General features: G+C 35.9%; 2 protein-coding genes across 5 annotated transcripts; both read left to right on the top strand.

The window, feature by feature from the left end:
* Positions 1-24035: 24035 nt before the first annotated feature.
* Positions 24036-110393, top strand: LOC149543445 (uncharacterized). Of its 4 annotated transcripts, XM_089798237.1 has the most exons (8): positions 24036-24799; positions 24895-24972; positions 95812-96130; positions 108326-108419; positions 108601-108722; positions 108821-108973; positions 109630-109731; positions 109834-110393. In XM_089798237.1, exons 3-8 carry the CDS (start codon positions 95819-95821, stop codon positions 109903-109905), a joined length of 855 nt encoding a protein of 284 aa, XP_089654363.1. In that variant the 5' UTR covers positions 24036-24799; positions 24895-24972; positions 95812-95818; the 3' UTR covers positions 109906-110393. The 4 variants fall into 4 exon arrangements, with proteins under 4 accessions (XP_089654363.1, XP_089654365.1, XP_089654366.1 ...); XM_089798239.1 differs by lacking the exon at positions 108821-108973 and having other exon boundaries at positions 24113-24799; XM_089798238.1 differs by lacking the exon at positions 24895-24972 and having other exon boundaries at positions 24604-24799.
* Positions 110394-121121: 10728 nt separating this feature from the next.
* Positions 121122-122531, top strand: LOC149543444 (uncharacterized). The gene is made up of 2 exons (XM_089795800.1): positions 121122-121739; positions 122097-122531. The coding sequence occupies exons 1-2, from the start codon at positions 121122-121124 to the stop codon at positions 122529-122531; spliced, it is 1053 nt and encodes a 350-aa protein (XP_089651926.1).
* Positions 122532-144179: the final 21648 nt, after the last annotated feature.

Genomic DNA, 144179 nt, shown 5'->3' with positions numbered 1-144179 from the left:
ATTGCAGAAGGGGTTGATTCAAGAGAGTTTGATTCCATGTGTTGTACCAATAGTATTAGCACCAAAGAAGAATGTAGAATAGAGAATGTGCATAGATTCTGTGCTATCAACAAGATCACAATCAAGTATAGTTTTCCATTACCAAGGATGGATGATATTATGGATTGTTTGTGTGGGACTAAGTATTTCACAAAGATAGATCAGAAGAGTGGATACCATTAGATTCATATCAGAGAAGGTGATGAGTGGAAGACTGCTTTCAAGACAAAAGAAGGTCTATATGAGTGGTTAGTCATGTCTTTTGGGCTAACCAATGCACCAAACACTTTGATAAGGCTCATGAATGAGGTACTAAAAGATTTTTTGGGTAAGTTTGTCATTGTTTACCTAGATGATATATTGATCTTTAGTAAGACAGTGGAGGAGCATTTGATTCATGTTCGCAAGGTGTTTGATAAGTTAAGGGAAGAAAAGTTGTTGATAAACCTAAAGAAGTGCTTTTTTCTAAAGAAGTTGCTATACCTAGGATTTGTAGTCTCAGTAGAAGGTCTGAAAATGGACTTAGAGAAAGTGAAGGCTGTCCTTGAATGGCCTACTCCAAGGAGTGTGACAGAGGTAAGATCTTTTCATGGATTGGCTAGTTTTTACAAAAAATTTATAAAAGGTTTTAGTAGTATTTGTGGACCCTTGGTTGAAACAATGAGAGGGGATAGGAAATAATTTAAGTGGACTATAAGAGTTTTAATATGTTGAAATAGAAAATTATTGAGCAGCCTGTTTTAGCACTTCCTAATTTTAAGGAGGTGTTTCAAGTAGACTATGATGCTAGTGGTACTACAATAGGAGCTATTTTGAGCCAAGAAGGTAGACCTGTTGCTTATTTTAGTTAGAAGTTGAATGATGCAAAAAGAAAATATTATGTTTATGATCAAGAATTTTATGCTATGGTTCAAGCATTAAAGAAGTGAAGACACTATCTTCTTCCTAAGGAGTTTGTTTTGTACATTGATCATCAAGCTTTGTAATATTTAAATAGTTAAGGAAAATTGAACCAAAGGCATTTGATGTGGGTTCAGTTTTTACAAAGTTATACATTTTTTTTGAAACACAAGAGTGGGAAGTCTAACAGAGTTGTATATGCTCTTAGTAGAAGACAACTTTTGCTGATAGAAATGCAGATAGAGGTGGTTGGGTTGAAGGAACTCAATACTTTGTATCCAGATGATCTTGATTTTGGTGAAGCGTGGAAGGCTTGTACAAAACCTGTTACACATGACAAGACAAAGTGGTTGGATTTCATGATCCAAAATAGTATGATGTTCAAAGGAAGCCAATTGTACATTCCAAGAAGTTCAATGAGAGAGAATCTCATCAAGGAGAAGCAAAGTGGAGGATTGGTTGGACATTTTGGCAGAGATAAAACCATAACTTTAATTGCTGAGAATTATTATTGGCCATAGTTGTAGCAAGATGTGAAGAAGTTTTTACAAAGTTGCATAGTGTGTCAGATGGCGAAAGGAGTGAAGCAGAATATAGGATTGCATCTGTCATTGCCTGTACCAGAGAAGTCATAGGAGGATGTTAGCATGGATTTTGTTCTTGGATTACTAAGGAATTAGTGTGGGCATGATCCTATTTTGTGGTGGTTGACAGGTTTTCAACGATGGCACATTGTATTCCTTGCAAGAAGACTAGTGATGTTGTTCATGTAGCAGAATTATTTTTTACAGAATTGGTGAGACTACATGGTCTACTAAAGAGTATAGTTTTAGATCAAGATACCAAATTTGTTGGATATTTTTGGCGTATATTTTGGAAGAAGTTGAAGAAAGATTTGAAGTTTAGTTCATCACATCATCCATAGACTGATGGACAGATAGAAGTTGTGAATCGTAGTTTGGAAAACTTGTTGAGATGTTTGGTTGGAGACAAGCCAAAAGGTTGGGATATGATTTTACCACAAACAAAATTTGCATATAATAATTCTGTCAATAGGAGTACTGGTAAATCACCATTCCAGATTGTATCTGAGAGTAGTCGCATAAATGCTTCTGAATTGAGGTAGTTGGATAAAGGAGAGATAGGTAGTGTTGAAGCAAAAGAATTTGCTAAACATCTGAAGAACATCCATGAGGAGGTGAGGAAACACATCATAAAGATGAATACATAGTATAAAACTAAGGAAGATGTGAAAAGGAGGTATAAGGAATTTTAGATTGGAGATGAAGTCACGATTCATTTGAGAAAGGAGCATTTTCCAGTGGGTACATGCAATAAGCTGAAGATGAAGAAGTTTGGACCATGCAAGATAGTGAAAAGACATGATTCTGGAAATGCATATTAAGTGGAGTTGCCTGCTAGATTGAATATTTCACCAGTATTTAATATTTAAGATTTGACAGAGTATTATGAAGTGACCAAAGTTGGGATCATTCACATGACTTGAAGACTCTTCTATCGCACATGTCTCCTCTCCGAGTACTCCAACAGGATACATACGAACCAATAGTGTTGGGACCATCCATATGAGTCAGGGACTAATGGCCTACATAAGATGTCCCCTCTTTGAGTACTCCAACATTATATATTTCTTATGCTTGATTAATTTGAATTTCCAAATCCCCATATCCCATTAATTTTATTTATATTTCTACTTGATTACAAAAACTCACATGTAGAGCTAGCTTACATAGGGCCTTGATCTCTAACACATAAGATCCTCTGGAAACCACTTTTAGGCCCCAACACCTATGGTGAGCCACTCACCTAGGGTATCTACCCTACTCACAAATATAAAACCAAATTCATATAACAATTTAGGGAATAAAATGTTGATATTTGATTGAAAAGATCATTTGATTAGAAAGATTGTTGAAGAAGACTATATGTTTCAATCATTGTTTTGTTACTAATGTCAAACCTACTACATGTTGGTAAGACAATTGCTTATATGTTTCAAGTACTATCACTTAGTTGATTGATGAGGAGGATTTGATCAACAAGATGTAACACAAGTACCTAGAGGAAAGGTTGAGCTATGATTATATATTGAAGTACAAGAATTAGTTAAGATAGTGATAACATAATGTATTGATGATCTACTTGAGGTTACAAAATGACTAGCTACACTTAGAAAGTTTAGAAGAATAAAGTTAAACAAATTTCATTTGCCAAGCTTGACCAAGTGGACAATAGGTGCCGAGCAAAGTTCGTACAAGCTGAGCAAAAAGTCAGTTGGAGTCGAGTGAAAGAAAATTCTAGTGGATGCCGAGCAAGTTAGTAGATGCCAAGTAATTTTTATTTGATGCCAAGTATAGTAAAATCCAGTTGATGCCAAGTGATTTTACAGTTGATGCCAAGTAACGCAGTATGTGTCGAGCATCAGAAGATTGATAATGCCAAGCTGTTGCATTATGAAAAAGATCAAAGATTCATCCAATAAAAGCTCACAAGTTTTTTTTATTGGAACTTGTGAATCAGGAGGAAGATAAGATTGATGAGTTGGTGGCACAAAATCTTATTTAAATTTTTTTGGAGATGAATTCAAATGGATTCTAAGAGAAGTTTTTAGAAAAGACAAAATATGGGGTAGATACATTGTATCCTACCTAATCCATCAAAAATCCTAATTTTGATGATGGATAACAAGCGGGAAAATGCTCTAATTTCCTATATATAGGAATGTTTGGTCATGAAGCAGAGAGAGAGAGAGAGAGAGAGAGAGAGAGAGAGAGAGAGAGAGAGAGAGAGAGAGAGAGAGAGAGAGAATTTGATGCAAAAATTTGATAAGGAGAAGGAAAGGGGTTTTGCTTCATCAAGTGACCCAAGTGAAGAAGTTTGCAATGATGTACTGAGCTAAAAGGATTAAAGAGGATGAATGATTGAAGGGTGAAGAAGTTGTTAGAGCACAAAGATTGGAAGCCAAGAAAAGTTGAGGACAAAATAGAAATTTGTAATATGCAAGTAAGGTTGTAAGTTGTATTAGATCAAAGCTCTACTGTTACTTTCTAACAATTGTATCAACCTAGGGTAAATCCTTTGGAGTAAGGTTGAATTAACCGTCATTGGAAAATACTTTAATAGGGTGGCATTCCAAGTGAATGGCCTACAGTCCTCTAACAAGGCTCACTTTTAGCAGGGTGACTGAAATCCCTTAACCGAGTCACATTTAACAGTGTGTATTTTAACCTTTACAAGGTTGGCCTTTAATAGGGTATCACTTCAGAAGAGTGAAAAAGGAGTAGCATGTTACTTGTGGTTTTTCCCAAATTGGGTTTCCACGTTAAATCATTGTGTCAAATGTGGTAATGGATGTGATGTGTTTCATGCTTTATATTTCTGCAAGTTGATTTCACAGTAACATATCGGTTTTAGTTAACACACAATGAATGCATACATGGTTAAGAATGTTTTATGGGTTCATTGAATTGTGAAAAGTTTTATTTTTACATCTAAACCTTGAATAACTAATTCACCCTCCCTCTTAGTTATTCTAAAAGAATTTCAACACAACATTCCTAGGTTCCCATACCCCTAGTTTAAAAAAGACCATAACTTATAATATAAGCATCACAATACATAAAAAATCATAAGACACAAATACTATAAGAATATGCCTTTACAATCATCAATTTTATACATCACATAACAATTTGACATGCCTCTGGTGTCTTAAACAATAATTGGGAGCATGAAAATCCAAGCATGAGGTCTATTGGTTAAAAATCCCCTAAATCAAGCACATTTAATTCTAAAACTTATAATAAAAATATGTAGTATTAAAAGAAATAATAGATAGGAACAAATGAAAGCTATCATAATACAATATTCCTTTCCTCTAGTTACCAACAACCTTCTAAAAGAAGACAATATATCTTCAAAAACTAGTGGCTAAATGCCATAGGAAAACCCTTATCTATTTCCATAAAAAGGAATTCAAAACCTTTAAATAATTATAAGAATCAAATATACAAATGTAATAAATTGTGAGAACATATAAATATACATAGTTTTATCAAATAATTAATACAATTTATAAGTTCAATCCATACCTCAAGTCCTATGAAGATTCAATGGAAGCCAGAGCAAGGAGATAAAAAGAGTAAAATAAATCCACTTGAGATGCACCATTTAAACCCACTCCAATTTCACAAAACTCCATGGTTGAAGAAGAATAAATTCCACAAAAATAAGTCCCTCTTCCAGCTCTTTAAACTCCCCCATATAACTCTCTCTCTAAAAGGAAATAAACATAGAAAACCCTAAAGAATTATATTCATAAACTCTCCCTTACATATCATTAATTTTTCTCCATTAAAATATTCATAAATAGTAAAACCAATCTCGCTTCTACCTTTCAGCCACATTGCCCCTTCACATTTACATTTTACACCACATATATGTGTTCTTGAATAGCTTTCATACCCCTTTGGGGGAAAAGGTACCACCCTTTTAAATAAAAATAATTCTAAAACCTAAAATTGTCTTAGTGTATGTAATTAACTATGATTTTACAAGTTGTTTAGGAACATTAGGGGTAAATTAAGGCTATTTTAGGGGTATATAATGAATAAATGGTCCAAAAATGATGTAATTACCCTATTTGGTGATTTGTAACCCATTTTTTTAATGTTCGCCATTGTATTTATGTTTTGATATCATATTCTTCCACATGGGTTACACAAAATACTTTTTTAAAAATCTTGAATGCATGTTATAGCTCCTCTTCTAAATACTTATGCTTTTAATTTAATCCCTTTTGATTTCTTGATTTATATATTCTAATAAATTTCTCTTTATATCTACATGTATAAATAAAGCACTCACAAATAGTTCATAAACTAGATGTAATCGTTGAGATTCAAATTATATGGATGTGGCACCAAGGTGACTATTATAGATCAGAGAAGAATGTGAACTATTTTGAGGGTTTCTAATCATTTCTATTTTCTTTCTCTGATGCATTGAATTGTAATTGGTGACTATTTCATTTCTGAGCAATTCAAATGCTCTATTAATGTAACTAATGAATTTTTAATTGGCCAAGAACCCTAAGAGGAGGCCTATATATGTAATTTTCTAAGTTAATAGAAGGATCGACAATTCTGTCTAACTTTTCCCCCTGCATTTCTAGATGTTGAATGAGAATCAAAGAGTTGGATGAAATGAAGGATTTGTATGATGTTTGCAATTAGCTAATGTAATGTTCTGATTCCATATAGGACTAGCATGCATAGGTTTTTTTCATGGTCTCCTTTAGCCGAGCTAACCTTGCATTTTAGAATAGTTTCTATGAGATTATAGGACAAATGTATTTGAAGCTGATGATATCTTACTAGATTCCATTTTAGTGGAGAGTTATCATTTAAGGTGGATTCTATTTCATCTTTCATATGCATCTCTGCTCTATCTCTAGATTGCATTTTAGTAGGACTAATCTGCACTTAGAATTAGGATTAGATGTTAAGAAAAACTTCAAGGTAGCTTGTGATATCCATTCCATTGGGTGTTATAGGTTGCCCAAATCTATTTTTTCCTAGGATGTTTGTAGTTATGAGCATCCTAGTTTGTCCTTTTCTACTCTTATGTTAAGAGCATACCCCCCATCTCAATTATTTATTAAAGATACAATTCATTGCATATCTTGCATATAAGGGAGTTGTACCTTATAATTTAGAGGGTAGTGATATAACACATACAATGACCCATTTTTTGGTGGCATCCTTTTGTTTCCTCACATTCTGGGCATCTAGAGTCAAGGTAAAGTCAAGTTAGCAAGAGGGACAAACTGTTAACCAACAAGCACCAAAAAGAAAAACAAACTAAGACAAAAGCCTTAATACAACAATCAAGAAAAAAATAGAAAAAATCCAACAAAAAGAAAACACCAAGACAACTATAGGGTCTCCAAGAAATCAACAGCCTAATCTGCAAAGATATTCATATTCATCGCAAAGGCCTTCAACTCATCAATTTATTTGTCTTCCACAACCTCTATTTTCTTTGAATTAGCTTTGGTACATTTATTGGGGCCTTGATCCTTTATTCTATCATTAGACCCATGAACTCTCCCCTGATCCAATTTGTCTAGTAGAGTTTTGATGTTGTCCGCAATAGTCTTCAATATGGAGTAACTCTAGTTAGCAAGTTTTTTAACAACATTTTCCATGTTGTCAACTCTATTACCCATGGAATCCATCTTTTCCTACATATCCTTCATCATTTGTTCATTATCTATATTCTTCACTTCCAGAGGTGGGACTCTCTTCATTAAATTTCTCAGTTCTTTTGTATTACCAATAACCTCAAAGAGTACCAAGAGTCCTCTCCCCTCTAGAAGTCTTGCTTAGCTGCTCAAAATCCCACCTGATATCTTGCATCTATTCCTTCATACTGGTTATATCTCTTTTCATCACAATCGAGTTCCAATGATCCCCTTCATATACCTATGTTCATCATAGTCCTTACTTTGATTAATATTTTCCTCCTCCATATCCATAGTGTTTTTTTCAGTATCTGCCTCCTTCATGTCAATGTCATCAATCTTCCCTTGATAATTCTCTTTCTTACCTCTTAGCACCATCTTATGAATAAGAGGCTCATCATCAAAGGGACTGTTCAAGGCTCCGTTAGTATTCTTTCCCTTGATTCAGGTAATAGTTCCAATTTTGTTTTTGGTTTTCTTCCCTATAACCTTCTCAAGATCCTCCTCAAAATCCATCTCCATCTTGTAATCGACCTCATTACCCTTACTTTTCTTAGTAGACAAGCTCCTAGGTGAGAGGGTTTTCCTCTTCTTGTCAACTATCTCCTCATCTTCATCCTCTATTTCTTCTTCATAACCCTCATCCTGATCACTCCCCTCAATATAAATTCTAGGGTTTTTTTACTGATACACGACTTGTCCACTTTTTTTTTCCTTTAAGAAGATTCATGATCAACACCATCAAAGCCTCATGACAAGCATGATCCCCCTCAAGGTCGTTCTGAATAGCAATAATGGTATTATCCAATGACTGCTTTAGGTAGAAAGGGAAACTAATTCTAACCCTATGCCTGAAATGATTTACCAACATAAAATGATGCCCAAAAATCTTGGTAAAATGACCATCAAGGGTTAGGTATTCAATTACAAAAAACATCACAAACCTCTAAGGTCTAGAAATGGAGTGAGGATTAAAATAAGAATTGCCAATTTTCATCAACCTCTTTTTCTCCTTGGTTGTCTCCACAAACTCATCAACAACATGATCAAATAACTTTCTACCCTTGTAGAAATTAATCTCGTCCAACTCGAGACTGGTGGCTTCAACTATAATTTCCTTCATGGCTTCCATTCGTAGGTTTCCCACCAAGATGCTTCCGTTATTCTATGTCTTGATAAACTGGTAGGTAATGGTTGGATTACTGCCCTTTAACTTCTCCATGACGCCTGTATATTTCCCCTGTTGTAAATTTTCCCAAATTTCAATCTTCTACTTCCATTCCTTGCAACTTGTGGGCTCAACCCTATTTCTCTTACCACCCATTTTCAAACTGCAACAAATCCTCACAGTCCTAGTAATCTCACACGAAATGGAAATCTTTGTATCAAAATACCAACAAAGTATTCTCTTATGCCAAAAAACCCATAATCCATGTGGTAATGAATGAGTTGTCTCATCAAGTATACTTATAAACCACAACTCCCCATTCCTGCACAACTCATAATTATTCCTTAATACCATTTTAATCATTATTAAAACTCTTTTGCAAAATTCTAACCTTGTCATACTCTATCACCGATAGCTTGTCAATAGGGATATTGTCACCATGATTCCATATAATCTTTGTATGGCTTTTGCATGCCACATTCATAGCCCAATCAGTCACTACGTTGGTTTCTCTATGATTATGATTGATGACACAATCTGCAAAGGAATTAATCAAATTGCTAGCCTTGAAAATAATATTATGAATGGTCCAAGAGGGGTTATTAATTTTATTAAGACAATTAATAAAATTAAGGGAAATTCCTTCTAGCCAATTTTTTTCCAAATTCATACTTGTAGCAAATAAAAGACCATAGAGAGCCGCACTAGCTTCCACAACATGATTGGTTTAATCCCCAATAAGAATAGCCATAACCCCCAAACTATCTCCATTTTCATTCCTAATAATAATATCACAACCAACAATCCCTAGTTGCTCTTTGAGGCCCCATCAAAGTCTTAAACCATCCCTGAGGTGGACAGCCCCATCTAACTAAATTTCTAAGGTTGGCATCATACTGAGAGGGTCTGATCCCAACCAAGTTCCAATTTTGAATCACTTTAGCTTCCGAGTCATATTGAGGCTCTTGGCCTTTCCCAATTATCCTAATATTCTCAATCGTCATGTGTTCAATCTTATGAAAAAATTGTTTGAAAGAAGTCTCCTTGCCCTTGAAAGCCCTATCATTTCTTTCCCTCCAAACACCCCAACATAAATGCGGAAGGGTGAAATCCCATAAATTAATAATCAAATAATTACAAGAAGGAGAATTCCAAGCTAAGAATATGTCTTGAATACTAAGGGGAAAAACCCAATACACATCCATAAGTCTACAAATTCTCTCCCATAACCTTCTTGTGTAAGAGCAATGAATGGTCAAATGGTTAACTGACTCTTCCTCTTCCTTACAAAGAAAACACCTACTAAAAAGACACATACATTTCTTCATTAAATTGTTAGTAGTAAGGATTTTATCCTACAATAAGACCCAAATTTTTTTTTAAAATTGAGTGTCAAGCCTTTGAACCAAGCTTTAGCCCACCAAGGCACATGATAGTCCTCAAAAGTATTACCATACAGAGATGAAACAATTTTTTTTTCATTTGGATTATATATCCAAATTAAAGTATCCTCATCATGAACTAAAAAGACAACATTCAACATTTTGTTAAGGTCATTAAGAACCTCATCCACTCTAGATAGGTTCACCCATTTATCTTCTTCTCAATAATCAACAACAAAAGTCCCAAAAATAGTCTTGCATTGATCGATATACCCATTCCATTTCTGATCAAAACACAATGCATCAATAATCAAAATATCTTCCCAAAAATGAATAGTCTTGCCATTTCCAGTCTTCCATCTTACCCCTTTATTACTAATTTGCTTATTTTTATGAGCCTGCTTCCAAATCACGAAACCCCCTTGGGTATCCTCACTGCCAAGGAAAAGATTAAAGACATGATTCTCCCTGTTATATTTATCATTCCATATATCTTTCCATTCTCCATTCTCCATCTTCATTATATAATCTCCAAACAAGCTTAGTAAGTAAAAAATCATTCATGCTATTAATCTTTCTTAGACCTGACCCTCCTTTTTTGATGGGCATACAAACCTTATCCCAAGCAATCAAGGCCAATCTTTTCTTCTTTTCCATACCAATCCATAAATTATTTTTCTAAAATTTTCAATGGCTAGAGCATACTTCCTAGGTTTCTTACAAACACTTAAAGCATAGAATATCATGCTATATGAGGCTAGTTGTTGCATGCTAAAGAGAACACACAATTATTCAATTCTCATTGTATATCATTACTAACATTTGAAGACACAAATTAATAGGTTGCATTTAGGATTCATGATCAAAAGCTTTGTGTGCTTCTAAATTAATTTATGTGTATTTTGTTTTTTTTTTTACTTTTTTTTATTCAACCTAATTACACATAGAGGCATTTTATACAATGGCAACATGAATGCCTAGCATGAGAATATGCGAAAAAAGATTCTTCATCAATAAAAATGAACTAGGAGCAGTTACAAACTTTAAAATCATAAAATATAAAAAGCATTCTTGAAATAATAGTTGGCTCAAATAATAGAATCTAAATGAATCTAAACTAAAACCAAAATAATAGGTGGTCAAATATTAGAAAGCCAAATTGCATGCCCGGATCAATAGGGCCCAAAATAATAGGCCTTCAAAAAATGCTTAAAATAAGAAATTAAAACTAATAAAAAAAATTAGTTCAATTTAGACCACCTATTAAATAATTTAATAATAAAGATATTAATATTAAATTAAAAATGTAATAAAGAATAAATATTTTTTTATAAAAAATTAAAAATAAAATAAAAAAGTAAAAAAAATTAAAAATAAAATAAAATAAAATAAATTAAAAACAATATTCAAATTATTTAAATCACTCACCACAACTGCATGGGTTATACCCTGCCAGCGAGCACGCAGCGGGTGACAACAGGACTGTCGCTGTTGACAATGACAGTCCTGCCATGGTGGGTGTACGTGCAGTGGTGGTGGGTGTACGTGGCACTGCCATGTTTGTTAATTTTCAAACATTCCCTCCTCTCACGCATTATTGTGTTTTCAAAGATTGCCTCTTTGCTTATAATAACACTTCAAATTTTATTGGCTATTCAATTTTTAATAAATGAATATGCCATGCAAATATTTTGTGGGGTGGGAGACAAAAATCTTTTGTGCGGAGAGGAAAAGTTAGTTTGAATGATTATGCAAGAATGTTTCCATTTCATTCTTCTGTTGCTAATAAGAGTGCATTTACAGAGAGTAGAATAAAGAGATTAGAATTTTTTTTTGGAGAGTTGAGTAGAATAGAAAAGAGAGACTGCGAGTAGAATATAATTGTTTTGTGAAAGATTACAAGTTGGTGAAGAAGAGGAGAAATTTAGAGAAGGGAATTGCAAATTTTGAAATCAAGATTCAAGAGTCACATCAAATATAAAAGTAAGTTTCTTCTCATATTTTTAATTTTTTTTTTGAATTTCGATCGTATTTTATTTAGATTGGTATTTTGATATATAAAAGTAGATATATTTATATTATTTGTTAGATTTACATTACTAATTTCATTTACATTACTATTTTCATTTATAACAATCTTTTAGTACATGTAGATTACTATTTAGATTTTGAATAATATTTTGATTTGGATTAAGTTTTTGATTGACAATAGTATTTTGATTTAGATTACTATTTACATAGTATTTCTATTTAAATTAGTATTACAATTTACATGTAGTATTTTGATTTAGATTACTATTTACATAGTATTTCTATTTAACTTTTAGACAATAATGTTTGAAAAGTAGAAGGCAATGCCACTATTTTTCTAATATTATATTGCTAAGTCTTTTATTGTAATATTTTTTATGCATAAATAAATTTAATTTTTGAAATGTGGAAGGCACTGCCACCATTTTCAAATATTAGAATGTAATTGTAATGCCTCCATTTTCAAACATTAGAATGTATTTTTTTCGTAAAATATTAGAATGTAATTTTTATGCATAAATAAATTTAATGTTTGAAATATGGAAGGCAATGCCACCATTTTCAAACATTAGAATGTAATTTTTTCTAATGCATATTTCAATACTAACTTTTTCTTTATACTCTTCTTTTGAATTAAATACATGTAATTGAAACGCTTTTATGTACTATGTTTATGTTAAAGGTGCACATCATGAATTTTAACTATGGAATGAAAGTGGAAGTTTGTTGTGATGATGATGGCTTCCAAGGAGCATGGTTCCCTAGCGTCGTAATAGGTCAAGTGGAAAATGCTCAAATGCCAACATTTGTTATTCCATATGATCATTTTATTATAGATGAGTTGGCTCGAGAACCTCTTATAGAGGAGATTTTTCTTGATCATATTAGACCTACACCACCAATTGTTTCACTACTGGAATACATTCCATTAGATTTGGTTGTAGATGTCTTTAAGAACAATTTTTGGTGGTCTAACGTGGTTTTTGACAAGTTTCAATCCCCACTAAGTCAACAACGGTTTTTTGAAATCCACTTTCCACATACCCAAACTCATGAAGCCTATTCTCGAGCTCACTTAAGTCGATCCCATGATTGGGTTAACAGAAGGTGGATATTAAGGCATTGGTATTGAATATGCTCTTGGTTCTTTTTATGTGGAGACCCACATATGTTTTGGCAATTACTTTACTCTATTAGAAAGCGAACATTCACTATCTTCTAAAATGGACTTCATATTATTTTTGGTATTGGTATTTTGTATTGTAAAATGGTACATCATGTACTTATCTATTTTGCAATAAAATGATGTAATAAATATGATTATTGATTTCCATGATGTAATAATCTTTTGTGACAATTTATATTGATGTTGTATATTTCATAATAAAAGTCTACACTTCCATAAATATTTTAATTTAATTAAAAAAAAAAAAAACATTCTTCATGCTCTTTTGTTCTTCTTTATTAATATATTTTTGAACAATCTAATAAAATTTCTCCAATGTTTCTCTCCATTTATGGATGCTCTATGCATACATTTTGATGCTTATATAATCTTATCGATCTACTTGCACAATAACTTTCTCCAATTTCTTTTTCTACATTCTAATACTAAGGTTCATTTGTTATGTATTTCTCATTTATATACAAACATATGTTAGTTATTTCCAAGGTTATTTATCTTCATTCAAGCATACATTATATAAATTTTTTAATTCACATTTAATAATATTTATTGGTGAAATATTTGTCATCTATATATAAATAAATGTTACTTCATTAATGCTTTTTTTCTACTAGCTATCGTGAGATCTAGGTTGAATTTTGAGATGAAGGAGGAAAGGAGAGAATACCAAAGACAATATCAAAGAGAGTTTCATAGAGAATACCATAGAAATCAACAAGAACAACAAAAAGAACCTAAAAGAGAACAATAAAGAGTAATAGAAAATCAAGGGCACATGCAAAGAGATGCTAGAAGAAGTGCAAAAATAATGGTTGAACAACTGGAAATTAAAAATCGAGATCTAGAACATGCAGAGAGAAACAATCGTCGATGTAATTTTGAGAGGGTCTTTCCTCAAAATGCACAAAGATTCCAAGTTCAATATCCTCAAGCCCAACCAAGTCACATATATGACCATCCTCCAAATACAATCAATCAACTAAATATTGAGAATGTATGCTCGTCATCCATAGAACATGTACCAAAAACACCGCAACATGGAAGTGACATAAATGTTGATTTAGAATTGGAAAATGATAGAGAAAACATGCCCAACCCAAATGGTATGCTTCAATCCAAATTTAGAAGATTCCAAACGCCGTTTAGATATTAGATAGATGGTCTGAAAACACCAAATATGTGTTATGTTTGTCAGGAGTCATATGCAAGAATGAAAGTATATCACACCAGTGAGGGTCCATATGCAATAGGTGTCATCAAGAGATAGTAATTCATAGGTTTTCATCTTCAAATAATATGGATCTAGGATTCCAACCACAAAAGCTTGCAAGTTTAACTCAGGTTGAAGAGATGTTGATTGTACGTGTAAACCCTATACTACAAGTTACACATGCAACTGATTGTCATATAAGTATAAAGGACATACCATTAGTTTTCCCCAACATGTTGAATAGCTATCAAAAGGCTTGCCACACATAGTTGATCATTTACAAATCATTATTGTTCAAAGAAGGGATCAACACAGTACATGATATAACTTTATTGTGAATAGGGATCCTGTTTATAGAGCATTGAAATACAAAGTTAAAAATGATAAATTTTATGCAAATTTCAGGATAGATGAAAGTTCTCTTAATGACTTGCCTAGAAATATGGATGAGAATATTTTTCATAGATTAAATACGGTGCACATAGAGTTTGATTCTGATGCAAATGAACTTGTATTCCTAGGTCCTCTCATGGAGACAGATGAAGGTAATATAATTGAGCACACAAACTCTATGGCTTCAAGGCCACCTATTGCTCAAAGGGAAATGGAATTAATTCATGCTTGGGTTAATAATCTTGATGCAATTTTGTCTACTTTAATTAAGTGGCCATCTATAGGCGCATCACCTATCAATGAGTATGTCACAGCTGGGTTGCTGGATATGACTTTCCCAACATTGTTTCTAGATGGAAGTTGTGATTGGTTAGAGCCTAGAATGAAACAAGTAAACTTGCATGAATTTTTAAAACATCTAATCAAATATAGGGATCAATGCTTTGGAAAACATACACGGTTTAGGTATTTTGTGTAGAACATGGTAATGAGACATCATGCACAAAGTTCAACATCTATTTTTGCAAAAAGGAGCTTTCAAGAAATGTCAATTACTATTAATGAATTATGTGAACATATGGAGAATATGCCACACAATAATCTTGCAGATAGGCTAATGCGGTTCAGAACAAGTCTAAGAGAACAAAACCATAGCAGGAAAAATGTAAAGCAGAATTAACTGAATTGCTTGATCAACTTGGCACACCTACAATTTTATTCACATTAAGTGCAACAGATATGCAGTGGCCTAATTTACATGCACTAATGTCTGATACACCACCTACTGATCCATGAGAGTCTCAAAGGTGGAGAAGGCAGAATATCATTGACTATCCACATATAGTCACTTATTACATGCACTTAATAATACAATGTTTAGAAAGAAATACTTGAAAAAGGTATGAAAGTAAAGGACTTTTGGTGTAGATATGAGTGACAACATTGTGGTTCACCTCATGTTCATAGCTTCTTATGGCTCGAAGGGGCACCAAATATGGACACTATTAATTGGTTGAATGAGGATGAACAAAAAAGTATAGAGAGATATTTTGACTCCATTATGCATGGAATCCTAGACTTGATTCACATCAAATAAATATAAATGTAAGTTTCATATTATAAATGAGTTAAATATTAATATGTGTTGTCCACCTCTATCCAATAGAGTAATATATGAATTATCATTTTTAGGTCTTCCAGAATTTTGGTTAGCATCCATGCCTCAAGAATACAACACAACTCGTTGAGATGGATATAGATCAAGATTATGAATAGATACTCAATTGTGTTGAAAGACACACAGTCTGTAAGGAGGAAGCATGCCTTCGTAAAAAAAGATGACCAATGGTTTGCAAGCTAATCAAATTTAAATAAATTATGTCTTAATTATCTATTTGACCTTTTTCAACAAGTTGGGTTAACAAGATATGTATTCACCAATGTTTTAGGTATAATGCTCCTTGGCAATTAAATTTGGAGGGGTCAAAGTTATACATTGATGTAGATTCAGGTGAGAAAAAAATTGAACCAACAAGAAATGATGATAGAGTTAATACACACAATTGGTACATACTGCAATTGTGGAGGGCCAATGTTGATTGATGACCTATCCTTTCAAGACATGCAATTATCAAATATATTGCAAAGTATGTAGCAAAAGCAGAGAGAAGCTCTGAAACATATCAACAAATGTTGATGTGTCTTTTAAATCTTTCAAATCCTGATGATTTAGCATTATGGGTATATAGAAAGCTTTCAACAGATACAATTATTGAACGAGATATTGGAGCTCAAGAAACATGTCATATGTTATTAGAACTTTTTTTGGTGGAGTGTAGCAGAAAGTTTTTTAATCTAAATGTCTCACGTGAAGTTTTCAAACCTGTGGCAATCAATGATGATGGAAATGAGGAAGAACTCAAAAAATATTTTGTTGATGGTTATAAAACAAGACCACTTTGTATGGAAGGTATTAGTTTGATTGATGCATCAAGGTCCTGTATATATAATCCTAAATGAAGAGGAGATAATACATGGGGCCTAAGAAAGAAAACAACTATTGCTAGAGTTTTTCCTAGATGCTTTCTATTCCTCCTCGAGATTTTGATAAGTGGGTGGACTTTTGTTTGTCTAACTTGATACTATACAAACCTTTTCATAATGTCAAGAGAGACATTGGTCATGATGATGATACTATAGTAGCAAATTGGGACTCACTCAACTATAATCCTTGGCATGTCCAAAGGCAAGAACATGCACAAAATGATGAACCTTCAAGTGATTCTGAGATAAAAGATAATGGAGCCATTTAGGAAAATACTATAGAATATGAGTGGGAAATAATATCTGGATTACACCCTGGTTAACATATGGTAGTTTCTGAAATTGACATATCAAGAAGAAGAGATATTGATAGAAATACAAGTTGGTGTAGTGAATATCAAATTGAAGAGGAGACAATCTGAGCAATAAATTTCATACCCGAAATGAAAAAGCAATCAAGTAGTAAATCCTTTATTTATGACAATTCAAGGAACAACATGAATGGGAAAGTCTTATCTAATTGGTGCCATCAATCAATCTCCTCAAACGACATCGATGACAAATCCTTCTCCGCTTTTATTGCTTGCACCAACTAGAGTTGCAACTTTCAATATAGGAGCATCTACCATTCATTCAAAGTTGTGGATACCAATTAAAGATTTTTCCCAACTAGAAGGGACAAGACTTACAAGCTTTCAACAAGAGATGGAAAATCTCAAATATATTTTGATTGATGAAATGAGCTTCATTGGCCAGAACATGTTGGAAAATATAGATTGTTGACTTAGACAAGCCTTCCCGCATAAGGCAAACATAAGCTTTGGAGGTATCCCTTTCCTTACATCACATGTTGTTATTAATGTCTCCTAATTCTTATTAACATTGGTCATATAGAATGCATATCTTGTGATTTTACTTTATGTACGTAACTTAAAATTTTGCAACTATCTTTTAGGTGTATCTATTATTTTAGTTGGTGATTTGGGCCAATTACCTCCTATTAATGATAGACCAACATATAATAGCAATAGGAGGGAAAAGTTATTATGGAAAGAATTCAAGATAATAGTTACACTAGATAAAGTATTTAGGAAAGATGGAGAAAATATCCAACAACAAAGATTTTGTTAGCTTTTCACAAATATGAGAGATGTGAATCCACAAATAGATGACTAGAACTTTCTCATGACAAGAAAACCTATACGATTAGATGTTGTAAGAAATGATGAGTTTGATAAGACAATGCATTTATCCTCTATAATTGACAATGTTTGTAACCTTAACATGAGGATGTTGTATTCTTTAAGACATCCAATTGCATGCAGCCTTGCAACGAAGTCAAGGAATGGTAATAGAAATTAAGATTTATCAAGTGATACCGAGTTATTGATCAGTAACAATACAAGAGTAATGTTGACTACAAATCTATGGATAGAAGCTAATCTTGTGAATGGATCATTGGGATAATATCAAAAATATTGTCTACAAACCAGAAACTGCTCCACCTGAGCCACTAGCATATGTTATAGTTGAATTTGATAATTAATCTGGAGTACCATTTGATGATCATAATCCAAACATAATACCAATAACACCATTGCAGAGGGGTAGGACCTTCCAACTACCATTAAGGTTGGCATGGACGTTGACAATTTCAAAAATCTCAAGGGCTAAATCTTTCAAAAGCCACAATTGACATAGGTCCAAGAGAAAGAGCAAGATTGACATTTGTGGTTGTATCTCATGTTAAGTCATTGGAAGGTTTGAGGATAATGCCACCCTTCACATACGACCTCTATGAGAAAATGAAAAGTGGGAAACAACTTTCAAAGAGAAAAGTAGAAGAATGTAGACTAAGAACTCTTGAAAATCATTGATGTTTTCAAACATATTATTTAATAATAAAGATATATTTGTTCTCCTACATTATGTGATCATCATCGTGAACTATTAAGTTGTTATTCTTATTTTGTACATTGATAGTTTATATTCCACTATTAATGACAACTATAATTGGATATGCTCAATGCAACATGATAAGCTTGTTATTTGCACATTTTAATGGTCGCAAGTACCATTAGGTTGAAATTTCATTATACTAATTCTCTAATTTGTAAATTTAACTATGATCATCAATTGGGTCCTCAAATTAAGATAGCTATAACATTAATTCAAATTAGAAACACCACTTCGATTGAAATAAATCATAATGATTGTGCTTCATGACTTTCAACCAATACATTGCTACTCAATATTTGAAAACTATGTTTGTCTATTCTTTACTATCCATGAATGGTCATAATATTACCATGTTTCCATACCCAAGATTTCATTACAAATTTTAATACAATATGGTTTTTATATTCTTCTTCTCCACACTTGATCATAGCAAGTGACCTATTTTTTTTTTCAAAACTATTATTGATTTAAAATTTATATCCCTTTGATTAAATATATATTTGTTCTTCTTTTTTATTGGTGCTAATGCTTTCTAATTTTTTTTCCATGAATTGTTTCAGGCATGGAGCCTCTGATAGATAGTCAAGCATTACTGACATGAACCAAACTGCTTTTGTATGATCAAATCATTTTGTTGAGACTGAGTTTCAAAAGTGTGCACGAATAATTAAACAATACTGTACAACTATGGTAAAAGCACTTGAGAATTCATCTTTATCAATTGATCATGTACAAGAGGTAGAGATAATTGAGATGGAAGATGTTGCCAAATACATACGCAACACATATACAAAAGTAGATGTGTTTCCACCCATGATGAAAGAGGTCTATGATGAGCATATTACAAACAAAGGTCGTAATACAATTTTAATCTCTGAAGAATATGTGATGTACTTACATCATTATGGAGAAGTGTACACATGGTCTATATAATGATTTCACATCTTTCAATTTTTACTTATTACTTCATCTAAATATTTGTACTAGGAGATGTAGTTCTCCTTTCATCTATGTATCGAAATAATAAATAAATGATTTAACTTTTTAGTTCAAATTCTTCTCAACTATACTTGCAAACATTTCAAATGTTTTACCTTGACCTTTGTGTTTGTAGTATTAAAGCTTTTACATGACATATATCGTTAATATATTCATCATTAAATCATGTATACAATTGATGTGCTATTTCTAACTATTAACCTACTCTAAAGCATAATATTCATTTTAAGTGTAATCATTACCTCAATAACATTTAGTAGCCCTTCATTGTACACTATTCATGCTAAGCATAATTAAAATTAAGTAATGATCTATTTATAAATGTAACTAATAAAATCATAAAACTACTTAGGGAACATTGTAATCCTTATATTGCTCTATTATTTTAAGAGGCATGTGTAACGAGAACAAGATGTCCTCCTAAATGTAACTCTAAATGTAACACTAACCATAACTCAAACTCTAACCCTAACTCATATTCTAACCCTGACCCTAACCTTAACCCTAACCCTAACACTTTCTCTACCCCTATCTCTAACCCTAACCCTAACCCTAATTCTAGTCCTAACCTTAACCCTAACTTTAATCCTAACACTAACCCTAACCCTAACCCTACCCCTACCCTAACTCTAACCCTAAATCTAACTCTATCTCTAAGTCCAACTCTACCATAGTTAGAATTTAACCCTAACCCTAACCCTAACTTTAATCTCAACTAAAACCCTAATACTAACCCTAACCCTAACTTTAATCTCGGCTAAAACCCTAACCCTAACCCTAACTCTAACCTTAACCCTGGCTCAAACCCTAACCATAACCTTAACCTTGATGTAACTCTATATATAACCCTAACTCTAAATATAAGCCTAACCCTAACCCTAACCCTAAATCTAAGTTTCTAACCCTTTCTCCACCCCTTTGTCTAAATTCAACCCTAACCATAACCATAACCTACCCCTACCCTACCCCTAACTCTAACCATAGATCTACCTCGACCATAATTGAACTTTAATATTAACCCTAACCCTAACCTTAAACTTGAATCAAAACTCTAACTTTAACCCTAACCCTAACATTAACCCTAACTCAAACCCTAATCATAAAATTAAATCTATTTGTAAGGCTAACCCTAACCCTAATTCAAATTGACTCAAACTCAAACTCAAACTCAAACTCAAACTCAAACTCTAACCCTAACTCAAACTCAAATCCTAAACCTAACCCTAATTCTAATGCTCTATCTACCCCTAACTCAAACTCTAACCCTAACTCATACTCTAACCTTAAACCTTACACTAACCTTGACCCTAACCCTAACCCTAACCTTTTCTCTACCCTTATCTATAACCCTAACCATAACCTTAACTCTAATCCTTACCTTAATACTAACTCTAATCCTAACACTAACCTTAACCCTACCCTTACCCCTATCGCTAACCACAAATCTAACTCTACCATAATCAGACTCTAACCCTAACCCTAACCCTAACCCTAACTCTAACCTTAACTCCAACTTAAACCCTTATACTAACCTTAACCCTGATGCTAACTCTATATATAACCCTAACTGTAATTATAAACCTAAGCCTAACCCTTTTTCTAACTCTAACCCTAACCCTAACTATAACTATAACCCTACCCCTACCTCTAACTGTAGCCCTAAATCTAGCTCTACCATAATTAGAACTTAACCCGAACCATAATGGTAACCCTAACACTAACTCTAACCTTAACCTTGACTCAAAACTCTAACCCTAACCCTAGCTCAAACCTTGACTCAAACTCAAATCCTAAACCTAACCCTAATCCTAACTATAATTCTAATGCTTTGTCTACCCCTAACTCAAACTATAACCCTAACCCTAACTCAAAGTCTACCCCTAACTCATATTCTAACCTAACCCTATCCCTAACCCTTTCTCTACCCCTATTTCTAACCCTAACCCTAACCCTAAATCTAACTCTAACTATAAATCTAACTCTACCATAATTAGACTCTAACCCTAACCCTAACCCTTACTTTAATCTTGACTAAAACCCTCACCCTAACTCTAACCTTAACCTTGACTCAAACCTTTATGTAACTCTATATATAACCCTAACTCTAAATATAAACCTAACCTTAACCATAACCCTAAATCTAACCCTTTCTCTAACTCTAACCCTAACCGTAATCGTAATGCTACCCCCACTCTTAACTCTAACCGTAAATCTAACTCTACCATAATTGGACTTTAATTTTAACCCTAACCCTAATCCTAATTTTAACCCTAACTATAACCCTAACTTTAACTCTAACTCTAACCCTTATTATAACTCTAATTCTAACTCTAACTCTAACTCAAACCCTAACTCTAATTTTAACCCTATCCCTAACTATATTTGTAACTCTAATTCTAACCCAAACCCTAATTCTTACCCTTATCCTTACCCTAACCCTAACCCTAACCCTAACTTTAATTCTAACCCTAACCATATTTTTAACCCAAATTCTAACTCTAACCCTAACTCTAACTCTAATTGTAAACCTAACCCTAACCGTAATCCTAACTCTGACCCAGGTTACTATAACTCTAATCTCGACCCTTACTCTAACCCTAACAATAGCCCTAACCCTAAAAATAGCCCTCCTAACCCTAATCTTGACCCTAACTCTAGCTCTAATTGTAACTCTAACCCTAACAATAGTTCTAACCCTAATTCTAACAATAGCCCTAACCCTAACCCTAACTCTAATTAAAATCCTAACCCTCTCCCTAACCCTAACCCTAATTTTAATCTTAATGCTAACCCTAACTCTAATTCTAACCCTAACTCTAACCACAACAATAACTTTACTCTTGAATATAAAATTTTATGTAATAATATCCTTAAAATAAAAATGAATTAAAGTGATGCAAGTAAACACCATATATAGAATTAAAAATTAAAATGTTGAAGAATTTTTTTATATTAAGTTTATACAACTACAATTTTATAGTAAGTTTATACAACTATAATTAAAAATAAATCAATAAATTGATACTAACCTTATCAAAAATGAAAAAATGAAAAAAATACTTTTCCTGTTGCGCTGCAACTGCCACTAGCTTATATATACCTATATATATTACGCCAAGAGTAATCGTTCTCGAGGCGCTTATTTTCATAAATCCCAACACAATTAAAATAACCTTGGGATTAAATGAAAATAGGCACCTCGAGAATGATTACTCTTGATGTTATATATATATATATATATATAAAACCTAGTCTTACCTCTAAAAGCATTACTCCATGGGGAGAAACTTTGATACTTTGTCTCTTGTTACATACGTACTTCAATGTCTGCAAATCACTTTTCAAAATATTTTCTAAAATATTTTGAATAAATTGGTTGTGTGCATATCTATAGCTAAAAATTGCCATGAGGCCAATCACGGACCTTGTTTCTTCCACACTTTATATGCGTGTAAGAGTAATTCCACTTTAAAAATCTAACAAAACCCCCTTTCTATTTCACTCTGATAGATGTTTGTAAAAGCTCCCATTTGCAAGGATTAGACTTATGCTAAATGATTTTACATCTGCACTATCATTTCCACAAAGTTTTTAAAATTCTTTTGTTACAATGGCACATATAAACTATTAATAGCAATGATTCTCTTTTACAAATCCAAAATAAATTTGTAGGTGTAAGGAGGTAGCTTGCTAGAGGAAAAACTCTATCTACTTATTACATCACCATGGTCATTTGGTGTTTATCTTTCCACAATATTAATGATTAGAAAAAAACAACTTTACAAAAATTTACCAAAAAAATAGTTTATTAAACAAATTGGATAAATCCACCCATATTGGTTGAACTATTCCAAGGTAACTTTGGACACATAGAATTCCTAACTTCGGGCACATAGAATTCCTAATTTTTTCATGGAAAATTGCCGATTTCTTCGGTGAACCTCTACAAGTGAGTGAAGAGCTTTAAGCTAACCTTTAGTCTTTTCCGCATTTACACAACTCTTTATAGAACTTGTAGTGTGTGGTAATCATTCCTTTTCCCTAATTGCAATGTTGTCACGGTAATTGATAAAAATAAGCCCTGAGATCAATTTATAAACCTACAGTCTCAAAACGCTCAAATGTATGCAAGCATATATAAGAAAAACAAAAATTTAAGCTAAGGGCCCGTTTGGTGAGTGGAATAGGAATACGTAGTCTGGAATACATATTCCAAAAATTTTGAATTCCTTGTTTGGATGCACCAAAACGGGATTGGAATACGAAGCAAAATAGGAATACTTATTCCAGTGTTGGCCCAAAAATGGGGTTTTGCAATTCCACCCAAATAGGTGTTATTGGAATACGTATTCCTATTCCATTTTTATTTATTTTAGAAAACATAAATTTTCGGATCCGCGAATTCCCATCAAATATTCGCTGAACCAAATGAAGAACAAGGATACGTTCTATTCTAGAATACGTATTCCAAAATACTTATTCCTATTCCGCTCACCAAACGGACCCTATAAATGTTCTTTGTTTTGTTTCCATTCCTAACACATGAAATCGTAGATCATGGAGACGTCTGAGTGAAGCAAGCAAAGATAGGTTAGTGGACTCCGATGATCAAGACAGCTACGCTCTGCAGTGCTCAAAGTATCCGCGTCGGCTTCTTTCCAATAGGTACAAGTCAGGCGCAGAATAATTCTACATGTTCAGTGATCTATTAATTTATTACGCCAACTTGTTCTTTGCGAAAAAGGGCTAGTTGAAAAGGAAAGGTTTACAGATACCGAAGGTTCGCTGTGCCGATATCTACTCCACATGATCAGAAACATGAACTTTCCGATGCAAAACAATTTGCCGGCGTTCGAATATTCGTCAAAATTGCACTACAAACGAATATTCCGAACCAAAGTTCCGGCCCGCTAAGCTTATAGGCTAATTATGGTTGGAATTTCAATTTGTTGTACCTAAATGTCAAACGAAGAAGTGGACATTGACCCTGAATTATTTTAAAACCGTAGAAGTCCCTTCCAGGGAGTTGGCGATGTACTTTTCCTTTTCGTAAAAACGTCAAATAAAATACAGAACAATCGACTTGTATTCAATTTAGTGTTATTAACAGCTACCTGGCGATCACAGACAAGTGCCTTTTGTCGACCCCCTTACTACTTTCACAGCTCATACTTTTCTACACCTACTGCCAATCTTTACAGAACTATTTCATGGCTACATGAAGGTATTGTAGACTATTTACCTATCCTCTTTGCATTTATTATGTGTTACCTTACTCATTTATGCTGGGTGTCAACATATAATCTGTAAAATGCGCAGATAAACACAATTATTAGGTATACGATTTGGAGGAAGAGCATCGTTGCCCAATAGCCTCCATTGTCGTTATTGTAAGAGGTGATCAAAATTAGCTCTGTTTGTTTTTCTTTATTTTCAGTTGTCAGTATTTTTAGGTTTTAGTACTGAAGTCTTAGAAATGGGTGGGCATAAAGGGAAAGGTTATCGTTTAGACGCTGAAACAGAGTTGCTGTTTAATTATAATTAGTCAACAAAATGCAGCCTGGTTAAATTGATTGGATAAAGATAGGCCTCTCAAGTTCACATTTTCAAACTTCTTCTCTACGAATGTCTTGCTAAATAGTCGTCTGTCAGATTACTTATGCGAATGATACGGTTCAACATTCTGTTTTCAAGATGGAACTTTGGCTAGAGTGGGGGACCTTTACATGTCCTGTACAAGATATGCCGTATACGTACGTTTATAATTACTTAAACCCACTTACGTATGCTCAAGCCTACTCCATGTCCTCTATTGCCCTAACAATTTGTGAATTGAACGATGGTGAATTGTTTCACTAGCCCATGTTTTGTTCTCATTATCTTCTGCTTCCGTCAAGCCAATTAGTGCATAGACCGAAAAATAAGAAAAACGTAAAATTGGAAAAAAGAGGAGCTATATGCTTTCTCCCAATCAGAGTTGAGATTGAATACCACTTATATCCATTCAAGTCTATTGCTTCAGTGCATTTATAATAATGTGCTAATGAGAAATAAAGCAAGTTATAGTTCTAGACACACGTACATACCTACATATATATAAATTATAATTAATAATTTATTTCTATAAATCAAATATACATCCAAGGATTTCTTATATTGTGTGTGGAATGAATCACGTTACAGGTTTAGGGACACGTGCTTATAAAGAGTTATTTATTAAGGGAAGGATTACATGAATGGGAAATGTACATGATGTGCTTATATATTTGGGTCAAAAATGGTGTTGTACTGTTGCAGATGTACAGGACGTTGCAGTCAACATCAAATGTACCACCTTCTTTCTGTTCTGCGCACGTGGAGTTTATACAATCCAAATTTTAAATGAGAGGAGTTGGAACACCTAGGAATGAAATATTTTGGGTAACAAAATTCTCTGTTGATGTCAACATGATCCTCATGTGAAGATTCATGCTACACAATTGATAATTTGGATGGAAAAGATTTTTATATTGTGAATATAAATGTTGTATTCGTGCAAGGATTTGATTCAAAGCATAAAACTCAAGCCAATAGATGAGAAGTCATTGGTGTCCCGGTCAGTTTTCAGACGATGGTAAACAGATTCTGCACTTAGGAAATCTAGTCCTAACTGCAAAGAGCTTAGCATGGAAAAGTAAACTCAAAACAGCATATCTGAGTACTCTAATCCACACACATATTGCTGACAATATTAACAGAAAATAAGCACAGATCTGAAATCTCAATACTGCATGCCTGTGTAGGGCTAGAAAAAGAGTGAGAATGCATAAATGCAAGAGCCACAAATCTCATACAAGAATATGCAGACTATTCTATCCTTAACATAAAAGCCATTTGAAATTAAAAGAGATTAAAACAAGAAACCCCCATTCAAATGTAGCTCCTATGCTCTCCTTTCTTCTCCATGACGGTGGTCATGTTGATGTAGCTCTTTGCCTTGACAAAATGGACCTTCAATATGATAGCAAGAAGATAATGATATGATAATGACAAAATGACAGGATAGCGAGAATACTAGGAGAATGTTTTTAGCAAAACAAGTGCAAAGAGGCTCAATTTATAGGATTTGAGAGCCAAAATGCAAAATTGGAAGAAAAATTGTGCAAATTGAAATTTGTCATTGTTAAATTGCACAAATTAGAAAATTGCCATGATTAAAAGATTAAAATTAGAAAATGTGTCATTAAATGGCACATTATGACAAATTGTAAGAGATGTGCATAGAACCATGTAAGCACATTTGTTAGAAGAAGTGGAAAATGAAAGGGGAGGTGTAAGAAAAGGAATGGAAAGTGTAAGAGTTGGAAAAAGGAAGGTGCAAGAGCGGAAGCTAGAAAATACGAAGTGGAAGCACAATTAGTGGAAAAATGTAAGAGTTAGAATTTTTGAATTTTAAAAACTCATAATTCCCTCTAAAATGGTAAATAGAAATTAGGGAATTAGAAAATAAGAAATGGGAAATTAGAAAAATGAAATTAGAAATTAGGAATTAGGAAATATGAAATGGGAAATAGAAATCAGAAATTAGAGAAATAAGAAAATGAGGAATTAGGAAATAGGACATTCTCATACTTCAAGAAAAATGGAACAATTAATTAATAAATATTAATTAATTGTGAGAGTTAGTAAAGAAGAACAATTAGTAAGAGGGGATAAAATTAAATGATCAAGACATAGGAGTAGACTATGGGTTATATACTTCTATAGGGAAAATTGACAAATTGATTGGCCAAAATGATGAAATAAATGCAAGATATCCCTATTGAAGGATAAATGCAGATCATATAGGATGATATTGGATTGGACCAACCCAGTGATCACATTGATGAAATAAATGATGTTAGATGAATGATAGAAATTGATGACTTGTCAAGGACACATGACAAGGATTGACGACATATGACATTAAACGAACACTATAAATGCCATAGGTTGATTGAAATCGATTGATAAGATTCATCATAATAACATCAATGAACAAAGTCAGTGCTACTAAATTGATTGAATAAGGACATGATCAGACTCTGAAGGACTCAACAATGTCGATGATCACATTGATGATAAACGATGACAAGGCACTAAGGGACATGACAATGCCGAGGATCAAATTGATAAAACGATGACATGCCAAGGACTTATGACATGAATCGATGAATATTTATAAGGCATCGAAGGATGTTACAATGCTTGAAGGATTGATGATGACGATTGATTAGAGTTGATTTCAAGTGATTTTGATGACATTGGAATGCGTTTGAATCAGTTTTAAAAGGTTAAGATTACATATGAATCGATCCAGAGATGATCTGTATTTGATTGAAAAGGTTTACAATTTACAAATGATGAAAAACATGCCGAAAGATATTCAGAGAACATTGTGAAACAAGTCTGAATGATGATCAAGTTGGCCAAAAGATCAAAATTAGTGAATTGAGAAAATGGGACAAATTAGGATGTAAAGGTGATGAAAGAGTAGGCGCTAACCATTTTTGAGCGTCTATAGCCTGTTCTATTGAAACTGAAAAAATACACTGCCCTATAGTGAAATTTCATTAAAAGACTCTATTCATTGTGATTGAAATTAGAACACACACCCTTTAAATAGAAGTGCACCATGAATCCAACTAAGAGAAACTAGATGGTGAGTCTATTAAAGCTCCAAGTTCAACTTATTAACTTAGTGGAGTGTCATGCAGATTGACTGAGCAATCAACTACTTTGACTAAGCAATCAACCTAGTCGAATGTCCAGCTATTCCTAGTCAATTTAGTTGAGTCTGAATTTTGTCAAGAAAAATCAAGTTTGGAATAGTTAACTGGGTGTTAATCACAAATAAAAACTCTTACATAGATGGGCCCTGTTCTCATGTCTAACTTCATCCTCCATGCTGATCTGTCTTTTGTGCACAGGTCTGGATCTGCTGGTGTCATAACTATGAAAACACTAGTGGAACAGCAAGGTAAAAAATGCTTAAGAACTAGAGCTATGGTAGGAACTGGAGCAAGAAGACACACTGTCTCCATTGAAGCTGTGAAAAGACCATCTTTGCAGTTATGAGGAAATTGAGTTAAATGAAGACTTTCTATTGACAGATGGAGGGTATAAACAATACAATTCATCATCAATTTGTCATATTCTAACTGAACCAATGAAGAAGGTGGATCTTGAATACGTAGACTTCCTCACAAGTGGAATCTGTTGTATGGTGTTTGTAGTACTTAAAAGCAATAACTAAACCAGGGTCATGTGGTTAATGATCTGAATGCATGACACCTTGTGGTTGGGGTGCCTAGGATCATGTAAAGACTGTAGTGGTGGAGAATCGACAATTATATTGACAACTATAGGAATTGAATGCAAATAAATCAGTTGTATATTTGGATCCAAGTTGATAGTTGGAAATTCTTGTGGACATGTGATATGGGCGTGCATGTGATTGATTTTGCAGAAGCATAACGTTCAATACTTGAACCATAAATTGCATTAGCTTGGTTTAGTCCTAAGTTTGTCTAGCCAAAATCTGTTGAAGAGCATGTGTTTGTCCAAAAACAATCTGTTCAAGACTGTAGTACTCAGCAATTCTTACAAGGATTTTTTTGAGGATTCACTTCTAGACTTTTGCAGCTATAGCCTGTTTTCAATCAGATATGGGATTGAGAAAGAGAAGGAACCACAGTTTTGTAGCCAAAGATTTGGAAATAAAACCTGTAGGCAAGTATATATGAAAGTTTCCTTCACAATGGCAAGGCAGTTGTCTCAAAGTCATAGATTCCTCAATACTTCTTGGAATGTATCATGAAAATAATTTTTGGAAAGCTTTCAGAGAGTGGTTTTGATGTGCAAAAATCATTATTGTAGGACACTTATAGTAGGAGAAATCTGCACTACAAGATAATGAATTTTTAATTGAAAAAATCTGTAAAATGATTTGAAGATCAACATAGATTTGAAAAGCTATTGCTTTGTAAAATATTCAGTTTCTATTCAATAAGAAACATCAACTTTGAAAGACTCCAAAGAGACTAAATCTAGCAGGATAAGAGGTAAAAACTGTAAAAGCACAGTACATCTGGTCACTAGTATGTTGTTTGAGATAAACTTAATGGAGTTAGGTGCAGTAAGGGCTAAAGATAAAAACCATAGTTGGAAAACTCGCCAAATGCAAAAACTCGCCAAGCCCCCCAAAAGTTTAATTGGGAAAAACTCGGCGATTTAAAAAAAAAACTCAGGAACCTAAAAAACTGCTGCAATTTAATTAAAAATACATTTATTTTGCAAAATTTAATGAGAAGATGCATCTAATAAGTTAATTAAAGACAATACAAAAGAAAGAAACAAAGTTTAGATATATATAAATGCATAATGTGTACAAAATTGCATTCTCATGCAGAATGCTCATGGTAGGAAGCAAAATAGTAAATTACTAAATAGTTTCAATCTGTCAAACTAGAAGTAAATACTAAAAGTCTAAATACATCAATACAATGTGACAATGCCAATCACATCTTCCTCTTTCCACCTGCACTAGCAGGAAAGCGAGGGGGTCTAGTCCTAGAAGAAGTGCCCCGCACTGGGATAGGGCGTGAGCTGCGTGACTGTGAACTCTGTGGCTGTGCCCCCTCGCTCGACGTCCCTACTGACTGGCTCGGCGTCCTAGAAGAGGATGCATCTCCTCCTAATGGTAATGTCTGATCCTCGCCTGAATCATCATCATCCTTGTCCTCATCCTCAATGTCATCCATAGTGAACTGAAAATCAGTGTCAACCTCCCCCTCCATGGCCTGCCTCTCCAAATCAGCGATCTCATCTGGTGTAAAAAATGGACTTGGCTCCTGTGCTGTCCAATCAAAATAAGGATCTATCTCATCTAGATCAAGCGGACCAAGTAGTTCTAAGAGCTGTGATTTTTTTATGCGCAACTTAAGATTATAGTGCACATAAACAAGGTCATTAAGCCGTTTTTGAGTCATTCTGTTTCTTTTCTTTGTATGGATGGACTCAAATAAGCTCCAATTGCGCTCACAATGGGATGAGCTACAAGGTTGGGATAGGACTCTGAGAGCAAATTTCTTTAAATTGGGGGTATTGCCACCCCAACTTGCCCACCAACCATCTGCAAAACAAAATTTAAAAAGTTATAAAGCAATAAAAAACAAAATCAGAAGCACAACTTATCAATTAGCAAAAGTTTTAAAGTTTGACGCTTTACCTGGTGCTTGAGTAGATCTTGCTCTCTTTGCTAGCATAGAAGAGAACAAAGGACCCCTTGATTCCACATAGATTTGTTGTTCGGTCACAATAAGGTCTCTCTCCTCTTCACTTGATATCATTCTCTCAATGCATTTAGAGAGACCTTCCATGACCTCTCCATTAGGATCTGAGTAGGAATCATCAGCCCTAAAACAAATAGAAAATGATATCAAGTCTTACTACACAACCTTAAAAAGTAAAGTAAAATAAAGACTTATTAAAATCCCAACTTCAAGGACAATCAATTATCATAGTACCTGAATTTGGGATTGAGGAAGTAGCCTGCTGCATGAATAGGTTGGTGGAGCATATTGTTCCACCTCCTATCAATTATTTTCCAAATGGGGTCAAATCTGAGACTGTCCCTGTGATAGTAACTTCTAACAGCCTCTTTCGCCCTATCCATGGCCTCATAAAGACCTCCCATTGGGGATTGCTTCCCATCACATGTGCGCAAGACTAGAACCAGGGGCAGAGACATCTACATTTGAAATTTGAAAAATACAAATTAGTTAATAACATAGTAAGTTATGAATTGAAAATGAAACTTGAATAAACTAAAAATATAATGAAGTTACCTCCACAATCTCCTTAGCCTTTGCAAAAAAGCTATCATCAAAGACTATTCGTGCCACAGCTTCTCCTTCGGGCTTCTTTGAGTAAGGTGAAGCAACCCAATCAGCACACACAAACATTTGCTTCAAAGCCAATATGTGGTCAAGAATACTTTGCAACGTCAAGAAGACCGTTGCAAACCTTGTCATAGCAGGTCTCATCAAATCTTTGCCTTTAGTGGCTTTTCTCATCAAACTGAGAACCCATGGGTGATTATAGATATATTTCGTGACTCGCCTAGCATCTTCCACAACTGGACTCACCCAATCAAGTTTTCCTATGTCCTCCAAAAGAAAGTCAAGGACATGTGCTGCACAAGGTGACCAAAAAAGTGTGGGATGCCTCTCTTGGAGGATTCTACCTAAAAGATTAGCAAAAAATCAATAATCAGTAACAAACTTTCCATATTTAGTATTTACAAATTACATCAAATCTAAATTGAATAATACCATAGCATTACATTCATGATTCATATTGATTCAAATATAAAAAATTAAATCTACCTGCTGCCACATATGCTGCTGCATTATCTGTGATTATTTGCACCACATTCTCTATTCCCACCTCCATGACAACATTCTCCAACATTAAAGCCAATGTGGCTGCATTTTTCACTTTGTTGGAGGCATCGACAGATTTCCAAAACACCACATCATCTTTGCAAGCAATCAAGAAGTTAATAATGGTTCTACTTCTTCCATCTGTCCACCCATCAGATAAAATGGTGCAGCCATACTTCTTCCACTCTTTCTTTTGGTCTTCTATCAACAATCTTACCCTACCAACCGCTTTGTCAAGCAACCTACAAAATTTAAGTGTAATATTAAATAAAGTGTAAGTGTTAGTAAAAAATTAGGAAATAAGTTATAACAATTAAGATTTAAAATATAACAATGAACTAAAGTGAATCTCAATTATTTACAATTACTAAATAGTAAAATACTAACCTTCCACTCATATCCTTGCGATTAGGCGGCTTGTACCCTTTGCCTGATATTGTCATTGCATTCACCATATTGACCCAATAGGGACTATCAGCGGCATTCATTGAGATATTGTTGAAAAACCAAAAATCAGCTGCTGCAATATCAGTTTGCTCATGCACCTCCTTAAACCATGCAGTGCCCTCTAATGATGGTTGTGCTCCAGGTGTGTTCCTGGGCACAAAATAACCACCTATCCCTGATGGGGATCTGGATGGTGATGATGAAGAAGTAGGAGATGTAGAAGAAGTGGAACCGGTAAAAGAGAAATTTTGTTTGCGGATCCGTGGGCCACGAAGAGATCCTGGTATGTTCTCAAGTGCTTCTTCTTCCTCTTGCATATCAAAAGGAGCTCCTTCAGATTCAGCTATGGCTGCCCTCATAGCTATTTTTGCCCTCTCCCTATTCAATTTTTTCTCTTCAGCAGCTGCAAGTAGGGCATGGATGAATCTTTTTTCTTCATCAGTTACCTTGAGACAAGGATTTGAGTCATGTTTCTTTATGCCTGCAAGGTAGTATTTGAGGCGGTTTATGCCTCCAGAAATAATTCTCTCACAGGGAATGCATATCACCTTCCCAATATCATTTGGATTTGGAGCTTCATAGGCATACCGCCATGCCTTATCTCTTGCATTTTTAGGCCGAGTGCCTATATATCCAGATGGGCATGGTGTTTGTGGCCACTCTTCTTGTGGGTTTGTCATTTTTTTAATGGTTGACCGCTGCCCTACACATAAATATATAGAGAAATGAATAAACAAAGTTAGAACTTAGAAGCTAGGGTTTTAAATGATTCAAACTTCAAACTTGAACCATATCCTTAGCAAACAACAAACTTCAACCATATCCTTAGAAGCTAGGGTTTCAAATGATTCAAAATGATTTTAAATGATTTGAAAACATTTACAAAAAACAACAAAAACAAAAGAACATTTGTTATAAAACTATAAAAAGTTTTCAAACTATGATAAGATGAACATACCTGGAAAAAAATTTGTCTTCTAAAATCGGTTAGAATCCTCTACAATCCACTCAAATCCGCCTTGAATCACTTGCAATTAGCCAAGAATGCCTCTAAACCTTCTTCTCTTCACTCCTCAAGGTTCTAAACAATGCAAATACAAGAAAGAATGAGAAAAAACACACTCACTGCCGCTTAAATCCGTCACAGGCCGCGTTCACCAGTAAATCGCGAGTTTTTAGGAAAAACTCGCCGAGTACTCGGCGAGTTTTCCATCTATGATAAAAACCATTGAGAGGGTTAGATTGAAAAGTCACAATTGAAAATATCTAGATCTAGTGGAGGATAAGACGTTTAAATCCCTAAAAAGATCAGATGTATTCGGTTGATCACAAGATGCTTGTATCAAGGTGGACATTCTTAGGTGACCAGATCTATAGGCTGTAATCACAAGGTTCGCACCTGTTGATGTGAGTTTTGTTCCACTACAACATGTAGAATCAAATACTTAATGTTTTGAGGAGAAACACCAAACACTCAATCCTCTCTTGATATAAGGTCATCTCTCATGCTAAGCATGCAAAGTAAGATCATGAAATGACTTAAAGGCTCCTTCTTTATCATGGACTTCACTCGTTTTTATGATGTGATATGCTATTTATTACAAAGGGACTTACTTTATTCATTCAATGGATATCAACTCTTGCACTCCTAAAGATTTGGCTCTACAATGTGCGATGAAAAAATATGATTTAATTTTTCCTCTTCAACTCCAACTTAAACTTCTAACCTTTATTTCTACTTCTACTTCTACTATGAACGCAAGGAATCATGGATGACTTGGACTCTACTAGATGTAATCTTACCAGCAGCTCCACCCACCTAGTGTAAGCTTCTAAGGCAAATGGTTTTCAAATCAATATCTCCTCTCCAATTTCATCAAATGGATGCAAACTAAAGATTGGATATCAATTGAAGTTATGTGCATTCAACCATCGACTTAGCACACAAGACACCCTTATCATCGGCAAGAGGATAGTGGCTTGGATTTGTTTGAATCAAACAAGTAAACATCCACAACAACTTCCATTTAACTAACTGATTCAACATGAAGATAAATTTACTCCAAGTGAAAGATTGAGGAAACCGTGCAACACTACAAAGCAATATTAAGTAATCCACCATGAAGAATGAGCAATGAATTGTCAAATACTTTGATAAGCATTATAGCAACAATTTGATCAAGTCTCTCTCCCTTAGCTAGCTTACTCTACCCTAGCTCTCTAATATCACCTCCTAACTCTAAGCTAATCTAATCTCCTAAATTCATTCTAATCAATTACAAATCAGAAGGCCTTGGCCTTTTATAGTAGTTCCATTACAACGAAGGGCCAAGATCGATTCAAGATCAAGCGCTAAGATTTCTTCCCATAAACCCTAATTAGGGTTGCCAAATTTGCAACCAATTACATGAAGGCACCAATTCATGGGCCAATAAGAAAATCACAATGATTATGATAGCCAATGAGAAAATGGGACACTTGGCATGTCATGATTGATTGTGCTTGAAACTGAAATTTTCTAATTGGAGGAGGCAAACAATTGCCACCTCATCATTCTTTGGGATTTCTTCATAGAATCGTCTTGAACCACTTGCATCTTCGTGAACCAATGAAATTGATCTCTCTTGATTTTCCTTGAATATGTCCTCATGTGGCTAGATCTTCTGTGCCTTCTTTAATTTCCTCTTGATTTCAATCTGAATTTGCAGGTTGATAGCTTGAACATGTGAATCTATGTTAGGATAAACCACAGACAAAAAAAAAAAAAAAACTACATGCAAATATAACCAATAACAGAAAATAATAGATCACACAGAAATGAACACAAGGCACCAAGATTTAACGTGGTTCACCCAATCCCTGGGCTACGTCCACCAAACAACAAGTTTGATCTTATTACAATCCAGTGATTACAACCTGATTACAATCCGTAATCCCTTACAGCTCAATACTGCCGCAAGAACCAATTTTGCATCACAACATAATGAAAAATACCCAACCCTAAGCTTTTTTTATACAAGTATTAAACCGCTTTAGGGTTATACATATGTCGGCCATAATATGTCGGCTACCATGTTGGCCACTATTTATGAAGTATGTACAATACTTTTCTGATCAATCACCACAATCTAACAATCTCCCACTTGGGGACTGATTAGGCTCCACACTAAACAACAATCTCCCACTTGGAGACTGATCCTGTAGCAATACCACTACCACATGGGGCTACCACTAGATCAAACCACCCTGGACTCTACTGTTCTTTTATTCATGTTTAGTCTAAAAGACCAACCGAAGCTGAAGAGGAGTTCAGCTTCTCCCTTGTTACAACCTTTGTCAACATATCTGCTGGATTGTCATTGGTATGTATCTTCTCCAACTTTAACTGTCCATCCTCCAAAACTGACTGAATGAAATGGTACCGCAACTGTATGTGTTTGGTCTTAGAATGCAGAGCTGAATTCTTAGCAAGATGAATGGCACTCTGACTATCTGTGAACAAATAATTATCCTTCTGAGGATGTCCCAATTCTTCCAAGAAGAACTGAAGCCATATCATCTCCTTGGCTGCCTCTGTTGCAGCAACATACTCTGCCTCTGTAGTGGATAGAGCATTAATCTTCTGTAACCTAGAAACCCAACTCACGGCTACCCCACCAACAGTAAAGACATAACCTGTAGTACTCCGCCTGGTATCAATATCCCCAGCCAAATCTAAGTCAACATAGCCTTGTAAATCAGTAGTAGAGCCCCCAAAGTGTAAACACTTATTGGATGTTCCTCTCAAATATCTGAGAATCCACTTGACAACATTCCAATGCTCAAATCCTGGATGACTCATATACCTGCTAACGACTCCCACTGCATGTGCAATATCTGGCCTAGTGCATACCATAGCATACATCAAGCTTCCTACAGCTGAAGCATAGGGTACCTTGGACATCTTATCCTCCTCTTCCTGTGTCTTGGGACACATTTCCTTAGTCAATTTAAAATGATTGGGTAAAGGTGTGCTGACAACTTTAGCATTCTCCATAGAGAAACGTTGCAACACCTTCTCAACATAATCAGCTTGAGATAGCGTCAATGTTCTGTTCTTCCTATCTCTGCAAATCTTCATACCAAGGATTTGTTTTGCTGCCCCCAAATCCTTCATAGCAAATGCATGTGCTAACTGGCGTTTTAGCCCTTTAATATGATCCATGTTAGACCCAGCTACAAGCATATCATCAACATATAAACATAAAATAATGTAGCTATCATCATCCAACCTCTTAAAATAAACACAGTAATCTGAATGACACCTGTTATATCCATGCTCATGTATAAAACTGTTAAATTTCAGATACCATTGCCGAGGTGCTTGCTTCAAGCCATATAAACTTTTCTTCAATTTGCACACTAAGTTCTCCTTACCTTTGACCTCAAAACCCTGTGGCTGAGCCATATATATTTCTTCATCCAAATCACCATGAAGAAAGACTGTTTTAACATCCATCTGCTCTAAATGCAAATCTTCAGTAGCCACAAGACTTAAAACAGTACGAATAGAAGTCATTTTAACAACAGGAGAAAATATCTCATCAAAATCAATTCCCTTTTTCTTTGCAAATCCTTTTACAACTAACCTGGCCTTAAATCTTTTCTTACCTCCTTCCTCTTCTTTCAACCTGTAAACCCACTTATTCTGTAAAGCCTTTTTACCTACAGACAACTTGCACAAATCCCATGTCTTATTTTCCAGCAAAGAGTCCATTTCATCGTTCATTGCAGACTCCCACTGAATCTTAGTATCCACCTGCACAGCTTCATCATAACTTTCAGGTTCACCAGCATCAGTAAGTAAAATAGAATACAAAGAGGGAGAAAACCTTTGTGGAGGTCTAATTTGCCTCGTTGACCCTCTAACATTTACTGGTGTGTGTGATATTTGTTGTTGTAGTTCTTGCACATCATGAGGAATGGCTGGAACATTAGCTTTTGGAGTATCATCCAGCACTACATAATCATCTTCTTTCTTCTCATGTTGCTGCAACAGATCTTTGTACAACACTTTCTCATTGAATATGACATCCCGACTTCTAACAATTTTAAGATTTTCAAAATCCCAAAGCCTATAACCAAATTCATTAATGCCATATCCAAAAAAGACACATTTCTTTGATTTAGCTTCTAGCTTGGTTCTATTTTCAGAGTCTATATGAGCAAAAGCTTCACAACCGAAGGTCTTGAGAAAAGAATAACTCGCCTTCTTATCAGTCCATGCTTCCTCTAGAATACCACAGCCCAAAGGAGTAAAGGGACCTCTATTAATCAAATATACTGCAGTATTGACAGCCTCTGCCCACATGTGTAAGGGCAACCCAGCATGCAACCTCATGGTCCTTGCGCGCTCCATTATAGTCCTGTTCATGCGTTCAGCCACTCCATTTTCCTGTGGAGTCCTTGGAACAGTTTTCTGTCTACGAATACCATTAGTGGAGCAATAATCTTCAAATTCATGACTGCAATACTCACCACCATTATCAGATCTGAGACATTTTAATTTCTTACCAGTCTCATTTTCAACCAAGCATTTCCATTTCTTAAAAGTTTGAAATACATTAGATTTCTGTCTAAGGAAATAAACCCATACTTTTCTAGTTGCGTCATCAATAAATGTAACATAATAATGAGAGCCACCAAGGGAAGATACCTGAGCTGGTCCCCATACATCTGTATGCACAAGCTCTAATTTCTCCTTTTTGTTTTCCTTCCCAGTCTTTACAAAACTCACTCTCTTTTGTTTTCCATACACACAACTTTCACAGAAATCCATATTCACACATTTCAGACCTGGTAAAACTTTCTTTGAATGAAGTACTTTCATACTTTTCTCACTCATGTGCCCAAGTCTATTGTGCCACAGCGTTGTATTAGAATCTATAGCAGCTATTTGTTCTCCCTGCTCAACTGCAACAATTGTTCCTGAACATTCATTTTTCTCTGAAACAATCAAAGTAGAAGGAACAATATGACCTGTACAAAGATATAAGGTGCCTACTTTCACACTTTTTGCTACTACAAGGGAACCTTTTGAAACCTTCCAATTTTTATCATTAAAAGTAACTACACAACCCTCATCACCGAGTTGCCCTGCTGAAATTAAATTCCTACTCAGCTTTGGAACATGTCTTACCTCATGTAGTAGCCAATGATTCCCATTCTGCAACTTAATCTTAATTTTTCCCTTTCCAACAATTTGACAGGATTCATTATTCCTCAAATAAATAAGCCCAAAATCCCCTTGGACATAATCAATGAAATAACCTCTATGAGGTGTAGCATGAAATGAAGCGCCAGAATCTAAAACCCATGAATCATCAACACTCTCTAAAGACAGAAGCAAAGCATCCTCTTCGGATTTGTTACTTACCACATTTGCCTCCTTGTCTCCATCTGATTTATCTCCTTCATTTTTCTTTCGATTCCAGCAATCTTTCTTTTTGTGCCCTGTTTTCCCACAGTACCAGCAATCATTTGGTCCTCTCGATTGAGACCTCCTCCCCTTTGACTTTCCTCTTGATTTCCCACGATTTCTAGAGTTACTTCCTCTTTCAGTCGTTCTTCCCCTGCTTTGTGCATTCAAAGCACTTCCTGATGTAGATCCACCTGAGGATTTCCTACGAGTTTCCTCACTCAAAACAACAACGATCACATCATCATATTTTAGGGTACTAGATTCAGGAACAGAATTACTCACCGCCATTACCAAGCCATTCTAGCTTTCAGGCAAAGAACACAAAATTAAGAGAGCCCTAATTTCTTCATCAAAATTGATACCCACAGAAGATAACTGACTAGTAATAGTATTAAACTCATTTAAATGATCTGCAACAGATCCACCTTCTGCCATTTTCATATTAAATAAACGCTTCATGAGAAATACCTTGTTTGAAGCGGAGGGCTTTTCATACAGTGTCGCTAGGGTTTTCATCAAATCTTCTGTCGTCTTTGCTTTTGTAATATTAAATGCCATCGATGGTGCCAAGCATAACCGAATGCTTCCGAGTGCCTTTCTGTCCAAAAGATCCCATTCAGCCTCTGACATAGTTCCTTGATTCTTGGCTTTGCCTTCCAACGGCTTCCATAAATCCTTCTGATATAGATAGTCTTCCATTTGCATCTTCCATAATTGGAAGTTCTGTCCATTAAACCTGTCAACCCTCAGCTTACCCTCATTTGCCATTGCTCCCACTCAACCGTGAGACTCCCACTTAACTGTGAGACTTTCTTGCAGAGGATAACTGAAAAACAACCTCGCTCTGATACCACTTGTTAGGATAAACCACAGACAGAAATAAAAAAAAAACTACATGCAAATATAACCAATAACAGAAAATAATAGATCACATAGAAATGAACACAAGGCACCAAGATTTAATGTGGTTCACCCAATCCCTGGGCTACGTCTACCAAACAGCAAGTCTGATCTTATTACAATCCAGTGATTACAACCTGATTACAATCCGTAATCCCTTACAGCTCAATACCGCCGCAAGAACCAATTTCGCATCACAACATAATGAAAAATACCCAACCCTAAGCTCTTTTTATACAAGTATTAAACCGCTTTAGGGTTATACATATGTCGGCCATAATATGTCGGCTACCATGTCGGCCACTATTTATGAAGTATGTACAATACTTTTCTGATCAGTCACCACAATCTAACAATCTCCCACTTGGGGACTGATCAGGCTCCACACTAAACAACAATCTATACTTCTCACTTGAGTCATCGGGCTTGAGCTTGAGGCATCTTCTTGTAGTATCCTCTTGAAGTGTTGAGGCCTTGTTCATCACCTTGCCCTCTAGCTTCTCCTTGTAGTGTCGATTTCTATTGGCGTGACGATGGAGTGTATGTGCACCAACAATGCTTGGGTTTTCTAAGATGTTCCGAGAATGAATTTCAATTCAGCCCTTCTCCTTCTCAAATTCAGCTTGCAAAACAAAGGATAGAAGCATTAAGTTTGTGAAAAGAAAATCTAAAAAGAAAATAAAATCAAATAAACAAAATTCATCCCAATTTAAAACCAACCATTTTGCAAAGTCGAGGCAAATTTTAATCTCATCCCAATCCCAAACCATTTATTATTATTTCTAATTTTCGTCACTTTCTCAATTTTTTTTTTTCTTTTTAAATTTATTATTATTATTATTAGTTAAGGAGAGGTAGGGTGGTTTTGGCAATTTAAAGGATGAGGTTGGTTGGGAAAATCCTGAGCATCAGGAATTTCCCCTAGGGGAGAGTCCTGAGAGTTGGGAATTTCCCCCGAATGTTGTGCTCTTAAAAGCAATTCCTCACTTCAACATTCCTTGGTGATTCCTTGTTCTATTCTTGCTCAAGGTGTTACCCTCATGCCATAAATCGATCTTCTAATGCCTTAGAGGATGGTAAAACTTTGGAGTCTTAATGTGGGGAAATTCTTGAGTGATGTGAAATTTCGTCAGGAGGGAAATTCCCGAGAGAAGTGAAATTTCCTTAGGAGGGAGATTCTCGAGAGACGTGAAATTTCCGCAGGAGGGAGATTCTTGAGAGTGGTGAAATTTCCCCTGGAGGGAGATTTCTGAGAGACATGAAATTTCCCCTAGAGGGAAATTCTTGAGAGATGAAATTTCCCCCAGATCTGGTTCACTCACAAACTTCGTCCTATTTCTCAAACATGCAAACCCTTCTCTCCCAAACTAAAATTCCACTCTCCACATGGACTTGGGCTTCGAAAAAAATTCCTCTAAGTGGCACCAAAGTGCTCGCACAAACCTAAGACCAAACCTTGCTTCCCAACGAGATAAAATTGCTCAAACTCACCCTCAAACTTGGAGACATAAAAATATTACCAACTAAAACCGCCCAAGACAAAGACTCCTACTTGCTAAAACAAAAGAGGGGGTCACCATCTGCAATGGGATGATGGCGTGAAAATCACACAACAATACCAATTGATATGACATATTAGCATGATTGCATCAACAAAAAAGAACATAATAGTTTGCTATGGCTGTGTATGTTCAATTCATAATTGACATGGATATTCCATTGCAAACTTGTCAACATAGATATATATTCTATACACAAACTATGCTCCTGCATGCATGTTAATGCTGAACCAATCCACAAATCACAATGTAACCAATGATTATGAACTCAACATGAAGTTGTTTATACTCAATTCATAATTGACATGGATATTCCATTGCAAATTTGTCAACATAGATATATATTCTATACACAAACTATGCTCCTACATGCATGTTAATGCTGAAACAATCCACAAATCACAATGTAACCAATGATTATGAACTCAACATGAAGTTGTTTATACTCAATTACAGCCAATTGGTCCCATGAGATGCTTGTAAACTTGCAAGGAAATGACACGAGGGAAACAATATCACCTGAATAGGTTACTAACTAGTGATTAATTTTAGAGAAACTCAATTAGGGAAGTTTGCTTTAGGAAAGATCTCCAACAAAATTTACTATCAATTAAATCATAGAAGATAAGGGGTGCCTTTTTGAGGGCTAGTAAGGACACCAACAACAATGCATCCTCTCACTTGCATCTGCTGAACTCAACAACTAAAACATAGTAGAATTATCTCTAGAACCATGGCAATTGATGGCTACCTTTAAGTGCTAATCATTTAGGATAAGTAGCATTGGAATACAAACAACTAACGCACTAATAATTCTCAATAAGCTCCTATAGACCTTCTCTCTAGTGTACACTGTCTAATTATGTTATAGGGAAAGTGAGTTTACTAGAGCAACTGGAACATCTAGCATATGAAGAGACAAAATGAGAGCCTATTTAATTTTTGAAAAAATTGGGGTTCTATGTTTTTGTTTTACATTGACTTTCGCCTGCTGCTGAAATAGCCTGTGGGTTTTTGTATTAGTGTGTGCAGATTACAAGGATGTAGAAGGAAACTTCTAGAAGAGGGAGGATTCAAGATGAAGATATGTGCATAGTGATTTGCACAACACTTCATATACAAATCTTCATGTGGCTATGTCAGACATATATTAGAGTGCACTAGTCCAGAATACCACGTTAAATAAAATACATTGTTCCATGTGGATATTGTTGATGTGAGTTTTCTTCCTCTACAACATGCCGAATCAAGGACTTAGTATGCCAATATGAAATACCAAATTTCAAACTCACTTGAATAAGGATTTTCATATGCTAAACCATCGTTCAAAATATCGGAGATATATCTGCGATTAGTCGACTTTTCGCTATATTTTTTGGCTTTTGAGAAGTAATGTCAACTTGTCTTGGATAAGTCATTGTAGAGAAGTTTCAAAATATTGCAGAGAACTTGGTAATATATCGATAGTATTTCTCTATTTTGTCACGATAAATAACAAACTTATCGCCTGATGGCTTAGAACAGGGAAAAACGCATTTTTTGACGGGAAAAATAGATTTGGAGAGGAGAGAAAGGGTAAAGAGGAGAAAGAAGGATCTATTTGGATTGGAAAAATAATTTTTTGACTTGAAAAAACCATTTTTAGTTCCCAATATTTTCTTGAGAAGTTTCCGACTTATCTTCGATATTTTCTGATATCTTTTTTTTGCCCTTGGCAATAAATTGCCGATAATACTATTTTGAACTATGTGCTAAATAATGTATGGATCGTGTGATCAAATGGTGAAACTTGAACCATGAATATATAAAAGAGTGCAATACAAAAACAAAATAATCAGAACACGAAACACCCAAAGAATATATCCCTGGAAAAACCCTCCTAACTGAGGGAAACAACCTAGCCCACCAAAAGACAATTCTTTGTTTGAATTTTCAAAGTAATTATAGAGCTTCTGACTTCTTTTAATATCTTTAGATATTCATTGATCACACATAGATGATGATAAGACAACACATATATTGTATTACTAGTTGCACACAAAAACCTTAACTTGGATCACAATAGCTTCTTGTACATAGAGTAGAGAACAAGATTATTTCACAAATATTTAGAGCTAGATCACACTGAATCTCCGGAACCCTTGACTGCGGAACTATAGTATTTGAAGGCAAAATTTACTCTTCACATATACCAAGTAAAAACACTGAACACCTTCATCACACAAACACCATTGAAAATGAAAGAATAAACAATGGTCATGAAAATGAAATGATGCCTTCTTCTCAAGCGTTGACAATTACCTAAGAGAGAGTAGTGACAGCTGTATGAACACATATAAACATAGCTGAGTGGACCATGGAAGAACCCGACAACATCCAGACTAAATGCCGATAACAATAAAATATAACATGAATGGCAAGAATAATAAACCGTCACTACACATAAGACATGATGAGGAATGAATAAGCACCAACGATATGAATAAAGGATCACTGTCAATAACATTATGCGAGTGGAGACATTTGAGTGAAGCCAACTCATCAATTGGAGAACACACATAGATGAGATATTCACTAATAGAGAAGTTGCATGAACTCATAACCAAATATGAAGAAAGTAAATGATATCGACGCCCAACAATAGGAAGGCGTGGAAGCATTGAGAACAAATGACGACCAAGAGAGGACGGGCAATCTTGAAGAAAGAATTCAACTGAAACTTATGATAGATCCATCTCGTAGCTACAATATTCAACACTCCCTCTTACCAAGAGAGAGATCTTTATAGTGCCATCTCATGACATAATAAGGTAGCTGCAGTAAAGAAGTATCAGTGATATCCCATCACATCAACAGGGAATTGTTATCTCATCATAACAATCAACAATTGTTATCTCATCATAGAAATAAATAAATCTTATCTCATAAAAAAAAATTCATCATAGCTATTCCTAGAAGGTGAACCATAAGGATATGTCATGGAGTCACACACGACTTTCACTGTGCCTCTTTATAGAGGGTGAATTCATCATGCTTAATCATAGAGGGTGAAATGAGGGCTTGCACCTCAATCTTCTTCCATAGAAGAATTCACTTCGACCATGCCTACTCGCAAAGGGTGGATGCACTATGCCTACTTGCAGCAGGCGGAATGAGGGCTTACACCCTAGACTTCTCCTAGAGAAGAATGCATTTCCACCATACCTACTCATAGAGGGTGAAATAAGCACAAAATGAATCATTGGAGCTGAGACTCTCTCAGCAAGAGCACCATTCTCCACAATACCAAGCATATCCCAAAAGTAACAAAACTTTACTCTTGGAAGTGGCTTGGTAAGAATGTATGCAACTTGCTCTTCTGTAGAAATATACTAAAGTTCAATAGGCTTTCTCTAAACCATATTCCTCAAATAATGGTATTTAATTTCTACATGTTTTGTCCTATCATGAAAAAGTAGATTAATTGAAAGCTTCACAGAACTTCGATTATCACACAACCATACTAACTTCAGTAAGCTTAGAGCTGTCTAAGTAAATCATTAAGTAATTTGCGAAGCCATACAACTTCTTTTGCTTCCACACAAGCTGCAACATACTTTGCTTCACCAGTTAGCCACACAAGTTTGTTTCTCACTGCACCAGGAAACTGTTGCTGAAACCAAGCTGAAACAACCTGAAGTACTCTTCGTGTTAGGCACACACCCTGCCGAAATCTAAATCAGAGAAGCCCTGTAGAATCAGCTGAACATGTGATGAAAATTTTAATCCATATCCTACTGTTCCACGAATATATCTCAGAATATTTTTGGCTTCTACAAGGTGAATGTGCCATGGTTTACACATAAATTGACTCATTGTATTTACAGTATAACAAATATCAGACCTTGTATTAATTAAATACATTAAAGAACCAATTAGCTCCCTATACATAGTAGGATCAACCAAATCTGAAACAATTGCATCCTTATGTAATTTTTTCAGATTTGCTTCCATAGGAGTAGCCATAGATTTACAATCCAACATACCAAATCTTTTCAAGATATCTATTGCTTATTTACCTTAACATAAAATAATTCCATTTGAACTTTGCCATACCTCAAGCCCAAGTAAATAATGCATTAATCCAAGATCTTTCATTTCAAATTCTGAAGTTAGTTCACTCTTGCATTTAACGATAAGATCATCATCACCAGTTAGGAATGAATCATCAACATAAAACACAAGGATCAACACTTTGTTATCATTTACTTGAAAATACAAATTTGTATCTGCATCATTCTTTTGAAAATCCAAACTTAGGAGATAGTCATCAATTCTCTCATACCAAGCTCAAGGAGCTTGCTTGAAGCCATACACAATTTCCTTTATCATGGATTACAAATCGTTCAGGCTGTTCAATATAGACTTCCTCTTCAATGACACCATTTAAAATGTTGTTTCAACATCCATTTGGCGAAGTTTCCAATCCTTCATTGCTGCAATAGCTATGATTGATCTAATAAAAGTTTGATGAGCTGTAGGTGCAAAGGTTTCCTCATAATTTATGCCTTCTTTTTGTGGAAAACCTCTAACAACAAATCTAGCCTTATATTTGTCTATACTACCATCAACAATAGTTTGATTTTAAATAACCATATAGAGGAAACCATATAGATAGATGAAATTTTAACATCCATGAGGCTAAGCATAGCCTATGGGACAGCCTTCCCACTAAACCAACTTAAGTAATTCAGATATTTTTCTGTGCAAGTTGATGATGAGCCCACCCAATTGTTCAACGTTCTCTTGCTGAATAAGTGGTGTCAAGAGCTGTTAGATATAATACCCGTAAATTTGACCCTGCTGTCCCTATATGCATCGCATTAAAAAATAAAGTATTGTTCGGTTTCCACCTTCCTAGAATTGCAAAACGTGCAAACTCTCTCTTTCCAAGGCTCTTTTGGCCTCTTCCACCGTCCAGTCTCACATCGGAGTTGATGAGAGTTGGTTCTAAGTTGAGCAATGAGAGTTTAAGCTCTCCAAGAAATGTTAGCCTTTATGTATGCCTTTGAAGCTGATTGCATGTAGGGTTGAACTTGCTGATGTAATAAGTTTTTTCCCTTCCAAACCCCTATCCCCAGTTATTCTTATAGAATTTCTCCATAACAAAGGTCTTAATTTCTTTATTGTTTGTGGGGCACATTGAAAAGAATATTCCATTTCTTTATCCACTTGATGTTTTGTTGCATCCAAATCTTTTTGCGTTTGCACAAAATACCATCAAAGAACACTTCAGGCCACCTTCTTGCACACATTTTTTCAATTCTTTTAAGATAGCTAATGAGGCAAACTATAGCAAGAGCCTCAATAGGGGTAGGTTTCACTTCACTAAGCATGATATTATATGAGACAATGTTGTTGCTCTTGAACTTGCTTGTGATTCAATGTTTTTGAATCCCCTCAATTTGTTTCCATTGTAAGGCTGAAGTACTGCTCATCCATATTTCACATCCATAGAGAACTACCGGTAACACAAGAAGCCCAAACAAAGTGTGAGTAGTTTTCCAATCCCAAACCTCTGCATCACGATACCTGTTTTGAAGTGCATAAAGAGCCTTCCACCCTCCTGAAACTTTTTTCTTTTTACAACCTTCCCAGTTTAGACTTTTGTTGAAGTGAATCCCAAGATATTTATACTCCACAACTTCCTCAAGAGCGCTGCCCTCAAAATAGAACTTATGCTGATGCTATTTTCTGCTTTTAGAGAAACACATGATTTTAGTGTGACTTATATTGACTTGCATCTCTACCATTTTGCAAAAGCACTCAAGTGAGAGTAGATGTTCTTGCAGTCCACGGGCAGATTGGGCAACCAAAATGAGATCATCCACACACAAAAGCAGCCTAATTAAAAATTCACCTAACTGGATACTCTCACCATTTTGCATGTCTAACCATTCTTCAAGTTTGTCGATATATATGCCAAACAAGGTAGGAGAGAGAGGATAGCCCTATTTGACCCCTATGTCACTCCTAAAACATTCTGAAATGCCATCTGAAGCTTTGATTTTGACTTTCACCTCCTCATACATCCTATGGACAACAATTTTGAGATTCATAGGGATCCCCAATTCTTCCATTCTGAGCCAAAACTTATCTCTGGGCATAGTGTCAAAAGCCTTTTTAAAGTCAACAAAGCAACAAAAAGCCTCATCATTTCTCTCCCATGCTTTTTCGATAATGTGCCTCAGGGGGATACAATGGTCAACAGTTGAGTGTTTTGGCCAAAAACCAACTTGACCTTTTGCACGCTTATGATTTTCCTTGGCCCATTTGCTGATTCTATTTTTTATCATGCTGCCAAAAAGTTTTGCCAACAGAGGATTAATCATTAGAGTCCTATAGTTGGAGAGTTTATTGACATCACCGCTCTTTTAAAGGGGTATAACAAGACTAATAGTCCAATCTCTGGGGAACCTGTGTTGGCTGATATTATTGAATATTTCCGTAATGAGTGGTGTGAGGTTTTTCACACCCCACTTAAGATACTTTGCTTGAAGTTCCACCAAGTCTTTTGCCTTATCGGTATCCAACTTCCTAATATCCATCTCAACCTCTTGCACAGTGAAAAGATCTTTCATATTGTTGACCAAGGGTGGTAGATCCATCTCCTCTTCTTTTTCATAAAGTTTTCTAGCATACTCAAGCCATTGAGTGGCTGTAATAATATTTTCAGTTTGTTTCTTCCTTGGTTGTAGCTCTCTCCAAAAAATCTTGGGGTTATTTTTACCAAGATAGATAAGTTCTTCCCTCTTTGTGATCATAAAATTAGATTTTTTCTTCTTTAGGATCTGCTGATACATTTTAATGTCGAGGCTTGTTTTATTAGACTCTCTTAGCTTTCTCCTAGCCAATTTGCACTCCTTATCAAACCACGCATTAGCTGGAAAACAATTTGTTTCAGATTTCCTATGTTTTGGTCTTTTGCACTTGGAAAGTGCCTTGTGAATGAGATTAGATAATGCATGGCTATTGACATTGTGCACGTGTGTATAGTCCTCATATAGTCTCTCAAGTGCAGTTCTGAAGATGTCCCTGTTTTTTGAAGTCAAAAAAATTTGCCCTGTGAAAGTGGTTGTTGAGTGCATTGGCCTTCTATCTCAAGCTGCATATTGTTTGCCCACAACAATTTTATGTGCAATGGTCTATGGTCTGATTTAAGATCCCATATGTGTTCCCTATTCATAACTTCCTCGATTCTCTCACACAAATTTTGTGAACATATTACATAATCCACCACACTTGCACCATTGTAAGTATTGCAAGTGAAACTACCCGATTTTGTCCATCTAGCCACACCACTGCAAATTATTAAATCAAAAGTACCACATAAAGTAATCAATTCACCCCCAAAATGATTGTAGCCTTTAGCATCATCTGATATTCTTTCCCATTGGTGTTTACTCTTTTTTGTGAGCCAAAGAGGATTGTTGTTTGCATTGTGGCTGAAAATGCTAGCTTGTCCATTTGCTGTTCTAGCATTGAAATCTCCAACAAGAAGAATATCCCATATTGCGAAAACACAACAACATCCTTTGTTAGAGCAGGATAGGGCTCTTTGTGATCTAAACCACACTTCTTATAGATTTTAGAAACCTATGGAGCAAAGTAACAAGTTGCAATTCTAATAAGACTATTGTTTTCCATGATTTTGAACCATACAAACTGTTTATTTATGTCTTCCTTTTCCAATTGAATGATACATCCTTTCTTTACTTTTACTAGAACCATTATGCCTCCATGATCCTCACCATTACTCGCTGCCTCATTCCACACTGCCGCCTTCCAGTAGCCTACAAACAATGGTCTTACATCCTTTGTGTTCATGTGTCTCTGTGAGACAAATAATATTATTTCCTTCTGCAATAGGTCCCAACCTAGGTCCACCCTTCAAGGATAACCCCTACAATTCCTACAGACTACACTAAGAGAGGCCTAGACTGAACTTGATTGCTATTTGTTTTGATATGATAGATTCGAGATTGGGTTTTTATCCCTAGACATGAATGGTGGTCTTATCGCATAGTTGCTTGGTGAGGATCTTTTTGCCAAGTTTTTGTTGCCTCCTTGCTGCTTTGCATTAGAAAAGTGATCGAATTGAGCAATAAGTGCTTTTCCCTTGTATAACCATGCTCTTTTGCCTTCATCTCTAACTGTTCTGGTTTTTGCTACTTCCACCCTTCTCTCTTCTTGCTATCTCATAGTTAGATCCTCCTCTAGAAAGAAGTGAGAACCCCTCAAGAGCTGTTTTTTGCTCAAAAGATTTTGTTTGTCATAAATATTAGGCATTAACCACCTTAATAGGTCTATCTCTTTCATCCGATAACTTTCTGTTGATGCGAGTTTTGTATCACTTACATAACATATTAGTAATTGGATATTCGATACAGAGTACCAAACATACAATTCCTCTCTTGAAAAGTTATTGCTCATGGGATATGAAAATAACTCCAATGTTCTTTACTCTTGTGGATACTTGCTCAATTTATCGTTGTGATTTGCTAGTAATCACGTAGGCGGCCTTACGTTGTTCATTCAAGGATGACTTGGACTTTGGTGGAATGAGGGTGATGGTGGTTCAGTTTGTGAAATGTGTGGGGGCAGATAATGTTGATGGTGGTGATGATGGAGGATGTGTCTGCCAAGGATGATGTTGGTGGGAAAACGGTGGTGGTGGAAGGTGAATGGATGAGAACTGATATTTGACTTACTTCTCTAACTTCCTTCTCTAAACTTCGACTACCCAGCTACTCACTATTCTACTCCTACTCATGGAAGGTTAGCAAATGGACGGGGATCGAATCTAATGAAGGCTAACCAACGGCCCCACCTCCACAGATGCAATGATTCAAAGGAACATGAACTAGTTTACCACAAGAGGCTTCCCAACTAGCCACTAGGATGCTAGTGGTCTAGTATTGATCTCTATCAAACATCTACTAATGCTACCATATAGCTATCCATCTACTTTACTCTTGCTTAAACAACTTGAAATGCAACCAACTTTAACAACTTGAAAAGAAATCTAACTATGTGGAAGTAGAAAACATGCAATAACACCCAATGTTCTTAATCACCATGCAAGTCACAACAATGAAAAAGAGAGCAATTTCGGTATTACTTTAGCAACAATTTCTCCAACCCTTTACAAATGAGAGCAAATGGCTTTATATAGGGGCCAAAAATACAACAAACGGTGGAGATCAAAACAAGATCAACGATCCAGATTGGATCCTAAAAACCCTAATTAGGGTTGCCAACCCATCGGCCAATGAGAAGACGCCATCTTATCAATGGACCAATGAAAAAAGTGCAAAAAGTGGCAACCAATGAGAAGGCACCAAAATGGTGGCCAATCAGAAATAGACACTTGTCCTATTCTAGAAGAAAGAGAAATTTGCCACTTGAGCTTACATTAAATGATCTTCTGATATAACTCTTCTCTTTTCTTTCATTTTCTTAGCTAAGGCAATGAACTTAGCTAGCCTTTCGTTAACTTCTTCCATAGGAGGACAAGGTGTGTGCTTCGCTCTGAGTTCCGCTAACTTCACCACGCCGCTTGCTGCTTGTAGTATCTTTTCATAGTCCTTCTCATATTCCTTAACAAATCTAATAAAAGCATTGAGAGAGAAAAGGGTGCCCAAATGCTTTTTCTTGATAGCAACCTTTCCTAACTCATCCAACCTCGATCCAAAATCTATCTCATTGATGTTCCCCAAAACCAAGTGCCATCCCAATGTCACTCATCATGGTTGAAATAGAAGTGTCGACGCTTGGGCCGTGATGTGCAACCGCCTTTTGTATCTTCTTTGCTAAGGGGAATTGTCCTTCCTTTAGTTTGTCCTTCATCCGTATCATGTCCACTATACCAATATTGGTATTGGTTATTCGCTTCATTTTTGAGAAGAAAGGTGTTTTGGGCATCATATCCTCTTTCTCTTTCTTAGTGTTTGTCTGCTTGAGATTCTTACTTGCACTAATATCCTCCATACTCGTCGCCCTATTATGGGATGGTAGAGTGGTGGACCAGAAGGCACGTAGGACTAAGGGAAGCAATCCTTAGACTAGAACGAAAGAAGGATGTCAGCTTAAGGACCCCTTTCAACTCTAAATGATTAAAATTCACCTTAACCAATAATCGTACAATGACTTTTCGGAATTAGGACTAGACCTCAAGAACTTCAAATCCACTTGCAAATCAGAAATTTATCATATAATTCACCTCCAAATAAAATTACCCAACCTAGGGCCAAAAATCGCAGCTTCTTGCAAAAATCAGAATTTGCATAAAATCGCCAACACCATGAAAAATCTGCCTTCCCACCAAAAATCACCAAAGACAAGGGCCAAATCTGCCCTCAAGAAAAATTGCCTGAAATGGAGAAAATTCTGCACTTGCAAGGAAAATCGCCCAACACCAAAAGCTGCTCCAAGAAGAAAATTCACCCAACTTAGGAGAAATCTGCTCTTAGGAAAAAAATCGCCCACAAGCAAGGAGGAGAAGATGAGAAGTGAGGAATGAAGAGGAAGGGGCTTCCTCTTATAGCCAACTCCACAAACTTTCCCTAGCTGGCCGACTTGGACCCTGGGAGAAAGAAAAACAAAAAATTAATGCAAAGTTATGGCCTACAATTAAATACTTAACCAAAATTAATTTTGCCATGATGAAAAATAACTTTTTTAAATTGCCAATTAGTTCCAAATTGCAAAAAAAAATTAAATAATGCCTTGGGGGTGTTAAATATTTCTATTTAATGAGGATTTGGTAATTAATACGTCATTAAAATTGGATTTTGGCTAATCAAAAGCCATTTTTCAATGTTAAATTACCAATTTCATTAAAGGCTAAAAAGTTTTCAAGGCAATTTTGACCCATTAAGGCCAATTTCTTGCAATTTATATCCAAATCGATTTTGCTAAGCAATTTTAGCATTTTAACGCAAATAGAATTATTTCTCTAGAACCTAAAAATCAATTTTGCAATTTGACTTCAACATTACAAAAATTAATCTCTCTTCACCAAAAATTGAAGAATTTCCAAAAGACCAGATTTAACAAAATTTTCATATTTTGAAAATTATCCAAATTTACACAATTATATCCAAATTTTCAAAAGAAAACGTCTAAGTAAAAAATTTACAATTTTATCCTGCCAAGTTGGAATTAACTTTGAAATTTGTTCGGCGTAAGGATAGAATTGGTGGCTCTGAAAAATCAAGTTAAAAACCGGGTGAAAATAAGCTAAGTCTCTCCCACTGCCTGAAGGTGTCCAAGGCTCAAAATTTTCAAAACTCAAAAAAAAACTTTTGGACAACTTCAAAAAAAAAGTGGGGGTCCCCAAATTTTTTTTTTTGGGGCGATGGTGTGAAAACCTCACAACACTTTCAAACCCTCAAAGCTTTGCAGATTTGGCATTGCCAAAGCAACACTTCCTTTAAGAAGCCCCTTGTTAACTCCAAATTGTGTTCCCCTTCACCATAGTCCTTTACTCCTTTGATGATTATGTTGGGTGCCCTGACTTGGCTTTTCTTGACTTCCTTATCATCTGCATTATTCGTGTGATTATTTGCTTCCATACCTGCCCGATCTGTATATTTGCTATTTTTATCCCATGTTTTAATAACATCAGAGAAACTCTATCTGTATATTTACCTTTTGGTCAGGAACAACATCCCAAACATTGTTTTTAAGAATAGACTGATACTCTTCCATCATTGCATCCTGATAGAATTGTTGTCATTGATGTCAAAGGTGCGAAGAAGAATTGACATTGATAGTTATACGGATATTAAAGATACTATGATGATGATATAATAATTACTTCATTGTGCATTTGTAACATGAAAAGAAACATCAGATATATATGAAGAAATGCATGTTAAGAAACATGGGAGGTTAATATTCCCAAAGGAATGAAGATACAATAAACAACACTAAAATGAGTAGTAAATACACAATGATTATTCTGAAATCAAAACATGCTGCAATGAAGAAGGTTGGCTGTAACATACCCTACTAATTCTGCCTTGATTTTTTCAGTTTTGATTCAACGACATTTTGTCAAACAGTTGGTGTGCAAAGTCTGATTTGAAATTTCTGAGTTCTTGCTCAGATGTTAAAATGCTTCTCTACCAAACAAATGACAATATGATTTGAAGAATAGCAAGGACAAATATCTTGGCACTTGAACACTACTACAAATATGCAATGTAAAGAGTTCTTATGGACTGATCATGAATGTCACATACACTTATCCTCTATTCAAGATATACAAACTTCATATAGCTGTGTACAAAGTGACTCAGTTTATAATGCAATGACTGTTACACAGTGACTGAAGTGACTGTTACACAGTGACTGAAAATGCAGACCTCTATGACACCTATACATTCATCTAACTATTATAATCGGGTGTAGAAGAACCTGGAAATGATATGATCGCTGTTGATCGCAGTTTGATGATGAGTGTCCAGTTTAGCAACCCATCTAATAGCTGCTCGGTTAGGGTATGAAATATGATCTCCAAATAACACAAAATGAGCAACTATTCACGCACACTGTTCATGCGCACTGTTCACGCATTGTTCATGACACTGTAGCAGCAGTGTTTACTTTCAAACTTGCTCCAAATCTCTCCTCCAAATCTGCCCTCCATGCTGTTCAATGTCTGCAATGATAATCCTTTGGAAATGGAACAATTTCAATCTTGCCTGTAGCTGAAAATTGAAGCTGAATGCACACAGTATGAAGCTGATAGATCTTAAATCCCTTGACTCTGTTGCCCAAGAGCGAAAGGATTGTCACCAATGGAGGATTTCGTCTCCAAAAGCCAGCAATCGAACCAACCAAACTAAGCTTGAATTCCTCACTCTCCCCTATCTCCATACCCCACTCATGGCTGTATATAAAGTCCTCTTAGAGGGTCGACCCCCACTCCACAAGCAATGTGGGATTAAATCTCATATTTGCATTTTAATATATTGTTTCCATTTATCACTTTAAAGACCCAAGGAGTTCATTTGGTGTCCCACTCCTAGGCACACATATAAATACAAAATATAATAAAGTAACCTTATAATATTAATTTAATTGAGGTTACTTTATTAAATAACTTCCGGCATTAAAATTCCATAGCAAATGATCTCGAAACGCCACAAATGATAGCTTGTTGGAAAGAGCTCAGGAAAACACATCCAACCCCATCATCAAAATTATCATCCGACTAGCCTGGTTGACTTACTATAAATAGTAAGTCCCATTGGAAATGCCTCCAAACGAACTCAGTTTGGCCCAAAACAAAATCGACTAGGCCAAAACACCAAAAGATCCCGTCCATGTCCTTGTTAGCCCCCGGGACCACATAGAAGTAGGCTAATGACAACACATATCCAAACTGGCTAAACAGGGGACATTACATTGGCACTATATAGGATGCCACATCATTCAATCTTGAATGTATTTAAGAATATATGGTCAACATAAAGTGTGTTAGAGTAGGAACATTAAAGACTATATAACAAAAAGGAAATTTGCAGATGAGCGTTTGACAAAGACTTTTAATTGAAGCTTAATCATTATTGACGAATGTACCATATAAACACGAGGTAAGAAAGAAAGTTCAAACTGCCAACTGTTGGAGAGAAGCCAAATTCTATACGTATTCCATACGCATGCAACAGGGGAATAATAGTTAAATGTGCGTTAATTAAAGTATTTAGCAGAAGCCACATACATAGCAACTACCGACAAACATGTTAAAAGTTTATATTGGCGTGTTGGAATGAAATACTTAAGGGACCTCACTTAAGGAAGTTATACGGCAGTATAATGTCAGCAAAATAATCAAGGATGTGATTTATTACAGATGCCGTCATATTTGGATGCAGCAAGTATTAACAAGGTATGATATATGGAACAGGTTTAGCAATCAATGTATATATATATTTGAATATATATTTGAGACAGAGGCCTTGGCAACTTATGTTGTGATGACTAGGACATATTCAAGTCAAAGAAGTTGTAAGCAGCAACACATATTTGAAACAATCCTGCATTTCCATAGTGAATGGCAAATGTGAAGACATAAAGCGAAACAATGAATATATAACAAAAATTGTGCATATATCATATACTAGAGGAGCTGTGTGAAGACAATGAAAGGCACGATGATACGCAGGAACGTTTATTCATACACACAGAAGTAGAGATTTATTTAAGACAACACATTAAAAGGCATATTGGAAGCATCAATTAATTATTGGGATTAAATAGCTAATATCGATGCATACTTCAGAAGGCAGTGTATGATGATGGGGAACCTTGAATCACAACATTCGTCATTGAAATCACCATCCTATGTAATTAAATACTCAGGGATCTTTGCACGACACTCCCTTTGTGATCAGGTACAAGTCTTCTCACATTGAAGATCATTGGACGGTAACTCTGGTACAACGTTGGAATTGTTCAACAGGCCCATTGATTTCATCGAATATAATGAAGCCTGTTGTCAATATGTGATGTATATAAATATCAGTTTGAAATTCAAAATAACACAAGATCGACACACCTAGTGACCATATCGATATATGCAATACAATTACACAGTTGTAGCAAATCGAATGAATTATTCTAGCAATTCGATGCAAAAACCTATGAAGACCATCGATTAAAGGCATACTAGGATAAGGAAAGACAGATGGGATTAATCAATTTGAAAGCAGGGCTATATGGAACAATACATGGTCAGGAGATTCATTATAGAAATAGTGCCATTAAAAATTAAAAGATTATAGTTTTGGAAAGGCACATTGTTTGAAAAGTCACAATTGTTTATGAAAGGGCATATAGAAGATATAAGTAGAGAATAATAAGGAAGAAAATAGTTGAAGTGGAAGTGTGAAATGCAAGCATAAGAAGGGAAGAAGAGAAGTTAGTGGTGAAGTAAATGAAAAGAAGTTGAAATATATGAAAATATATAATTAGTTTTTCAATCTAATATATATATATATATATTTTTTTTGATTAGAGGTGATATATATCTGAAATAATGAAAAGAGTGTGAAAAGAAAGGGGGAATGCGGTGAAGTATGAGGGGACATGAATTAAAATGTAGATTCTTTAAAGAAGGTGCAGAATATATATATATATATATATATATTTGAGAAAAGGAATTAAAAGCAAAATATATATATTTAATTGAAAGCATGATATAGAAGGAAGAATTATAGAGAAGGGAAAGTATTCAAATTTGTAGAGAAAGTTAAAGACCCATCATCAGTTGAGTAAGCAATAGTGTAAAGGTGGAGAAGTAGTTTGTGTGCTATGGGTTGGTGCTCATGAAGACAAAAGTGGGAGTTGGTGCTTCCAGTAGGTCAGAGCCTGCGAAGTGTGGGAGTTGGAGCTTCTAGTGAGTTGGTGCTCACAAACATAGAGGTCGTAGTCTCTAGTAGGTTGGAGCCTACAATACATTGTAAAAGAACAAAGTATATATAAAATAATTTTTTGTTGTGGTTTTTTCCCGCATTGGGTTCCCACGTAAACATTGTGTTATTTTGTTCATATGCATAATTGTTCATTTCAGCATTTGAAGTTAATTGTTTGGATAAAAGTTTAAATTGGCAAAATTGTTATTATACCAATTCATCTCCGCACCGCCCCGCCCCTCTCTTACTGTAATTGTGTGCTCTTTAGTTAGTATTAGGGCCGGTTCCTTGTATAAAGCCTAACCACTTGAAGGTAGATCTATTGAGCACACATGGGAAAAAGGAAAGGAAATAAGAGAAAAGGAAATTCGAAGAATAATAATAATAGGAATGCACCTACTTCAATGATGAATCCTTTGAAAAAGGAGCTGACTCTATATATAGTGATGATTGTATTGACACTATTGAATCAAATGCAAGTGATAATATGGAGGCAAATATATGTGATCAGGCAGCACTTGGAATATGCATGGCAACTGAAAATAATGTGACAAATCAGGATGACCTTGGGAATAATGAAAAAGAGAGGATAAAAAAAGATGATAAATCAGATACAAAAGCAATCATGGATAATGATAAACTCAAAGAAGGATCCACTACATATATAGAGGATGAAGAAGAGGCCTACAGTGAAGAAGAGGATGTAGATATCATGGAAGAACCTCATTATGCTTACAAACAAAATGGAAAGCTCAAGAAGAAGAATGAAGAACAAAAATCACAAATATAAGAATTGTATAAATCCTAAACAGAATCAAGCAAAGTAATTGAAAATTTTAAAGCGCAATTAGACGCATCCAAACAAATTCAGAATGAGATGATGGGAAGTTAAATGCAAAAGAAGCAGATTATGCAAAATTAGAGGAAGAAGTCATCATCTTGAAATTTGATTTAGAGAAACCCACTGCCAAATTGAATACCAGTCTTAAATTTGAAAAGAGCTTTGAAATTCTGACTAATATCATTGACAACCAAAGGCCATCTTCTAGCAAGACAGGAGTAGGTTATGAGACAGGTTCAACAAAACATGATTGTACATTCAAAGGCTGCATCAAAGAAGGAATTAGTATGACAAATTCATCAAAAAGGGAGGAAGAACTTGAAAGGTATGTTGAAGTATTGATAAATCCTATCAAAGAAGAAGATAGAAAGAAAGATCAAATAAATCAAAAGTCAGCCACATTTTCAATGAATAAGAATGATAGAATCAGAAAGTTTTTTTCTTCTAGACCAAAGCATACATATAAGCTTCGACATAACTTCTATGGATATTGTTATTCATGCAATTACCTTGGTCATAGAGCGAGAGAGTGCATAACACAAAATGAAAGCTTCCATGGATGGCCAAATAGAAATCAGTATGGACACTTGGAGCAGTACTACAGATATGGGAACATGAAATCGCATGAAGGATACAAGAGAAAGTTTACAAATAACAAACAAAAAGAACCTATCTTTGTATGGAGAAAGAAAGAAGACAATAAGAAGAATGAATCTTTGTGGACTTTGGGGCAAAATAATCAAAAGAGAAAAACTAGAAAAGTTCGGAGAAAGAAGATAGCCAATGGAGAAAATGAAAGCAATGCAAGTGCAACTTGCATTTTATACACTTCCTAGTTTATAAGGAAAAGCATAAACTCGGGGAGATTCAGAAGAGAGTATTTCTTAAACCCTTGATAAGGATCCGTCAAAGAGGTAGATGCAGTGATGGTAGTGTTGGAAATATTCAAGACTATGCTAAGTTACTGAGAGGGGAGGGCTGAATCAGTAACTTCTAAAACTTCAACAATTTCAACTCTTAATCCAACAATCCAATTAGCATTTAATCCATTACATATAATCTGATCTAATTGCATGCATAAGAAACTGAAAATATGAAAGCATTCATAACATTGTGACATAGATTTGGTGACCCAGAAACCTTCCAAATAGAAAGTAAAACTGGGGTGGGGATGACACCCACAAACTTTAGTACTGCAGTATAAAGTTAGCCTGTTAAAGCTTACATTGATCACTTCTGATGATCTGCCTTGTTAGGAGCAATAAGGATTGCTAGTCCACCTTGTGAAAGGATTTACAAACATACAATTAAGTATGCACTCAGTAAAGAGATTTACAAAAGACTGTTAGGTCTACCTTGTGAAAAGATTTGACTGATCCACCTGTTAGGATGAAATGGTGAATGATCTCTGATCTGCAACTTGGTTTGCTGAATGAGATTCCTTTTTGTACTAATCACCTTGCTGTGATAGATATGTCTTTATTGCTCCTTATTCTGCTATAGCCTTTTCAATTCGATCTTTCTGCTCTTCTCTGATGATTACATCAATTCTACGCTCATATACACACTTGGATCTGAAATAATGAATTACATATATATCAATCCAATTATACAAATTACAAAGTCGGCCACAATACAAGTTACCACAAATATTACAAAGTCGACCCACATGAAGACATTCGGGTTTTGAAGACTGACTTGAGGTTTTGATACTCAGCATCTACTGTCAATGCTCGGCATCATCATGCACTTGGTAGATGTAGAAGCTCGGTCCATATTGATCACTTCCAAGTAGTCTTGAACTCGGTCTGCACTGGTGACTTGGTAGATATTGTGAAACTCGTCATATAAACTGAGTCTCTTGATTTACATTGTATGACTCGGTAAACACTATCACTTTGAGCTTGGTATAAACTGAGTCTCTTCATTAACACTGAGTAGCTCGGTTAACATTGCACTTGCATGACATACACTGCGAACTTGGTGAACACTGCACAATTCGGCTTGTACTGGTAAACTCGACATACACTGAGATGCACGGTTTACACTGCTGATCTTCACTGTAACTGTGACTGCTTGGTAACCACTGAGATTTGTCCAAAGGACTCGGTAGCAACTGTAGAACTCGATGACAACTGAAATACTTGGCAAACACTAATAGTTGTACAATAAGCTCGATAGCTATATACAATTTGAATAAGTTTGTGTCACTAAGAACAAACTTGACTGATATGTCAACAATCTCCCCCTTTGGCATTAGTGACAAAAACACTTATCGGCCAAAACTGAAATAAAAAAGGTTCCTGAATACCTTTTATCCATCATCTTGTGATACTAGCTTAGTAGAGTATATTGTTTTTGAGATTTTTCGAAATTGATGTTGTAAGGGATATATTTGTACATGGTAAGGTTCTTTTATACAGTATACTATACATCTTCTTGCTATATACATCATATCTCTCTGTACATATCTTACTCCCCCATTGATTTTGCATGTTCTCCCCCATAACATATGTGTCTTTCTCCATACATATATCTTTCTCCTATAGATATGTTGTACATTTTCTTGCTATATACATCATATCTCTCTGTACATATCTTACTCTCCCATTGATTTTGCATGTTCTCCCCCATAACATGTGTCTTTCTCCATACATATATCTTTCTCCCCCTTTTTGACATAAATGCCAAAGATGTATTCTATTTACTTACATAGTAACACCAAAATGAGATAAAAAATTTGAATGTACCTTGAGAATGATCGCCAAGGTGTTATCCCAATTGTCTTGTAGAACCTTACATGTGTGAAGTGCAATTTGGATTTCTACTGACAATTCTATCATATGATCCACAATGGAGAAATTATTGTCATGGATGAGAGTTTTTGAATGTACAATATGTTTCTGCAGTGCATCCATGATGGGAAAAATCATATTTTGTATATCTATCAATGTGGATCTTATCCTTGCTTCTTCTCTAAGCAATTCTGCTTGCATATCTGACAAAAATCTTATCTTTTGAAAATGTGTAGAGCTTGAACTAGGGTCAAGTTGCAGTTGCTAAGCACTAACCTTTAAATCTTCATCTATTTTGGACAATTTGTCCTTTATTCCTTTATTGAACTTAGAAACATCACGTAGCTTTCGAAAAAGTGATGACACATTTGTACAAGATGCTTCTAAACTGCCTAAAATTGTAGAAAGTTCTACTTGATAAATGGCTATCTATCGAGCAATGTGCTCCAACACTTTTTTTATCAAAGTTCTTCTCTACTTTTTGCTCTAACTTATCTTGCCCCTTAGTATCTTCATTAAATTTATGTACTACCTCTACTAGCTAATACAAAATTGGCTAAGAAGAGTCAACCTCAATACCTATGGCCTCTGCCAAAATGTTCTTTGCATCTTCAATTATTTTAAATTCCTTATCTCTCTCCTCTCTTAGTTTTTGCTGTTTAGCCTTCTTTTGGAGGAGTTCACCAAATAACTGCATTTGGTCTGAAGTAAGCTTGGAAATGTCCCAAATTGGGATTACAATTTCCTCATCTAAATCAATTTCTTCCTCCAGCTCTTTTCCTTTTCCCAAAAAAATTTGTGCTCGGTTGAACCTTGGGCTCAACTGTCCTTACACTTGTTGCTTTTGTACTGGGAATAGAAAGAATTGTAGACATACTAGGACTAGTTGTAAAAACTGATACTGTGCTTATTGAAGGAATATTTATAGAAGTACCTGAAGAATCGAAATTTGATGTGCTCAAAATTGAAGTAGTCAACTCGGTTGATGAAGGAAGAGTTTGCAGCTTGGTAGATGAAGTGGAGGTCACTTCTGTCAGTGATGTGCTGCGCTGAGTAGGAGCAAAGAGTGATTTGGATGTTTGGATTGGCATTGGTGGTCACAATCAAACTTGTTGGAGCTGTCTCCGCACTTGATATTGTTATTGGTTTACTTGGAGAGTGAGGAAGTGAGGCAATGACTGCTGCAACTATCTTAATTGGATCAGTCTCCTCATCATCTTGCTTTGCTTCCTCGGTAGCCTCTTGTCCTTGATCCTCTTCATCTTCTTCATTGTCAAAATGAGTTGCTTCTTCAACATTCTCTTATTCATCTTTCTCCTTATCTTCTTCATCGTCATCATCTTTAACATCAATTGGAAAATCACTTGGTTTATGTAATAGATAAATATTCTTCCAAGTGTTTGTTGCATTCCTTACAACATGCTTAATGTCTTTAATCAAAACCAGACAAGTATTAAACTTCAGAGTCAATTTTTCTTCATTTTTCTTCAATGACTCTTTTATCTCAGCATCTCATATGCTCGGTACTAGCTGCCTCAAGGTTTGCCCATATATGTCTTTGACAGTTTTCATGGCAAAATCCCATCTTGGCTTTATCTTTTCCAACAAAATATTAGGGAGCTGAGAAGTAAGCTGATTTGGTGAGTATTTCCACTTACCCATTTTGTTCATCACTAGGTCTTCAATTTGCTTCTTTTCTTCCTTAGTCCTAGTCTCATATTTTAATGCTTTAAAGTTGGTTATGCCTGCTTCTTCTTGAAGTTCTTTCAGTCTATCTTGGAAGGTAGGTGGAGGTTTCTTGAATATAATATGTCCTCCTTCCTTGTCAGATTTCTTCCTTGAGGATCTCCTAGTGAAAACTACAGTGGATGTTTTTTGTGGCTTGGTGATAATCACCTTGCCTTTCTTCCTTAATGACTCTTCTTCCTTAGATTCTGCCTCATCCTCTGCTTCCTCATCTTCACCTTTTCCCTCGGTTAACAAAAGGGTAGAACTGGTTTGCAATTTTGCAATCCTCTTCTTTCCTTTATTCACCGCCTGAGGGAGCTTTATTTCAAGTTCAATCTTGGCCTTTGCTTCATCATATGTTCCAAAATATGTAGCCTTAGGATCAATTGGCTCATTGACAAGTGCTTCAATGATGTCTTTAGTTTCATCAATATTAACCTCATAACCAAGAGGTTTTACCCACACAATTCTAGGCTTAACTGCTTAAATGTACACTTTGTCACAATCCGCCATGAAACATAGATCATCCTTATAATCTTCAACTAATTTTTGGGGATTTGGAACCTATTGTTCATTTTCTCTTTGAATGCATCAAAATAATTATCCATAATACTATTGTAATTTTCACCCATTTCAGCAATAAACTCATTTATCTAATATAACATAGGCACATCTTTTCTCCAAACAACAATGCCTTTTGAAGGGAAGAATTTCTGAGCATAAAAGAATAGACAATTTAACAAGGAACTGAACTTACATGGGTTATTCTTTGAAGTTCTTATGCTTTCCATATTTTTGTTGAATTGTTTCAACAATAGCTCAGCAAGGTCGAATGATAAGTTGTTCTTTACAACCTTGTATGCCAAGTCCACAGCTTCACATGACACACTGTTCAACTTGCTAGAGCTGTATATTTTGTGTGCAATTATGTGAATACCAAACTTCAATTCCATATTTGAAATATTGCTGATTTTCATTCCTCTTCCGTCCTGTTCTACTAGGGTTTTCTTGTCAAGTTTAGCACGACCTAGGGTTTTTGTCGCTTTGGCCTTGGCTAGCATTGGGAGGCCAATGATTCGATGAATCGTCTTTTTTGTGATCAACACTATTTGTTCCAACCACAACTGACCATTATGCACCCAACTGAGGATAAACCCAATCCATTTAACTTGAAATGCACGGGGCATGTGAGGGATGTGAGTTAACCCTTTGGTTTCCAGGTGTTGATGCTTGGGTTTCAAAACTCCATTTACACATAGTTGGCCTAGGGCATCATCCATTTCCAACGTACCAATCTCTTGAATAACACATTTGAAATGAGTGCGAATATCGTTGATTAGAAGTACCTTTGGAGGGATTTGAGACTGTGCTCCACTCGGATCTAGGGTTTCAGAGATCGCAGGAGTGAGCTTGAAGTCCGGTGCTTTCCATTCCACTCCACGAACCAACATGTTAGATCCTCGCTTAACCTTGTTGCTGTTGGATGCCATCTTCACTTGGTAGGGTTTGAGGGAATTTGAAAATTTCCCTGGAAATTCGCTCAAATTGTTTGGAAGCTCTGAAGATCGCATTTTTGCGATAGCACTCGAAATTTCACGGTAATAAATGACTTCGATTCCATGCTTTTTGTTAAAATTTTGCCATAAATGCTTAGTACGAAAGGTAGATCGACTGACATCATGTTGATAGACCGTCATCCACAACGCTTGCATTGAACACTAGGCAAAGTCTTCGTGACTCGGTAACCATAAACATCTTTATCACTCTCGACCTTGCTTGGTAGAGTCTGTGAGCCAACCTCACTCGGTAGAGAAGATAACTCGATAGACAATTGTACTCGGTGATCCTTTTGTATCTTGAATACTGATTTGGATGATTTTGCTCTTTCAATCTGGAACTATTTTGGATGTCTTCTTTGATAGCATAGTTCCAGTTTTTCTTTTGAGAACTTAAGTAGAAATGATAGAGTCACCCAGTTTTTGAGTGACTTGATCATCATTACTTGGACTTGTATCCTCGGTAGACTTAGGAACCCATTGCTGTCTCATCAATTTTCGGATGTTATCAACTTTTGCCTTTTTCTTATCTTCAATTCTACCAGTATTTATGTAGTTCTTGGCAAGATGACCAAGTTCTGTACAAATGAAACATCTTTTAATAGTGTCTCTTTTCCTCAAATGATGCTTTACACAATTTATTCTAATATGTCCAAATTCTCCACAATAATGACATCTGCACCAGGTGTTGTAGTCCCAACCAAATATTGCTTTCACAATTTGTTTTGCTGGATTCAATACCTTGGTTTTGCATTTTGATGACTTGTGTTCATGTTGCTTATATTTGTGACATTTGCCTTCAAATCTTGGTTTCTCTTTGCATTCATTAGCCTTATAACCATGCTGACTGCAATTGTATCATTTTCCATTAAATTTTGCTTTTCCATTGCTCCAACATTTGTTTTATGTATGACCTATCTTACCACAGTGATTGCAAGTAGGTCTTTGGTTCTTTTAAGCTCCTTGCTTGGATGATTCTCCTTATTTTGTATATCCAATTCTTGCTTTTCCTTTTTGTCTATAAAGATTTTGCTCATTTAATTGATTCATGTCTTCTTGTGATTTCATCATTCTTTCATTGACATGCCTTTTAGAATTCAGATCGTTCCGTAATCTTTCATTGATTTGCCTTTCAGAATTTAGATCATTCCTCATTCTTTCATTGATTTGCCTCTCAAAAGTTAGATCATTTCTCATTCTTTCATTTTCAAATCTTAGGCTCATGATTTCCTCATTTGCATTGGAGAGCTAATCAATAAGATTTGCTTGCTGAAGGGATTGGTTCTGAATTTCAATGTTCCTTCCATCTATCTCTTCTTTTATCTTGTTTTTCTGTTCCATGACTTCACATAACCTTATTGCCTGAATTTCTTACTCTCTTATTAGCTTTCTTACTCTTCTTGTAGGGAACCATTCTTTTCTAGGAGTTCTTTTATTGCTTCATTGGCTTCATTTGAATTGTTTGAATGGAGGTCTTCAATTCTTTCTTCAATATAGAGATGATCATTCATTTGTATTGCAAGTTCTTTTCTTCTTTTCAAGGATTGAGAGAGTTGCTCCTTTGCTTTCTTGAGTTGGGCAATGGCCATTTCCAAATCTAGCTTCTCATTGTCAATAGCTTTGTCAAGTCTGAATATCCTTATGGCTTTGATCTTTGCTCAAGCTGTTAAGCTTTCTTCTAAGAACCATAATGCTCTGATACCAATTGTTGGAAATATTAAAGAATATGCTAAGTTACTGAGAGGGGAGGGGTGAATCAGTAACTTCTAAAACTTCAACAATTTCAACTCTTAATCCAACAATACAATTAGGATTTAAATTAATTACATATAATCTGATCTAATTGCATGCATAAGAAACTGAAAATATGTAAGCATTTATAACATTGTGACACAAAGATTTGGTGACCTAGCAACCTTCCAAATAGAAAGTAAAACTGGGGTGGGGATGATACCCACAAACTTTAGTACTGCAGTATAAAATTAGCCTGTTAACGCTTACATTGATCACTTCTGATGATCTGCTTTGTTAGGAGCAATAAGGACTGCTAGGTCCACCTTGTGAAAGGATTTACAAACATACAATTAAGTATGCACTCGGTAAAGAGATTTACAAAAGACTGTTAGGTCTACCTTGTGAAAGGATTTGACTGATCCACCTGTTAGGATGAAACAGTGAACGATCTCTGATCTACAACTTGGTTTGCTGAATGAGATTCCTTTTTTTACTAATCACCTTGCTGTGATAGATATGTCTTTGCTGCTCCTTATACTCCTGTAGCCTTTTCAATTCGCTCTTTCTGCTCTTCTCTGATGATTACATTAATTCCATGCTCATAGATACACTTGGATCTGAAATAATGAATTACATATATATCAATCCAATTATACAAATTACAAAGTCGGCCAGAATTGAAGTTACCACAAATATTACAAAGTTAGGCCACATGAAGACATTGGGGTTCTGAAGATTGACTCGGTGAGGTTCTGATACTCGGCATCCACTGTCAATGCTCGACATCGTCATGCACTTGGTAGACGTCGAAGCTCGGTCCATATTGATCACTTCCAAGTAGTCTTGAACTCGGTTTGCATTGGTGAATTGGTAGATATTGTGAAACTCGTCATATAAATTGAGTCTCTTGATTTACATTGTATGACTCGGTAAACACTATCATTTTGAGCTCAGTATAAATTGAGTCTCTTGGTTAACACTGAGTAGCTCGGTTAACACTAGACTCGCATGACATACACTGCGAACTCGGTGAACACTGCACAACTCAGCTTGCATTGGTAAACTCGGCATACATTGAGATGCACGGTTTACACTGCTGATCTTCACTGTAACTGTGACTGCTCGGTAACCATTGAGATTTGTCCAAAGGACTCGGTAGCAACTGTAGAACTCGGTGATAACTGAAATACTTGGCAAACACTGATAGCTGTACAATAAGCTCGATAGCTATATACAATCTGAATAAGTGTGTATCACTAATAATAAACTTGACTAATATGTCAACAGGTAGCACTAAATCACGCGGGAGCATTGAGGAATCCTTCTTGGGGAAGTAAGATAATTGTCACAGAGGGAGCATTTGTTGATTGGTTTGCCGATGGAAGCATGATGGTTATCCCTTTTCCATTGATGTCAAAGGGGGAGAGATAAAGAAAGGAGGGGAACCAGAAGAGATGAGATTACCATCAATGACAAAGGGGGATATTGATAGAATTATTGTCATTGATGTCAAAGGTGTTAAGAAGAATTGTGATTAATATTTATACGGATATTAAAGATACTATGATGATGATATAGTAATTGCTTCATTGTGCATTTGTAACATGAAAAGAAACATTGGATATATATGAAGAAATGCATGTTAAGGAGTAGGGGAGATTAATATTCCCAAAGGAATGAAGATACAATAAACAACACTAAAATGATAAGTAAATAGACAATGATTATTCTGAAATCAAAACATGCTGCAATGAAGAAGATTGGCACTATATAGGATGGCACATCATTCAATGCTGAATGTATTTAAGAATATACGGTCAACATAAAGTATGTTAGAGCAGGAACATTAAAGAGTGTAACAAAAAGGAAATTCGCAGATCAGTGTTTGACAAAGACTTATAAGTGAAGCTTAATCATTATTGACGAAGGTACCATATAAACAAAAGGTAAGAAAGAAAGTTCGAACTGCCAACTGTTGGAGAGGAGAAGCCAAATTCTATACGTATTCCATATGCATGCAACAGGAGAATAATAGTTAAATGTAAGTTGATTAACGTATTTAGCAGAAGCCACATACATAGCAACTACCTACAAACATGTTAAAAGTTTATATTGATGTGTTGGAATGAAATACTTAAGGGACCTCACTTAAGGAAGTTATATGGCAGCGATAATGTCAACAAAATAATCAGGGATGTGATTTATTACAGATGCTGTCAGATTTGAATGCAGCAAGTATTAACAAAGTATGATATATGGAACAGGTTTAGCAATCAGTATATATATATATATATATATATATATATATATATATATATATATATATATATATATATAATATTTGAGACGGAGGCCTCAGCAACTTATGTGGTGATGATTATGACATATTCAAGTCAAATAATTTGTAAGCAGTAACATATATTTGAAACAATCCTGCATTTTCATAGTGAATGGCAGATGTGAAGACATAAAGCGGCACTGTGAATATATAACAGAAATGGTGCATCCATCATATACTAGAGAAGTTGTGTGAAGACAATGAAAGGCATGATGATATGTAGAAATGTTTATTCATTCACATAGAAGGAGAGATTTATTTAAGATGACAAATTAAAAAGCATATTGGAAGCATCGATTGATTAGTGGGATTAAATAGCTAATATCAATTCCTACTTCAGAAGGCAGCGTGTGATGATGGGGAACCTTGAATCACAACATTCATCGTTGAAACCACCATACTACGTAATTAAATACCCATGAATCTTTCCACGACACTCCCTGTGTGATCAGATGCAAGTCTTCTCGCATTGTAGATCATTGGACGGTGACTCTGGTACAACGTTGGAATTGTCCAACAGGCCCGTTGATTTCATCGAATATAATGATACCTCTTGTCAATATGTGATGTATATAAATATCAGTTTGAAATTCAAAATAACACAAGATCAACACTCCTAGTGACCGTATCTATATATGCAATACAATTACACAGTTGTAGCAAATCGAATGAATTATTCTAGCAATTTGATGCAAAAATCTTTGAAGAGCATCTATTAAAGGCATAGTAGGACAAGGAAAGACAGATGGGATTAATCAATTTGAAAGCAGGGCTATATGGAACAATACATGGTCAGGAGATTCATTATAGAAAAGCAATGAAGGATTTATTTTCAATAAATCCAGTCAGTAATAACTGATGAAATTCTTAAAACACTAATTATTATAAAATGAAACAGTGCTATTAAAAATTAAAAGATTATAGTTTTGGAAAGGCACATTGTTTGAAAAGTCACAATTGTTTATGAAAGGGCATATAGAAGATATAAGTAGAGAATAATAAGGAAGAAAATAGTTGAAGTAGAAGTGTGAAATGCAAGCATAAAAAGGGAAGAAGAGAAGTCAGTGGTGAAGTAAAAGAAAAGAAGTTGAAATATATGAAAATATATAATTAGTTTTTCAATCTAATATACGTATATATATATATGTTTAATTAGAGGTGATATATATCTGAAATAATGAAAAGAGTGTGCAAAGAAAGGGGGAGGTCGGTGAAGTACGAGGCGGCATGAATTAAAATGTAAAAACTTTAAAGAAGGTGCAGAATTTTTAAATATGTGTATACAGATATATATATGATATATATATTAATTTGAGAAAAGGAATTAGAAGCAAAATATATATTTAATTGAAAGCATGATGTAGAAGGAAGAATTATAGAGAAGCGAAAGTATTCAAATTTGTAGAGAAAGTTTGTGTGTTGTGGGTTGGTGCTTACGAAGACAAAAAAGGGAGTTTGTGCTTCTAGTAGGTTGGAGCCTGCGAAGTGTGGGAGTTGGAGCTTCTAGTGAGTCGGTGCTCATAAACATAGAGGTCGTAGTCTATAGTAGGTTGGAGCCTACAATACATTGTAAAAGAACAAAGTATATACAAAGCAATTATTTTTTTCCGTGGTTTTACCCCACATTGGGTTTCCAGGTAAACGTTATGTTATTGTGTTCATGTGCATAATTGTTCACTTTAGTATTTGAAGTTAATTGTTTGGATAAAAGTTTAAATTGCCAAAATTGTTATTATATTGATTTACGCCCCCCTCTCAGTATAATCGTGTGCTCTTCACATCCTTCCAAACTTGTTGATTCTAAGCTTCTTCAACACTAGAAGGTTTTGATACAATTATGTGGTTCATTAATGCAACATAACCAACAAACTTTTGAGACCGTTTACTTTCTCTAAAAATACCATGAGGAGCTGCATAATTTTCAGCCTCTTCTATAATGTTTTAAACCCATAAAGGTCTTTTCTTATTAGCTGGAGTAGCACTGGGATCTGCTGAAATATCAATGGGGTGAATTAGATTGGCCAACATAAAAATCTGAATCTGCAATATTCATCTGAATCTCATAACAAAATCTTGAGAGTTATCAAAATTTCCTTCATCATTTTCAAAGTTAGATTCTTTGGATAGTTTGCATGCTAGAATTTCATCAAATGTGACATCCCTACTGTTTTCAATTTGTTTTTGTTCTGGAACATAAATTCTATATGCTTTTGAAGAATCATTGTAGATAACAAATACCCCTTTCTTTCCCAAAGGTTCCAACTTCATTCTTTTCTCTTTAAGAATGTGAGTATATACAGGGCAACCAAAAATTCTGAAATAATTAATGTTTGGTTTGATACCTAAGAAAGTTTCTTCCAGACTCATGTTGTGAAGAATATGACGTGGACAGTGATTCTAAATGTGTATTGTTGTCCTACAAGCTTCAACCCATAAAAAAGTAGGAAGACTTTGATCATGAATCATTGCCTTTGCTGCCTCAACAATAATCCTATTCTTTCTTTCAGCACCGTTTTGTTGAAAAATACAGGGAACACAAAACTCCCTCTTAATGCCAGCTTCAACACAAAAATTGTGAAAAGTTCCAGACGCATACTTTCCACCATTATCAGATCTTAGAATCTTAATTCTTTGGTTAGATAGATTTTCAATCAAAGATCTGAGTTTTTTGAAACGAGACAACACTTGATTAGATTCCTTATGAAGGAAATATAATACCAATAACCACTAAGAGATGCAATAGACATGAGACCACATAAATCCGAATGAATTACTTTTAAAATTTCATTAGTTCTAGATTCACTACTATGAAAAGTGCTCTTAATATTCTTACCTAGAGCGCATCCCTTGCATACTCCTTCACGGTTCTAATTTAATTTAGGAAGACCAACAATACCATTTTCCATAGAGGCTAGAGTTCTGAGATTTAAATGCTCAACTCTCTTGTGCCATAATTCACTTGAATCTAATGAATTGAGAGCACATGCATGAAGTGGACGAGCTGAAAGTTTGTAGAGGTTGTCGTGACATAGTCCAATTTCACAGCTGAAAGCTTGTAGAGGCTGTTATGATGGACTCCAATTTCAGGAGCTGTTCTAAAATCATAATTCTTTTTCTATGCCATAACTTTACAATCAGCAAAAGCTACACAATATCTTTTATCTTCTACATAGAGATCCAATTTCTTTTTATACCCAAAAATAATAACATATCACTTAATACCATAATCCAATTTAAAAGATGTAGAGCCAACACCTTTTACTGAATAACTAGCATCATTACCAATGATTACTTGGTAATGAGAGTCCCTTACCTTCAAATCAGATAGGCATTCTTTGTATCCAGTAATGTGATGAGATGTGCCACTGTCAATCAACTATGTATGGCTATTTGTGGGAACATTACTGGAAATTGCAGAAATAAAAAGAAAACCTTTAAAATTATTGCTAGACTCTTTTTAAGGAGAAGAATTCTCCACATCCGCAGCATGATGAGGTTTTGATCTCATATTGCAATCTCTTGCTAAATGGCCAGATTTATTGCACCTGGAGCATGGAACTCGAGAGAAATATCCTTTCTTGCTTTTTCTTGAAATCAGTAGCTGATTCAAAACTATTGTCTCATAATCTTTTAAAATTTCCTTTCTTTCTTTTGCCTTTAGAGGTACGAGCTGCAAGAACGTGATCATCTTCATGATGACTTCTTTGGCCACTACCTCTTGCTTCCAATCTGCATTCTTCTTGAATGGAATCTGCCCTTAACCAATCAAACTTAGAAGTTCATCTCTTCCACCAATGCCTTGAATGAATGACTCCCAAGAATGTGGAAGACCATTCTTTGTAAGCATAATAAGTTCTTTATCAGCAAAAGATTCACAAACAGCGGCAAGTTGGTCTTGTAATTCTGTAATTTTCATGAAATAAGAGACCGTAGATTCTCCTCTTGACATCTTTATCTGCAGCAATTGATGTCTTAGAATAAGAGCTTTACTGATGTTTTAAATTCATATAAATCCTTTAGAGCATTGAACATCTCCTTTGCTAATTCTAATTTTGAATTTACTGGAATCAAATGGTCTTTGACAAAGTCAATGATGATCATTTTGCCCATAACTATATTCTTCTTCCACTTAGCTTTTCCAGCATCATTGGATGACTCTGCAACTTTTCATAATCTAAAAGACATCAGAATTTACGTAATCTAAGAGATCATTTTCCTTAAGGGCCCGTTTGGATTGTGGATTTGAGGTGGAATTATTTCGTATTCTAAAAAATTCCCAATCCACTGTTTGGGTGTGCAAAACGTGAATCATAATTTGATAAAAATGGGATTCCGTATCCTCATTTATACTACATTTCGTGGATTTCGTTTTCCATCCAAATAGTTGGAATTAGTGATAAACCCGTTTTAATTCCATTTTTTATAAAATGGGCATACGATATTTATTGAAACCAATGAGTTTTGATATCCGCCAGAAGCCATTTTGTTTCCCGCTCGAGTTGCTATTTGCTGTTATATATATTTATCGCAGGGGTAAAATCCACCAGTATGTTTGCAGAGGACGAGAGCCGTCTTCAATGGTTGGATGCACATCGACCGAGTTCTGTGATTTACGTTTCCTTCGGCAGCACCGCTGTCAAATCAAAGCAACAGCTCGAAGAAATTGCGCTAGGGTTAGAAAATAGCTGGAGCCCTTTTCTGTGGGTTTTGTGAAAGGACAATGCACAATATGACTCTGGTATTTTGCCGCAAGGGTTTTCAGAACGGATCAGGGATAGAGGACTGATTGTGAGATGGGCGCCACAGGTGAAAGTTCTGTAAAAACCCCCACAAAGGGGTGATATATATATATATCATCTGTAAAAACCCCCACACAGAAAAGAGGGCAAATATCTGTATAAAAACTTGTTTATTCCAACTCCAATTCATGTGCAACCAAACGAAGCAAATGTGTATTCTCATATTGAATTCTTGGTGAACCAAACGGGTCCAAATTGGATTCCCAAAATCGAAACCTAGATTTCAAGTTCTAGAATCCCAAATCAAGGATTCCGGATGCTAATTCTGAAATCATATTCCAGCAACCAAACGGGCCCTAAGAGCAATTGGAACTCTTGGTTTCCAAGAAGCAAAATTTGATGACCCCTCTAGTAAATCCTCAACTTTGAGGGCATTCACCATCTTCACACATTGATAATGAAGAAATAAGAATAATCAAGAATAGAACACAGGTTGATAAAACTTCTGGTTCAAGATCAAATCGCTTCAAACTTGGCTCTGTTACCATGTTAAATTTAAATTGGAAATATATAAAAGAGTGCAATACAAAAAATAAAATAATCAGAACACACAAAGAATATATCTTGGGAAAAACCCTCCTCACCGAGGGAGACAACCCAACCCACTGTAAGACAATCCTTTAGAAATTCAATGATCACACATAGATCATGATAAGACAGCACATATAATGTATTACTATCTTAGATCACAATAGTTGCTCGTACATAGAGCAGAAAACAAGAATAATCCACAAATATTCAGAACTATATCACACAGAATGTCCTAAACTGCTCGACTGCACAGCTATATTTTTTATAGACAAAATCTACACTTCACATATACTAAATAAAAATGTTGAACACCTTTATCGCACAACACCATAAAAACGGAAAGAATATACAATAATCATGAAAATGAAATGACGCCTTATTCTCAAGTGTTGATGGTTACCAAATAGAGAGCAATGACAATTGCAGGAACACATAGAAAACTGAGTTGACCATGGAAGAAACCGACAACTTCCACACTAAATGCTGACAACTCTAAAATATAACATGAATGGTGAGAATAATAAATTGCCAATACGCATAGTGACATGATGAGGAATAAATAAGCATCAACGATATGACTAAAGGATCATTGCCAATAACATTATACCACTAGAAATATTTGAGTGAAGCCAACTTAGCTATTGGAGAGCACATGTAGATGAGATATTCACCAATAGAGAAGTCACACGAATTTGAAACCAAATATGAAGAAAGTAAATGATACTGATGCCCAACAATGGGAAGCCGCAGAAGCACTGAGAACAAACAACGAGCTAGAGAGGACGACCAATCTTGAAGAAAAAATTCAATTTAAATTTTTAACAGATCTATCTTGTAGCTACAATATTCAACACAGATGAGTCAACCGCAAGGTTCCTTCTTATTGCAGATTTTCACTTAGTTTTAATGATGTGATATGTTGGTTATCACAAATAGCCTTATGTTGTGCATTCAATAGATATCAACTTGAATTTAACTTCTTCTCATTAAAAGACTTGGAACGAGATAAGGGTCTAGAAATTCTATCTAACTCTAAAAATGTAAGACAATGTTGACAATGGGACAAGCCTCTAACCAATCCTTACTTCACCATGTCAACTAGGCATTGGAGGGTGCTATCTTCTAAGGATGCAAGAATGGTTTTCACAATACCCTATAAAGGCGCAATCTAAATGAACATTTCCAATAGTAGTTAACCACTTGCAAATTAGGCCTACACTAACCTTGCACTGTTTTACAATCAGCAAGTACCGGAAGATATGGACACTAGCTCTACCATTAATACCCAACAATATCTTCTATTCATATACTTCTACTTAACATGAAATGAAATCCTATTCTAATTGAGGAAATGAAGAAACAATGGAAAACTTCAAAGTGACAAGTAATCCACCATGAAGACCAACAATAAATCAATAATTACTTTGATAGCATTGACAACAATTTCAACAATTCTCCTCGTACTTCGCTCTAATCTTTGTTCCTCTAATTTCCTAATCTCACTAGTTACAAGTACAATTGAGGAGGCCTTGCTCTTTTATAGTTGTTCAATTACAATGAAGAGCCAAGACCGATTCAATATTGTTGTTTTTTTTCTTCCAGGACTGTTGCAGATGTAATAGCATTGCCATAATGTTTTTTATGTGTTTTCCAAATTGTAGCGTCCTCTTGTATTTGTATGAGGAATAAACCAAGCGAAGAGACATGTCCCTTCATGACACATGTCTATTCATCAACATAATTAATATAATGGCAAACTTTATATATATATTCTCTTTGATCTCAGAGGTTTATACTACTAAAGCTACCAAAACATCAACACTCCCCTCTTAGCTAGGGAGGATAAACATAGGTATGGCAGATTTTATAGATACATTTGATCAGAAGACATCCACCATTTTGATATCAAAAGTATTGGCCTTTAGAATATCAACATATGATATTCACCAAAACTTTGAGTAATGGTCTCCAAAACATCAACACTTGGTATTCACCATGTACTCAATAAGGCAATGGTCTCCAAAATATCAACATATGATATTCACCATTTTGACATCACATTGCTTTGAGTATTGGTCTCTAGAATAACAATATATGATATTCATCAAATACTCTTTGAGTAATGGCCTTCAGAATGTTGAGATGCAAGATATTCTCTAAGTACTGTGAGTAATGGTCTCTTGAACATCTAGTTGCATGATATTCACCAAGTACTTCGTATAATGGCCTCTACAGGATCAATTTGCATTACGTTTACCATGTACCAGAAAATGTTTATAAGGCATGTGCACACTCATTCTCATAATGCGTACCATATAAACATCCATTGTGCAAAGTATAATCTATCATGATCTGCATAGACATCATAAGGTATCCATCCTAATAGAAAATTAAGTTATTGTAAGATCATCACCTTTCAATAACTTGCAAATACAAGTGATAATCATTTGGAAGGCGTCACTTCTTCATGATGTACACTGGGTATAGGCCCAATAAAATCACATAGTCACGAGGTATATTCATGAATCACGACCCTCTTGATTGCTATAATTTATTGATCGCTAGAGAATCCATCTCAACATGGTTTACTCCCTTTGAATCAATATGATTCACTAGAGGTTGACGGAATCATATCCTCTAATTGCTCCCTCTCTTTCAAGCTTGCCTCTAATGAAATGTTAGTCTCCCTTTGAATCTCAATCTCCCTCTTTTCCTTGCAAGAACATTCTTGGAAAAGGTCAAGGCACATAGCTGTTATAGTATGCATAGAAATATAATAATGAGTAAATAAATATAATAATCAATAATAATAAATACTTATCTCACATGCGATCATAAATTGCCTCTATATGCATAAAATCAAAAAAATGCCTTATAGAGCCCTATTGCCCATTATCTTAGTCTATGTCCTTTTGTGGTAATTTAATGTCCCAATTGTGGAGATTTGCTCCATATAATACCGGGTCACACTGTGCTGCTCATATCATAGAATCCACAATATTATGTTTGCTAGCGAGAATCTTTCATAGGAGCAACTTTCCTATTCGTTGTGTGATGTGGATGCCTTGTGATTGCTCGGCCTTCATAGGTTTTGCCGTTAAGTGCAGCGTTGTCTATTAAGTGCCAATTTTGCGTATGAAAGGAACTACTATCACTTATATTTTTTCGTTCCCACTAATTCAGACAAATTGTCGACTGTTCTATGCAAATGACCAAAAATATCTTTCGTATTTTCCCTTCCATTCAATCCACATCACTGTTACTTTATTTTAATTGCCAATTCCAATATAAAATGCTGAACGGATTCTTCTTTTTTCTCTTGTCATTGTTGATGGTAGAGTGTCTGCAAAAATGAGATGATTTGTGGATACCTACTCGGCTCCTTCTGTTCCGATTATGTCCTCTCATTAATAGAGATTTGACTCTCCAAATGCAAACTCCTATCGCTTATATTGGAGAAGCTCAAACTTTGATAGGATTTGAGAAAACATGGACCCTTGCTTTAGACGCCTCTTACTATATTTTAATGAATATAAATTGTTTTATGATCCTCGAATTACATGCCCTTGATTATGGCCAGAGGAGATTCACTCATATATATGTGATCAATTACGTTTTGTCATTTCTTATTCTCTCTATATCTTTTGCTGCATTTGATGCTGACTCAACTTCTCTATGCGATTTCTTTAGCGTACTCCTTTTTTCTTCATCCCAAGCAGTTCTAATCTTCTTAACAAAAACTCCCGATGGGTCTATCTGGCATTTGTATTGAGACTGACAGTATTGTGCTATGGCTTGCACACTATTATTGTTTTATTCACGCTATGCCCTTATCTACTCGTTGTGCGATTATGATTGGATTCTACAGTCTTTATTTGTTTGATACTTAATCCCATCGACATCAGCAAATTAGTATATTGGGTCTTATCCCTTGTGATATCTCTTATTTGCGTGACACTTTCTTAGTTTCTTATGTCATTTGAAAGTTATTTGTTTCTGCTGCTTCATTGGGTGGCGTCCACCTTATCACTTTAGTTGTCCATGCTAGTAGATGTCTTTTTATTTTGCTTTCATCAAATTCAATTGTTACATCTTTGGAAATTTTTTAGTTTTCTTCAACCAAGAATACAATTATATGGCACTACTTTATGACATGCTTTAATAATTTCCAATAAATGATCTGCTTTAATACCATGTTTTTTTTTTCTTCTAGGACTGTTGTAGATGTAATAGCACTGCCATAATTTCTGTTATGTGTTTTCCAAATGGCACCATCCTTTTTGTATGAGGAATAAGCCAAGAGAAGAGACATGTCCCTTCATGAGACATGTCTGTTGGGACATGTCTGTTCATCAACATAATTAATATACTTAATTATTATATATATATTTATATGTAATTATATTAATTTCTCTTTGATCTCACATCTTTATCCTGCTAAAGCTACCAAAACATCAACAAATAGCAGGGGCCAAGATTGACCAATTATAACCCTAATTAGGGTTGCCATCACTATCATCCAATTACTCGAAGGCACCAACTTGTGGGCCATTAAGAAAATTACAATGACCTAATGAGAAAATAGACTGTTTTGAGGCACTAGATGCCTTCCACATGTAAACTTGGCATGCTATGATATAATGTGCTTGAACATGTGTAATTGGAGCCCTTTGATTGATTTAAGATGATTGGGCACAACTTGAGCATCCTTGTCTCATAGACTTGATCAAATTCTTTGGTGACAAGAAAACATGTCTTGATACTCAACATTATCAATCCTTCCATTGTGAGGGCATATTCCCAAATTGCACCATCTTTTCAAAATTTCTCATTCCTTCCTCTTGGAAATTTTCTTATTGTCATCACTCTGAATTCATTTGTACTTGCAAATCTGATGCCTCATCGATGCCTTAACCTCAATCTTCTTGAAGTGATGAAGCCTTTATGGAGTTGGATCCTTCAAAAAGTACTTGGATTTCCAGAGAGGATTCAAGTTGGTGATTATTTTATTTTACTTGTAGGCTTGCAAATTTGTTCTTTTGTTTCTGAACTCCATCTTGATCTTGTTCTTTGAGTTTGTATCTTCAATTTGATCCTTGACCTTGTACTATCTTCTTCCTTGAAGTCTTGAACTTGATCTTGTAGCATCCATTTTTGTTGGCATAATGATTGAGAGTTTGCATACCACCGACACTCTGATTTTCTATGTTGCTGCAATGAGCGAATCTTCAATTCAGCTCTCCCTCCTTCATAGATGCCTTGCAAAAACAAAAGAGAAATTTTATCAAGCTCAAATCTGAAAGCTTGCATGATATGGAATTGCATTTAGATTTGCGTTTTACTTTACTAAACCAATTTGATTGAGAATTTTGATTTCCTTAAGGCTGATTTTTGGTTTCTTCCCAGATTTCTTCCTCCAGCTCATTCTTTAATTCCGATTTTTCCTCATTTTCTAGCCAGATTTCTCCTTGTGCGAGTTTTAATTCTGATTTATTGAAAAATCAGGGGTTTATCTTTTCCTATTTCCTCAAGATCAACCCTTTAAAACTTCTCAAAGTTGACCTTTTGATGATCGCTGCTCCTTGTTCTTTTGTTTGTAAGTGGGAAGATGAGAGGGTCAGAATCCGACCTTGTCTCAACCCCATTAGAATGAGGGAAAGTCAGAATGTGTCCTCTCAAACATTTTTAATTTCAACCTCAATATTTTGTTTTCCATTTTACAAATGGATCCTCTTGCTACCCTTTTGCGATTTTTAGGTTTTTTTTGAATGCAAGTACAAGTCAGACCAAATCAGATTTTATAAAACGGAGAAATAAAATTCATTTTCACTTGGAGAACCAATTTTAATCAGCAAAATTTGATGCCCAGGCGATCTGAAGTTGTTCTAAGGAAAGGGGGCAAATATCTTTGATACTCCAAGTGTAGGAATGAGGGAGGTTTGGAATCCGACCTTGTCTCAGTCCCACTGGAATGAGGGAAGGTTGGAATCCAACCTTCTCTCAATCCCTTAGAAATTTTGTTGCAGTGAATGCACCCTTTTCATATATTGTCTGATTTTTCTCTTGCCCAGATTTGTGTTGTTTGGGGGCTTGAGTTGATTGAAATTCAGACTGTGATCGATCCTTTTTGGGTCTGATTTGATAAAGGTTTTATCTTTGGATGCCTTGAATTTGATTATGTTCATTAAGGACCAATTTTATGCTTTTAATTTCACCTATTTTTGGCCCATGTAATGCAAAGTTCACCTTATTGCGAGGGTGCATACTTTTGGTTAGCTTTATATTTGGGAACAAGACAAGGTCAGAATCCAACTTGGTTTCAATCCCACGGGAATTAGGGAAGGTCGGAATCCGACCTGCTTTCAATCCCTTGCAATTTTTTTGTCCAAGATTCTTAACTCGCCTTCATATATTAATTTTTCAACTTTGATTTTCCCCCTTAGCAATCATGGTTTTACATTTTCTTCACGATTGCCTTGGACTGAGTTTTCTGTATGTTTGAAAGATCGCCTAAATTGCTGGATCAGAATAGCATGTTTCTTGAGAAGTTTGACCTCTCCTTGCTCACCCAAATCTGCCCTTGGAAAAATTCTGATTTATATCCTTAGTTTTCATTTCAGAATTACCAAGGCATTTGAGATGAAGAAATATTCTAGGTGAAAGAGGTGGTAACCCAAGATGGCAGTTTCGGGTGGAATGGGAGAGGGTCTGAATCCGACCTGCTCTCAATTCAGCTGGAATGAGGTGTCATGAGACCTAATAATAATAAAACTATAATAAACTAACATAATTTATCCTTAGTCTAATATAACCTGTCCTTAATCTAAATGGTCTATGCACGTGTGTGTAATCTAAGTCAGTAAAGAAAAATAATAATAACAAATAACAATTGATACAAACTGAGAAAGATAATGTATGAAAACAATAAAGAATATTGGAACTCAAATTATCATAGAAAATTGGCCTAAACATGTCACAAGTAACCATTTATGCATATACAAGAATATTAAATTATATTATGGATCTAATAATCGAATCCATATGATTTGGAAACAAATTGTATTAATTTATTTACAATACTATTATTCATATTACTGTTGAATCACATTAAGTCACTCAGTACATCATAATATAGGACTGCCTAAGTTAAGTGGGTCATTCTAAGTTTCTAACTACACCACCATTGACATGGAACCTATGTGGAGAGTAAAATGCCACAAACTTTAATTTAAAATACATTATCCAACGAATCACAACCATTTTCCCATGGGACACATCATACATTATTACATATGTAAATATCAGTAAAGGCAAATACCCAGGCACCGCAGGAGATACAAGAAAAAATCAGAAAAATGATGACAAAGGGATGACGTGGAGTTTGATTTGGAGTTTAACAGAGCAATAAGGAGGAGGATGATAGAACAAAAAAAAAGAGAGGATATAAATGAACCGTATTGAAAAATGCAAACAAAGTAGCTTGCTCACACCACGTGGATACCATGTAAGGCTAAGGTATAGAAATCATGGGATAAGCAACGAAGAATTGGGAGACTTAGTGGAAATAAAGAAAAAACAAGGTTAAACATAGTAAATAACTACAAAATGACAACCAATTCGCGCAACATATTTACAAAGGATTAGTAAAGGTACTACATTAAAAAGTGAGCAAAAAGAAGCCTTCCAAAAGGCATAAAAACACTGAAACAAAGTAGAGGATATACGTGAGTAAAATGGTATTATTAACTGGAATAAAGATATAATATAAGAGAGGGAATTATAAGTTGTAAGGAATGTTAATGAAATTTTAATAAGGAAATTAAGGGGCATTAAAGAAGGTTAATAAGTAAGCCTTAATATAAATAAGATGGGAGTTTTGAACTTTGGATGTCAAGGACATTTTATTGGTTGAAGATTAGGGGTGATGAGGAACTCATACCAATATGGTGTGTGGGAAAGGGAAAGTTAGTACTGAAAACTCCAAAAAGGTAATAATATTCAGAGTGGCAAGGTTCGTGAGTTTGGATTTCCTTATGGTAGGTACTTTCAACCCACAACTTTGACTTTATCAATACACTTACAAAAAATTGGACAATAAGTGTAAATGGTCTTAGCAACTTCAGGTAGCATCAATTTCGGGTATCTAGGCCTTAGCAAAAGTTTGATGAAGTCCAGGAGGAGAGTGGGAAATCAATCAACCAAGACCTTAGACTTGAGTTTAAGCTTGTGTAAGGGCAGAGTGACCAAGTACAAGGACCACAGGCTGCAAGATGGAATCCTTAAGGTAAGGTGGAATCCACCTACCCTTGAGGATAAAATCCTCTTCATACGGGGATTTCTGCCGCCCTTAATAACATAGATAGTCCTACATTTTGGGCAGCATAGTGCAAAATAAGTCAATGGGGGTCAAGTCTTGTGTTTATAGGGCAGCTTGAAGAGGAATAAAGTTAGATTTTGATTAAGTAAACATACAAAATCCTTGTGTAGGATTTAATCTCCTCCAACCTTAATTTTTGCCCTCTTTAGTTAATGTAATTTAACCTATTGGTGATGACAAAATGCTAAGCAATGAAGAGTGGAGGCCTTGAGGTGGTTGCTAAAGTTGGGGAGAATGGGGCGAAATTTCGGTGAATTGAGATTATAAAAATTCTCGAGTAGGGGCGGAATCTGCCTCCTACCCAACATTTATCCTTGTCCATACTAGATTCCTACTATCTCAAGATGAACAAATTAAGGCAACAACCAAGTTGAGAGTTGAGAAAAGTTTACCAAGGGAATGCGAGTTGAATGAGTATGGAGGTTATGAAGAGGGAAGAAGAGTTAGACAATGGAAATCTCAAATACATCGGTTTTCCTCCTAGCTAGAGGATTTTATCCTCACCTATGTCAAATCTTGCTACCTTGGTAAGGAGGTTTAAGTATTTGCATGAAATGAATTGAATTGTGAACATTTGGTGTCTTAATTTGAGGCTTATCTTGAGTTCGATGGAAGAAGGAAGTTGGTGATGGAGAGAAGATCAAATAGAAAAATCCTCTAGGATGACAGGTTCTGCTAGCCTATGAGGATTCTTAATAACTCTTCCATTGTAAATTTCCACCCTTGCATCTAGAAGGATTAGAACAAACACGAGCACTAAGTCTTTAAATTCGAGTAGGGTAAAGGAGTGGTGGGCTAAAACATATTGATACGGAAGTGGAGAGTGAATTTGTTGGACTAAAGGGAAATTCCTTGAGGAATCTGCCATCCTCCAAGGATATTTTATCCTCCTTACTTCAAGTTTCCACCCTAAGAACGAAATTCCATGAAGGGAATGGAATTTGAGATTGGTCTTTGGTTGCTAAGATCACGTGAAGAAATAAAAACCAAGTCTTGACTGAGGTTGTAAACCTATGTTCCCTTGAGTTTTCGGTACGGGGACGGTGGGGGACGGTGGGACGGGTTTCTAGGACGGCAAATTTTTTTGGCGATTTTGGGGATTGGGGGGGGGGGGGGGGGGGATGACAAATGGGGACGACTATATATATACGGAAATTTTAAAATATACATTGAAATATGCAAATATACATGTCATTCATATGAGCATGTCATTTAAACATTATAGAACCATAACATACAACATTTGAATGCCATCTAGGAAATAATATTTGATTTTAGTACCCAATTGTCAAAATGCATATCAATATTAGTGAACACTGAACAATGAACATTAACAATTGTCAATTGTCAATATCATAATGTCATAATGATAAACATGATAAATCTAAAAATCAAAATCAAAATATGCCCAAAGTTATAGGCCCAAAGGGTAGAGGGCTGCCATAAAGTAATAAGTATCAATGTATCATAATCATGTTCATGTTTAACATAAAATACAAAACATAGAAAAATGAAGCAGCCTGCTGCTCCTATTCTGCTCCTACTGCCTTTTAGGGCATTTGGAGGGGTGGGGCCAACCTGGCCGACCAAGTTGGAGGCTTTAAAATATTTTTTTATGTTAAACTTTTTTAATTTTATGCAAACAAAAAAGGGGGACGGCCAGCCTACCCGGTACGGAAAGGGGACGTTCAAACGTCCCCTTTCTGTACCGGGTACGGCTGGCCGTCCCCCTTTTTTCTCTCTGGTGTCCCCAAGTTTCTGAGACGTCCCTTGCATTTTTTCACTTTTTGGGGATGGCTGGGGGACGTCCCATACCCGTCCCCCTTGTCCCCGAGACGTCTCCATCCCCAAAACACTAGGTTTTAGGCCGGGTACGCGTCCCCGGGGAACATAGTTGTAAACAATGTAAATTTGGAGTGAGAAACCTTGAAAGATTAATGTAAAATTCTCTTAGAGGCTTGAATTCTGCCTAGCTGCTTGCAATAATCCTCCAATGCATAAGGCTTCTACCTTGAAGATGGTGATGTTAGATTAGGTCTTTGATGCTAAGAAGTGATGGGCATTCTAAATTGACAAAGAGAATTCCTTTCCCATGAAGATTTTTATCCCCTCACACCCCAGATTTCTGCTCCATGTCTTGAGGCTTGGTCCAAACATTTGAGTGGCATCAATTTTGGTTTGAACAGAATTGACTTTTTAAAAAACCAATCCCGCTTTCCAAAGTCAGGCTAAGGGCTGATAGGAATTAAATTTAATTGAATTTTTATTGGGCAATCCAGATTAGGTCGTCTCCCTTGAGGAATGTAATCTTTAACCTCTTCAAATGCCTATATAAAGAAGACCGATTCAATTCATTATGCTTCAAATGCATTTAAGCATCCTTAGAATATAAACACCGAAGTACATCCTAATTGGCAGTGAGTTTACATCTTAGGGTGCAGCGATTTTCTTCATGGAAATAGCAGCAAATTATTTCCAAGGATGGCAGATCCAGATAGGGAGGTGTCAAAGATGGCAGATCTGGGCAGATTGCTCTCAAAATTGGACATGAGAAGAAGGAAAGTAGTGCAAGAGCATCCACGGGTCAAAGAGACTCGTCAACAAGTATTTGTTTTGTAATTTGATCAAATTTCTAATAAGGTCTTGAGGACCATTAGGGAGCATTTTGTAATGCTCTGAAACCAATTTGCAAGGTCAAAAGGCCATAAGGTCCCAAATTGCCATGTAAGACTTGATTGGTCAAAATGGATCAAATACCCCAAGTGTGTGGGAAAATTGTAGATTTGATGGTTTTTCATGTTAGGGGCCATGATTGGAATGACTGAAATGTATTTGGGGCTTTGGGTAAGAGTCAAACTTGCAAAAAAATTGCAATGCAACTTTTGCAAGAAATTGTGCAACTGTTGTCAAATTGTAATGCAATGTCTTGTTAGTTCAAATGGCCTATTGGAATTGGTTTGAATAGTTGAAACATGTCTAAAAATGCCTCTTTGGTTCGAGGCATGAGCAAGAGATGTAATTTTGATTGCCAAATATGAGTAAATATTCTGATTTTCACGGTTTTCTGTAACTTTTTGTGGATGGTATGAAGTTGTACGGATTGGTAGGAACCATTAATGCACATACTTGGATAAGCCTCTAAGTTACCTTCATTTGCACCAAGTTTGGCGAAGATTCATTAAGTCCGAAGCAAGTTACATTCATTTTTATCCAAACTGTTCTGAAACCCTCATAGACCTAGGATGCCACTTCATTGCTGAAATGACTTGACTTGCCACCGGCCCAAAATCCTAATTTCTGGGGAAAAGTTAGGTATGAGAATGTATTTTAAGATTTTGAAGGTTTTGGACATGAGAAGAAGTAAAGTGGTGCAGGAGCACCCATGGGTCAAGGAGACTCGTCAACAAGTTTTTGTTTTGTAATTGGATCAAATTTCTAATAAGGTCCTAAGGACCATTAGGGAGCATTTTGTAATGTTCTGAAACCAATTTGCAAGGTCAAAAGGCCATAAGGTCCCAAATTGCCATGTAAGACCTGATTGGTCAAAATGGGTCAAATACCCCAAGTGTGTTGAAAAATTGTAGATTTGATGGTTTTTCATGTTAGGGGCCATGATTGGAATGATTGATATGTATTTGGGGCAATACAAGTTGGGTAAGAGTCAAAATTACAAAAAACATTGCAATGCAACTTTTGTCAAATTGTAATCCAATGTCTTGTTAGATCAAATGGCCTATTGGAATTGGTTCGAATAGTTGAAACATGTCTAAAAATGCCTCTTTGGTTCGAGGCATGAGCAAGAGATAAATTTTGATTGCCAAACATGAGTGAATATTCTGATTTTCACGGTTTTCATTAACTAATTGTGGATGGTATGAAGTTGTACGGATTGGTAGGAACCATTAATGCACATTCTTGGATAGGCCTGTGAGTTACCTTTCATTTGCAACAAGTTTGGTGAAGATTCATTAAGTCCGAAGCAAGTTACATTCATTTTTATCCAAACTGGTCTGAAACCCTCACAGACTTAGGGTGTCACTTCATTGCTGAAATGACCTGCCTTCCATCCAGCCAAAAATCCTAATTCCTGGGGAAAAGTTAGGTTTGAGAATGTATTTTAAGAATTTGAAGGTTTTGGAGTGGTCTCGTATGATGGCTAATTTTGGCATCAAGCCCTAGGCCTTGCATCTCAATGTGATAGGCCTTTGATAATAGGAAGTGCAATTTAGGCTGTAAACCCAAAATTGAAGGGGTTAGGCACTAGAAAATGTTGAATTCTGTGTGTCGGAGGTATGGAAGAGATGTTCAAAGTCTTGATGGTGTAGGGAAAGTGATTTTGAGTGGGGTTGCTTTGTAAACTTAGGTCTGATAGCCCTATTAGGTTAGTGCAATCATTGATAGTTTCCCTATCAAAATTGTGAGTCATAAATTGGTTCTAGCATATTCTTTTTAACTCCCAAAAGGGTATCTTGGATGATGGTTTGATTTAGTCCATGGTCAAGGGTTAGCAAGAAAAGGTCAAAATACTTGCTAGATAGGGCTAGTAGCAATTGGGCTTGTTGTGAAGCAAGTGTCACAAACAAAGTTGATGGGTCTAAACAATGATGAAATTGTGATGGTTTTGGTCCTAAAGTGAAGGGAAACACAAAAGTTTGTGCTTACACAACTTTTGTAGTGTTGTATTTAATCCCCAATGTAACAAGGTCATGTGTGAAGTTGTCTTGTAAACAAGTTTTGTATGTTGCTGGAAGTGAACTTGTAGTGAGTTGTTGATGGACACAAGAGTGTTTGAGTATGTTTAATCCATCTTGTAAATACATTTTGTTCCCCTAACGAGTCTTATGTTTGTTGTGCCAAGAAGGACCATGAAGAGTTGAAGGCTTTTTGAATAGTTGTTGTGATCCATGAACTTGAAGGTTTGAGTAGGGGTTCCACTGTGCCTTATAGCCTGTGCATCATAGTGTTATTAGAGCCTAAAAATCTAGGCTTGGGTTGAGAAGAAGTTATGAGAAAGCAAGGAGTTGGCAAAATGCCTCCAAAGGATGTGTTTGCAATAATGGCTAGAAGAGTGAAGACCTTAGAGAAGGAGATAGCTGCAGTGAAAACCAAGGAGAGCCGAACAGGAAGAAATGAAGAAGAGAATTGTGTGACAGAGGAAGAAGAGTGGGGAGAAGGAGAAGGAGACCCCCAAAGCAAGGAGGAAGATATCCTTGTTGATCAAAGAAGGTTTATTAATGCCTTGAAAACTGTGAACAAAGAATCTTCTGATATCAAAATGGATCTCCCTATGTATAATTGGAAGATGGATGTTGAGGAAGTTGTAGAGTGGATATATGCCCTAAACAACTAGCTTGAGTATAGAGAAATACAATATACTTGACTACAAGAAGGTAATGTTTGCAAAGACTAAGTTGAAAGGGGTTGTTCTGACATGGTGGAACTATACTCAGGGTGAAAGAGTAAAGATAGGAAGGGATATGATCAACTCTTGGAATATAGTGGTAGCCAAGATCAAGGTACAATTCATGCCTACAAATTATGAAGTGCAAGTCTATAGGAGACTGTAGATCTTGAAACAAAGAGATTTGTATGTGGGATACTATACTGAGGAATTCCACAAGTTGAGCCTCAAATCAGGACACTACGAGGAGAGGAGAAAGTCACTAAATACTTGAATGGGCTAAAGTTTAGCATTAGAGATAAGATCAATTTGATGACTCCAAAACAATAGATGAGTGCTTTCAAATAGCCTTAAGGGGAGAGGAAAAGCTAAAGAGGAAGGGTGAATAACAAGGATGGGTTAGAGATGGAAAGAATTTCAGAGGAAGAGGAAGTTTTTGGAGGAAGGATTCAATTTCAAAACCCAAGGCGAGTCTAGCCGCCAGGAGCAGAATGGAGACTCAGGTTCAAGAGGAGGCATTAGGGGAAGGAGACCCAATAGAAGAGGAAGCTTTGGAAGACAATGTAAAGGTCAATGTTTTCACGTTACAATTGTAACTAGGTAGGGCATATTGCAAATGTCTCGAGAAACAAGCCTCAAGCTCTCATGGAGGGGAGAGAAGGAACTAGTTAATCCAAGAAGATAGTCGAAGTATTGCTGCCCCAATCAGACCTGCATACCCAAAGTATGGAGAAAATTTGAATGATGAGGAGAACCTTGTTGAAAGTACCTAGTATGCAAGAACCACCTCTGAAAAAGTCATTGTTCAAGACTACCTACAAATCAAATGGAAAGGTATGCAAAGTTTTTGTCTATTCTAGTTCAAATGAGAATTTGGTTTTAGTAGAAATGGTAGAAAAGTTAAAACTAAAGAAATTAACCCATCCCAACCCTTACAAGGTGTCATGGTTAAGGGGCAACAAGTCTTGGTGGATGAACAATCATGGCTAGAATTTCAGATAGGAGAGTAAAGAGATAGGATCCGTTGTGATGTGATCCCTATGGATGCTTGCCATTTGTTATTAGGATCTGATAAAATGACCCCTTTGTAGATTGAGGAGATTGCTAGGCAAGTGCAAGATTTGTTAGACAAGGGTTTGGTGAGGAAAAGCCCAAGTCCATGTGCAATACCCATTCTTTTGGCACCAATGAAAGATGGTACATGGAGGCCATGTATAGATTCTAGGGCAACAAATAAGATCACTATAAGATATAGGTTCCCAATGTCTAGAATGGAAGATTTGATGGATTGTTTAGGTGAGTCAACCTATTTCTCAAAAATTGACCTAAAGAGCGGATATCACCAAATAAGGATAAGGGAGGGGCATGAATGGAAGACTGCCTTCAAAACTAATGAAGGCTTATATGAATGGTTGGTGATGCCCATTGGGCTATTAAATGTTCCTAGTACATTTATACGCCTCATGAGTGGGGTCCTAAAACCTTTTGTTGATAAATTTGTGGTGGTTTATTTAGATGACATTTTGTTGTTTAACACTTCGAGGGAGGAGCATTGAAGCATCTAGACATGGTGTTGAACAGGTTGCTTGAAGAACAACTTATGATAAACTTGGAAAAGAGTGATGTTATGAGGGAAGAACTTGTTTACCTTGGGTTTGTGATTTCAAGAGGTAGTTTGAAGATGAATCCATCCAAGGTAGAAGCTATCCTCATTTGCCCTACCCCAAAGATAGTGGGTAATCTCAGAATTTTCCATGGGTTAGCCATTTTTTATAGAAAATTTATCATAAACTTTATTAATAAATGCACCTATGATAAAAACAATCAGGGGTGTAGCATATGTAAATTTGTTTGGACTAAAGCTATAGATGAAGGATTTGAATACCTTAAGAAGAGAGTGACCCAACAACCAATCTTGGTATTACCAGGTTTCAATAAGGTATTCACCATAGAGTGTGATGCAAGCAACCAAGCCATAAAAGAAGCCCTAAGCTAGGAAGGCAAACGAACGAATTTTTTTGTGAAAAGCTCAATAAGGCCAAGAGGAAATATTCCTCATATGATCTTGAATTATTTGCAATGGTGCAAGCTTTAAAAAAGTGGACACTATTTATTGGCTAGGGAATTTATTGTATATATTGATGATCATGCTTTGAGTTTTTTGAACAGTTAGGATAAGTTGAATCATAGGCACATAAGGTGGGTGGAGAATTTGCAGACATACACCTTTAACATCTAATATAAAAGGGCTAAGCTAATAAGGTAACAGATGCTCTAAGCAAGAGGACTTTGGCTATGTAGGAAATACAATTGCAAAGCATGGGGATTAAATTCCTCAAGGGCGTGTGTGAAGATGATGGAGACTTTAAAGAAGTCTCTAAGGTTTGCAGATAGTTTTCTCATTCTTGTCATCTTGAATATTTAGAGTATATGTTGGAGGATAAACTATTGTTCAAGGGGTGTTAGTTACGTGTTCCAAAGTGTTATATAAGGGAGAACAATGCAAAAGAAAAATATTGTTGGAGTTTAGGGGGTACTTTTGTTAAGACGAGACATTGAAATAAGTTAGGAGATCCTACTACTGGCCTAGGATGCATATAGATGTCAGAAAGTTGGTAAAGGGGTGTAGCATTTGTCAAAGGGCCAAGGGATCTTCATCTAATATAGTATTATATCAACCACTCCCAATACCCAGTAGACCATGAGAAAGTATCAATATGGATTTTGTATTTGATGAAAGAGCATCCTTGGGTCTCTGGCTATCTCATCACCCAAAACTATTTCCTTTTTGTTTATCTGTTTCACTATTCATTACGACAACTTCCTGTTGTTTTAGCTTGTGATCAATCCAGTTGGCTCATTTCCTTATGTGGTCCTTATGGCGTGATCTAGGCATTGTGGACTTACTTATGTCTAGGTTTTCATCTTGATCTAATGTTTCCAAATAAAGATACCTTAAGATTGGTTCGATCCTATTTTGGCTTTCTTGTTCTAATGACCAGGTTAGTGAGATTCATCTTGCGACGGAGATTCGTAACTTGTGATGCATGCTGATGAATTGTTCTATGTTGTAATATGTTTCATCGACCCTCTTGTATGTTTGCAAGGCATGATGTATTCATATGGGGGTCATTCTTATAATTTGGTGTCATATCCCCATTTTAAGATAGAATTTTAATAATAATTAGTTAATAAAATGTTTATTTTCTGGAATAGATTGTGTAGAGATTTTTCATCAACGTTTCGAATCACACTACGTGATCCATCATCAGGAAGATAGAGCAAGAGATGTCAAATAATGCTCTATCTTCCTGATGATGGATCACGTAGTGTGATTCGAAACGTTGATGAAAAATCTCTACACAATCTATTCCAGAAAATAAACATTTTAAATCATGGATTGTGGAAATCTGATTGCATTAATTAATAAAATGTTATTAAATAGATAATAATAATAAAGTAATATTTATAAAACTAGGAAATAATAATTATTTAATCTATATTATTAATGAAATAATATTTAGTATGATATTTTAAATAATTAAAAAATAATAAATTTTCAAAAAGTAAATAAAGAAATTAAATAAAATACAAGAGACAATATTGTAGAAAGCATGTTCACTTTCTAAATAGAATTTCATAATAAATAATAATAAACACAAATAAGTAAGTAAACAAATAATATAACATAGAATAATATAATAATCATGGTCAATGCATGTGACCATGATGTTAATGAGTGGACGATGTCTAATGTTTGTCTACCTATCCACAATAATGCTAGAACCCCCATCCACATAATGCTAGAACCCGACTCCATCCAACATGCCTTTATTGTCTCCATCAAAATCCCAACCTTGTTATACTAACTATCCAAGATTGTCGTCCTTAATTTGTGCTCACTAGGTGGCACAGATGATGGCCATTCGTCCTTCGCCACCATGGACATCATCTTCCTATAGTAGGAAGATTGAGTAACATGTAATGGGATGTCATTGGCAAAAAAGAATTCACCAATGACATTTTCTAGCTTATTTGTTAGGTGCACGTTAAATAAACCAGAAATGGGGTTAGAAGTACTAGAACTTCATGCCTTCCTTTTCCCCTTGCTGTTGTCGCCTATTGAAATACGTCCTTGCTCTTTGATGCAGGATACATGTAGAAGTATCTCACTACCTCTGTAACTGCTGAATAGCTTGAACCTGTTTCCTACCAGCCAAGGATTTAGGCATTGGAACTGCACTATCATCAGGAATGCCCCACAGTTTGTTTATTCCAATTCTATACCTCACATTGTTAGTATTTCCAAGGAATTTGCAGGAATTCACACCATATCCAGTCCAAAAGAGGTGTGAGTTAACTCTGGTACTGCTGCCATGTCATTCTACACCACAACTACATTTTCATTTCCATGTACCGCCGCCTTTACCTGTATGTAAAACCCCCAAATGGCTATAGCTTACACACAGAGTTTCACTGAATATTGATTATTTCTCCTTAAGATTTTCAAATAAAATGCTAGATCAAAGGTAATGCTAAAATAAACTATATGACTATGGCTGAATTACAATTCTAAGTCTTCTCTTGCATTCAATCTCACAAACACAATCCAACTGTGCTCAATTTCAACACAATGATTACTTGATGTTTCAAATTACAATCAAATATGACTAACACAACAATTGAACTTGCAATAGCCTGTAAATTTTAAAGATGTTGCAACAGATAATAACCACAGTAAAATTGGATTTGCTCTAAATTCATTTACAAAGCAAAGGAACCCATTTTATATCTCTAGCTCCATGATCACAATTGTTGATTGCAACTCCAGTATAGATGATCGTTGCCACCCAAACTTAATTACAATTTCTAAGATTATTAAGACATCTCCAATTGCTGATCACTGCGCTTCAATAGTGAATGTAGGCTCAAACTGGCGGATTAGCTGTCCTTTCGCACCCGCAGGCCACCAAAATCATACATGCCCTCGAATATGTCAATTGCATGCCATGAAATGAATAGTAGGGCTGCCTAAATTGAATCACAGGCTCTAGATATGGGTCATAAGCCCTAAAAATTGCAGCTTGGGCCCTCAAGAAAATGCTCACAGGCCTGTCCAACAAATGCTAACCACAGATAACCACGCCTAGGAAGTTTGGCATGAACTCCAGCAAGGAAACCGCCCAGGAACAATGGCGATCTAAGGGCCTTAGGAAAACATAGTCCCTTCTGCTATAAATGCAGTCTCCAGTAATGAAACAATGGGCCTGTAGATAGATCACAAGGCTCCCAAATTACTTGCAGCATCTTTAGATCAATTTGCAGGGATGCTGAATTAGATCAAACTCCTCACAAGTCAGTCCAACACAATAAAATCCAGCCAAGAAATCTCCTTAGACACAGTTGCTACAATAAGAGAATGAAAAATTGTATACCTCAGCACAATTTGCAAGAGTAATTCTCAGAATAACCCTTATACTTCAGCAAGGGCACGTAATTCAAAAAATTTAGGAAAAGCCACAAAGGCAACAAAAGAAAATAAATATTCAAGCGTGCTTTTTGCAAAGAAATGAGCTCATATTTATAATCCCTTGTTGACAAAAGTTTCCAAAAGAACTCACTTTAGAAACTGCAGAAGTTTCCCAAAAGAACTTAGCTCTTCAAACTTTCCAACACAACTCTTTAGTAATATTTCTTAATATCATTATTATAATAAAATATTATTAAAAATGCAACTTTAATAATTAATTAATAGATAAGAGCTCATGCAATTAATTACCACATCTGTTGCAGGTGACAACCAACTGCTAGAGCCACTCACACTACCGAAAATGGTAACTGCCAAAATAGGCTTTATAAAAATAGTAAGTCCACAACTAAGACCCCCAAATCACCTTGTCAGCTCAAGAGGGTCGCTATGATGAGCTAACTCCATTAATTGCACAGACTCACCAAAAACGGGAACATCACACTGCAGGGAGTGACATTATGATAGCAAATTGTTTTAGAGGGGATTTTGAATCAAAAGGACCCTTAGCAAATGGTGCCAGTTTCAGACGGGCAATTAATAGAAGGTGCTCTTGGTGTAACATAAGGAGGTTTGGAATCTGCCTCTAGATCACCATCATGCTCAGGTTTATACTCGGATAAATTGACACTTTGACTTCCCTCATGCACTTCCATATCTTCTACACTTTGACTAGAAGCCATTTATACATTGCATTTTACAAAATCATAGATTTCAGCCTAATTATTAAATTATAAAATAATTATAACTACTTTCAGCCCAGTTTAGAAATTAAAATAAGTTTAAGCCTATCTTAATAACCAAAAATAATGATATAATGACATAATGCAGTCAAAATTAAAATTTCAAAAAAAAAGAAACTACCAACACAAATCTTAAAGATTTAAAGTTTTAAAGTTAAACAATGCATTCTAATGACAATTTTGAACATGTAGTTTTGAATTTCTTTGGCAAGAAACTAGAATGAAAATCTGAAAATAAATGTAAAACAAAGGAAATAGTAAAATAAAAAGGTTAAAACCTACCTTGTGCTTGATGAGTCACTTGTGATTTGAACATCTAGTTTTGAATTTTTTTGGCAAGAAACTAGAATGAAAATCTGAAAATAAATGTAAAACAAAGGAAATAGTAAAATAAAAAGTTAAAACCTGCCTTGTGTTTGATGAGTCACTTGCAAGATTGAATCTTCTTGCTCCTCTTGATCTTGCGATCACTTACAAAATCACTCTCTAAGCTCTTTCAAACTCTTCACTTTGGTCTTAGTTGCAAACAAAAAGGAAAAAGCCAAATGAAGTATATGGGCCTTTTGAAGGCTTAGAGGGCCCTACATGGGACCCACATAGTCTTAGGATTCAATATTTAAAAAATTAAAACAAAGCTAAATTTTTTCACTTTATGGACTGCCATTGTCGACCACACCTCGTCCCATCCTAGGTGCGGTTGAGGGATGCTTGGCTGTCTCTTGGTAACATCCCCCCGCACTGACGTCCTGGAGTTCTGAACAAGGTTAGCAACGATGGCCAAAAAATGCTGGTGGAGATGCTTAGGTGCATGATATACCTGCCCCAATGATGTCCCAACACCTGGTTCAAGGGGGTCTGGACTTGGGTGCGCATCCCCATGTTACACTAGTCAAAACACACATCAACACCTATAAATTCCTTTTACAACTCATTTATTTGTTCAGCATGTTTTTACATTTCCTATTTCAAGAGACCCAACTTTTGGAGGCCATAGCTTCTAGATTGGGTGTTTGATTGGCGAACTATTTGAAGTACGGAAATCTCGTGATATGATCTATCAAGCTATAACACACATTGATTATAGACGCTTTCAATTTGTTTTGAAGCCTCTAAAGCCTTCAAAATTAAATTCGTAAAATTTCTTTGCTAACTAAAAGCTCAATATCTTCTAATCTAAACAATATGTTCTAATCCAAAAATGATCTTGTAATGACAATTTATTGGCATGCATATGTAGCCCATCCAAACATTTGGGGAAAGTTTAGGGAAAATTTGTGCTTGAATGTAAATTTATTATTATGTAAATGCAAGGTTGAGAGGCATATTCAAATAGTTGTGATGTTGTGAGAATTGTTCTAAATGGTGCTTATCATAATAGGTTCACATTGCAAACCGACCCCAGATGAACAATAATGAGACTCGAATCTGAAAGAGTTGTAATGTGATGAACATTGTGCGTTTAACTTTTTCTCTACAACAAAATAATGTCTCAGTTCTTTATGAATGATAGTTTGCATTCAAAGATGCAATAGGCTATCTCATTAGCTTGCTCACCTTGCTTCAGTGGAGGGGTATAGGTTGGGTTCCTAGTTAATTTGTGTTCATGGACCTATAAGGAAATCCACATGTTCATGAACAACAACATATGTTTCTGTTGAAAGCAACAAAAGATAAGCTTATAGCTGTTATAGCACCAACAATCATGGTTTGTAGATGCTCTAAATTACCAAAGAATCAACCCTTGTAATTTCTTATGATGTTTAAATAATAGGAAGAAAATTTCAGAAAGAAAAAAATTGTACTTCCTAATTGTAGTTGATGTTTAAACATTTATGTTTATTCTTTTAGGGCATTTATCTGATGCAGCAGTAAAAATGACCAAGCTTCAAGTATGCTTAGAACATTTGCTATGACCAATGTCTTGAGCTGTTTTGTAAATTTTTTGTTGAGATCTTGTTGAGTTTTTTTGTTTTTCTTCCCACAATTCATATGGTAGGTTTGTAAAAGCTTCCTTAAAATTGATTTCATCATGTATTAAAGGGTTATGTATACAATTAACAAAGAGGAAATTGCTCGACTGATGATGATAATTGTCAAGAGTCTATATTTTGCATCATTAATATAACTGGCAGATTCAAGTCAAGATAGCATAATAAAATATGAAATACTATTGAGCTAACAGATGTATGTTTTGTATTCTATTAAATATAAGCAACAGTCCTTATCACAGGTATCTTGAATCTTCTAAATTATCCTTTAATTCTAAATTGATTGTGATTCAAAATTTTGCACATAGCAAACGTTCTATGATCTTATAGGTCATCAATCACATGTCATGTACATTCACTGCGTTCCCTTTTAAGATTTGATTCTTGTAAGTTTAATGGTTGTGTTTGTGAAATCATTTGCCTTCTACCTGTTTTTTACTACCAAATAATGTGACAGTGTAAGCACGCACTGTAGAGAGGTTATTGTCATTTCTTTATTTATGTTCTGCAGCTTTTGTGGCTAAATTGCAGTAATTTGTTTTTGATTTTTACCTGATGTGCTCCGATAAATTCTGGTATGGCAGGTAACCAATGGGTTTGAGACAAAGTTGCTCAAATGGCGAGGATTTAAATGCGCACTTGCTGAAGGATCCTGTTTCATTGTCTGAAGATGAGGAATGTGGTATTTCTGGAAAGATTTTATACAGGGCAACATTTGATGAGCTTGAAAACAATCATGTGAATTATGACACAGTGCTATGGGTTCTCATATCTTTGCTGTTGATATTGGCATGGGGAGTTGGAATACTTATGCTTATTTACCTTCCCATCAGGAGATATATTTTACGACAGGACCTCCACTCACGTACTCTTTATGTGACATCTCATGCAATAGTCTATAAGGTTTCTTTTCTGTTTATCATGTAATATTTTATGGAATTATGGCAGTCAACTGTTTATATTATAGAAGTATCTCATTAATTTCTTGGCAAACCAAAAGAAATAGTTTCAATTTCTCAGGAAATATTGAGAACCCAAAGACAGTACAATTTTAGAAATAAAGGAAATTATTGGTGCAATCAATAATTATATTTTAAACGCAATCTTATTGCATTGTGAGCGAGAGGGTTAAAGTAAAGGATTTTGTACATGAATTTTGAAGTATTATTTTTTAATAGTAATTTTAAGATAGCTGATTACGTTGAACGCTACATAGTGGATCACTACATAGTTTGACCTTTAAAGTTCAAACTTACAAAATTAATTAAAAACCACAAAATACAAATGTCAGTTTCCTAAGAAACAAAAACTAGACAGAATCAATGAGTCACTTATGCTGAAGCTCCAAAATTCTGTCTTCTAATTTGATTCAATTGTTTTTCTGCTTCATTATATGCCTCAGCCTCCCTTAAAACAAAAAGGTCATCCTCATGAAATTGTGGATCCTTTTCAGCTAAAAGTCATTTTGTGTCTGAATCAATTTCATCGGAGCTTAACAATTGTCTTTCTCAACACTCCTCGATATAATAAAATTAAATACATTAGTTTCTTACCTATACACTAACTATTCTAATTGCAATTTGCAAGAGAACAATAATTGAAATGTGCAAATAGAAACACAAGTTTTCTTTGAATGTTTTTATTCAAGGGTGGACGTTGTGGTTGATGAAAGCCAAATTGATCATATGTTGTCAAGTCAAAAGATTGTATTTTCTCAGAGTGTGATCGAACATACTCCAAGAACTCTTACGAACAGATGAGGTACATGGCTGACACAAACTACACATCATCATCTGTGGAAATATTTTGACATCTTTGCCAAAATAATTGCTATTGTTGACTAGGATAAAAAACAAATTTAATTAGTGTAACACTAGTACTTGGGTACGTTAGGATGGTGGGACTCCACGACGAGATTCCGGGAGGTGGGGAAAATGAGCCTCATTTTGGGGATGGGTGTTGTATAGTATACACATAGAACTTGAAATGCTAGTTATGACATGATGTTTCAGTAGAACATACTAAATTAAAATACTTGAACATAGCAAAATTGTAACATGAACTAGAACCATCGAACATTCAACATAGTAAAATATGACATACCCGATAGTAACAATCAAAAATCAAAATTCAATTACCCATCCCAGTGGCAGCATGGTTATGGAATGGTAGAGGTGGGGGTACTTGGGTACTCAAGTACCTAGTGCTGGGACGTCTCGGGGACGGGTACTTTGAGGTTTGGGATGCGGGTACAAGTCCTCATGTTACACTGAATTTAATCCACATTCTATTTATCTAAACAATGTAAAAGTCTTAAAATTGTATGTCGAAAAATTGGTTGCAAATTGTCAATTGCCTAGTTTTATAGTTGTCCTACTTTCTATGATGTAAAATTTAAACAAGTTGCAAAACCTCAATTTTCATGCTGATATGTGGGCAACTTTGCTATGGCTTCATGCTGATTTTATGATCGAAGGAGAAGTCCTCAATGCATGGAAGAGGTCTTCATTCACCTTTTGCAAGATTGAAAGAGACAACATTGGATCTATGAAGTATCTAGCAGGATAGAGGCTCTAATGCATCTGTTGATCCCACCTCATGTCAATGATCTTACACATTGGTATGCAACTAAAGGATCCAAAAATGACAGTCTTCTCTGTGTTTGTCCAATTTTTTGCCAAAAATATATCTGCATGTATTGAGTGTGATCTTGACAGGCTAGTGCCCATCATTGGACTTTGCTAGCCGGGTGTAGCTCCTTGCGTAGACTGATAGGCTGGGGTAGCACTTCCAATTGTACAATGGGCCAGCAGGATGCACTTTCTCTAGATTGTACGGTAGGCATCGTGCTTTATAACGAGTGTCGACTTATTCAAATTACCCATAAATTCTTGTTGATCAATGATGCCTGATCATCCAATGCATCAAAAAATGCTAAACTACCACTCAGTTGAAACAAACAAGCATTTCAAATTTATCTTTGGGCCACAAAAAATTTGTAATGCAAGTTGGTTGGTGGCAAATTTTGTCAGCCTTGGACGAAGAAATTCCTTTTCTTTTTGGGAAGGTGTTCAACATATGTAACATCCTTGTGTGATTTTAAATGAACTCCATGATGGTTTTTGGCATCGTTAAAAATAAATTTTACCATACAAGCATAATTTGGTAAAAGTTTAGGGGAAACTGTGATTAATTGCACAACAGCAAAATTCCCAACTTGTGCCTCTAAAACTGTTTTTTTAGTAAAATATTGTTGATCACAGATTTTAATGGTTGTTCTCTGATCCCTGCTAGTTTTTTGAGTATAATTGTGATTTATTCGGAGAGACAAAAAGACTAGGTTTTTGACTATAATTGTGATTTATTCAGAGAGACAAAAGACGAAATCACTATATTCTATTTTCTATTAAAAATATTCACATAGCTCTATTGCCTAAGAAAAGTGTGAAGTTATTGATTTCCTATTGACAACTTACTCTCAAAAAAGCATTCAAACTGGTTCACTTAACTGTAGATTTATGAGAAGAGAAGGATAAATCTATTGGATGTTGGATGGAGATTGTTGGAAGTGTGTTGAGCATGTCAGAGATTGTTATGTGTGTTGACATTAATGTTTTGTCATTGATGTCAACATACTCTGTTGCTGTTGCAGACTGTGTTTTATTTTCTCAGTTTAGATGATTTTAGTTGTTCAGATGATTTATTGAAGATCTTGTGCTGCTATTATGGTTGGTGTTTCAAATATGTCTGTAGTTGATTCTGGTCAACTTACAGAGGTTCGCATGACAGATTGAGCGTGTTATGGTCGATTTATCAGTTGACTATATTTCAGTATTCCTGTGTACAGTGGTTAAGTTCAGTATTCCTGTGTACAGTGGTTAAGTATTTTCTTCAGTATGGATCGGATTTGACTGTTTTAGTAATTGTGAAGCTGGTTGTTAGTGGAGATGTGTAATGATTGCCTCAACTAATGTTGTTCATGATTTAGAGTTCGGCAAGTTATCTTTTGGTGTGAGAGAGTTCAGTATTCAGTGTTACATTGATCACTACCAAAATGAGTTTAGATTTTGAGTTGGAGATGTGATGAAGCTTCAAGATGCTGTTCATGCTGCTTGTTGGCGTTCTTGGATCGTATTATGATCGTGTTGATGGTTCACATTGATCGTGCTGATTGCATGAGGTGATTTGCTAGCATGTTGGCGTTTCTTCATTCAAGTGCCAGCTGACATGGTGAAGTAACATGTTGTATTCTTGGTGTGGTTTTGGCGATGCTATGGCATGTTCAAGGTTGATGTTTTGGGTCCTTCTAAGTCTTGATTGACTTGATTTGGACTGCTTTGGAGTTTGAGTATAATGTTTGTATCATTTGGTATTACAAGTCTTGGGCAACCTAGTTATTGTTTATTGATTGTAATAATTAAGAGTGTGGTTTGTGAGTGCTATATGTATTTTGCAACTGAGGCGAAAATCGTATTTCACTAGAACTGTATTGGCATTGAAGATGCTCTAAGTGAGTTCGGTTGTATTGGATAGTTTGTCCATCGTGTGAATTATAATAAGAGATTGATTAGAAAACCCGACTGAGGGCCAGATCATGATATTGTATTGTGGGAAGTCTGCTCTAGGCAGTAGGCCTGTGAATGCAAGTGCATTCCCCTTTTGTTTCTCATTTGCTCTTAATTGGGCAGTACTTTTAGCAGAGTACATTCATCTTGTGAGTTTGACTCCCACTGCGGTTTTCCCTTAACCAAGTTTCCTTGAGAACATATCTGGTGCTATGTGTTGTGTTGTGGATCTTTCATTACTGTTTATCATTTAGATCTATAATTTGTTTAAGTGTATAAACTTATAATTGTTAGAGTACAACTAAATCACACCCCTCGCCCTGCCGCCCCCCTCAATTGTGCTTGCATCCTTTTTAGGCCTAACAAAATCAATTTACATTTTAGGTTAACATGTATACCCTTGAAACCTTTTTCTCTTGTACTAGGTACAGGTTCGCCTAAGGGTATGCTTAGGTATGCCTAGGGTATGTACCTAGGCATCTGGATATTGTCAAGGAATGTCCCAGGCATACCTAGACATACTGAATGCACCGAGCACCAAAAAGTAATGAAAAAATGTATCTTTTTACTTTTGTTTGTTTCCAAAAGCTCTTAAACACCCTTAAAATCATCTTGCTGTCCTTCAAACCCATTAGTGTCTCCACTTCCAAAACCTCACTAGTTGTTGGGATCTCGTGTCATAGAAGAATTTTGATTACAATGAGGGGATGTGAGAGTGGAGACCAGAACCAAGAACTTAGACAAGTAAAATTACTACTAGTAAATGCCTATTGATAAAGATAAATTATGAAGTATCAATTATGGAATATCATAATACCATATGTATTGTTGTTTTACAATTTTGTATATTTCTTTAAATTTTGTGTGTTTGTAACATACACATACACATACACATAGATACGTACTCATATGTATTGTACCCAAAGGCAACAAAAATGTGACCATACCTGCATATCTATTCTTGTACCTTTACTAGCATATAGTTTGCACAATTTTCCCTACAACTTGTACAAATTTCATTAGCCCTGAAAATCTAACATCAGAGCATTGGTTTTGCGTAAGTTCGTCATTCAAATAAAGGGGTTGTGGTTAGACATTTCCTCGAAATTATAATGTAGATCACAAGCATCATACAACCTAGGTGCTTCAAATATATATGGTATCAAAATGCCTTTCAATTTTAAAGACAAAGAAGTTTTTCTCCCTTATTCTACATTTTTTAAGATCTGGTTTTCCCTCTTTCATTCTTTTTTTTTTTTCAAAAAGAATTATACTTTTGTTTTGCTGATATTCTCCCCAAATGATTTTCTCTGGTATGGCTTAATCCATTGCATTTTAAAAACACTCTGCTGACAGCAGAAACAAGAAAGTTAATGTGGACAATTCCTCCCATCTGTCCACTCATTTGACATCATCATACAACTTGTCTTAATCCATTACTTGTAATGATCCTGGAGGATATTGCCCAAATCCCCAAACTTGTTTGTCAAAATGTTTGTTCTCAGTATCTTGTAAGTGGGGGTTTTGAACTTTGGACTTGCAATTGTAATAGCATCCACCATAGACTGCCATTATGGAGAATTGGCAATACAACACAAGCTAGAGAAACAAAAATTAACAATGGCCTTTGTCACTTGCACATGAACAGTCCTCTTCCATCTTGTGCTCTATGAAAATGGTTTCTTTAGAAATAGACAATAATATTTTCCACCTATCTTAGATCTTTGAGATGTAGAACAATGCAAAAAATAGGTCTTGTTTGATGCAGATCGTTATGATTGCCCCAATTCATCGAAGTGATCAACTTTTTCCTTTCAAGAAGTCAATTTAATTGGTGCCCTAATCTTTGCTTCTTTCACTACTTTCAAATACTTCTAAAGAACCTTCAAGGCTTGATGAGTAACATTTTTAGCATCCTTATTTCAAGGATTGACTTCTTTGCCAAATGCTTTTTGAAGTGAGAAAATACCACCATTACATAGAGCAACACACATTTATGTCCATGTAAAGTCTCTTTGAGTGGCAACATTGTTAGAGTTCTAAGGTATTTTCTCATTAATTAAATGATTTTAATTTAATTATTAAGTCACTTATTATCTCTTTTATACTTAAGCTAAACATTAGGCATATAATAGTTAATTATTTTATTAATTATTATAATGCAACCTTGGTTAGGTATCCTTTAGGGTTTTGATCCCCTTCTATAAGGATAGATCGCTCGTTGTAATTTAGAACAATTCATATACTTTTGACTCAATTGGAATTTCTTTTTGCACATCAAGAATATCTCCTGTTTCATGGATCTCTGAGTTCAAGCCTCCACAACTTTTCTTCTCTCTTTTTGTGATAGGTGTTTCCATGCAAATGATTCTTGGGAGTTGTGGGTTGAACTTTCCTCAATTTTAACATGGTATCAGAGCCCCAAACTTTCACACCCTTGTTCTCTTCATGAGAGGTTTGGCCTTGGTTTTCAGATCTGTTTTTTTCAAAGGATTTTTTATTGGATCCAGGGGAACTTTTGTTTTGGGTCACTTCAAGCCCAAATATACATCACCATTGAGCTTAGAGCGCCCAAGACCACCCCATTTTCATATAAATTATGTCAAGTTTAGACGATGTCGCAATGTGAGGCAAAAACATTTTGGCCCAAGATTGTATGAACTTGGGCATGAAAAATGAGATTATTATTTTTTATTTATGAAAATATATCACATTTTTAAAAAAATTTATTTATCAAAAAAAGTTGAACGCTTTTTTTTGGCACATAATTTAAAGTGTTGCATGTGACTTTATAAAAAAAAAGAATAAGAGCACTTTTTTGGAGCATTCAATAGCGTAGCCTATACAACAGAGGACTATGCAGGCTTTGACCTGCATGGTTTCTAAGAGACCTGTTGTAGGTCTTTTTGTGGCCCCTGTGTTAGCCTTTTTTGGGTCCTCATGCGTTTCATTCAAAGTAACGAGAATCAGAATCGCAAGGCCGAATCGAATCATGAATCGGCCATGAATCAAAATTGAATCAGCCACGAATCAACAAATTTAAAAAACCTTGAAATTTAGAGACTTTAACAATTTAAAACTTATTTCATACACCCTTTATTGAATATAACTTAAACAGACTATAACATCATCAAATAGAATTTAACATACATAAACATGGAACATAAATGATAAATCCATCACATATGTAACTATGTTGCACGTAAAATGTAAATTGTAGGTTGTAGCAGAAGTAAATAGAAATCATAGAATCATAATGATTCAAATCATAGAATGTATGTAAGATGAAGATCCATATGACATCAAATCATAAATGTATGTAAGAATCTAAGATAAAGATCAATGAAACGTATGTATGTAAGATGAAGATCCATAAGACATCAAATCATAAATGTATGTAAGAATCTCAGATGAAGATCCTCTATTCTGCTCATGCTAAACAATTAGACGGCCCATTAGGGTTAAAACAAAGAGAAAAGGCAAAAAATATTATTAAAAAAACATGTGCTTTTATTTAACAAAATGTCTTCACTTTTGGCTGCCTGTGCTGATTCATCAGGCCGATTCATGCGGTTTTTTGCATGAATCGCATGCCAAAAAATCAGTGATTTGATTCACTGACTCCAAAAAAATTGCCAGGCATGAATCAAATTGCCAAACCGGCAATTCTAGCGATTTTAGTGTGATTCTCAGAACTATGGTTTCGTTCAAAGAGCAAACTCTTCTGCCACGCATGCTAGCAGGTATGATTCTAGAGGATCACGTAGGCCCCTCCACATCAGCAAGCGGGCCCCATCTTTGCGTAGCACTTTTTTCCAAGTGCTTTAACTGTGCCACGTGGTGTTTCTTTTATGCCTCTAGTTTTTGGTTTATTCGAAGCTGATTTCACGGGTTAAGTGGGTGGTTTTGCATGTGTTATTGGGCGGTTTCGACCCTTCTGATCAGTGATTTCCGGAGTTTTATGACATTTTCAAATTTAAAGGTGGTTTATTTGCATGCACAATGGTTTTTGCCCGTTAGTTGTGATTCCTAGGGCACAAAGGCAATTTTTCGGCTTTGAGCGGTTACACAGCAGTTTCTATGCATTGTGGTTTTTTCCCCATATGCATTTTTATGACAACGGTTTCGTCTATTTGTTGCGTGGGTTTGCATTTCCATAGGCGGTTTTATGGCCACTAGATTTTCCTAGCTTTGACTTATATTTTCTGGCGATTGTGCTTTTTCCTAGTCTTTTTTCGGCGAGGATCTTTTTTTTGGCGACCAAGGTATTTTTAGGGCAAGTTTTCCTGACAAGTTTTTCCAATGATTGGTGCTCGTTTGCCTTGACAACCATCTGACCATCAAATTTGGGCTCGTTCTTCACTGCTGTCAGCATTGCATCAACATACCTATTAGCCCTTATGGCTTTGTTTGGACCTACATTTAGTTTTTTGCTCATATCACGGGGCATAGACCCCATTTTTTGCAAATGAGATATTGCCAGAAAGATGGTTCCGAGTCTGTCATGGTGGTGTAAATATTTTTGAGTTTTGATGCATTTTTTATGACATTTTTTGTCGTAAAAGTTAGCGGTTGCACTTTTGGAGACATCTTGAGCATCCGATCTCCGTTTTGGAAAAAACTTTATATCGTTGGAAAGTTTGTTTTGTGCCTTTTCCAGTGATGCTAGTTGTTTTTCCTAATTCTGCTTCAAGTACATTCTATTCAATAATTTTCTTGTTTGCACTTTGGTGGATATCTTGGTTGTTTTAGGTTCTGGGATCATTTTTCGTTGCTTGGGTTGACTCAGTTTGGGCTAATCTTCTGTTGTACCAGCCTTCTGTTTCTTCTGATCTTGTTGACATCTTTTGTAAGCATTTTTTGCAAATGCACTGAGATAAAGTACCACTCTACTGCATTTCGGGATCTTGCACATCTTTGTCTTGTTGTACTTGCACTACATTATAAAGTGCCATGGGGGGTTTCATGTTGTCCATTTTCACTATCTACCTTTGTGAAGTGAGCATTCCTTCCATAACATTAGCCTCACGATGTATCGATGACACATGTATTTATAGTTGTTTGTACTTATTTTGCACTCTCGATGTCGTTCTTCATTCTGCAGGAGTTTATGCATTCAGTTTCAATGTATCTATCTTACCTCTCAGCATTATAGGGGGGTTCTATTGGTTTTAATGCTTTCTTAGTTCGATAGAGTGAGCTATGTATTCGATATTTGTTCTTATGTACTAGGTGATTGCTGCGGTTGGATACCTATGCATTTCGGTGAGATGGATCATTTATCATATAGGCACTCTTTCGTTCCTATTTTTGAAGGCCATGAAGATATCTTCCATCTCCGATTGATCAGCTCTTCAGACTTCGTCTTCTCTACCTGGTCATGTTCTATTCAGTTGAGATTCTTCATATCAACAATTTGACATAGTTTGCAGCTTTATGCTTTAGTGGTGCTCTTCATCTCTTTTTGAAGCAAAGTTTTTGCCATGTTGTTTTCTCTATTTCCCCACTTTGTAGAGACTTCCTCTTGTTCTTGGGTACTTGATCAAACTTTGTTGCTAGGACCCATTTGCATTTGCTTTTAGTAGTAGTTTCTAGGTTTTTAGCTACTCCCCAAGTTTATCTTACGGGAGGGTGTTAGAATAATAAGATATTTATTTATTAATTAAACTATTTTGATTTAATTACTAAGTCACTTATTATTTCTATTTTACTTAAGCTACATATTAGGCCTATAATAATTAATTATTTTATTAATTATTATAATGTAACCTAGGTTAGTTACCTTTTCGGGTTTTGATCTCCTTTTATAAGGATTAATCTCTCTTTGTAATTTAAAACAACTCATACACTTTTGATTCAATTGCAATTTCTTTTAAGTACATGAAGAATCTTTCCTCTTTCATGGATCTTTGAATTCAAGCCTCCATAGCTTTGCTTCTCTCTTTCTGTGACAGGTGTTTGCATGCAAGTGATTCTTGGGAGCTGTGGGTTGAGCTTTCCTCAACTTCAACAAACATGATCAAGTTTGCACAAAAATAAGGGTTGATTTTTCAAATGTTAAGCAATTTGAATTTTTCCCTTATTGCTTCAACAATATATATTATTTATCACCCCAACCTAATTACTGTTTGATATATCTATATCTACAATGCTAAATTAGCTAATAGACCACATCTCCCCACAAATCTAAAAGTAGGTTTAAGCAAATATGCATGTGATAGCAAAGTGGTGTGTGAATAGAGTGACACCACAAGAAGGTCTATGAAAGGTCTCAGGTTTTTCCTAAGCTTATGTATTGAAGTAACAGCACGCCTAGTTTCACTAGACCCTTCATGGGTAATTAGCTTAGCCAATGATGGTAGATTAGAATAAGAAAGAGAAGAATGTTCAGATAAGATACATACAGAGAAAATACTTGTAGTCACTTTATAACTCCAATTCTATAGCCCTTTAGATAGACCTTTGGGGCATCATTTACTACGGTTTGAGAGGGTTATCTTGCTGAATATTATGTTTTGTGTGCTATAGGGATTAAACACTATGCATTGTTTCTACGTATATTAGGTTTCCAGAAAATAATTTAATTGCTTTACAATAAGATAAAGTCTGTTACAATTACAGAATTGTTATTTAGGGTTTTTGTGGTTAGTAATAAGTATGTTCTAGCTTCAATTAAGATCTTAAGTCTTCAAATAATCAATTTAGGGTCGGAGTTGTGGTGTAGAAACGATATATTTAAGAACCCTATCCTTAACGATAAACCTTTGGAGCAGGGTGTAGAAATAGCATACTGATTTTCTAAAAATCCCATTTCAGGGTCTTGGGTTAGGGGTTAGATCTAAAATCAACACTCTACTTCAATAGAACATTAAGCCTCAATTTCTAGATTTAGAACTATATTTAGGGCACTAAAACAGCATAATAACAAAGACTTAGATTTAATTAGTAAACTTCAAATGAATACTAAAATAATTTAAAATAGTCAATTGTTTCAGAACCTAACCCTGATTTCAGATATTTTGGTCCCAATCTAGAAGATGACCGCTGTTTATCTGATCAATGTGCGTGCGTTAAAATCAAAGTGATTCAGAAACTCTACCTTGGACTTTTTTTTTTCCAGGATTTAGGAATTTGAGTTTGTGACTAGAAACATATTTTCTAAGTTTATTTGTTATGAAATATTTAATGGAGCACAAAAATAATTGAGAACTGTTAAACAGTTTCAAAACTTTATCTGGATTGAAAATATCTGATCAATGTTCCTTCAAATCTGTCTGAATCTTCAAACACATGCAGAAAAATGCACTTATAAACCCTATCTTAACCCTGAATTATTTTAAGGGTTTAGGACTAGGGTTTGTGTAAAAACAAAGTTTTTTTTGGATGGATAATGAGCTGAAGTCTATATTATTTTTTATTATTGTTCAGATTAACTATTATTATGTGTCAAGTTTGAGTAGACTCAAATTCAAGACCTCTTAGGTAAGAGGCTTGCAAATTATCACTGTGTTGTAGGCTCTTGCCGAATAGAATTCTAATTTTTATTTATTATAAAGCATTAAGTCTAAATGAATACATAGATTAGTTTTAAACAGTTAAAAAGTTTGAGAATGTTGTCTAAATTTCAAATATTTTAGTGTTGTCTTGGAAGGTGGGTACTGTCGATCTGGTCTGGGCACGTTCAAACTGGGGTAGACTTCTCAAATATAAGATAAAATCATGCTCAGAAACCCTAAAAAAAATATTGTTTTTCCGAAAAATTCAAGCTGAGCACGAGGCTTTATAGCTAAAGAAAGATAGATGGATGATTTTTAACGTCCACGAGGCTAAGAATAGCCTATGGGACAGCCTTCCAACTAAACCAGCTTTAGTAATTTGGTTCTTTTTTTGTGCAAGCTGATGATGAGCCCACCAAACTTCTCACTGTTCTCCTCGCTGAATAAGTTGTGCCAAGAGCTGCCAGATATAATATCCACAAATTTGACAGTCAAAAAAGCATCGACTAATAAATTGACATTCTTAGGATATTTTGATTAATTTCATATTGGCAAGATATCAAAGGAGTTCGACTGAAAATCAAATTTCTTACGATATTTGAATGAACTTCGTATGGTTCAGGCTGAGAATTAATAAGAAGCACTTACATGGTTTAAATAGTGCTGAATAATTTTAGAAACCTCATGCTTATAGCATCTGTTTTTGTTTTGCCTACCATGTTACAGGTTAATTCTGTCAACAATGTACAACTAAACATGATGGTCCATGTGGAAAAGAAAAACCCACTAAGGATTCCAAAACTTTGTGAATGTAGTATTTCTAGTTCTTGAAAGCATAAATCAGTTTCCAGCTTGCAGGCTTCTAGACTAGGTACTGCGAATATAGTTTCTGATAGTGAATTCACATTAATTGTGGAAATAAATCTGATTATTCTAATAGAACTTTGTCTGGACTTGGCATTTCTAATCAAATTTACCACTATTTCATTGACTTCATATGCCCTTAAATGTGTAATTTTTTTCTTTGAAATTGGCAGGTTACACGACCTGCATTTCTGCCTTGTTTAGGCTTCACTACAATTGAAAAACATTTGCTTCTGCCACTTGTCACGGATGTGATCGTTGAACAAGGTATATCTCATGTGTCAAACATTTCTATTGATTTGTTTTATTGCAGAGAGCTATGGAGCCTGTATTGGAATACATTTATTGAAGTTGAGTTTAGTGTTTGGGATCTATGTCAGGGTGAGTGAGATGTTTTCCTTTGAATGGTTTGAAAATAGCTAATTTTTTTCTTAAATGTATATTATAGGGTGTTTGCAGGCAATTTATGGAATCCACACTGTTAGAGTTGAGAATCTGGCCCGTGGAAAGGCCACTGCTGTTGATGAATTCCAGATTCAAGGAGTTGTGAATCCTGCACTCTTTAGGAAGGTACTGTTCTTTAACCTGTTCATATACAAAGTCAAGTAGCTTTCTAAAAAACCATGATTTTAAAGTTCTTAGTAAATATAATCCTATCATTTGCTCAGGTAATCTTAGCCGAAGCTTCGAAGTTTGGGAAGGAACCTGAGATTTCTGGCAAAACTATGTCTTATCATCTTCATGACCAGGATGGTCCAATTGTCGATTTTTCTCTGGAGAATGGTCAAAATCTCCACAGATCGCAGTCCTCAAGCTTGAGAGTGTGTTTTTTCTCCATAGAAGCATTCACGGGGAATGGTTGCTTGGTTGTTTTGGTTACGTTGTTGAAATAATCATAGTCTATTTTCATTTGAACTTGATTTTCTTGAGTATTTTATGTTGGGTTTTGCTTATAATTTACTATAACTACTTTCGAAATCATTTTTTTGACAGATTATTTTTTAATCATTAAAGACAAGGATGACTGTTCTGTTAGTTTTGCTAGACGTTGGAATTGATATTCCAATATAATTTTAGATGGTAATTTATAACTCAAAATTTCTTGCCTAGGGGACACCTGGAAAACTTTTCTATAAATACCTAGTTGAGATGACTTACAGGACATCCTCACAACAGTATTCTTAATTAATTATTTTTGTTTGATTGATTGACAACATTCCCATTAGCATGACTGGAGTTTTAAATTCCTATTCCACTAACCTTAGAGAAATTTAGATTGATGTTCTGCTCTTGTCAAGCTGAATAGCTCAAAATTGGTATCAGCACATTCAGAGACCAAACTCAAACATTTTTTAGCATAAACTCAATTTGATAATTTCATACTGCAATTGAAGTTTCACTCATAGATGTGCGGATTGCTTGTCTTTTTTTGCATTTGGAATTTTCTGGATGTTTATGGATTTGTCTACTGCATCAGGTTCCTTATTCAGTTCAAAATATTCTGACTGGGGCTGGTTCGGTAGGCTCCAGTGATACACTGTTGCTCCATAAACTTGATGAGGTTGAACGTTCAGTCAAGGTATGGAAATAACTTTCATGCTTTTAATTTTGGAAATGGTTCTTTTCAAGTACTTGTAGCAGCTTCATATTTTTTCTTGATGGACTATGTTTTGTGTCCCAGAGGATTGAGGCTTTGGTTGAACATTCGCTATCTTCTGAGACATTGCCACGGATGAGTGCATCATTGGCCTGATCTATAGAAATTTGTAAAAAGCTTGACTGAATATCTCCTACTTATCAGCTTATTCTTTTTTAATTTTTACGGGCAAAATCCCCTCTTACGCAGAACTCAAGGTTTTGTGCTTTTCCCATTTCTCAATGCTTTGTTATTATAAATGTTACCCACACTGTATATGCATAAGTTTTCCATCGACCCAGGAGAAATAAGCACATTTCCCATTAGTAGTCTCATGGAACAATCCAAAATTCAATGTAGATATTAACGCTTGTTGAGTTGACAGACAGACAAAACTTTTCCTATAAAACAGGATACAGAGAGAGATGCATATGGACATTTATGAAAAATTAGTTTTCATAATGCAACTTGTAAAGTGAGTACTCGGGCTTAACCAAAATACTTATTGACATGTTAACTGTGAGAATTGACACGCGGAATCCTTGTGCCAGTATACTATAGGAAAAATGTTGCTATATAATTGATTCTGTTTGACATTTGTGAAATTATTCTCCTAAGCCTGCTTATGCAGTAAAATATTAGAACAATTACAACAGAGTATGGAACACCCATTTACCAGCAAAGGATGTGATATTTGAAATTTAATGATGTGGATTTTCAGCACCTGTACTTTGGCAATCAATTTATGGTAGATATGGGTATATGTATATTATTTAAAAATCATATGAAAACAAGGATGAGCATGACATAGTTATATTTTGTGAAAGGTAACTTGTATTACTCAGTGGACAAAATTGAACTACTGATGCTGCTTATATGCTATAGTTCATACCATAGTTACACAGCCACGGGGGACGGTGGGATGGGGTACAAAGGGGCCTTAATTTGGGGACGATAGGGGACAGTGGTAGGGGAAGGGGGTGAGTTGTATATACTATACATATGGTACTTAAAATGCTAGTTATGAAAATATATTTTTGCAATATAATATATAAAGATGTAAAAGAGTAAATACTTCAACATTGCATTATATTGGATCATCGAACATCGAACATAAATGGCCAAAACAACAAATAATCAACACTGGGATGTCCCCCATCGTCAACAGAGGTGGCCAAATTTGATGGTGCTGTTGGGATGTCCTTGGTATGACCCATCTCCGAGACATGGGGCAAAGAGGTGAGGGGACGTGTCTCTGCGTTACTATGGTTCATAACTTCATACAAATCCTGCAAACCCTATAATCACGTTTTAAAAATAGTTGTCTTAGATTTTGCTAGAAAATTTAGACTAAAAATGTAGGAAGCAAATTAACTCTCTTAATAACCGCTCATAACTACATTATTTGTTGAGTAAGTCAAAGGAAATTTTTTAATTGCCTATCTGGAATGTAAACTTGTATTGACAAACAACTTCTATTTATGAATGGATGGAGGTGGATTGTTGATAAGGAGAAGCACTAGTTGCTTCGTCAGTATGGCAAAAATCGATAAAAGGAAAATTTTATTTGTCAATAAAACATTAAATGTTGGCATAACTAGCTAAAAGGAGTCAAGCTATGAGACTGGTGAAGCGTACCAATAAGACAGGTAAGAGTAAGTGTTGTCATCGATGTCTAACACATAAACATGTCTCAACCTGTGCATGACATGCAACTAGGGAAATAAGGAATGGAAACGTGCTTGCCCCAAAGGGATAGACTGGTGTATAACACAAGAGAGACTAGTGAAGACAAGTGGTGACAACAAGGAGCCAAGACAGGTAAATTGAATGACAAGATGACATAACCGGTAAGTCACATAGACAGGTTGAAGGGAGGTCTTCAATATTAGAGCGTAAAGGCAAGATACTCGTGATTGGACACATCATGAAGTAGGTGAAGTTGATCCATCCATGATTGGACACATAATGAAGTAGGTGAAGTTGATCGGACACCTCGAAGAATGGTGAAGGTATCACATCATATTTTAATGAGAAGATGGGCAGGAGAATTCAAATTTGAATGCTTCCTTGCAAGCAATATGGAGTCACAAAAAACCTATGACATTCCATGTCGGGAAAGTACACTTGACACATGACTTGTGAATGCAACACATGACAAAGAATGAAGAACACATCTAACAAAGTGTGGAATTTAAATTTTTAATTCATAGATTAGGGTTTGAGAATGAAAAAGCAAGGAAAATTTATATTGTTTCATTCCAATATGAACACGTGTGGATTGCATAAAAAAGTAAAAGTGCCATCGAGCTAGGCTAAGCGCAATCACTAGTGAAAAGGTGAAAGAAGAAAAAAAACACTTGGGCATGTTCAATAGAGCCAGTGGGCCATGAACGCACAGTATGGGAGTGCTAAAGCCGAGAGGAGTCAAGCACACAAACAACTAAGTCTGAGTTGCAAAGCCGAGGGCGTGCATAGCAAGTTGCAGACAGGTCTATGAGCATACGGGTGATCTAAATCAAGCCAAGTTGAGTAGCTATTTATCATAGGTCAACCATTCTATTGTTCTCTTATAATTACAACAACAAATCCCATCTAGGGTGAACTTTGACAAGTTCTTTCTATGGAATACGTTAATAGGGTGACACATTCATTTGTGTCTTAAGTCCTTTAACTAGGGTATATTTGACTGGGTTAAGACTCTAACAAGTCTCTTATAAATCCCTTAATTGGGTGACAGTGAACAATGTCTTTGTTATCTTTTAACATGGATAAGCTCTTGACCGAGCGCACTCTGTGAGCATCTCCTCACACACGGTGGTTTTTACCCGAATTAGGTAATTTCAACAAGATAAATATTGTGTTATGTGATGATACCTTTCTATCTTGTTAAATCTATTGTTTACTCACTAACCTACAATCATAGGTTTCAGTAGACAGGTGAACTGAAAAGTTTGAAGTTACGAGTTGTATATTGATTCACCTCACAAATTGTGGTTTTTACCCTAATTATGTGATGATATCTTTCTGTCTTGTTAAATCTATTGTTTACTCACTAACCTACAATCATAGGTTTTAGTAGACAGGTGAACTAAAAGTTTGAAGTTACGATTGTATATTGATTCACCTCACACATTGTGGTTTTTGCCCTAATTAGGTTTCCACAAGATAAATATTGTGTTATGTGATGATATCTTTTTGTCTTGTTAAATCCATTGTTTACTCACTAACCTAATCATAGGTTTCAGTAGACAGGTGAACTGAAAAGTTTGAAGTTATGAGTTGTATATTGATTCACCTCACACACTGTGGTTTTTTCCCTAATCTGGTTTCCACGAGATAAATATTGTGTTATGTAATGATATCTTTTTGTCTTGTTAAATCTATTGTTTACTAACCTATAATCATGGGTTTCACTAGACAAGTGAACTAAAAAGTTTGAAGTTACGAGTTTTATATTGATTCACCCTCCCTCTCAGCATACACACAAGTGTGGACCAACAATTGGTATTAGAGACAAGGTTCTCTAAAAATATTAAATTAACCACTTGAGGAAAAGGTTCAGAATAATGAAGAGCGAAGCACCAAAGTTTTCCAAGGTGTTGGTAAATAGATTGTTCCTTTCTAATTAGCTGTTTAAATGCCCAATATCTATGAACAATGACTGATTACAACAGTTGGGAAACCGTAACGAAGCGACTAATTTCCCTCTGAATTTACAGGTACAACTCCCTTGAGTTTGTGATTTGCAATTAATTTGTTTGTTTCTAAATCTAAGATGCGGTTTGTTCTTAACCAGAGAATAGGAGAGGAAAGCCAAGTTAGGCCTAGACATGAACTAACTCAGGTTGGAATCTATCTTAATACTAACCAAATTTGTGAATCCACACATGTTATGAACCCACAAACTTTGGTGATGCAAAAGTGAGTTCTATTTATATGAATAAAATGCTTATACAGAATGATTTTAAATTTTTAACTCTACAACGTAAGAAACTTAGTAAATAATACCAGAAAAGGTCTCTTTTAATTTCCAACAATACTACGATTATCTTCAGTTTGCTTTATTAAAACAGGGGAACAAAACTTTGTTTGTTCATTAGCTTAATTCAACTCAAAGAGACATTTTTAACTAAGACATACAATGGAACAGTAAATAATTGATACTAAACACATTCAAGTTGTCTTTGCAATCTTAAGCATTTCACACCAATATTTAGTTGACCTTTCATTAATCTTTCCATTGAGTACATATAGGATTTTGAGATGAACCATTACAAAAAGTAACTAAATCGGTTCATCTTCTCAAAAATGACAAGTGCCAAGAAGCCAATTATCAGTTACAATTTCATGTTAGAATACAAAGAGTGGGAGAAATATCATTTCACTTTCTTCCTCTTTTCTAATTTTGCCTTATAGGCCTTATCAGCAACGATGATTGATATGAGCTCCTCGTGTCTGTTGACATGGATGTTTGTGTATTTGATAAGCCACTTGGAGTGTTCTTTGGCCAAGTCCTTGATTGCGCTCAACTGCTCTTGCATTTCCTCTATTGCTACGTATATGCATCCACCGAGCCGTTGGAGGTTTGACACTCTGTCCTGATGGCTAGTAGATCTCTCTGTTAATTTATCCAAGTAGCTAGAGAAAGCCTTTTGCATAACGACGACTCCTACTACTCCTTTCCCTTGTCCACTTGTTTGGGATTCAGTGTGTAGGCCTTTTAGCAACTCGTAATCCTCATCTTGCTCCTCTTTAACTTTGCTTTTTGTCTTTTGCAACCCTTCTTTTGCTGAAGAGATTATGTCAGCGTTGAATTGCAAGCTTTGTTGCCATTCAAACAAAGGCTCGTCTCCTTTCTGGAGAATCTTGGCTTCAACTGCTTCTTTGGCCTTCATTTGGATGATCATATGCAAGAGAGTGATGCAATCTTCGTTTTTCCTTTTCTGCTGATAGAGTTGTCCAGTTAGCTAGGATGTTAACTTTTTCTATCTCAAGCCTCAATGCTGCATTGCCAAGTTGATCTCTAACTACAAGTCCTCCAGACTTGCGTTTTTCACTCCAACTCCTGCCAATTTGCCCAAAATTCTTGTCCTTTGTGGGATCATTGGTAGGTGGTATCCTCGAAATGCTTGCTAACGGGGCAACTAATTGCTTGATGAAGCAGTTGAGCTCATGGATCTCTGCCTTCAACCTGACCTTGGCAAGCTTGAGGTCTTCAAGTTCTTCTTCTATCACTTCATTAGTTGCTCTGCATAAGCCCACTTTGGTATCATGCCTAACCTCTCCTAGATCTAGAGATTGTAGTTGGAAGTCAGTTGTAGTTAGGTCCTTCATCCTGCCTTCTTTGGTGGGCTTGGTGATCTCCATAGTTAGGTGTCCCATATCCGGATATTTGCTAAGGATAGACAAAGTCTTTAGCTTCTTCACTTTGCTCAATGCCGACCCAGAGCAGATGGCCAGAGACAAAGTCTCTTTGTTTGGAGCCCTATCTTCTATCCTCTTCCTTTTTTCGTCCAAAGTATTTTCGAGCCATGACTTGGTGCCGATTACTTTGGATGTAATCCCTAATGTATCCACATTGAACATGTTTCTTCTAACGGGAGTCAAGGCCTTCGAAGATGAGGAGAAAGTATTTCCTAGAGCAGGGGAAATGAATTTTAGAGCTTCATTAATCTTCTCTGCTTCAGATGTTTTCTTCACCACTTCATCCGACTCCATGGATTCACTTTCGCTGCTCCTGCAATCTCCAAGGTCAATTACTTGTATTTGAGGACTACTTGGTAAGAGTAATGTTGCGCTTATAGATGGGATTGGGTTGCATTGGGATTGTAGAGCCGCTCGAACTATAGTGTCTTTTGGTTCTTTTGCCTTCTTCTTTTCGGCTTCTGTCTCTGTTCCGATCCCAGGCACCAAACCATCTTGACAAGTTTTGTTTAATGGGATATTCTTGTCAGGAGGTTGATCACCTTTGTCGGTTGATTGAGCTAGGCCTTGAGTGAGTGATGGAGTTGTGCCTGAAGTGTTGCCAGGGGAAGATGATGCTGTAACTATGTCTGGGGTGGACTAGGCGAACACAACTTTACTTATTTTCTTCCATGCCGTAGTCCACTCAACCCACTTCCCGGTCCTCTTATAGATTCTTGCCATCATCACATCCGGGTCCTCCACGACCTCCCCCACCAATTTAGAGCTTATGGGGGTATTCCTTAATTTGGTCAAGTAAGTCTTGTTGTACATATTCTAACCATCATCCTCAACCCCATCGACATCTATATTTACTTTGTATAGCTTAACTTGATCTACTAACAATCTTGCAAAAGCACGATCACAACTTTCAAATTCCTGTTTGCAATCAGCCCAGTAGTCTTCAATTGTGCTGACATGCTTTATTACACTCCCAATCTATAGGACATCTTTAGCATATCCGTTGGGGTCGAACATAGGTCTCTAGACCTCATACATATCCAACTTGTACTTCTTCTCAAAAACCGTCATCATATTCTTAGCATCAAACTAGGTGTCACAATTGCATGCTCCAACATTCATAGGGAACTCATACCCTTTCTTCATAAGACTCCCACTCAGGACATTCACCGATAGAGCTTGTCGGATGATCTTGACCAACACTATCATATCATTCGAATATCTTGGCAGCTTCAGAGGAAAACCGTCGAAAGCTGCAAGACGTAGGTAAGAGAAAGATGAAAACTAAATCAAATAATAATCGAATTGATTGATGGCGGCCATGGCTTTAGGGGAGAATCTCCTTTCTAGGCACCCTTGCAATTTCCTGCAAATTCTCACAGTAAACGCATCATTCACTCTTACATATTCTACATAACTATTATGCATTTGAAGGCATAGATAAAATTCATAGGACTTGACATCATCCGAGAAATTGTCTAGGCATGGGAGATTGGGCCATAATTGCAAAGATGCTAGCATATAAATTAGGAAAGGAGACATAAAATGAATTGTAAAACTTGGCTTCTTGGAGGGCATTGGACAGAATCTCACTTACCTCTTGCACCCAATCAATATACCATGTATCTGAACATATAACTTGAACCAAAAGAAGTATTGTTCAACAAAATTTAGGGCTTCAGTTTCACCTCTCAATCTATGCAAAAGAGCCAAAATGTCGATTATCTTCAGTTTGAGGTTGGATCCGAACAAAGTTTTGGGGACTTTGCTCTTATCACTCTGTGGCTTCTGGAACCATGTTCGCATGATCTCCATCCTCCAAATCATCTTCTTCACCGAGAATTCTAAAATGGCCCCACCAACAGTTACGTCAGAAAACTCCTCCCATTCTGGCACACGAAGGCAATTCACCACCGTTTGTCTATCGATTGAAATCAATATGGTGGCATCAGATAGAACAATCTACTTGGTTTCTAGATTGTAATGGTGGACACATTCATAAATGAGCTCTGAGTTTGAACTGCAACCGAAAAACCAACGACTTTGACCAAACAACATCCTTGAAGCTTCTCAATGATAGGATGGATGCATTTGGACTTTACCCTCTTTTGGAAGTCTACCATATCATAGAAACAAAGGGATGTATCTATGAAGTTCTACAGTTGAGACTTGATCCTAGTCAAACTGTCAAAACATGCAAACTTGGTGGCCATAGCTTACAAATAGGAATTTCAATCAAAAGACAAATAAGACAACAAACTTTAATGATTATTGGGTTTCAAAATCTATGCACTTTGATAGAAATGAGGAGTTAAGGAAATAAAGTAGCTTATTCAACTATCTATGTGTTTTTATACAAGGGCCTTGATTCATCTGTTAAACTTCATAACTTGTGCCACATGAGTGATAATTTAAGGATATACCCATTAAAAGTAAATGCAAAAGTTCAATGGATATTTAAAAGTCTTTTCACTGTTCCGTTGGTTGTAACGGTAACTTTATATTAACCAGTGATTCACTTTTCTGTTTTCCTTTAGTTTTGGAAAATTGCCCCTAAAGTACTTCATTGACGAGAATCCGCCAAGTGAGATCCTAAACACATCTTCTCTTTGCAACAGTTTGTTTCATTCCAATATCATCCTAACATGGGCTAGATTCAATATGGGAGCCAAATTTTACCTATTGATTTGATTCTGTTGCATAGTTGGAAAATTGCCTTCATGGGTTGGAAATCTAACAAGGAGAAGGCATTTTCCATTTTTCTGCCAAGGCTTCCTTATTGGTCAAATCTCTGATAAATGCATTTCTAGTTGTTTAGGATGTTTAATTAAGGTATATTGATTTGCTTAGATGTCACTTAGCATCTTGCATTTCACTTTTATCTATTTTGCTGAAAATTGCCTTCATGGGTCGAAAACCTGCCAAAGAGAGGATGAAATGAGGTTTTCCACCAAGGCTTTGTAGTTGAGTGCCATTGAATCTAGACTATGCTTGGAAGTCTAATCTTAGATTCAAACATTGATTTGCCTAAGAATTTGTGCCCTTTGAATATCTTTAAGCTAGATACAACTTCAATTGAGCTCTTGTGGAAAATCCCCTTCATGGGTTGAAAACCCGCCATGGAGAAGGCAACATGAGATTTTATGCCAATGCCTATTGTATCAACCATTGATATGACGTGAAGTGGCTTCACTTGACTACCGATTCTTACTGAAATCGTAGCGATAGATTTCCACATCGCTAGTGTTGTAAAGAATGTGAAATTTAGAGAACTTTTAAGAGCATGGGAACGAAATAGTGAATATTCATCTGCAATGAGTGAAAATTGGTCTCTATTAGATTGGGTACTATACTTACCCGACAAATTACAAGACAAAAACAACAACCCGCTCGACTTTGTAGATAGAAAGGGCTTTTTGGGAAAATCCGATAAAGACCGCCTAGCCTTTGGGAGTCTAGACCTAGACTCAAACATTCACAGGAACAAAATTGACTTCATCTAAACATGCAAAACTCACTTTTGCCAATAATTTAGAAAACAAAAGTGGGGCAACACAAGCAAAACTATGTCCTATGGTGTGGAAAGATGAAGCTGCATCTCAAAACCTTGGGAGATGCATACTAGAAGCATGTTGAGACAAAGTATGTCCAACTTGCACCGCCATTGGATGCAAATTAAACAAAGGAGATCCATGTTGACACCATGGATGCAATGGTAAGTACACTCTCATATGTTGAGTAGTTGATGTAAAATATCTTGAAATCGCTTATGAAATGTGGGAGAAGCTCAAAATTGTTTATGGCGGATATAAGTATTGAGTAACATGGATCATTTTTCTATAATTGTATTAACATTGCCAATGTAATTGATATCTTCCAAATGTAGATTTGAAGACTCATAAATATGAGAGGAGGAGACATTTCTCATGAAGAGACATGTCTCTATACTTAATATCATTAGTTAATATATTAATTATATAAATAACCATCTCTCTCTCTCTCTCTCTCTCTCTCTCTCTCTCTCTCTCTCTCTCTCTCTCTCTCTGTGTGTATATATATATATATATATATAAAATGGTGATTTACCATCAACAATGTATCTTATAATCGAGTCAATCTGATTGCAACTACAAACTTAACACTCCCTTTCAAGGTTGTGGACTTCCCTCTACTCAGGATCCTCTCGCAACTGGACGCTCTTTCCTTTGTGATCAACTTGGTCTTATCGATATCGCGTTAGATGTCTTGGTTTGGACATCGGGACGTCCTTTTTATCAAATTCTTTTCACTTGCAAACAGGCTTCAGGCTTTCCGTGCTAAGAGGAAGTTGTTTTCTCTTCCCTCAAAGATCTTCTTAGATGAAGATCTCACGAAGGCTCAAGTTGCAGAGCTCAAACATGCTCGTGCTATTTTTGCAAAATCGAGATAGGCTAGTAAATGGGCAGTTATCAGAAATCTGAAAGTTGTTATTAGAGATTCTGCCCCTAGTGGTTGGGAAGAGAGACAGGCCTCCAAGGCCAAATGATGGTCCCACCAGCAGTCAGACAAGAGGGAGACCCCCACTTGCTCCCTTCTTGTTAACTGTTGGAATAGTAATGGATCTTGATGGTCATTACCTGGTCTTCTACATGATGTTGTGGGGTCCGCATATATTTTTGTCATATCGGAGACTCATGAGAGTCCTGTGCGTCCTCTTCTAGGTGTCATTGGTTTTTAGTGGTTATCCATTTGTAGAGAGGAGGTTCTGGTTTCTGGTGGTGTCTGGGGCTCGGGTGGTGTGGCCTATTTGATGAAGGAAGATATTTTCAGTAGCACTTCTATTGTACACTCAAACACGTTTGCCAGATTTATGTGGGTCTGCATTGACCATAAGTTTCACCGTCAGAGAGATCTCTATTTGGCTGCTTGCTACTTTCCACTGGCTGCTTCTCACTATGCTATTCATGGTACCGATGATGGAGACCCTTTTATCGATCTTTGTGAGACTATCTCACTGTTTGCTACTCTAGGGGACATTATTATTCTCGGGGACTTCAATGTGAGAACCAAAGTACTGTAGACTCCACTTTACGATCGTAGTTTGGATTCCATATGCTCCACTGAGATTGATCCTACTTCTTTAGGGCTTTAGAGATATTCTGAGGATGCTCTTGGGCTGTTGTCCGTGTATGGTAGACATTTGTTGCGGCTTTGTGAGTCTTTTGGCTTTGTGATCTTGAATAACCTCTCTTGCTTTCCTGGTTTTGAGCTCTTCACTTGTTGGCCCCATTGTGGTGCTGCTAGTGTCATGGATTATGTTCTTGCCTATCCCTCCTTCATCCCTTGCATCCACAGTTTCACCATCTTGCGCCTTCCTCTAGCAGATCATGCTCTCTTCAGTATTCAGTTTCGCCTCTCCCCTCTCATGTCGCCTCATCATTCTTCTGTCTTTGCTCACTTGCCCATTTGCTTCCATTTTATTGATGGTGATTGTGAGCTCTTCTCCGCTCATCTTTCGAGACTCCTCAGCCCTCTATGCTTCTCGGACTCGTGCGAGGCTACCTCCATGTTTGACTTGCTCGTGTCGACTATCCTTAAGTTTGCCACACTTTCCATTCCTCATCATCCTCCCTTGCTCCTTTGCAGCAAACGTCGTTCTACTTGCCCCATGAACTAGTGGTTTGATTTGGATTGCAAATCCTTCCATCATGTTATGCGCTCTACTTTTGAGGCTCACTCCACTGACTTTGCCAATATTTTCTTGTCTTATCTCCGCTTGCTTCGGAGTAAGAAGCATAACTTTGCTACTTGTAAGTGTAAGTCTCTTTGCTCCATGCTGATTCACAATCCCCAGCTCGTTTGGCGCACTCTTTTCCCCCATAATTCTCCTTCGCCTTCCACCCTTGACTTTCACTCCCTTGCACACCATGGCTCTTTATGACGTTCCTGGGCAGCCTTCCATCCACCTCTCCTCGCCTCCTTTCGTTCGCCTTTTCACCCCTTCCCATATTTTTGAGGCAATCAAATCCATGAAGTGTAGTAGAGCTGTTGTTGAGGAGGGTTTCCAGGTTGAGCTTTTCAAGTTCGGTGCCTTAGTTCTGGGCCACTATCTCTCTATTCAATTTAATAGAGTGATTCACAATGGGTTTTCGGCCTCTTGGTCTAGGCATTTGATTTATCCCATTCACAAGACCGGCTCTGTCTCTGATCCAGGGAACTACAAAACCATCATGATTGGGAACACTTTTGCCAAACTGTATGCGACAACTCTTTATACTATGTTATCTGCGGAGCTCAATAAGATTGGTTGTAGGGCTAGAGGGCAGGCTAGTTTTCGGGTGGACTATCATACTATGGATCACATCTTCACGCTATGGGCTATTATTGAGGAGGCCAAACATAGATTGGAGAAGGTCTATTGTTGCTTTATTGATTTTTGCAAAGCTTTTGACTCTGTTCCGAGGGTGGCTCTATTTGAGAGACTTAGGGAGATTGGTATTTCTGAGATGCTACGTATCGCTATTATGAGATTGTATGAAACTATGGTTGGTAGATTCCGAACCCCTGAGGGCTTCTTGTAGCCAATCCATAGCACCATTAGGGTTAAGTAGAGGTGTCCTCTCTCTCCTACTTTATTTGGGTTATATATTGATGAGCTTAAGGACTTTCTCTTAAAGTTTTCACTCTCGGGAGATGGTTGTTATCTTCATCAGGTTCTGATCTCTATCCTTCTTTTTGCGGATGATGTTGTTCTCCTTGCTTCCTCTCCAAACAGGTTACAAAGACTTCTCGATGGCTTGGCTTTATTTTGTGATCAGAGACAACTTGTGGTTAACTTGGGTAAGACTTGGGTCATGATCTTTAATTGTTTAAAGACTTCTCATCATCACTTCATATTTCAGGGTCAGGAGATTGAGATCACTTCATCCTACACATATTTGGGGGTTATGTTTTCCAATTTGCAGTTTAGTATGAGACCAGCTATTCAGCTCAGAGTTAATAAGGGTATGGGTTCTCTGGCTTTGCTTGAGAAGCAGTGCTTCAGACATCACTTCCAAGATACCTCGTCTAAGCTATCTTTTTTAGATGCTCTTGTTCGGCCGACTGTTCTTTATGGTTCTGTGGTTTGGGGCCCTTCTCTTCTTAGCTCTGATTGGGCCTCAATTGAGCAGGTTCAGACTTTGTTCTTGAGGCGCATTATTAGATGTCATAGGTTCACTCCTCACAGTGTCATTCTTGTTGAGTTCGGTGCTCATCCTTTCAGACTCGCGGCCATTTTTGACTTGGTTTGGTTCCTTCATTGCCTTCGTGGGTTTGCGGATAATGTTAGGGACTAGGACCGCTACTCCTATTTAGCTTATTGCTCTTCTATTTCCACTGTGGTTGCTGAGTTTGGTTCTCACGCGTGATGTTGGTATGCATAGGTTTCTTCTTTGCTAAGTTCGATTGGGATTGACATTGATCATCTCCCCCCTTTTTAGTTTTCATTGGATGCCTCGGCTCATCTTCTTCCTTCTCAGCAGGAGTTAAATGAGCATGTTCGTCTGAATATTTATAGACGTTATATTACTACTACCTGGGTTAACCCTCCTGGCGGGTTACGCTCACGTAAGTCTTTTTATGCGGTGCATCTTTTGGAGATTTCTAATGGGATTATTGCCTGTCCTAGCTATCTGTCACGGCATTGGTCTCATGCCTTGTGAATCTCTTTAGGTTCCTTTAGAGGTGGTTCTCACCATCTTCGGGCTCAGAATGATCATCATATTGACAGTGGGGAGCGGATCTGTACGCTTTGTACTTTAGGGGAGGTTGAGAATGAGGCTCATTTTCTTTTTCGATGCCCTATTTATTATGAGATCAGAGGGAGATTCTTTTGTCTGTTCTGGGAGTGCTTCTCTCTCTATGACTTCTTTAGCTATTATGATTAGAGATGCCTTGCACTGTATCTTCGTGAGGCCACCAGGTTCCGTGATAGCATGACCCAAACACTGCTTCCAGATCGACACTCATCTACTCAGCTCATTACTACCTTTTTTACACCATTATCCCCTTTGCGTGGTGTGAAAAGGCCCTCTAGCTCTATTTGACCTAACGGGCTTTCCAAATGCATTAGATCTCGTTCTGGTTATTTGCACTAGAGACACTCCTCTGTGACTGGTTGGAGACAATGCAGTACCTCTACACATTGGCACGTGTATCATTCCATGACTGATTTCTTTTCCCCCAAGAAAGCTTCCTAGTGCTTTCTCTATCTCTATTCTTTGTTTCTATTTCTTTGGTTGTTTTCACTTATTTTCGGACACCTTTGTGTGCTCCTGTTGGTGTCTGCCTCACTATTGTAATCTTTCAGTCCCATAGACCTCTTTTTGGTCTTTTTTTGGACATTAATATCATTATCTTATCTTATCTTAGTTAGGGAGGATTGATATAGAACACATTATGCTCTTGAGTATATGAAGAGATATCATCTCAGTATGATATTCCTGGAATGGAATATTTAAGGATATCAACATAAATCCATCAGCTTAGATGTTATCTTTTAATATAATCCGAAGTATGATTCAACAAGAAATATCAATCATATGTATATTCATCATATATATATATTCTTTTGGTATGTGCACTGGCATCAAATCCTTGATGCCTACCAAAAAAATATGTTATATCCTAGAAGGATATGAGTTATCTGATTTTTGATACTTCAGGACAACAATTTAATATAGTCTATTAAATAACAAGAAATCACAATGTCATGGTCTCTATCATGACAAGTATCATGATCTCCGACACTCCGGGACAATAGCTTAATGAAGTCTGATCATGATACGTTTGTTATCATGACTTCCAACACTCTAGGACATTAACTCAATGAAGTCTGTTATGATAACATGTCTACCTATTCTTTTGGTATGTGCACTGGCATCAAATCCTTGATGCCTACCAAAAAAATATGTTATATCCTAGAAGGATATGAGTTATCTGATTTTTGACACTCCGGGACAACAATTAAATATAGTCTATTAAATAACAAGAAATCACAATGCCATGGTCTCTATCATGACAAGTATCATGATCTCCGACACTCCGGGACAACAGCTTAATGAAGTCTGATCATGATATGTTTGTTATCATGACTTCCAACACTCTAGGACATTAACTCAATGAAGTTTGTTATGATAACATGTCTACCATTTATAAGATCGTCACCTTACAATGGTTACCTTCTGTTCAATCATGACACGTTCGTTATCATGACTTCCACCAGTTTGAGACAACAACTTAATGATAAATATATCATGATAAAATGTCTACCATTTATAAGATCGCACCTTACAATGGTTACCTTCTGTTAATATATGTCAATGAAAGATCGTCACCTTTCATTACATATCATATGTGAAATAATAACCACCATGAACCAAGTTAGAGGGTGGTACAAAGGCTTTCACCTCAATTCTCTCTCACAAAGAAGAATGCATTACAAGGAATTTCACTTAGAACTTCTCCCTCATAGAGAAGATATCATTCACAAAGGATTGCACCAAAAAAATTCTCCCTCTAAACAATGATCTTGGGAAGTCAGGTCCTGTAGTTACTCCCTTTGAGACTCTCTTCACCCAAGGATGTCTATCGGTCTCCCTCTGAATCTAATATTAATCTTTCAACCTTCAGGTGACAAGTTATTACTTCCTCGTGATGTACACATGAGTGGGCTCATCACAATCATGTAGTCATACATTGGTATGTTAGACTTCATTCTGCAAGATCATCCCTACACAAAGAAAAAAAGAAGATGATCAAGGCAAATAACTCTTATAGCATGTATAGGATTACAAATAGGAGAGAGACTACAATGAGTAGATAAACGTAAACGATAAGAATACTTATCTGCACATGAGGGTTTTGAGAATGGAACATCTCCTTTCTAAAGATGGTTCAAGTGGGAATGAAATATTGTTTATTATATTCCCCCCCTACAACGTGAAATTCCCACTCTTATGTTGTCAAACAATTTTGCATTATATTCAAGGTCTACACAAAAGTCTCGATTTTCTAGAATACCCAAAGTATGACTTGGTGATCTCAATGTTCAACCTATTATAGTGAATGATATTGCTCATACAATATCCTGAGTACATTCATGCTTGAAAAGCTTGTGTTTGCACATGAATGACCCTCTTATGCAAATGTACTTGTTTGATTTCATAGTAACATGAGTGAAAATAATAAAAGATAATATGCTTCCCTTCTAAAGCTTCAAGTATACGTACTATCAACATCTTGTCCTCTTTGTCCAAGGTTGCCTCTAATGGGTTGTCAAACCCCTTGTGACTCTCAATCTCCCTATTTCGCAATACAATTCTCGAAGGAAAAGATCAAGGCACATAGCTCGTATAGAAATAACAATGTAAACATTAATTAGAATTTAACTCATGCTTATTATTAGCAATAGCATAAATGATAGTAACATAACTCTTTATTTTGTATTTTTAATAATAGAAGTAAGATAACAAAATACTTAATCTGTTGCTATCATAATTTGATAATAGATCTCACAACCATCATATTATTCAATACCATTTTGAATTAAAATGTCATCATTTCCTAGTACATCATGATTATTCATTTACTTTGCATATAAATAGAGATCATTCACAAAAATAAATATTCAGGCCTTCCTTATAAATAATCTTCCTTAAATAAATAAATAATCTTCTTTAATAAAACATTCATAAATTAATAAATTATAATGTTCCCCTACGTTCTTACCTTCCTTAGTAATAGTGAAGCATTCATACCTTAATAGGTGCTCGAACCTTGCGCTTGGTGGGACATGGTCTTCTATTAATGGACACTCTTCCAATTTGCTTCTCCATATTTATCCATGTTTAACTCCACGGATATACGATCTGTAGCCTGTGATAATGTTTTGATATTCTCATTATATATAGTTGAACTTGTGCCTCATTTTATTTGAAATTATATCCCTTCTTAGTAAAGTTATCTACTAACAAAGCGTCACCAATTTTCCTTGTGAGCCAGTTATTTATACGGTATCCATGTGGACATGTGGTCATAGGGTGCAATGGCGTTTGAGATGGCATGAGCCCGAGTGAAGCCTTAAATTACGTGCCATTTTAGATAGGATTTTAGTCGTATATTTTGGGTTTTTATCCCTGTGCTTATATCCTATGTCATTTCTATTATGATATTGAGGCATAGTTTGACATTGAAATAAGGTTTTGTGATCTTGATAGAAGTCACTTGATGTGAAACGCCACATGTAAGCGATGCTACTCCACAGGCACGAGTAAATTCTATCAAGACGCTACTTCCATCGCCCAATTTTATCTCATGTCATTACAGGCATACACTATTAGTCTTGCAGATGAAGATGCAAATGTAATCTCCTCTTTCTTATGCTAAAAAATTATGCTTGATAGCATCGACCTAGATAATGTAATTTACCATACGATAATGTTCAATCTTGAAGTTGTTCTCTGCAAAGTCTTCATCCCAATATGGGCAGATTTTGCTAACCTTGGAACTACATGCGATATCACACATCGACACAACAAGATATGATTCTGATTCAATGATCATTCTTCTAACTCTAGAGCTCCACTTCTTCTATCTTCGTCATTGACTAACAATATAAATATGTCGTGGATAATATTCATTCTGTAAAGACTTTTATAAATCCCTGTGAAGACTTTTCCAATACAAAATGGGACCAGTGCGATAGTTGTAATGGAATTGCCTTCATCAAGATTAATGACAGAAATCTTGCCAATAATTTAGAAGTCTTAATAGAGGGAATATGTTCACATTTCCTTAATGTTAATTTGAATCATTACAAATACTCTCAAATTAATTATTTGAACCAAATTCTTCTGATGTCCCTTTCTTTATCTAACATATTATATATATACTTTTTAATATGAGGAGATCTGTATGTAATGACTCGATTCTGAGGATTTTTTTCTTTTTTTTGTAGTTTTATGACTATATATTGCTTATTACTGAAAATATTTGATGCCTTATATAAATCTCTAATGACCCGTTTACACAGGGTGTCTTCTTGGCAATAAGACTTCATTTTATTCCCTCGTATAAAAAACTGGATGTTCTTCCCTACATAAATCTCTGTAGATATGTTGATTTGATGTTATATTCCTCTGTTGTGACTAATCTTGCGCGAATCTCAATACCAAATGTTGTCGGGGTCTGTGTTATACCACTACTACTATTCATTTTCTTCAAACTCGAGAGACTTATTATTAAATCATACGCGCTACTTCAAATTATAGGATTGAGGTGGAAACAAGTCATCGTCCATTTTCTCATGGGATTGTGTAGGGTTGCAGACCTGGAGATGCCCAAATAGACGACCAGATGCCAAATGTGCACCAAGAATCCCTATTCGGGTTGGGTCTCACCTGTCGTGACTAGTTGATGGCCAGTGAGATCAGAACGCTCCTGGGCTTTCTGAGTGTCTTATGTCTTCATGGGAAGATGATTTCCCCAACTACTCAAACAAAAAACTCGGCCAATTCGTGTACGTGATTTATCAACCGCCAATTCCAAGCATATATATATGTATATTTCTTTACTAAGTTTAACCATAAACTCTAGTCTATGATTTGTTAGTTTTAGGTAACTTGGATAGTTGTTTGTCCTCATGTGATTAATTGGCAAATAATTGTTAAGAGTTACAAAAAATAATTATTTGTTGATTAATTGACTCCTTCTAGAAGCCACTAGTAACCTATTGGTTAGGTTGTATTAATCAAGAAGCAACTAGAAACTTCTTGTTTAGGAAACAATTAGATATTTCTTGGTTGAATCGTCTTTATCAAGAAGCAACTAGAAACCTCTTGGTTAAGTAGTATAAAAGGAGGTCAAGAGAGGCATTTGGAACAAAACAGAATAAAACAGAGAACAACAAGAGTCGTAAAAGCATTTGCAGTGTTAGCAAATGAGTTTGCAGTGATAGCAAACAGTCTTGCAGTGTTAGCAAGGGCGCAGTGATAGTGTTGGGGATAGTAGTGGAGAATATCAGCAGGAGAAATTAGGAGGTTGTCTGAATTTTGCCAGTAAGAGGCAATGAATTTTGTATCTTTTGATTCGCTGAAGTTAATATATTTTCCATCTATAGAACTGGTTTTCCCTTAGGGGTTTTTCCAGGGATGATTTGTCCGAAAATATTGTGTTCTTTGTGGCTTGAATTTCTTTCCATATTTTATTGGTGAAGTTGCAGTTGTGTTATTTTTCAATCTTAGCTGTGAATTTGTTTCGAGTAGTTTAATAATCATTTACAATAGGAGATTAATAATCAGTGACTGCAATAGTGTTAATTTTCACATGATTAAGTGCATTCCAGGGACAACCTCTTCAATGACAAGGATGACATGAATGATGTTGAATAATCCTTTCAATTTATGCGGGTAATTTATTCTTTCTAGCTCAAAAATGTTACTTTCTTACATTTGTAGCCCCTCTCTGATACCATGTTGAGTAACATGGATCATTTTTCTACAAATGTACTAACATTGTCACTGTAATTGATGTCTTCCAAATGCAGATTTGAAGACTTATAAATATGGGAGGACAAGACATGTCTCTATAGTTAATCATCATTAGTTAATATATTAAAGATATAAATAACCATATGTATAATACATGTATTATTATATATGTAATATAATACATGTACTATATATTATATATAATATAATATATATAAGAATATTTATCTAATGATGATTTACCATCAACAATGTATCTCATGATCAAATCAATATGACTACAACTACAAATGTAACAATAAGTATGTGCAAAAGGAAAAGGCTAACTACTTGAGAGGGGAATATGATGACATGAGGATGCAAGAAGAAGAAAATATTGAGCAGTATAGCAAAAGGATAAAAAATGTAGTGGATGACATAAGAGGAGCTGGAGGTAAATTGGAAGAAGATGACATAGTGAGCAAAATATTGAGGATTCTACAACTTCAGAATCTTATAAGGGTTTCGACTATTCAAGAGCTAAGATCACTGGAGAAAGGTGGAGTATCATTCGATGCCTTGATTAGAAAGCTAATTGCATTTAAATTAACTACGACAACAATCTTCAAAAAAGCAAGGCTACATTCAAAGCCTCTATTGCACCTATTGCATCTGGAAAGGGAAAAAAAGTGGAGAGTACTTTTAGATACAACAGAGAACTTGAAAGTCTCTTTGCTAAAGAAGCCAAACAAAAAGAGCTAGAGACTTTATTGGCAAGAAGATCGCCTCAAGGAAAAGGGAAGTGTAAAGGTAAACTTCCTTTCAAGCGCTTTAACTGCAAAAAAATGGGACATGTATTTGCCAAATGTCCTAAGCTAGATAAAAGGGAAAATAACAAGAAGTGGACAAACCTCAAAAACAAATGCAAAAAGCACTACTGTCTTCCAAAAGGTATGATTGATGAGGAGTTAACCTTTTCTGATGATGATGGGGAGATAGCCTTTCTGGCAATTAAGGAAGAAAGAGTGGAGAGAGCTCTACTATTGAACATTGACCACAACAAAAACTGGACCATAGACAACAACTGCTCTCATCACATGACCAGTGACCAGAGCAAGTTCCGCAAAATAGAGGAGTGTGATGGCGGAATAGTAAGATTCGACAACAAGGCTCCCTGTGCAATAATAGGTAAGGGCTTCATATCCTTAAATGATTCCACAAAATGTGAAGATGTGTATCTAGTGGAAGGGTTGGAATATAACCTGTTGAGCATAGCTCAACTAATTAATAGGGGTTATAGGGTTTGACAAAGGGTCTTGCATGATTCTAAACAAGATAGGTAAACTATTGGCTATAGGAGAGCAAAGTAGAGTTAATTTATTTTACCTTAATTCTACTATCACTAGTCATTTTATAGCTAATTTTGAAAGTGATTGGCTATGCTATGCCATGTAAACTTTGACAACATTGTCAAAGTAGGAGGAAAGAAGTGTGTGGGAGGCTTGCCTTGAATCACAAAACTTAATAATGCAACATATAAGGATTGTCAACAAGGTAAGTTAGCCAATTCTAGTTTTTTAAGTAAATCATGTACTTCTAAACACATTAGAAATAGTGCAATTTGACCCGTGTGGTCCTACGAGGAATAAGAGTGTATTAGATAATAAATATTTTATGTTGTTCATAGATGATTTTTCTAGGATGATTTGGGCTATTTACTTGATGCAAAAGTTAGAGACTTTTCACATGTTCAAAGTTTTCGAAACCAGGGTGAAGCGAGAGACATGTAAAGCACATAAACTTTCTTAAGATCAAACAGGGGAGGCGAGTTCACCTCACATGGGTTTGTGAGATACTGTGAAGAACGTGGCATGAAAAAGAAGATGCCAACCCCAAGGACACCTCAATAGAATGATGTTGCTGAGAGAAAGAACAAAACCATAATAGATCGTGCCAGGACTCTAATGATTCAGAAGGACATTCCACAAATCTACTGGAGAGAAGTTGTGAGAACAATAATGTATACCTTGAACAGGGTTCAAGTGAAGAAAGATACACATAAGACACCCTATGTATAATATATGTATTATTATATATATAATATAATATACCATATGTATAATATATGTACTATATAATATAATATATAAGAATATTTATCTAATGATGATTTACCATCAATAATGTATCTCATGATCAAATCAATCTGAATACAACTACAAACGTAACAATAAGCATGTGCAAAAGGAAAATGATGACTACTTGAGAGGGAGATATAATGACATGAGGATGCAAGAAGAAGAAAATATTGAGCAGTATAGCAAAAGGATAAAAGATGTAGTGGGTGGCATAAGAGGAGCTGGAGGTAATTAGAAGATGATGACATAGTGAGAAAAATATTGAGGATTTTGCAACCTTAGAATGTTATAAAGGTTTTGGCTATTTAGGAGCTAAGATCATTGGAGAAAGGTGGAGTATCATTCGATGCCTTGATTAGAAAGCTAATTGCATTTACACTAAGTAACTATGACAACAATCTTAAGAAAAGAGAGGCTACATTCAAAGCCTTTGTTGCACCTGTTGCATCCCGGAGGGAACAGAAGTGGAGAGTACTTTTAGATACAACAGAGAACTTGAAAGTCTCTTTGCTGAAGAAGCCAAACAAGAAGATCTAGAGATACTATTGGCAAGAAGATCACCTTGAGGGAAAGGGAAGTATAAAGGTAAACTTCGTTTCAAGCACTTTAACTATAGCAAAATAGGACATGTCGTTGCCAAATGTCCTGAGCCAAATAAAAGGGAAAATAACAAGAAGTGCACAAACCTCAAAAACAAAAGCAAGAAGCACCACTATCTTCCAAAAGGTATGATTGAGGAGGAGTTAACCTATTTAGATGATGATGGGGAGATGGCCTTTTTGGCAATAAAGGAAGAAAGAGTGGAGAGAGCTCTAATATTGAACACCAACCACAACAAAAATTGGATCATAGACAATAATTTCTCTCATCACATGACTAGTGAATAGAGCAAGTTCTGCAAAATAGAGGAGTGTGATTGTGGAATGGTAAGATTTGACAACAAGACTCCCTATGCAGTAATAGGTAAGGGTTTCATGTCCCTAAATGGTTCCACAAAATGTGAAGATGTGTATCTAGTGGAAGGGTTGGAATATAACCTATTGAGCGTAGCTCAACTAATTAATAGGGGTTATAGGGTTGAGTTTGACAAAGAGTCTTGCAGGATTCTAAACAAGACAGGTAAACTGTTAGCTGCAAGAGAGCAAAGCAAAATTAATCTGTTTTACCTTAATTCTACTATCAATAGTTGTTTTAAGCGAATTTTGAAAGTGATTGACAATGCTATGCCATGTAAACTTTGACAACATTGTTAAAGTAGGAGGAAAGAAGTATGTGGGAGGCTTGTCTCCAATCACAAAACTTGATAATGCAACATATAAGGATTGTCAACAAGGTAAGTTAGCCAATTCTAGTTTTTCTAGTAAATCATTTACTTTTGAACACATTAGAAATAGTGCACTCTAACCTATGTGGTCCTGTGAGGAATAAGAGTGTATTAGATGATAGATGTTTTATGTTGTTCATAGATGATTCTTCTAGGATGATGTGGGCTATTAAGGAAAAGTTAGAGGCTTTTCACATGTTCAAAGTTTTCAAAACTAGGGTGAAGCGAGAGACATGTAAAGCACATAAACTTTCTTATGAGTTTGTGAGCTACTGCGAAGAACATGGCATAAAAAAGAAGATGCCAACCCCAAGGACACCTCAATAGAATGATGTTGCTAAGAGAAAGAACAAAACCAGAATAGATTGTGCCAGCACTCTAATGATCTAGAAGGACATTCCACAAATCTACTAGAGAGAAGCTGTGAGAACAATAATGTATACCTTGAACAAGGTTCAAGTGAAGAAAGATACACATAAGACACCCTATGAGTCGTGGTTTGGTTACCTACCATCTGTGAGCTACTTAGAAGTATTTGGAAGCAAATGCTATATAAAGAGGGATGAGTACCAAGGGAAGTTTGAGCCTATGAGTGATGAAGGTATCTTCTTAGGATAGTCAAAGAAAAGAAAGGGTTATTAGTGTCTGAACACCCAAACAAACAAGATCGTGGAGTTTGCTAATGCAAGGGTGGATGAGTTCCTAGAACAAAATGATGAGGGAAGTAGTAAAGAACCAGAGGATTACAAATTTTTTAATATACACCACTTACAGCATTAGTAATAGAGGAACATGCAGAGATTCCACATGAAGGAGCATAGGCATAAGTAGTTCAACCTGATGAACCAATAGTTGATGCATTAGGAGAGGAGCTGGCGCTAGCCAAGTATGTAAGAAGGGACCTCTCAACATACCAAAATATTGGAGATAAGGATGCTAGAGTAATGACAAGAAGAAAGGCGAGAGAGACAACTTGTATGCTCTCATATGTTGAGCCAAAGGATACAAAAGAATCCTTAAAGCATGCAGATTGGATGAAGGCCACTGAAGAAGAAATTGAACAAATAGAAAGCAATGAGACATAAACCTTAGTTACCCGACTAAAGAACAAGAATGCCATTCGCACCAAATGGTATTCAAAAATAAGATGAATGAAGATGGAGAAGTAAGAAGAAATACAACCATACTTGTCTGTAAAGGATATGCACAGGCAGAAGGAATTGACTATGGGGAAATGTTTGCACCAATGACTAGACAAAGAGTCAGTTTATTCCTAGCCTTTGCATTATACAAAAGGTTTAAAGTGTATTAGATAGACATATATAAAGTTTGCATTTCTTAATGGAGCCTTTGAAGAAGAAGTATGCATTGAACAACCAAAGGGATTTGTATCTCAAGATGGTAAGGAAAAGGCATGCAAATTAAAGAAAGCCTTGTATGGACTCAAACATGCAAAACGAGCATGGTATGAGAGATTACACTCATATTTGATAAAATAGGTTTGTGAGAACTAGTGACAACAACATTTATTTGAGGAAACAAATTGGAGTTGGGTTGTTGGTTGAAATATTGTGGATGAGATCCTTGGATGGGATGATACAATGAGCAAAGAATTTGCTAAAGAGATGACAAAAGAGTTCAAGATGTCCATGATAGGAGAAATAAAGTTCTTCATTGGAATGCAAATATCTCAACCATAGGGTGGAATCTTCATGGGTTAGACAAAATATGTGAGGGAGATTCTAAAGACCTTTGGACTAGAGGAGTCCAAATCAATGAGTACCCCAATGACAATTGGTTGCAAACTATCAAAGGAGGATGAGTGCCTAAAAGTAAATGAAACACTTTGCCAGTCAATGATTGGTAAGTTACAATCTCTAGTGCACAACAAAGTAGACACTGCACAATCAATAGGGATAGTGGCAAGATTCTTTGTTAATTACAAAGAGTCACACTTAGTAGTTGTGAAGAGGATCTTCAAATATCTAAAGGGCACTAAAGAATATAGTTTGTGTTATCCTCACATGGTAACCATTGAGCTCAATGTTTTTATTGATGCTAACTAGGTAGGAAACATAGATGACAGAAAGACCACTACAGGAGGTGCATTCTTTCTTGGAGGAAGACTAGTAGTATGGGCCAATAAAAAGCAAAACTATATCTCTCAGTGAACAACTGAGGCCGAGTATGTATTAGCACCAATGAAGAACACTTAGGTTATTTGGATCAAACAATTGCTAGAAGGAATTCAAGAGAAAATAGAGGAACCGATGGTCATTAATTATGATGACACAAGTGCAATAAACATATCAAAGAGTCTAGTGATGCAGTCAAAGACAAAGCACATATCAATCAAGTTTTCTCTGAGAGAGAAAGTGCAAGAAAATGAAATAAGGTTGGAATATGCATCAACCAAAGAACAATTGGCAAATATCTTCACAAAGCCTTTTCAAAAGGACACTTTTGAGTATCTCAGAGGAAAGCTAGGGTCTATGCTTCTATCAAGCCTGAAATAGAGCAGAGGGGTCAGATACCAATTCAAGATCTTCAAAGCTTATTCTTACATTGGATTGATAACCAAAAAGTACTCCATAGGGGGAGTGGTCACAAAGACATGGTGATAGATGTGCTTATTTTGCGTTGTTGTCCAAGCGAGAGAAGTAATAAGGTGGAGAAATGAAGATAAATAAGATGAAAGGGGGAGACGACTGGTAGAGCAGTGCACCTACATAATGAAGAGGAAAATAAGTGTAGTATGGGAGACATATGATGCAGCAAGAAAGAGAAGAAGTGGGCAGAACTGCACAAAATAAAGGAAATGATGACAATGAGTCCAAAGCAAACCAGTGTTGGAGCACCAACAGATTCAATTATCTCAAGAGTAGAGATGAACAAATGAGAGAAAGCTCAAGTATGCAGTGGTCAATATATTGCCCTTGAATATTACAACGATTGTGTAAAGGAACAAAATGGTGTTGTAGTTGACTAAGGTTGCCAACAATGCTAAAGGGGGAGATTGTTGGCATAAATGACTAAAAGAAGTCAAGTTATGAGACTGATGAAGCTTACAAGTAAGACAAGTAAGAGTTAGTGTTGTCATTGATGTCAACACATAAACATGTGTCAACCAGTGAAATAAGGAGAGGAAACATGTTCACTCTAGAGGGAAAAAGTGATGTGTAACACAAGAGAGACTGGTGAAGACAGGTGGTTTGCCTAATCTACTTAGACAACTTTGGCTAAGTACACAGTGGTGACAATAAAGGAGCCAAGATAGGTAAATTGAATGACAAGATGAGGTAACTAGTAAGTGACATAGGTAGGTTGGAGGGAGGTCTTCAAGATCAGAGCATAGCAGCAAGATACTTATGACTGGACATGTCATGAAGTAGGTGAAGTTGATCTGACACCTCAAACAACAGTGGAGAAGCCATCACATCATATTTCAACGAGAAGATAGGCAGGATTTAAATTTTAATTCTTCTTTGTAAGTAGTAGAAGTCACAAAGAACTCACGACTTTCCATGTTAGGAAAGTACACCAAACATGTTTCTTGTGAATGTGATGCATGACAAAGAATGGAGAACACATCTAATAGAGTCACGGAATTCAAATTTTGAATTCACTGATTAGAGTTTAAGAATGGAAAAGCAAGGAATGCATATAATTGTTCATTCTTGTATTGTTCATTATAGTATGAACAAGTGTGGATTGCAATAGAAAAGTAAAAACTCTATCGAGCTAAGCTAAGCACAGTCACCAATGAAAAGGTGAAAGAAGAATGAAAAGGTAGAGTGTGGAGGTTGGGTGTGCTCAACAGAGCCAGTGAGCCAAGATCACAAGGTATGAGAGTGCTAAAGCTAAGAGGAGCCAAGAACACAAGTGACTAAGTATGAGTTGTAGAGCAAGCTGCAGATAGGTTACCAAGCATACAAGTGATCTAAATCAAGCTTAGTAGCTATTTATCATAGGTCAACCATTATTTTGTTCTATTATAATTATAATAAATCTTGTCAAGGGTTAACTTTGACAAGTTCTTTGTATATCGTTTAATAAGGTTGTACATTTATTTGCATCTTAAGCCCTTTAACCACACTACCTTTAATTAGGTAAAGACTCTAACATGTCTCTTATAGATCCCTTAACCAGGTGACACTTGACAGTGTCTTCGTAATCTTTTAATAGGTATAAGCTCTTGATCGAGCATACTTTAGAAGGATGCAAGCTTCATGAGCATCACCTCACACATTGTGGTTTTTACCCTAACTGGTTTTCTATGAGATAAATATTGTGTTAAGTGATGATATCTTTTTGTCTTGTTAAATTCATTGCTTACTCACTAACCAATTACACAATAGCCTTAGGTTTCAACAAACAGGTGAAGTGAAAAGTTGGACGTTACAAGTTGTATACTGATACATTCCCCCCCATCCTCTCAGCATACACACTAGTGTGGACCAACATTAAATTGTTCTACCTCAAAGTTAAAATAATTGTATTTATTTGTTACGAGATACATAAATCAATACACATGAATTTTATTTTTTTAATTAATTAATAATAAAGATTTTGATTTTAGGCTCCACACCCTACACAATTGAGTTAATTGACGAACTTAATAGATGTAATATGGGCCTAGAATTGTGGATGTAATGTGAGTGTCGATGGCTAGAAATTATATAAGTTACTCAAATAATATACATTTAAAATCTATTTTGATTGGACATCTTTATAATTTGAACCATGAAAATGCAAAAATAGAGGACAATATCAAGTTTTTATTTAACACCCCCTCTTCCATTCAAAGCCTTATCCAAAGTCTAACAAAAGCAAAAAAAAAAAACATTGCCATTTTCTAATTGGTAACCACTTCCGTTGAAAGCCTTCCAAAATCTAACAAAAGAAGAGAAACATTGTCATTCTTTATATAAATTTATTATAAATTGGATAAATTTGCTAATTAATAGATATATCGTAATTATTAACACACTTGTTATGGAAACTTGTGACTATGAATGAGAACTATTCATCTTAATAGGACTCCTGTAAGAGCGAGGAGGTTGCAAAAGGGGGTGATGATGAATGTGGTGATAATGACAATTCAGATGTAGGCAATTAAGGAAGTTCAAGTGTTGATGAGGGACATTAGGTATTGGTTATTTGATTAGATGTGTGTCAGAGCACATGCTTTGTTGCCACATCCAAATAGATTCATGAAGTTAGTAATCTGTGGTGAATTAAACTTCATAGGACTGGAAATATGTTCCTTTTGGTGTCTTTTTCTTTGGCCTTGCAAAGTTTTCCCCCTTTTGCCTTGTTTTGTGACAAATGTTAGTCTAAATGTGGAGTTGACATGCCATTTTTTAAAGGGAAATCCTTGAGTTCAAAATTTTGCTACTAAATGCATTATTGGAAATTTCATTTGATGCATACCACATAGACTACACATTTTGTGCTTCAAGCAAATAAAACCATATAGGTCTCTTAAACAAAAAGTATGGAACATCAACTAAAATAAACATTTAAAGCCTTCATAATGTAAGTCTTAAAGCTTGTTATGTGAGGCAAGATTGGAGATTTGGTTTATACATCTTGATACAATAATGTAAATCAAAGAAAATGTATAAATATCTTAACCTTACATAAATGCATACTAGAGTGGTGGTAATCACAAAATATGATGTTTATATCTATTTGTATTGGTTTATTGTCGTGCTCTATTTGTGCCAATCCAAAATATACCTATGAGAAGATCTTTAAATTTATGAGTTTGGTGGTAGAATTCTTAAGTAATCTATATTATTTGCAACTTAGTCAGTCTTCAAGGAGGGTTAATGAAGGCCTACCTTACACAAGTGGTGGCGGCCTCCATTAGGGGGCAACGTCAGTTTCCCTTATGCTTGGCCCTAGATATGGGTATGAGCACATATAGGCTTCATGTGGTTAATTTTGCTTCAAACCCTACCTTAGGTAGCAAAAATTCTTCTTGGAAGTTGTTGAGACTAAGGCTCAAAGGGTCGGGGAAAAATTCTCGGGGGCTAGAAAGAAGGTGCTAACATAGACTAGAGATGGAGGAAGACTTGAAAATGACCCCTCGTCTACAACTTTTCTTATCACTTCTAACTCCAATATGTATATTGAACTTTGTGAGGAGAGTGATAGGTTCAAGGATATTTCTATTTTTATTGTTACCATGAACCCTAATTGATTGCCTTCTAGAAATTACATGAATAATTGGCTTCATTTCATACAAGTTAAAAAATTAGGGCTTTGGTTCTCCTTTTCTAGGATGATTCACAAAAGGGTTCTTTATAATTTTCTTTAATAGGGAATGGTTATTTTAGGGCCATTGGATGGGCCCTTGAGGCCAATTGTCAAGTAGTAGGGACACTTTCATTCTCTAGATAGATTTCTATAAAAATGTTCGTTCGAATCTTTGAAAATCAATTCCTAAAATCCTAGAACCAGTTGGAAATATAAAAAGAATGGATGAGTCTTTGTCCCTCCTCCCACATCTCCTTGATGCTAGGTTGCTTATTGTTGTAAGACACGATACTTGACTTTCCTAATTAAATTTGTAATAAACTTCAGGATGAGAAATTTTATGTGCCATGTGGAATTTCTTAATTAGGGGCCTAAATTCTTTCTCTCATTGGAGAAGGGAAGGGAACCCAAGGATAATTTTTTTGGCCTATTCTTATAAAGAAAAAAAAAAACCTATCCCAATTCTAGTGAATTAGATAAAAATATTATTAGTAACCTAGGTGTGAGCAATGAGGTTGAAAATATACTCCTTAATAGTGAAGATGGTCTATCACTAAGGTCACTTATCTCCGAAATCAAGGTCTTGACCCATATGGGTGAAGAATTCACAATGATTGTTGCATCATCTACATTACCTAATACATGTATATAGGTCACACTTGATAGGATTTTGGAGAGGTTGAAAATACCTCTAACCTTCAACCCTAGTACTACCTAGATTGCACTTGGTCCTAGAGGCATGAAAAAAGAGAGGAGAGTAAGAACTAAGAATGCACAATAGACATCCCTTGATAAGATTAAAAAGGTCCCTGAAATTAGGGGAAGATTTGTGGCCCAAATCTATCAAGAGAAAATCATTAGGAGGTTGAATAGATTCAGCTCAAATGTAAAATGCAACCTTTCTAACAACATTTCGATGGGGGATAAGATCGCGACAATGGCTAGTGGACCCTATGACTAGATCTCCACTCTTGATATGGTCATTGCTCATTATGTTTTAACTCCTAATGCTCTACAAGGTGACTCTAGTATGCATCTAAATATTCCCTTTGAAGAGGAATTACGTAATATTGAAGTTCCTAGAGCTTTTAATGGATATTGTGTTTAAGCTTGACATCATGACCAAATGGGGACTGGTCATGATTTCCCCCCTAACCTGTCTTTAGGACTTGTCCCAAGCATGGAAGGGTGCAAGGTAGGTTTTGAAGTAGTGTTGGAATAAAAGAAGGAAGGGTCTTGGGTTGTTGTGCCTTATTGTGATAATTTTGTGAAGGACTTGCTACCTAATGTTGATAAGGATGATATATGTGTGAAGGATAATGAGAATAATAGCTCCGGCAAGAATAAGAGAGCCAAAAGGGACAACACAAATTCTAATAGTCCTTAGAGAGTGTCTGTGTTAAAGAAGAAGAGAGGGAGACCCAAGGTCCCCATTTCTAATCCATCTAGTAGAAAGAGGATGAAGGATAGCTTGCATAAATGTTTTTAAGCCTTTAAAGTGCCCACAAACATAAATCATTGAATTTTGGGATGGAGTTAAAATGTGTGTCATGCAACATCCAGGGATTAGAATCTCTAGACATGAAACATGTGATCAAAAGGTTCTTAAGGTCCCATGTGAATATAGATGTAGTCATGCTATTGGAACTTGAAGTTGTTAACTTGGCCTTGGACATTAATCTAAAGTGTATTTGGAAAGAGACCATATGCTTTAAAACCAACCATTGTATGAGTAGAGTTGGTGCTACCATTTTGGTAATTCATAAATGGGCAAATCGTATTGTTAGAGGAGGGACTTCTCCTTGCATTTGAGTGGTATGAATCATAATTAAGAATGATAAGGAGATCGGGCCATGCACTATGTATATCCCAAATGAGGGGAGGAATCTAACAACTTGTGGTATACCCGATGTAGTTGCCAATAAGGGATGAAGATAATATATAGTTCACCTAAAAATTTATATGGACATAAAGATACTTTTCATTTCTTGAGGGAGAAGAATGAGAGCATTAAGGTTATTCCCTACACTTTATAAAATTATCTTGTAATATAGGGTACTTGATGCAGGAGCATCCTTGGTTGGCTAGCAATCCTGCATGTTGGTGTGGTCTGACCTTTGAGTTGGAGGACTCTATCAATATTGGGTTTGTTTGGTTGTTGTGATAATCGAGTGACTTGGTGAATGAAGATGTTTGGTGATGCTTGGGGCACTCAACAGATACTGGGAGCTTAGTAGTAGTGTTTCCCGAGTCATTTCGGTCGATGAAGGGGCTCAGTTGCTTTTGAAGGACTCGGCACATGCTTGTGCTTAGTCAGTGAAGGAATTTAATTATGTCTGGTGGAATGTTGGCACTCGACATGGTTTGGTCTTGGTTCATGTGGTGCCTAAGTTGTTAGTGAGCTGAATTTTGGCATTTAATTTATGTATGGGTATTTAATTTGTGTTGTAGCTAACTTGTGGCTTATGCAAATATTTAATGTAAGGGTTTATTTTAATTTGTAATGGGTAGGCCGACTTGTGGCTTAGTTGGGTATAAGTAAGGGGTTTTTTTGGAATCTTAAGGCATGAGAGGGTAGATCATCCAGCTTAGAGAAGAGGATGAAGTGTAGGGAGCACAAGTTGAGATTTTATTGGGGTTTTCTGCCAGAGTGTGGATCTAGACTAACTGGGATTAGTGTGGAGTTGGACCTTAAGAGATCTTGCAGAACTATTTTGTAATTGCCTTTTGTATTTGGCCCTAACCCGGAAGGCCTTATAGCTAGGCACATTGCATGTAAATAGTTGTTTTGTGAATAAAGAGTTGCATTGGGTATCAAATCTTGCATTTGTGTGTCTTGTTGTTGTGTCTCTGTTGTGTGGTTAATTGCAGGGATACATATTACCTCCAATAGGGGTACCCTCAGATTCTGGTTGCATCAGGTGGTATCAGAGCTCAGGTATTCCTGAGTGTGTAGACTTAGCACCAAAGTTGAGGTATTTTGCACTAGGACTTGGGTGGACGCTGTAAGAGAAGGTTGACCTTGTGGAGCTAATTGATCTTCTAGATTTGTGGATTTGTTGCAAAGGGTTTGTGAAAATCTTGGAAGATGCCTCCAAGAATATTGGACCCTAGGGCAATTGATGATCTTAGTGATGTTGTGGAGGAAAGGATCTTAGAGAAGATTAAAGTAGAATTCATCTATGAGATGACATAGATGAAGAGTGACATGATTGTTGAAATTGTAAGTTCTATAGGTGTTGTACCTCAACATGTGGGTACTGAAGATGGCTATGAAGAAGTTGCTGAAGACTTTGAAGTTGTTGGATCAAGTGGTAAGGACAAAACTAATTGTGTGGAAAGACCTATTGGAACTAGGGCTAGTTAATTTGCTAGATCTGGATCTTAGTTGAGGTTGAAGCATAAGCTGAAGGTTTCTAATTTTTCAAGTACTTTGAATCCTGAAGACCTGATTGATTGGATTGGTCAATTGGAAAAATACTTTGAGCTTGAGGATTTTGAAGATCCAATCAGAGTAAGGTTGGTGCAAACTAAGTTGAAAGGGCATGCTACTCTTTGGTGGAACGAACTGCAAAGAGACATAGAGGAGGAAGGTGAAATGAAGATCACTAGATGGAGGTTGATGGTAACTAAGCTAAAGGCTAAGTTCATTCTTGCTGATTATGAACTTGAGTTGTTCAAAAGGTTATAGAATTTGAAACAAAAAAATATAACTGTGAAAGGTTATACTGAGGAGTTCTACAAGTTGCTTATTCGGTCAAGGCATAGAGAATTGTTAAAGGAGAAGGTAGCTTGGTACATTAATGGTTTGAGATTCAATATCCAAGATGAGGTTGGCATGTTGAAGATTGATTTGGTTGAGGATGCTTATCAGTATGCCCTAAAGGCAGAAGATAAGTTGAAGAGGAAAAGTGAAGGTAATTCTAGAGGGAAGGAGAAGCAAGACAACTCAGAAAAAGCTAAATCGAGTGAACCCATTGATCAGAAAAGAAGGAAATGTAGAGGTGAGTTTAAGGGTACTTGCTACAAATCAAATGTGGAGAAGTAAGGCATAGACTTTATGAATGACCTAAAGATGGTGACAGAAGAATTGCTATTGTGAATGAGGTTGAAAACCCTACCAATGAACTTAAGCAAGGAGAGAGTTTTCTTGTTCAAGGAGCATTGGTTGGTCAGAGGACAATGGAATCTTGCCAAAGGACTAGTTTGTTTAGGACTTGTTATAAAGCTGGCGGTAAAGTTTGCAAGGTGATTGTGGATGGTGGTAGTATTGATAACCTTGTTGCTAAGGAGATGGTTCAGAAACTTGGCTTGAAGAGAGTGAGATATCCTTATCCCTATAGGATCGGCTAGTTGCAAGGTGAGCATTCTTTGGAAGTAAGGGAGCAATGCCTTGTTGATTTCTAGATTGGGTAGTATAAGGATCGAGTGTTGTATGATATTGTAGACATGAACAGTTGTCATGTGTTTTTTGGTAGACCTTGGCAGTATGATTGCAAGGCTGTGTAGTATTGTGTCAAGAATGTATTTATAATTGAGAAAGGTGGCAGGAAGCATTCCCTGATTCCTTTGCAGAATGAATAGCTTGATAGGAGGAACTAGAGTATTAGCAACTGAGTTGAGTTGGCAGATTCTGAGAGGGTTAGAGATCAGTGTGAAAGGAAAACCTGTGGAACATCGAGGATGGATGTGAAGAAGCAAAAAAAATCAAGGGAAAGAGTTTACAAGTTGAGGACTTGGAGGATATGTATGTGAAGATCCAATTTGGGATTTATGTACTAAATCCCAAAAGATTTTCTTCCAGCTATTAAGAACATCTTTTTTGAACTTGGGGTGTCTAATGCAAGAGCATCCTTGGTTGGCTAGCAATCCTACATGTTGGTGTGGTTTGACCTTATAGTTGGAGGACCCGGTCAAAGAATGAAGAGCACTCGGTTGATACTGAGTTGGTTTGGTTGTTGTGTTAACCGAATGACTCGGTTAATGAAGATGTTTGGTGATGGTTGGGGCACTTGACAGATACTGGAAGCTCGATTTGCACTGGGAGCTTGATAGTAGTGTTGCCTGAGTCAGCTTTGTTGATGAAGGGGCTCAATTTCTTTTGAAGGACTCAACACATGCTTGTGCTCAGTCAGTGAAGGAACTCAGTTATGTCTAGTGGAATGCTGATACTCGACATGGTTTTCTCTGACATTTGGTTTGGTCTTGGTTCCTATGATGCTCAAGTTGTCAGTGAGCTAACTTTTGGCATTTAATTTATGTATGAGTATTTAATTTGTGTTGCAACTAACTTGTGGCTTATGCAAATATTTAATGAAAGCGTTTATTTTAATTTGTAATGGGCTAGGCTGACTTGTGGCTTAGTTGGGTATAAGTAGGGGTTTTTGTGGAATCTTAAGGCATGAGAGGATAGATCATCCAGCTTGGAGAAGAGGATAAATTGTAGGAGTGAACTTGAAGGGATAGAAGATGAGGCTTAGTAGACCAGGAGATTGCTTGGTGGGCTTGTGAGCACAAGTTGAGATTTCCTTGGGGTTTTCTGCTAGAGTGTGGATCTGGACTAGCTAGGATTAGTGTGGAGTTGGATCTTGAGGGATCTTGTAGAACTGGTTTGTAATTGTTTTTTGTATTTGGCCCTAACTCGGAAGGCCTTACAGCTAGGCACGTTGCATATAAACAATTGTTTTATGAATAAAGATTATATTGGGTATCAGATCTTGCATTTATGTATCTTGTTGTTGTGTTTTTGTT

This window comes from Cupressus sempervirens, chromosome 8 (genome assembly GCF_028749045.1).
Source record: "Cupressus sempervirens isolate cs-2001-9-10 chromosome 8, ASM2874904v1, whole genome shotgun sequence".
Taxonomy (NCBI): domain Eukaryota; kingdom Viridiplantae; phylum Streptophyta; class Pinopsida; order Cupressales; family Cupressaceae; genus Cupressus; species Cupressus sempervirens.
Note: the sequence above shows the minus strand (reverse complement) of the source record. Positions and strands in the feature narration are given on the sequence as shown.

Coding starts and splice junctions, on each gene's coding strand:
- LOC149543445 (XM_089798237.1), top strand. CDS start 95,819: ATGGGTTTGAGACAAAGTTGCTCAAATGGCGAGGATTTAAATGCGCAC. Junction 96,131..108,325: donor CTCATGCAATAGTCTATAAG/GTTTCTTTTCTG, acceptor TGAAATTGGCAG/GTTACACGACCTGCATTTCT. Junction 108,723..108,820: donor ATCCTGCACTCTTTAGGAAG/GTACTGTTCTTT, acceptor TCATTTGCTCAG/GTAATCTTAGCCGAAGCTTC.
- LOC149543444 (XM_089795800.1), top strand. CDS start 121,122: ATGGCTCTTTATGACGTTCCTGGGCAGCCTTCCATCCACCTCTCCTCG. Junction 121,740..122,096: donor TGAGATTGTATGAAACTATG/GTTGGTAGATTC, acceptor TTCATATTTCAG/GGTCAGGAGATTGAGATCAC.